This window comes from Myotis nattereri (genome assembly GCF_964212035.1).
Source record: "Myotis nattereri genome assembly, chromosome: 9".
NCBI classification, from domain to species: domain Eukaryota; kingdom Metazoa; phylum Chordata; class Mammalia; order Chiroptera; family Vespertilionidae; genus Myotis; species Myotis nattereri.
Genome location: NC_138084.1, coordinates 44,889,608 through 45,014,956, shown reverse-complemented (window position 1 = coordinate 45,014,956; position 125,349 = coordinate 44,889,608). Strand labels below are relative to the sequence as shown.

Below are 125,349 nucleotides of genomic sequence, written 5' to 3'. Positions count from 1 at the left end.
CCTGGGCCTTGATGGATGGAGGAAACGCCCGTGGCTGAATGGGGCACACGCAGGCAGGAAGCTGGAGAAGGATTCCAGGCTGTCGGAGGCAGACCGGTAGGAAAGCAGGCTGCCCCGCGAGGGCCCAGAGTTCAGTTATCTACAGACCCTACCAGACAGCGAGCTGCGGGCGGGCAGGGCCAGCTCTGCCCCACGCTCCATGGTGCCCCCTGCCAGCACCGAGCGCAGCGCCTGCACATAGTGGGTGCACAGAAGGATTTGTTGGAAGCAGGCCTCACGGGGCATAACGTTTTATACAGTGTGGTGCCCCTGCTTAAGAGAGTGCTAAATTCCTAATATACATGTCGGCACAAAGTGGGTGTTTATTTGCCACAAAAATAGGAAGCTGTGCAGCAGAGCTGAGGCGCCCGCAGTAGCGACACTGTTAACTCCCCTCTGGCCAGAATATAAGGAGGGGGAGGTTCTCGGAGAGGAGGGGCACCGCCCACAAGGGCAGCCTTTTCTGTCAGCCCCAGAGGCCCAGGTTCAGAGCCACCTCGTCACCCTCCCAGGCAACCCACCACAACCAGGCCTCGGTCACGCTTCTCGCTTCTCGAGCCTCTCTGGCTGCATAAAGGCCTGATTCTCCCAGGTCAGGAGACTTCCTCCCCCTGGAGGGTAGCCAGAGGGTGAATGTGGGCGTTGAGAACTGTTTGCTGGTCACCCCCTGGCGACCTTGGGCACTCCTCCCTGGGGCCTCGGGGGTCATGGAGGGTCTGTTCTGAAAGCCTTCTTTTATTCTGGCCTCTGTTCCTCTGGCCTGCTCAGGGGTCTCTCGCAGAGGATCTCTCTGAGAGCCTCATTCATCTCCCCATGCCCAGGTCCCCCGGGGCCAGCCAGCACTCAGCTGGGTGGGGGTGGGTGGGAATGCTCTGCCACAGAGGTGTGAGGCCAACTAGACCTGAAAGGCATAATTACAGAGCCTTTGAGCTGAGAGATTCTATGCCAAAGGCAGACTTCCTGGAGGAGTCCAGGCAGTCTTCTTAGAGGAGGAGACACGTGATCAGAGAGATGGAGCATTCGTTCGATAAGTACTTGCTGAGTCCTTCCTATGTGCCAGGCTCCGAGGATACAGCAATGAAAAGGCAGATGGGCGTTTGCCCCAAAGTTTCTTCCCTTCAGTCCAGCAGGGAAGTAGGAATTGACTCAGGAGAGAAGGGGAACACAGTCCCCCAGACAAGGGGTCAGCAGGAGCAACCACATTCGGGGGAGAGATGGTACCCTGCTTGTGGATGGAGCTGACTTTGGTATGAGGGGAAAAGGAAATTATCAGAAGATGAGGCTGCCTGGCAGAGAGCAATAATGGAGAGCCTGGGACACCAGGCGAGGGACTTATAACTTAATCATGCTGACAACTGGGAGCCACAGAATGTTCTAAACAGAGGGAGAAGTTACAAGGTTTCTTTTATAAAAAATATTTTTTAGTTGATTTCAGAGAGGAAGGGAGAGGGAGAGAGAGATAGAAACATCAATGATGAGAGAGAATCATTGATCGGTGCCTCCTACACACCCCACACTGGGGATCAAGCCCGCACCCTGGGCATGTGTCCTTGATCAGAATTGAACCCAGGACCCTTCATTCTGCAAGCTGACGCTCTATCCACCGAGCCAAACCAGCTAGGGCACAAGGTTTCTTCTTTTAAAATATATTTTTATTGATTTCAGAGAGAAAGATGGAAACATCAATGATGAGATAGAATCATTGATTGGCTGCCCCCTGCACACCCCCTACTGGAGATGGATTCTGCAACCCTGGCATGTGCCCTGACGGGGCATTGAACCATGACCTCCTGGTTCATAGGTCGACGTTCAACACTGAGCCATTTTGGCCGGGCAGGTTTTTTAGCACCATGACCAAGCTCAACACATAAGACAAGCGCAAGTTTCCTGGGGCCAACCTGCCCACCGCCGACCCTGGTTTGGCTAGGAGAGGGCACCCCCCAGCCTGGACTTCAGCCTCCAGCTCCAGCTCTTCCTCGTGCTTCCAATCACACTCAGAGGCTGGTGTACTCTATAGGGAGGAAGGGACAGAGTGTCTGGGTCCAGGACTCACTAGGACTTAACCCTTAGCCATACAGGTCCCACACCATTTGCCTTTTGTGGGCTTTGGGTGTGTTCATGCTACCTGGTTTCCCTACAAATTTCTGTCTTTCCCATATCAATACCTGGCATAAAACTTCCCAGGATACCCTTCTGACAACCAGTGAGTCCAGACTCAGGGTCTTCAGGACTGGGGCCTCAGCATGACCTTGCTGAGTTCAGGGTCAAGAGCAAGACCCCAGCAGAGTCCTTGGCTCCTGGAATGAAATCCGAAGTCCTTTCTGTCTGGCCCCGTCTGCCTCTTCACACTGCCCCGAGAGCTCCAGTCTCGCCAAACTTGTCTGGTTCTCCAACAAAGCAACGCGCTCCCTCACTTCCAGAGTTTTGCCTAGACTGGCCTCTCTGCCCAGAGCACTGCCCATTCCCTGAGGTTCCCTCCTAACCTGGCTAACCCCCACTTCTGAACTGCCTATCGCTCCCTCAGGGAAACCTCTCCGAATCCCCCAGAATAGGCCAGGGGTCCCCAGAGGTGTGCTGTCAGATCCCATGCCTTTGCACAAGCCGTTTCCTCCATCAGGAATAGACTCCCTCCATCCTCTGGGGCCTGGCGCCTGCCCAGTAACGGCATCTTCATTGCCGTTTTACAGGTGAGGCACGGGAGCCTCAGAGAGGCCCAGTGACCTGCTCAAAGCCACACAGCTGTGTCTAGAGTGCTACAGTGAGAAGTGGGAACTATCCTGGGCCAGCTTTATGGTCTTGAGAACATCATTTGGCCTCTCGGTGCTTCAGTGTCCTCACCGGTGAAATGCTGCGCCTCTGCCTAAGGTTGTACTGTGTGAGCCTCCATTCCTCTGCTCCCCAGGCCATTCCTTCAACTTTCACTGCCGCTCTGTGCCCCGCCCTGAGCAGGGTCCTGGGAACTCGGTAGGTACGAAACAGATACAGCTCCTGCCCCAAAGCGCTTGAGGGGGGACGGAAGCAAAGGGCGGAAAGGTCACTCACAATCCGCTGCTGATAATGACGTTCCTCCCCGCGTATGGGGCCGAGAAGGGGGAAATGCTTAGTAACAAAGATCCTCTCTGTATTTTTCAAAAACTTAGTTTTCACCGCTTCCTGAAATCTGGATATTGCACAGCATCCAAGGCTCACTCGCTTCCCCACGCTGAGCCCTAGAAGCTGGGAGGGTGAGGGGTATCGTGAGGGCCGTCTCACAATTCGGAGGGCTCCACTCATCCTGGGGATTCCACTACCTGGGGTAACGCACCTCCATCCCGTTTCTTTCCCTACCTCGACCCCTGTCCCATCGCATGACTCCTTCTCCCCGCTACAAGGCGGTCTCCACGCCCCGGTCCCAGACAAGTCAGTCCTTTTCACTTCTCCCTCCGCTTCACCTCGCCCTCCATTCAGGTCCCCAGGTCACCTTCCCTCCCGCTCCGCTCTTTAAACTGCCCCAGCCTCCCATTGTCCTCCCTCCGGCCTCACTGCTCCCTGTGGGCCCCGCCCCCTCCAAGGTAGAGTCCGCGTCCCGCAGAGCCCCGCCCTCCTCCCACTCTTCCATTGGCTCCTGCCCCCTGACGGCGCGGGCGGAGGGAGGGCACCTGGAGAGCGCCCCGCCCCCTGCCCTGGTCCGGACGGTGGGTGGGGCCTCGGGTGACTCCGCCCCCTTCGGGCGGGGCCGCGCCTGCTGGCTCTGGGGCGCTGGGCGGCGCTGCCCCGGCTCCGCGCTGCTCGGCCCGCAGCTCCGTGTTGGTGGGCGACCGGTATGACAGCGGCGGGGGCGGCGGCGGCGCGGGGCTGAGCGCGCGGCGTGGAGCCAGGGAAAGAGGAGGAAGTGGAGCGCGGCCCGCAGCTGCGAGTCAGCCGCCGCGCCGAGGTCCGCCCCATTTTGCCGAGCGAGCCGAGTCCGGAACCGGGAAGACTTCCCCGCCGGGCTCCGGCCCCCGCGGCTCCTTGCCGGCGTCCCGACCAGCCCCGCCGGCCCTGGCCCCGGCATCCGCCACGGGACGCTTCCAGCCCCACGGTCCGGGGCGTCGTGGCCGGGACTCCCGAGCGCACGACCCTGATTGAGTGCACCTGGGCGGGACGCTCCTGGCCCACCATACGGGTCCACGGTTGCGGGCTCGTTCCCAGCCTTTTGCAGCGGGTGTCTGAGCCCTCCGCCCGGGGATAACGCACGCTGTCCCCAGGACCCCGACCGAGTGCACGGGAGCCCGGACACCCTCAGCCTCTTTCCCCGAGACCTGGACCTTCAGCTGCTCCGACCCGGTGCTTCGGACTTCCCGGCGGCGAGCGCCCAGGAAGCCCCTGCCAGGGTCCAGCGCCCCCTGAAGGGTCCCAGGCGGGTTGGACAGTCGGACTGAACCGGACCCGGGTGGTCCTGCGAGCCGAAGCTGCCACGTTCCTGCCGTCCCAGGCGAGGGGCTTGGTGTTTCCCCCGAGAAGAACACAGGGTCCCCCCCTCCCCCGCCCCGGCGGCCGGCGGGAGCCAAGAGCTGCAGGTGAGAGCCTCCGGGATGCCGGGCTAAGCGGCTTCCCAACCCATCGGGGCAGCGACCGGCCAGCGGCGGGCGTGTGCCCGGCACTACCTGAGGCTGGAGGGGCGCGGGAAGGGAGGAGGGAGGGAGAAAACGGGCACATATTGAGCGCCCATTGTGTGCGTGTCCGCGCTCCACCCTTGCGCAAGTGGTCCCTCATTAAGCCTCACTGATACTCGATGAGATAAAAGGTGTCGTGTAGTGTTACAGGGGCTTACAGATCGGGAAACTGAGGCTCAATGGGGTCGCGTGACCCTGCTGTTTTCACTCTGGGGGTGAGGCTGGGAGGAGGGTTAGGTCGAGGTGGAAAGAAGCAGAAAGTGAGGAGGAAAAGACAGGAAGTGGATAGCCGCGGGCAGGATGGTGGAAGCGGTCAAGGTGGGGCCGTTTGAGACACCCTAGAGCTGATCCTGAGGCCCAGGAGGTAGGTCTGCTGGTTTCCTTCCCTCCCATCTATGGCCGGGCCACCTCCCAGGTCCAGGACAAGGAGTTAAGGGCAGAGGTGGGAAACTTCCCACCCTCACAGCTTCCCCTCTGTGGGCCCCTCTCCCCTGCCCCAGCCTCCAGGGTCTCAAAGGCACCCTGCAGGTCCTGAGGCTGAGCTTATGTGTTGGGGAGACTCACTGTGGGGGTGCCCCCATCAGAGCCCATCAGAGCCGGAGAAGGTGAGGCCCCTCAGCTCTCACCCTTCACATGACTGACACGGTGTGTGGGGGAGGCTGTGGGGTGAAGGTAGGGTGGAGTGTGTGTGCCAGCTGCCCCAGGTCCTAGAGCAGTGAGTGAGTGAGTGACCCGCAAGTACGCTTGAGGAAACCATACCAAATACCCTGCAAGGTACCCCCTCCCTCTCCCCAGTGAGTGGCTGGGGTTTTTCCTACCCTGATGTGAGGTCAGAGTGACCACATATGACGCTGTGGGAGAGCCTGTGTGGTTGGTGCAGGGGCCCCAGGCATGCCAGCAGCTTCCTAGCCTTTGGCCCAGACTAAAGATCTGACCTTAGCCTCTCCTGGCAGGGGGCCCTGCGAGACACCTCTGACCCTGGCGGGGAGGGCTTGTTCAAGGGCTCAAGGCTGGGGCTGCCGGCGCTGAGGGCAGTGTCCCAGGTGTCTGGATTTCCAGGCAGGGGTTCCTTCTGCTCCCCACCCTCCCCACCCCCAGGGCAGTGCAGGGAGAGGGGTGTTGTGAAAGAGGGCTTGGCGTGGATTCTGTGGGCTCTTGTTCTGGGTGGGGTGGGGGAGGGGACATAGCCTTGGTCTGAGCCCTGTGGCCTGGGCTGGGACTGTTTAACCCCTGCTGTGCCCAGCTTCCTGGGGTGTAGAGGAAGCCACCTGGGAACGCCCCTGGGAGGTGGAGGAGGGTGGAGAGGTCAGCGAAAGGCTGGAAGCTCAGTCCCTGGGGGTCTGCAGGAGGAGGTGACGGAGGGGCTTGGGATTCCCCCCCAATCTTTGGAGATTCAAATTCTCCTAATAATCCTGCCTCTAAACAAAGCTCCTTGTTAATGACTTCATTTCACACCCGTGATCTCATTTCACGGTGTGATGGAAAGAACCTGGAATGAGGTGAACAGGGTTGGGGAGCCACGTGGGACCTCTCAGATGCATCCATGGCTTCCCAGCCTCACCTGTAAAATAGGGTCAAGGCAGGCTGGCCTTATCTGTTCAGATAATGAGGCCGTGATATCTGGCAGACTGTCAAGTGCTAAAGAGGTTGTGCGTGTGTGTGCGCGTGTGTGTGTGTGTATGTGTGTGTGTGTGTGCCATGGCTAGGATTGTTATTAATGGCTACACTGAGTGGGGAACTGAGGCTCAGAGAGGCGAAACCACTTGCCCAGGGCCTTTGGGTTTGCTTCAGCGACTGAGTGCCAACTGCATACCAGGTGCCCTGGAAGTTACCCAGATGGAAAAGGCAGTGTGATGACTAGCTCACAACCGGGTGGGTGGAGTGGCACAGACAGATAGTGAGACAGACCAGGTGGGCGCGAGTGCGCTCTGCCTCCCACTGGCCATGTGGCATTGGGCAAATCCACTCCTCGGAGCCCCAGCTTCTGCTCTGTAAATTAGAATTCCTCCTCCATGAAGTTGTGTGAGGATTAAGTGAGATATAAATATATAGCGCTTGGCAAAATGTCTGTTTCCTTCCCTGTAAGGAAGGAAGCTTGAATTTTGACCAGGAAATCTGGGAACATTCTCAGGCTTGCTCTCCGGTGCCACCTTCCTGGTCTCAGAGTCCTCTGGAACCTGCTTGGGGACCCTGGATTCTGACCCCCACCCCCACCCCAGGGCCAGGGTTGTGGGAGCTGGGACTCATTCCCTCTGGCTCTTTGTCTGGCCCCCCTTAGGCACAAAGGTGCAGTGAATAATTTATGGGTCCCCTCACACCGAGAGGCAGGCTCAGAGAAATTGCTCTGTGCCCAGATGAGCTTCTGAGCTCACCCCAGAGGAGAGGGTCATTCCCATTAGTGCTATATGAAGTCTTGGATGTGGGGGGAGGGAGGCAGGACAGGAAGAAAGTGACCTGTTATCAACCCGGGCCCTCTCCAGTGGAAACCAGGCTAGCTGGGCTAGGGTCAAGCTGTGGGCCTCTGATTCCAATGGGTGATGTGAAATGGCAGGGAGAGTCCCATGACAATGAGTAACCCGGGAAGGCTTCATCAAGGAGGAGGGTGTCTGGGTTGGGGCTAGAGGCAAATTGCTGTAGAGAGCAGGGGTCCTGACATCAGCTGAAGGTTGAATCCTGGCTGTGCTCCTTACTCACTGTGAGACCAAGCAAGACACCTGGCCCTGCCAGGCCTCCATCTGCTCCTCTGTAGAATTAGGGTTAGTTATGGGTGTCTGTGAGGCCACACAAATAAAGCACATGGCACCATAGGTACTTAGTGAAAGGGTGCTTCATTGTGAACGTGAACCTTGGGGTGGGCTAATGGCAGGGGAGGTGGGATAGCGAGGTGGGATAGGGTAGTAAGCAGAGAAGTGGGTTGAACTCTGAGGTCGTGATACTGGGGTTTATGGGGTCAGTGAAGGGTGTGGAGAAGAGGGAGGGTAACCAGATGCCAGAGGGCCTTGAATGTCAGACAGAATTCACATTTCCGAAAGCAGTATGGAGCCATAGCCAGCTTGGCTCAGTGGATAAAGTGACAGCCTGTAGACTGAAGCGTCCCGGGTTCAATTCTGGTGACGGGCATGTACCTCGGGTGTAGGCTCGATCCCCGGCTGGTCCCGGCTCGTGTGGGAGGCAACCAATTGATGTGTCTCTCACCTTGATGATTCTCTCTCTGTGTCTCTCCCCGTCCCTTCCACTCTTATCTAAAAAAATCAATGGAAAAACATTCTCGGTTGAGGATTACAAAAGAAAAGAAAGAAAAACAGGCATCATGGAGTGCCCACTCAGAACCCTCTGTGGCTCCTTTCGGTCTGTAAATTGGAGACCAGTCTCCTTTGTTGCGTCTTCAAGGCCTTGCCCACTGCAGCCACTGCATGGACCCTGGCTCACTGCTCATTACTGTCTCCCAAACACACCAGACGTAGCCTCATCACTGTGTCTATGCTTGTGGGGATCCTCCTGTCGGAGCTGCCATCCCTGCCTCTTATCTGCTCATCTCCCCATCTGTTGAGGCCCGACTCCAGTCATAAACATCCCTGGATTATCCAACCCACTGCTCACAGCCCTCTGAATCTTTACCACTTCATAGTAATAGTAATAAACAGTACCTACCATTGCCCCACATTTTACAGTTTGTAGAATGCATTCACATACTCATTAGTAACACTGTGATGGTAATATTAACAGTAGCTACAGCTCTGAGTACTTATTAGGAGCCAGACACTGCTAAGCCCTTTCTGGACACACTCATCTGCAACTCGGGGAGGTGACTGCTGTGGTCTCCAGAAACGGGGGCTCAGAGTGTTGCAGTATCTTGCTCAAGGTCACACAGGTCAGACTGAGGGGCGTGAGGAGTCAAACCTGTGCTCCTATCTGGGACTAAACAGACAGCTTGACAGCTTTTAGAACAGGGGTCCTCAAACTACGGCCCGCGGGCCACATGCAAATACACATATTGTATTTGTTCCCATTTTGGTTTTTTACTTCAAAATAAGATATGTGCACTGTGCATAGGAATTTGTTCGTAGTCTTTTTTTAAACTATAGTCCGGCCCTCCAACGGTCTGAGGGACAGTGAACTGGCCCCCTGTTTAAAAAGTTTGAGGACCCCTGTTTTAGAAGATATCCTGTCTCCTCAACTGGGGCCAAGTACCTTAAGAGCATACCTCGCATGTAAAAAGCTTGGAAATGAGCCTTCTTTCCAAAGCTAAGGAAGGAACCCTGAGCTGGGCATCCAGGGCCCCGGGCCCCGGACTGGCTGGCTGTGTGACCTGGCGCGTCAGCCCTGCTCTGTGATCCTGTTTTCCCACAGGTGAGTGGGGTGGTGTCCAAGCTCCCAGCGCTCCAGCTTCTGCAGTGTCCTCCGTGACCCTGGCAGAGGAGACCACAGCGTCAGGGCCAGAGGATGTGGTGTGCAGGGCGGCTGTGATTCTTGGCCTGGCTGCTCTCAGGACAGCAGGCTCTGTAGTTAGCTGCTGCCTTTCCCGAAGAAGGGTGGTGCCTTGTGCTGCTGGCGGCACGGTCATTAGCAGGGCAGAGAAGACCCTGTGAATTGGGAGCAGCTGGGCCAGGCCAGGTTGGCAGTGCCGGGGGAAGGCTGGCCCGGCCACAGTGGGGTCATTGGCGGGGCAGCTGGCAGGGCAGCCGCTGCTCCTCCCTTTGCAGCCTCCAGGGCGGTGGCAAGTACCCACTGGGCACCAGAGCTCTGTAGGCTGAGGCCTGCCCTTGCTCCTGTTTCGGTGGTCCTGGGAGTGGAGCAGAGGAATCTAGCCAGGCCCCAAGGTGCCTCCTCCTAGAAGCTTGCAGGACTCCTCCCTCGCAAGTGGAATCCCACCCTCCTCCCCTGCAGATCCATAGCCCTCACTCACACACTGTGGTCTGTGGGTTGGGGCTGTGTAGGTCTGCTTTTCTTGCCAGCCAGTCAGAACTAGATTCTATGCCACCCCAACCCTCCCCTCCCCCCAGAGTGCCCAGCAGCATGCCTGGCATAAAGTGGCAACCCCCTGGGCAGGGGAGACCATGCGAGTTGCCCCTTGAGCAAGTGGCTCCGCCTTTCCACTTGTAAATGGGCCTGGTAATGGTAATAGCAGTGTTGCAGGAGTGAAGTGGGGTGATGGGAGGAAGAGGCTGCATCAGCCTGAGTCCACTTGCCTGTCTTCTTGGTAGCCTTGTGAACAAGTGACTCAGTAGGAAGTTGATTGAAGTCTGGCTGGTGATGCCAGGAGAAAGGGTGTGCCAGGTGGCAGGGAGGACTTCCCAGAGGAGGCACTTCGCTGTCCGGGGAGGACTCTGTGTCAGGTGGGATTTATAGAGCTGCAATTCCCATCACCTTCCCGGTGAGCAGGTAGTTGAGAGAGATGAGGAAGGCTCTGAGCTGAGTTCGGGGCAGGGAGCAGGATGGCCAGGGACCTGGTTATTCTCAGGCCTCAGCGGCAGAATGACCCAGTTGGGAGGAGCCATCTGGGCCCAGCAGGCAGATGCTGGCAGAGCGAGTCCTTCCTTAAGCAGCATCCATTTTCGAGTGCGCTCTCTCTCTCTCTCTCTCTCTCTCTCTCTCTCTCTCATCGAAAATGTAACATGATTGGAGATTTTAGTCTGCTGGGGAAACAGACATTAAACAAGTAAACACAGATACAAAACTTCCAAACTATAAAGAGTAAGCTCCTGAGGTGGGGCCAGTCCCATCGTTGTCTGTGGATGGTTGGTAGTCAAGGGTAATGCTCAAATCACAGCCCGAATGCACATACTAGCAAATGATTTAACCTCTCGGGCCCTCAGTTTCCCCATCTGTAAAATGGGACGATTAGAGCACCTATTTCATAAGGTTATGGTGAGCATTAAATGAATTATACATGTAAAGCGCTCAGAAAAATATGCAGCACTTATTAAGTACTCAGTGCATGTTAGCTGTTATTGGCTGTACCTCTGGCACCTAGCAGAGCGCCTGAAAGAGGACAGGTGCTTGGGAATGGGTATGGAATGAATCCCAGGCAAAGGGCCGCCGCTCTGTGCAGGGAAAGAAAGGATGGTAAGCAGAGAAGGACACAGGAACAAAGACAACACAGAATGTGGCAGGGACGGCCCTGGGCTGGGGTTGTGTCTAGAGCTGGATGGAGGACGTCGGGACAGGCTTTTGGGTGGCGGTGCTCCCAGTGCTGAGTTTGAAAGTGTCGTTGAACACACGCGTGTGCACACAAGCACAAGCACGCGCCCTGGCACTGCTGTGAGCCAGCGCTAGGAATGAGCTCAGAAGTGAACGGTTTCAGTCTCAGGGTAGCCAGCTAGAGCAGAGCTTGGGAAGTCCCAGGTCTGCTGGTCTCCACAGGCCTCCGTCTCCCACCGCCTCACTCACGCTGTCTCACCATCTGTGACATTCTGTTTGAGGGCATAAGGAAGGCAAGAAAGCAATTTGGGAGGAAGTGTGGGCCGAGATCTGAGACCAGATCTACAGAACAGAATAAACAGGCCTTGCTCCCTGGGCACACCCGCCAGCAGAGGTGGTCTCCCAGCCTTAATCCTGCAGCTGGTTAGCTTTGAATGAGAGGACTCTATTTTTTTTAAATGTCATGAAGAATCCCTCTCACGCTCCCACCCAGGAGGCTCAAAGGAAAGTTTTCTTCTACTGACCAGGGAGCCAGGCCCCCTCAAGTATCTTAAAGGAGGTCACCCCAGAGGCACCCCGAAGTCAGGGTCCCCTGGTACTGCTTGCACTCGGGGTTGGCTGTGGGCCTTGAGGACATGACCTCAGTCCTTCTATTGTGCCTGTTTTTTGCCCGTCCTGTAACATGGGGTCAGCGTAGGAAAGTCCTTCTCTCCTTCAAGAGTGTGGGGTGGGGTGAGAGAGGCTTCAGTGGGCACCCGTGCCCATGGCTCTGGGAGTTTGCCACACACATTAGAATCATTTAGGAAACTTTAAAAGTCCTTCCTGGGCCCCTCCCCCACAGTCCAGGGCAAGACCCGGGCAGCAGTCAGTTTGTAAAGTGCCCCAGGCGAGGTCCGTTGGCCTCCGCAGCTGCCCCCATGGGACCTGCCCATCCCGTGACAAGGAGCTCATTGCTTTCAGCTGCTCCCTCCTCCGTGGCAGTGCGTTCCCTGGGACCCCCCTGCCTGGGGAAACGGGGCAGCGGGAAGACTTTACAATCCTATACACTTGGGTTCCAACACCCCTCTGCTCTTTGCTTGGGTGTCTTCTTGGAGCCTCGATGTCTTCATCTGGAAATAGGAGTAACAATAATCCCTTCCTGAGAGGGCCGCAGTGACCGCACAAGGCCACACACAGAAGCACTAGCGGGGTGCCTGAGGGTCCGCACTACACTGGAAGGCCGCGCTTAGACCCTGGACGCCCCCTGCGGGGCTCTTCTTCCTGCCCTAGCCGCCTGAGCCTGGAGTCTCAGAGATGCTGCTGGTGGTGGTGGGGGGGGGGGGGGGGCGGAGGGAGCAACACCCAGTCTCGAGGCCCTTTCCTCCTGTCCCCCTTCTCTCTAAGAGATAAGACAAGACAGCAAGCATTTTGTTTTGCTTGGTTTTGTTTTAATGGCCAAAGGGTCAGGCTCTCCTTAACAATGAAGCCTTGTCTGAATCTGCTTGTTTTTCCAATTGGACACCCAACTGCACCGCCAGCTTGGGGCCCCCCAACCCCCCTATCCCCACCTGGAAGAATGACAGAGGGTTTCTTTTTCATCGAGGGGAGGGGGCTGGGAGACACTGGAGGCCTCTGTCTGGCCCTCACCAATAATTGACCCCAATTAAATGAGCTACCTGTGTTGGAAGCTAGTTCGCAAAAACTAATTCAAGGTGGTTACCGGGATGGGCTTTGGAGGCAGAAACACTCGTGTTTGAGTCTGGACTTTGTCTCTTTCTGGCAACCTGACCCTGGGCGAGTCATTTCAGCTTTTTTAGCACCAGTGTTTTCGCCTGTAAAATGCATACGTGGGATGCACGTCCCTGGGCTGTCCTGAGAAGCAGATGCAGAGCTCGGGGTGTAAAGCTCAGTGCCTGCGCACAGTGAGCCCTCAGACACTGTCCACGACCTTCCTCCTTAGGAACTGCACTCTGCCCTGCCCCTCCCGTCACTGGCAAAGATCCTACTCCGCGCACCCGGCCTGCTCCACGTGTGGGGTCAGGCCCAAGCTCGGGCTCAGACAGTGGCGGCCTGCATCCCTGCGAGCTGCCCTGTAATCGCCTGCTCCAAGCATCCTGTGATTAGAGCCGGCCCAAGGGCTGGTCTCCTCCCTCTGGCCCAGACCAGGGTGCACTGTCAGGCCGTAGGGGGTAGCAGACGCACAGAGGAGAGTACAGTGCCGGGCCTAGCAGCCCCTGGGAGCAGTTATGGCCCAGGCCGAAGTGCACAGGGAGGAAGTGGTCAGCTCTATGGACAGGGGCTGTGGTCGGCAGTCAGGGAATCAGTCAGCCCAGGAGAACTATCGGGAGCATAAGACCTCAACTATTTTTCTTCCTTACTCCAGTCTCCCACTGGGCCTTCCCATTGGGTGAACCTACTTAGAAGCCAGAGGCATGGAGCCCAAATCATTCCACTGAGAGGTGCCTCCAGGTCCCCAAGCCGGACGGAGAGTGGATCTGGGAAGGCAGACAGGAGACATTTCTCACTCTGATGGTCAAAAGCCCTGGTCTCACCCTCCATAGGATGCAGTTTAAGGATCTGTTGTTACCTGGGTGTTCCTCTTATGCCCCCACCCCAAAGACAAGCCAAAGCGTTCCAACTGCCACAGCCCTCTCAGGGAGAGGAGTTCTGGGGTAGCCAGCCTTCCATCTCTGTCTCTCCAGAGGTGCCTTAGCACCCCTTCGAGATTGATACCCAGGTCCCCGCCCACTGTGCCCATCACTTCATCCGGCTCTGCCACCTCTGGTCCTCAGAGGCCGTGGCTGTCAGTTTTCTCCAGCCTGATCACCTGAACAACTGTGTCTCTGTCTCTCTTAGTCAGGCCGTGTGCAGCAGTGGTTCTGAAAATAGACTTTCTCCTGAAATCCTGGCTCTGCCATAATATGGCTGGAGAACTACAAGTGTGCCCCTTAAACTGTGCCTTGGTTTCCTCATCTTTGAAGTAGAGATAACATAGAGCAGGGGTGTTGTAAAGATTAAATGAATGTGCCCTAGCCAGTTTGGCTCAGTGGATAGGCCTGGGGACTGAAGGGTCCCGGGTTTGTTTCCGGTCAAGAGCACATGCCTGGGTTGCAGGCTTGATCCGCAGTGGGGGGCGCAGGAGGCAGCCGATCAATGATTCTCTCTTATCATTGATGTTTCTGTCTCTCTCTCCCTTTCCCTTCCTCTCTGAAATCAATAAAAATATATTTTAAAAAAAGATTAAATGAATGCATTAGCATAAAGTGCTTAGGATGGTGCCTGGTGAGCAGGAAGTGCCCCGTAAGTGACAGCCTTCAATCATCACAAATGATACAGGCAGAACCCAGAACACAGTGTGGCTGGACCCTTAGTCAGAGGATGGGGACTGTCACCACCCTTAGTCTAGGACTAGGTTCTGCTCCAGTGACGAGGCTGTGACCGTTTCTCACAGCCTTGCCACGTGTGGACACTCACCTAGCAGTTCTCCACCCCGCCCTGCAGTCCTCCTGCAAACCACGTCCTGTGAGGAGTGGGTCTCGTCCTCCCGAGCTGCAGTTGGACTAGATGTCCCCAAGTTCTGCCCCTGAGTCTGCACCAGGAGCTGGGAGGAAGAGGACTCAGGTTGTCCCTGCCCTGGAGGCTGGGGGTGGAGGGGAGTGGTTGGGGCACAGTCCAATTCTCTTCCTCATGGGGCAGCTGGGCAGCCACGAGGAGGAGACAAGCAAAAACCGAGGAGCTCAGAGGAGAACGAGAGCAATCAGGGAGCTTCATGGAGAAGGGGCATTTGAAATGAGCCTTGAAGGTGGGCTGGGACCTCCGTTGGTCCACATTGGATGGGAAAGGCCTTGTCAGAAGGGGGACGAGTAAGGATGACGCCAGGAGGCATGGCCGTAGGGCTGTAGCAGGAAGTGGGGTGAGCAGCACGTAGGCTCTGCAGCAGGCCCTCAGAGGTAGAGTGGGTCTGGAAAACATTCGGCTTTCTGGAATCAGGCAGGCCTGGGCTTGAATCCTGGCTCAGTTCCTGGTTGTTGTGTTTTTGTTTGTTTTTTACTGTGGGCCAGTGGCTTGGCTTCTCTGACCCTCCATTTCCCCACTTGTAGAATGGGGCGGCCCTCACAGGCTGGGCAGTGACACCCAGTGAGCTGAGTGAGGCTGAAGGCAGGCTGCTTCTCCACCTGGGGTTGCAGAGAAGTAGGGACCCACGGCGCCTGCCTTGGCCCATGCTTCCTCCCCCAGGAACAGCCTTATCTCCAGAGTGGGGCAAAGGTCACGGGGAGGCTGGTGTCAGGTGAGCTCAGGTGCCCCAGCTCAGAGCCGGCGCTGGTGTAGCCAGCTTGCATGTCCTCCTGAGATCTGGGTGGCTATCAGACGCAGCTCGGGGGATCAGCCCTGGGCCCACATCAGCCTCTGACCCCCAGAATGAGCCATGCTGCCCTGAGCTCAGATGGCCCGCAGGAGCCCATGCAGTCCAGGTAAAGGGAGTTGGGGGGCCCGGCAGGCCATGATCGTGTTGCTGGGATGTTGGGGAGAAGATGTGTTGGGGGCACATTGCATGTAAAGCCCCCGTGAGGCCCCAGGGCATAGTGTTTTGGGAGCAGCTGGGCAGGCCTAGAACTCAGAACCCTCTCTCTCTAGCTCTAGCTGGCCATACTGCGCACTCCCTCTCCTGCCTGATGGGAGTGCCCTGGCATCTCCAGCTGCGCATGCCGGGGGGGCGGGGGGAGGGGGGTGTCTGGGCAGAAGCTGTGAGATGCCCTGGTGGTGGTGGTAGTGCCTTGAGCTTCAGAGGCCTTCCTGAGAAGCAGGTGTGCGGGCTTCCGGTCCGTCCTGGCTTTGAAGACATTGGGCAAGTCACAGCCTCTGAGCCTCAGTAGCTCACCTATAAAGTGAAGGCAACAACACTTACCTTCGAGGTCTGTTTTGAAGCTACGATGACATCCTGGACGAGGCAGCATCTTGTATTTATTATTAAATCTTTATTGTTCAGATTATTACAGTTGTTTCTCTCTTTTCCCCCCATAGCTCCCCTCCACCCGGTTCCCACCCCACCCTCTGCCCTTACCCCCCTCTCCCCACTGTCCTCATCCATAGGTGTACGATTTTTGTCCAGTCTCTTCCTGCACCCCTCACACCCCTTTCCCCCCTAGAATTGTCAGTCCACTCCCTTTCTATGCCCCTGATTCTGTTATATCCACAGGTTTATTCTGTTCATCAGATAATTTATTCACTTGATTTTTAGATTCACTTGTTGATAGATATGTACTTGTTGTTCATAATTTTTTTTTTATATTTTATTGAGTTTTTACAGAGAGGAAAGGAGAGAGATAGAGAGTTAGAAACATCGATGAGAGAGAAACATCGATCAGCTGCCTCCTGCACACTCCTTACTGGATATGTGCCCGCAACCAAGGTACATGCCCTTGACCGGAATCGAACCTGGGACCTTTCAGTCCGCAGGCCGACGCTCTATCCACTGAGCCAAACCGGTTTCGGCTGTTGTTCATAATTTTTATCTTTACCTTTTTCTTCTTCCTCCTCTTCTTAAAGAATACCTTTCAGCATTTCATATAATACTGGTTTGGTGGTGATGAACTCCTTTAGCTTTTCCTTATCTGTGAAGCTCTTTATCTGACCTTCAATTCTGAATGATAGCTTTGCTGGGTAATCTTGGTTGTAGGTTCTTGCTGTTCGTTGCGCTGTCCATTCTTAATGCTGCCTCAGGAAGTTCTTCTTTTTGTCTAACTTAAATCTGTTATAATGCAACTGGAACCCCCTTCCTCTTGTTGAGAGCTCTGCAGCGATAGACCGAGCCCTCTGTATAAATGTGCCCCATCAGTACCTGGGAGTGAGGCAGGGAATGGAGAAACGGGGAGTTGGTTTTCACCTTGGAGCCTGGGTGCCCAGCCGTCAACGGTCAGTACCTTCTGACCAGCGTGTAGAGGGGGTGGGTGCATCATCTTGGCTGCTCACACTGCTTTTCCTCTCTGTGTTTGATCCATGCTTCAGAGGGATGACTCTGAGGCAGTGGAGAGAGCCCTGGGCTGGGCCTAAAAGGCCTGGATCCCAACATACACTTGACCCCTTCATGCTGTGTGGCCTGAAGCCAGTTAGCAACCTCTCTGGGCCACTATAGGCCTGTGAGGATTCCTGTGCCCCAGTCTCTCCAGTGAAGATGTTTGCACTTCAGCTGGAAGACCCTTTTTCTATCTCTCCCCCACCTGGGCCCAGCCAGCCTGGGAAGCTGGAAGGTTAGCATCCTGATGGCTGGTGGGGGTAGGAGCTGGGTCCACCTCTCACACCAGGGCTCCCATGGGCAGGCAGTGAGTTGGGATTCCTGGTGGGATGGGTAGCGCCTTCCTCAGACCATGGATTTTGAGAGCCTGGATCTCTTCCTCCTCACCTAGTTAAACTCATCTAGCTCAAGGGTGGGAAACGGCGAGTGGGGCCGGTCAGAGAGGTGAGAGAAGTCTAGCCTGAGGTCCCCCAGCCGTCAGTAGGGAGTGGTGAGGGAGTCCCCATGGCACCTGGGGTAGGTTGTGCGTCTGAATCCTCAGCAGGTGTCAAGTATGCGAGCCAAGTGGTTACCAGTGAGCCGTGTCTGGTCTGGGAGGGGCTCTGTGTGCTGTGAGGGGCTTGGCTGGGGCTCCCAGACAGCCGGTCCCTCTCCCTAGGAAGAAGTTGGCCAAGGAATGCAGGAGGTGGAGGGATCAGGAGCCCCAGAGCCCTGGGCTGCAGCCAGTTCTGAATGCCCCTGTGAACTTCAGTGTTTGGTTTCATGGAGGAATTAAGACTTCTTTCTTGTTGGCTTTGGACACATAATAGTTTGCCTTTTATAAAGTGCTTTGATATTCACGATGTCACCGAATCCTCACGGCAGTCGGTGAGAGGCAGCATGGGACGTGTTTGGGAGGGCAAGGAGAGAGTGAGCTCTAGAATCGGACACACCTGGGATTCAATTCTGGCTCCCACCGACTCCCCCCGGCACGTGAGTAACCAGCGGAGCCTCAGTCTGCTCCTCGGTGAAGGGGACAATCATCCCCCATAACAAATAGTAGCAACAGTTGTCCAGCTGGCTGTGCACATGAGGGGAGATAAGGTCTATAACCATAGATTCAGTGCCTGATGCCATGTAGTAGTTTTCACGATTTTTATTATCAGCCCATTTTACAGATGGGAAGGTGGAGGCTCGGAGAAGGAAGGTGACTTTCCCGAGGTCATGTAGTGATTTAGCTTGGTCCTCCGGACTTCCTATCTGTGTCTTTTTTCTCCAGCACCACCTTCTCTGTCCTCAAGTGACCAGGTGATCTGACCCCTCATCTCTCCAGTCTTCAACACATGATGCTGTCTGTGGAGGCCTTGTGCCCAGCTCCCCACCTAACAGTGCTTGCCGGGCACACAGTAGGCACTTAAAATATGTTTTTCCTGTGCACGACTATGTTGCTAAGTTGATGTAAAAACGTAAGAAGTATTTTTCCAGGCAGCTAAGGCGTGTGCCCCCAAGCCCTCCTTCTGCTCCCTTATCCCCTTTAAAACGAGCCCTTGGATCGCTTTAGTTGGAAGCCTTGTGGACAGGATTGACACTTCCCTCCTCCACACCATGCTGATGTGGTAACCGCTCAGGGATGGGCTCTGGGAACACGGACTGCTTTGCTGGGAGTGCCGACACTCTGCACCGAGTGCCCTGGACGGCGGCACCTGTTCAGCAATAGTTCCTGCCTTTCAGGTTTCTGGCTCTTCTCGCCCTGACCCTTCCGTCTGCTGTCCACAGGCTTGCCTCCAGCAGCCCAGCACCTCCTTCTTCTCCCTTCTTACATGGGTGTGTGTGTCCCCTTCCTAATTTGATGCTTCTATCAGTTGAGGACTGAGAAATGGGACAATTTTTACTAGAGTTGTTCATCCATTCATTAATACCTATTCAGCCAGCCATTATTGATCCTGGGTCTTGCTAGGGATTCATCCACCCTTCCATCCATCCACCCACTCACCCATCCATCCTCCCACTCACCCATCCACCACTCACCCATCCATCCACCCACTCACCCATCCACCCACACACCCATCCATCTACCCACCTGTCCATCCACCCACCCATTCTGATTGGGACCCTCTGCAGTAGCTTGTGATTAATCAAGACATGCCCACGCACCAGCCTGGCTGTGAGGCAGGGAAATAGGATGTACACGGCACATCCCAGGTCAGGACTTTATAGTCTGTAATCTGCCCCTGCTTCCATCACCACACTGAACCTTTCAGCCCTGAAAATAGCATTATCCCCATTTTGTAGCCGATGAAAGCAGAGCTCAGCAGGATGAGGTCCCCTGCGCCGTGGCCAGCAGCGAGCGCAGTACTGCAGTTGGAACTCGGGTCTCCAGCCTGGCCCGTTACCTGTTCCCTCTTCTGTGCGCCATCTGGGACCTGTATGATGCCCCATCCATTTTCTGCTTCTGTCACAAAGGATTGTTGTGGCTTCGGTCAGACCTCTGCCTCCATTAAATGGTTAGTGCAAGGAAGTGTGGCCTTGGCTGTATGCCAGCGCAAGCCTCCTTGGTGTCCATACCTTGTCCGCGGTGGACCAGGCCACACCATCTAATACGCACTTCCCAAACGCTCTGAGCAGGCCTGGCTCCCTGGGATGGTAGCAGGTCCCAGGACAAGTGGCCATACAGGGTCTGGAAGTGCTCGGTCACGTAAGTCACCGCGGGACTTCTCAGGGCCTTTGTTGTGTTGACGTGAAGTAAGGGTCCCCAACAGGCGGTGCAGAGTGCAGCCTGCCTTGCCCACGCTTGCTTGGAACATGCAGCTCCGTTGTCCCAGTGCCCGTGCCCGTGGTAATGTCTAGAGAGGACGCTTGGGGAAGATAGCACACCCTCACGTTCCCAGCTCGTGCACAGGAGCCTCCAGCTGCCGCGTGGTCCTCCCGGGACTGTGTGATTTTGAGAGGACCACGGGAGCAGAGTTGAGCCCCAGGATGGAGTTGATGATGATGGTGGCTGCAGGGGAACGTGGAAGGTGGGGATATTTTTGTTCTTCCATCCACCAAACGAACGAATCTCAGACATCGACTGTGTGCCAGGCACAAAGCCAGCATTTGGAAATGCCAAGATGAGTCTGACTAAGAACCTTCCGTCGCATTTCCCCGTGCCCACTAAGGGTTTTTAAAGAATGACAAAGACAGACCTTAAATGGAAGCAGTGATTGTTTAAATCGTTCTGGGTCTTCGTGGTGGGTGAGGATGGGACACATTGACTCATTTCAGTGAAGCGTTAGTGCCAGGTCCTGAGGGGTGTGAGCGAGAGGGTTCCAGGAACACTCGGCCTGGGCAGAGGGCGCGGGTGTTGTAAGGGAGGTCAGTAGCGTGGGGAGGCTCAGGAGAGGGTGGTAGGGAGGGAGACTTCCCCTGGGATTAGCCTGAGCTGGGGGGCGTGGAGGGGAGGGGAGGGGGGAACTTGAGTGAGGCTTGAAAAGAGGGCAAAGGTTACTTGTAGGGGGGGTTGGGTGTGTGTGTGTGTGGGGGGGGGAGGGTAGGTAGGCTCTGACCAGTGGGAAGAGCAACAGCAGAGCAAAGGTATAGAGGTGACAACAGGTGGGTTACATCTTCAAGACGCTGTAAGGAGCCTAGGTGATGGGGGCAGAGGGAGGAAAAGTGGGTATCTTTGAAGTTGGGCTGGGGGAGCTGGCTGGGGCAGATCCTGAGGTCCGAACACTGGAACACTGGCCCAGTGGGTGCCTACCTGCCTGGGAGTGCCTTGTAGGCCAGACCATGTCACACTCATCCGCAGCACCTGGCTGGCCCCTGGTAGGTTTGAGGACTGACTGGACTCTTCCACTGTGGGACCTGGGACAAGTCCTTCCCCTCTCCGGACCCTGAGTTCCTCATGCTTGGGTCTGGTCACCCAGTCCACGCCGTCAGCTCTGAAGGGCTCTCAGGGATTCTTGCATGTGTGCAGGGAAGGCCAGACTGTCTCCCCCCACCCCCTCCACCTCCGGATCCGCTGGGCGGCCCTAGTGCACCCTGGGTGGGGGCAGCCTGTTTGCTGGGTGGGGGTCAGGCTGGCTCTACGTTCTCTCTTCCTTCCGCAGTTGGCCCTCTGAGCTCAGGGTGAAATGCCCTGGTGTCCTTGCTGGTGGCTCAGATGTGATTTGGGGGACAGGGCCGTGGAGCCAGGCTGGGGTTCAGGGTTGTGCACATGCCCCAGCTTGGTGCGGGGTAGGAAGTTCTGCTTCTTCTTGGTGAAAATGGGCCACTTGCTTCACCTCCGAGCCTCGGTTTCCTATCTGTAAAGTGGGAACAACAGCTAACTCCCACACTGGGCTTTCGTAAGATATGAGATAAAATTGGTGAAAGCCCATAGTAAACTGACTTACCCCACGTGCATGGAAACAGTTCTTGTTGGTAATTATATTTATTGGTCCACTTTTCATAATCCCTCAGGCCTCTGGCCTACTCACCCCTTTCCCAGAAGTGCTCCCTGGTGACGACTCACTGTTCTCCCTGTGACTTCTGCTGGGTTCATTTTATCCAGGCCAAAGCGATAGGAGGGCCATGAATTATGTACGAGTTGCACATGCAGATCAGGGTGTATTTTGCATTCCTGTGTCTGTGAGCATTTAAATAGCAAGAGAATCAGCCTGCTGGGTCCTGGGACCAGAGACCACCCGCCTCCCCAACCGCATCCCAAAGGCCTGCAGGGTATTAGGTTTGGCCTCTGGGGAAGTGTGGGGAGCACATGTCAGGAATTCCCCCTCCCCAGCTTATCTGTACTGCTGGGGTCCAACAGGGTTTGCCCACATGCAGGGGACTCTGGCCTATGTCCCTCATAACTGGGAATTGGGGGAGGGGGACACTGGGCCTGAGGGGGCAGAACAAGGCTGTCACCTCTCCATCCCCTCTACCTCCCAGTTGGTGCCAGGAAATGTCAGTCAGGGCAACTCCGATTTCTGTCATGAATGTGACTTTATCTCAACAGGGCCTGGGGCTCCTGCTCTGGGGGGCCTGGAAACTCTCAAACACACTGCTTGGTCAAAGCTGCCCTGCCCAGGATGGGGTGAAAGGGTGCAGGGCTGGGCTATGCCCAGCATCCTTTCCCCCAGAGATCCGTGGGTCCCTCTCAATGCCATTGTTCCAGAGTGGCTCCCAGATGGTGTCCTAGAACCACCAGGATCAGGATTGAGGGCAGACAGCTGGGCTCAGCTGGTACCTGGAGGCATCATAGACGTTTCCTCTGTGTGGGTTAGTATGGGGGCAGAGGAGTAGGGGCAGGGAGCAAGCAGAGAGAGGGTATAATGGAGGATCGGTGTAAACTTCAGCAGTTTATTGAGAAAAGTGTCCAGTGAGCATCAATTCTTCACCATCTTTAAAAGGCCCGACACCTGGGTTCCTGTCCCAGATCCAGGCGGTTTCTGACATGGCCACCCTAAGGCTCAGCCTAGGCCCGTGATCGGCAAACTGCGGCTCACGAGCCACATGCAGCTCTTTGGTCCCTTGAGTGCAGCTCTTCCACAAAATACCACGTGCGGGCACGCACATACAGTGCGATTGAAACTTCGTGGCCCATGCACAGAAGTCGGTATTTTGTGGAAGAGCCACACTCAAGGGGCCAAAGAGCCACATGCGGCTCGCGAGCTGTGGTTTGCTGACCACTGGCCTAGGCCAACCTTGCAAGGTTGGTGTGAGGTCAAATCAAACTGCCCAGCGGGTGGGACACCCAGTAGGGTGCCTGACACATAGTAGGCCACTGATTGGCAGAGAGGATCTCATTCCAGCCCAGAGCAAAGAAATTGGTTTTTTAGATACTTCACCTGTGGTCTCTCTAAGCAGGAAGGAGGGCATTTCTGTTGAGCTCCTTGAATGGTCAGAACAGCTTGGATATGTTCTAAAGCTATGACTCCAGCAGAGGACCCTCCACATCACTGGGGCGTGGGGGAACCTCCCTGGGGGCCAGGCAGCCCTGGGTGCGAGTCCTGACTCTACATAGTGGCCTATGTCCTAGGGCAGTGATGGCGAACCTATGACACGCGAACTCATTTTTTTGGTTGATTTTTCTTTGTTCAATGACATTTAAATAAAATAAATATCAAAAATATAAGTCTTTGTTTTACTATGGTTGCAAATATCAAAAAATTTCTATATATGACACAGCACCAGAGTTAAGTTAGGGTTTTTCAAAATGCTGACACGCGGAGCTCAAAAGGTTCGCCATCACTGGTCTAGGGTAAGTCCCTAATCTCCCTGTACCTGAAAAGGGAGGTAAGGGATACCTAACTCTCAGCTCCGTGAGACTCAGATGAGAAATTATCTATAAACCTCTACTGGGGAGCCCAGCTGGCATGGCTCGGTGGTTGAGCATCGACCTATAAACCAGGAGGTTGTGGTTCAGTTCCCAGTCAGGGCACATGCTGGGTTGAGGGCTCGAGGAGGGCATACAGGAGATAGCTGATCAACGGTTCTCTCTCAACATTGATGTTTCTATCTCTCCCTCCCTCTCCCTTACTCTCTGAAATCAATAACAATATATTTAAGAAAAGAAAAAAACTCCTGGGGAAAAAGAAGCAACTGATACACAGTAGGTTCTTGATGGAGTCTGGGGTGGGAGACCTGGGGTGCAGGCCGGTGGCTCAGGAAAGCCAGGCCTGGGTTCCCCATGCGGGTGACAGGCAGGCTCCGTGAGGACAGTCAAGTGGCACCTCGTTTGCTTTCCTTCTTGGGACAGCTGGCTAATTAGCCTCTGAGTATTCCTGACAAGTGCCCATGCGCACGTTCCTGACATGTCAGAGTCAGCCCTTGCTAGACCATGTGGTGCTCAGCTGACCAGCCCTGGGCACGAGGGAATCCAGAGAAGGATTCCTGGTGTCAGGGGCTCAGGCTGCTGCGGGCCTCAGGCTTCAGTCCGGTCACAGGATGCTTACCATCTTCTTGCCGGTTGTGATCACCCGCCAGGCCCACCCTGCTGGGGCTGCTAGCACTGAGGGCTGCAGGGAAGGAACTAGCCCCTGCTCAGTTAAGAATAGAAGACTTTGTGTGGCTTACGTAGCAGCCTGATCATATCAGGCCTCCCAGCCAGGCCCCAGCTAGCTTATCGAGAAGGATCTGGTGCCATCATGGGTCCTCCTGGGTGGAGGAGGAGAAGGGGGGTTGAGGTGCTGCGGGGCTTTCCCTGGACTTCTCTCTCATTTCCACGTGATGATGATTTTTTCCATCAAGTAAGGCTCATTGCTCCTCCCTTCTTCTCCCTGGGGCTGGCTGGGGATCATCACCAGCGTTCCTGGGGGAAAATCTCTTCTGGGAAGAGTTCAAACAAACAAACAAACTGGCTTCTGAGAGGAACAGATTGGTGAAAATGGCTTTGTCTTCAAGGAGAAAGCCGATGGTGGCAGCCATTTATTAAGCGCCGCCGGTATGCTAGACCCTGAGCACAGCGTTTTGTGTCCTTGACTCATCTAACACTCACTAGGGCGCTGTGGGCGTGTCCTAGTCCCACTGCGCAGTTGAGGACCCTGAGATCCAGCTAGCACATGGCAGACCTGGTGCTGGAACCAAGGACTGTCCCGCCTCATTACTTTTGGGGGCAAAGATTCCTGAGTCGGGAAGAGGTGCGAGTCAGAATCCTTAGAGCAGTGATGGCGAACCTTTTGAGCTCCGCGTGTCAGCATTTTGAAAAACCCTAACTTAACTCTGGTGCCGTGTCATATATAGAAATTTTTTGATATTTGCAACCATAGTAAAACAAAGACTTATATTTTTGATATTTATTTTATGTATTTAAATGCCATTTAACGAAGAAAAATCAACCAAAAAAATGAGTTCGCATGTCACCTCTGACACGCGTGTCATAGGTTCGCCATCACTGCCTTAGAGAGAGCCCTGGGCATGGAGGACGCAGTCGCTCAGCGCAATAAATCGTGCTTTGCCTTATGCTGGAGTCCGTTCCACTAGTAAGAGGAACATCACAGGGTTGGGAAGAGGAATTATGATCCTATCACAAACAGAGCAGGTACAGATGCCTGTCTGTTGAGTTGGAATGGAGCCAAACTTCCTCTGTGATGTAGGAAGAAACTGCTCTGGGCAGGATCATGGGGCGGCAGCTCCTGATTCCTGGTCCTCCTCTGGTGCCGCCCTCTCGCCCTCCCCTCAGAGATTGTTCCCAGTGTGAGAATGGAAAGGAATTCTGAGTCACCCTCTGTTAGTCTAGATGGGAGGACTGAGGCCCCAGAAGGACAGGGACTGGCCCAAAGTCACACAGTAAATGGGCCTGGGAGCACATAGTAGGTATTCAAGAAGTCCCTTGCTCCAGGCCAATGCCGGCTCCCCTGTGGGGCACTGCTTTTGTGAAGGGCCTGTGATGGGCTGGGAGATGGAGTCAGCTGGGTCCTGCGAGGGAGGCAGGGCCCAAAGTCTGGCACCTCTGTCTACAGTGCCCCAGACTCATCTATGCTCACCCAAATCCTGCTCAACTCAGTGCCCCTTTTCTGTAAAGCCTGCTTGGACTCCTCTCCCTAATACCCCTCCTAATCTCTTTCTACCCCAAGAATGGGAAATTTTTTTAAACTGTGGTAAAAAGCACATAACACAAAATTCACCATCTTAATCGTTTTTTTGTGTGCAGTTCAGTCGTGTTAACTGTGCTCACATTGTTTCACAGAAGTTCACAGAATTTTTTCATCTTGCAAAACTGAAACTCTATACTCATTAAACAACAATCCCTTCCTCCACCCCCACCATCCCTTGGCAACCACCATTCTACTTTCTGTTTCTATGACTTTGACTGCTTTGGATACCTCATATACATAGAAGCATGCAGTATTTGTCCTTTTGTGCCTGGCTCATTTCACTTAGCACAATGTCCTCCAGGTTCATCCATGTTTGCTACTTGGTTATAGCATGTGAAAAGATGTCCTTCTTTTGTTGTGGTTGAATAATATTCCATTGCGTGCATATACCAGATTTTGTTTATTCATTTGCTTGTTGTTGGACACTTGTGTGGCTTCTACCTCTTGCTATTGTGAAAGGGGTGGGAGTTTGGCAGTTGAATGGGCCTGGGTTGGACCCTGGCTTCCAGCATCACTTGAGTTTCGAGTTTGAGTCCTTCATCATTTGCTAATGTGTCTAATGGGGTTGCTGGCAAGGATTGATATTGTGCGTACAAAAACGCCTGGCACGTAGCAAGCTCCCAGGGAATGGTAGGTAGGATTTGTTTTCATTATCTGCTTTCCTTCTAGGGACAGATCCCTTTGGGGGTTTATAGGACTGTGGGTCATTGGACCCACATACCCAAGCTCACCTCGACCCCCATCCATGAGGCCAGCTCAGCATCCGGTGAATCTTAGAACAATGCAGCGGAAGAGCACCTAGGCCTAAAGAGGGGCAGGGACTAGCCCAAATTCACAGTCAATGGCCATGCCAGGATTAAACCCAGATCTCCAGCCTCGCAGCCTGGGGACCTTCCTGGTGCCGTTCCCAGGATCCACAGGGCTCAAGCTGAGAAGGGACTGGCTCTCCAGGGGCCTGTGTCTAATTCTGCAGCATGTAGAGTTGTGGGTAGCGGGCATCTCGGGCTCATCTCTGATGGGCACAGGCAGGTGGCATCCACCAGGCACCTCTGATCATCACCTTAGCCCATGGCTATGGACAGTGGAGCTGCCCCAGTACGAGGAGCTCGAGTCAAACTCATTTGCATTATGCAGGCTTGTCTCAGTTCCCTGTATTGCACCTGGGAGGTCATTCTCGGCTTTTGTTCATTAAGTTTTCCTTTGCTTATTCCTTCCCTCGGTCATTTATTCTGCACCACTCCCTGGGGCTTGCTGTGGGCCTGGAGACAATCCGTGGAGGCGGTTAGTAAGGCATGATAGCGAATAGTGTGGATTCTGGCACTAAATTGCCTGGGTTCAAATCCTGGCTCTGCCAGTTACTAACTCTGTGACCTTGGGCAAGTTGCTTAACCTCTCTATGCGTCTGATTCTTCTCTAAAGGGGGGATAATGATGTTCTAGTTACTATGGTTACATAACACATCACCCTGAAACTCACTGTCCTGTAGTCTTGGGGCTTTGCTCCTCCATGGCTTCCTCACAGCCTGGCAGCCTCTGAGCAGTCAGATGGTGTACCTAGTGGCTCAGGGCTCCAGTGGGAATGCTCCAGTGAAGGAGGCAGAAGCAGCATCACCTTTCATGACCTGGCCTTGGAAGTCTTGTAGTGTTGCTCCAGCCATTACTCCCCAACCCCAGATTCAAGTGGGGGTGACATAGACCTTGGCTCTCCATGAGAAGAGTGTCAAAGCTATTGTAAAAAGAGCAAGTGGGAAGGGAAGTGTTACTGCAGAAGTGTTTGGGAATACAATCTGCCACAGTCATGAGAATTAGATGAGTCAAAACACGGGAACTGTCTAGAACAGCGCCTAGGCATTGCATATAAGAGGTAGTTGTCTATATAGTCAAAGATAAGGGTGATTTTGAGCATATGTAATTTACTGTCATGTGCTGACTTTAGGACCTGCCTCCTACTACAGAAGCCTATTCACTGAGCTGCAGCATTTCCCTTTCGGGTATTGAGGGATCTATAGGAGTTCACCAAGCAGAGACAAGTGAGGAGGCATTCCTTGCAGAGCAAACTTGAACTCGCCGTGTAAGGGTGTGGAGTCGTTGAGTTGAGTTCCTGGGGGCAGGGACTTAGCTCCGGGTGGCTGGAGCTCCCCTGAGGGGAGCTGGGGGAGGCCAGGAAGGTGAGGCAGGAGAAGAAAAGCTTTTTGCAAACAGGGTTTGATCCTACAGGTCGCAGGGAGTCCTTAGCTTTTCCTCAGGCAGCCATGTGAAGGGCTGGAGCGCTCTAACGAGGAGCCACTTCTGAAGCGGCATCAGCAGGACGGGGAGGTATTGGACCACTTTAGGGGGGAATGGGGAGAGGTCAGGCATGATGGGGCTCAAACCCAGGTGTTTGCCTGGGCATTTGTGCCAGCTTTGCATGTGATACGCATACCCACCCCGGCTTGCTCTCCCTCGTTTCTGGTATGATGCTCTGCGATTTTTCTCTGCTCAGAGCAGCTCTCCTGCAGGGGAAGGCAGGGGCTGGAGGGTGACTGTCCTGGAAGACTGGTGTGGAGGAGCCTGGCAGCCAGCCCTGGCTTAGCAGGCAGGGCCTTCTCTGCTCCCTGCCCTGTCTGTGGAGAATAGCTCTTGCACCCTAATGGTCTCCCCTTCCAACACCCTCCTCACCCTGCAGTCCTGCAGGGTCCAAACGGGACAGACCCTGGGGGCTGTGATACCCAGCTCCCCTCACCTCACAGATGGGGAAACTGAGGCTCAGTGACTTGCTCCAAATCCCGTAGTGAAGGAGCCAGTCTCAGGCCCGTCATGCGGCTGCAGCCAGGTGCCGTGGCACTGAGGGCTGCGCCCAGTTCAGGTGGGAGCAGGTGCTCTTAAGGGGCAGGATGCCTCCCTGTTAGACCCTCCCCATCCCGATCTTTCCGTTGGGCCCCTTCCCATATGCAAGAGGAGGGCTGTGCCTGTCCAGCCACAGCGCAGAGCTTTTAGGATCAAGAGCCCTCCGTCTTCCCGGCCCTCGTCCTGCCTTGCCTCCCAGTCACAGCTCCAGTGTCCCTCCTGAGTGACCTCGGCAGTTCCCCCTCCCAGGCACCAGGGAGAGAGAACTCAGCACTGGTGAGTTCACCGAATCCTCGGCCAGCCCCGCTGGGTCTGTGTTCTCCTCCGTTTACAGAGGAGAAAACCATGGCTCAGAGAGACAGGTGACGTCCCCAGGGCCACACAGTGGCTAGCCCTTCTTTTCTTCCCTTGCAATCATGTTCCCAGCCACGACCTCCCTCTGGGGGGAGCACTGGCTGCTGAGGGTAGCTGGGAGGGGGCTTCAGGTGGAGTGGTGGGCATCTCCAGGTGGCTTGAGATGGGAAAGGGAGGAGCAGGTTTAGGGGGTTGGGATGGGTTCCCATTTGGCCACTGTGGGTGTGTGATTCCTCTGGGATGTCCAGGGTGGGACGACCTGAGGTTCATTGGGTATACTGGCCTTGAGCTTGGTCCAGGCAGAGACGAGTGGTGGATGATATCGCCCAAGGAGAGTGTGAGGGACAAGGGAGGGGACAGGGCTCACAGAATAAAGAGCAGCAGCATGGGTTCTGGACAGAGAGAGAGGCCAGCTTGGGGCGGGGGGGGGGCTGACGAAGAGGGAATAGGGGAACCGGAGCAACTGGTGTCCTGGAAGCCATGGAAGGAAGGTGAGGCCCACAGTGTCAGGGAGGATTGGAAGCTGTCCGATGAGATTACTCACATGGAGCTCATGACTGAACTTGGGAACAGAGAGTAGTTGGTTTTGCAGCAACTGGGAGGGAGGAAGTGGAAACATGAGTGTAGACAACTCTTTGAGAAGTTGGGATGAAAAGGAAGGAAGGAAAGGGAGTGCTGGGAAGGGTGGAGGGGGACAAACCGGGTGAGACTCGGACCTGTTTTGTGCTGCCTGGAGAGGGGAGAGGAGATGCAGGAGGCAGGGGTGCAGGGAGAGGCCTCATCTGTGAGCATCCGCCATGGGCCTCTGCATCAAGGAGGCTCCCAGGGGAGGTAGCTCATGCTGGAGGGATGGTTGTGGAAAAGTAGGGTCACAGGCGGTGGCACGGTGGCTCTCAGTCCTGCCCTGAGCTCCCACAGGCTCCAGGGCCTCTGTCTACTCGGTGTGGGGAGGATGCAGGGCCCTCACCTGGACCTCCTAGGAGGCAGGAGCTGCCCAAAGTCAGAGCATCCCCATAAACTAGGTCCCAGGTCAGTGGTAGCAGCTCAGGGCTGGGCGGGCTGGGCCTGCGGTGGTTTTATGTCTCCAGTGCTCACCAAAGTGGCTTCGTAAATGCTTCAAACAAGAAAGGCCTGGGGAGGTGAGGACATGGATTGGTCTGCTTCCAAAGAGGCCATGCCTTATCCCATCCCTGGCTCCGCTCCCAGGGACAGGGAAGTTCTTCCTCTGGATCTAGCCTAAATCTTCCCTGCTATGTGTTCCCTCCTGGTGAACTTGTTCAACCCAGCTCTGTGGAGCCAAACCCATCAGCCGGCCACTTTGAGTGGCGGCCAGTGTTTTTACAACTTGTTTTCATGAAGCCGGTTTGAAGTCTCCCTGCATTCCCAGAATGTCAGACCCGCCCTGATTCACAAGGGTTGACCAAAACAGTCTCCGAGCCAACAGAGGAATCTGAGGACTTAGTCATCCCCCTTGGACCATCCACTGGTTCTCCTGCTTTCCTTCCAATAAAAAAAGAAAGAAAGTTAGGTCAGATGGCCAAGATGGAAGGCACTCGAGGATGTAAACAGGCTCAGATGATGCTGGTGGGCAGGGCTCAGGCCTCAGGCTTTGCGACTGGGCTGACCCCAGTTCAAGTCTTGCCACAGGGGGTCCTTGACAACTCTGTCTCTGAGCCTCACTTTTCTCGTCTCTGAAATGGGAAAATTAATGGCACTTACCTCATCGGTTGGGTGATATAGAAATAGACCCTGAGACCAGGATTTATGTCAGAATGACTCATATCAGAAGTTTTCCAGGAAAGAAAAAAAAAAAAAACCTGCTATGGGAATAGGAAAAAGAACGAGAAAGAGGAGAAGCAAGAATGTGATTTCAGGACAAACCCCTTGAGGGGAACTTAGCTTAGTTCCCAGCGCTCTCCGGACAGGCAGCCAGGGCTGTGCCAGGGACAAGGGCAAGGGCAAGGGCGCGGGACTTAGACCTCCACCCACCAGGTACTGGTAAAGGGGCCCCTGGGGGACCGCTGGGCTGCAGGCAAGGGCATTCCAAGAGCCTGAGGGCAGTCGCTCACGCACCTGTGCAGGTGTTGGCTGCTGGACAGGACCACACAGCCAGTGTGCCCCAGACTGGTAAGAGGTCCCAAGAGACAGGGCGCAGCACGGCAGAGCTTCTCCTGAGGCTCAGTGTGCGGATTATGTGTGATAAAGTGTACAGGGCGCTGATGATGCAGAACCCGGCACGGAGGAAGCATCCGTCAGCCGCAGCGCGTCTCACCTGTTAGAAAGAGGGCTGCCCAGCGTGTCCTGGGGTTGTGTGGTCAGCGAGAGGCAGGGCCTCTGAGAGCTGCCCCGTGTCCCCTTTGCTCCCCGAGCCCCAGCTACTCACTGTTTCTCAGCTTCTAGAGGCAGATCCCCACCGAACTCCCCAGCCCGGCAGACTGGGCCCCGGCCCCCAGGTTCTTCCCACAACTTGGTTGAGGGCAGTCTCCCCAACCCTGCCAGGCTGCGCCGGTGCCCTGCCATAGCCCCTCCAGAGAAGTCTGTACCACCCTCACCTCTGCACCACCCTCACCTCTGCGTGCACAGAGCCCAGTGTGGGTTGGTGAAGAGCAGGGGATGGCACAGGGCCCAAAGGCAGAGGTTAGGTCAGGGCCATGGAGGCACGGAGCCCTGTGGAGGAAATGGAGGCCATGGAGGCCCCTGGGCCCATCCCCACTTCAACTGAGTGTGGCTTTTCTGCCCAGCCCAGCCCAGCCCAGCCCGTGTGTCTCCTATGCTTTTTCCAATAGAAAGTGCTGAGGGATCCCCGAGAAGTTGTGTCTCGGGGATGAACAAATGGAAGTTGTGCTTCCAGGACTCTGATGACTTTAACTGGTGATGTCAGCCTGGGTTGGCCCTGAAGGAGTCTGACCCACCCCCTCTCTGGCCTCCCCCCCACCCCAAGATATCACAAGGAAGGTCACCCATGATCTGGTCTCCCCACTCAGGCCTCTGGGGTTTAGCTCTGCAGAGCATGACAGGCCTGGGTTCTGGTCGAGACTCCATCACCTGCTGTTTGACTTTGGCCAAGTCACCTTCGCTCTTTGAGTCTCAGTGCGCCATGTTCCTAACCAGAGTTTTGTATGCGCTCACCTAAATCGGATGATATCAGCGCAGCGTTAATCCCCGTGTGACTGATACCCAGAGAGGTGAAGTGATTTGCCCGTGATCACACAGCAAAAGTGTGGAGGTGAAAGGGCCAGGATCTGCTCATGGGTTACATGAGCACCTTACCCTTCATGTGCCCTGGCCCCCTGCCCACATCTGATCCAGAACCTGAACTAAGCTCCCAGTGGCCAGGATGAACAGAACCAGGCAGCTAAGGGGTCAGTCACTGCTATTTAGTCATTAGTTCATCTGACAACCGTTTATTAAGCACCTACTATGGAAGAGGTTCTGCGCTCAGATGGGTAGGGTCCTGCTTTCTCTAGGCTTACTGTAAGGCTGTGCCCTATTCTGAAGCCTAGGGAACTGCAGACCCCAGGGATGAGGGGAGATAGACGGAGGTGGCCCCAGAGCAGGCTGGGAGTGGCTGGCCAGGGTGGTGGGTACAGGGGAAGCAAGTTTGCTCACTACCAGGTATTTGTTGCTGCCCATGGGGTGTCCCCCCACTGGGTTAGGCTGGAAGATGGCTTTGATCCATCAGCAAGTCCCTCTGGTGCCCCTCCCCTGGCTCCCACCTCCCTCCTCCTTTGGTCATGCCCTAGCTAGCATCTGTGCACCATTAGACCCCAGTCCCCTTCAGCAAAAGCTCTGTCTGTCCATGGGACCTCACGGCCTCCCCTGGCACACGAGACAGCTTAGGAAACGTGTATTGGTGACTGGTTTATGTTGTCTAGGCTCGTTTGGGAGTCAGAGTATGAATCCTGGCTCTGCCACTTGCTTAGCTGTGCCCTTGAGCAAGGGACCCAGACCCCCTTGAGCCTCCGTTTTGTCATCTGTAGAATGTGTTGCAATGGAGGCCGGCAGGAGTAAGTGAGAGGGCAGACAGAGAATCTCCGCCTTGTTCGAGGCTATGGCCAGCCCTCCGTAAGTGGTGCACCGTGGCATAGTAGATGGGCTCTGCATGTGCCAGGCCGAGTAGGAAACACCAGAGAGATGGAGCTAGGCCCTGGTCACATGGCTCAGCGCTTACAGTTTACAAAGCCCTGCCATGTCCCCATCGCTGGGCTCCTCAGTCATCCCACGAGGCGCTCCGGGCTGGTTGCAGAATCCCCATCTGCCAAATGAGGACTGTAAGCCTAGAGAGGAGGCTGACCTGCCTTCCAGTGGCCACGGCAGGCTGAGAACCCAGATCTCCCGGCTCTCAGCCTCTGCTCTCTCCTCAGCACCCCTGCCGCCCCCGGGATCCAGCTCCTGGCCTCTGGAAGCTCTTTGCGAAAGATGCTAGGAAAGAAGGTAATGTGGAGATTTGTCATCCCAGATGGCAGGGGGCCGAGGGTGCATTCTGGGCTTTAGCACGGATCGCTGTGACCAGTAGGCTCAGAGTAAGGGGGCAGGAGGAGGGCTGTGTAGAGGTGGACTGTGTAGGGTGCAGAGGGGGAGAAAACAGCTGTGGGAGCCTATAGGTCATTCACTTAGCCTGGTGGCTGGGTACAGAATTTGAATTTCCCCCCAATATTTATAAAATCTTTAAAAATTTGAATACTTAATCTCTATTTAAATAATTTTATTTTAAAACTGTTATTCATTATGATGGGTATAGTTTTAATTGCCATAATATTTCCAAGAAAAACAAATTTTAAAAATATAAATTTTCCTTTCTTTACATTTACTTTAATTTACATTTTTTGATGGGGAAAAAAAAATAAAATAAAATTCTGTACTCTTTAAATAGTTGCATTTTAGTTTTGACCCTTTAGATTACTACCATCAATACAGCATTTTCAAATGATGTGCAGATCATCATTATAACAATATAGAGTGATCTTGCTAAAATGAAGACAGTAATGTATATTTTATGAAATAATGTATGAACTCTGTCTCATTACTCATCCGAACATCACCAGCCCACCATCAAAACACCCAGCTGTGTAATAATAATTAAATGCAGTCTTCCTTGATATTTTGTCACTTTCAGTCATATAAAACCATCACTTTACATGCATATTTCAACTTACCTTATGCAGACATATTTGTCAAGGTGGGGAAATCAAACTATTTTATTTAACATTTTCAAATATCTGACAAAGATATGGAGACCTCTATTTATATTTTTGTTCTGGGCTCTGCAGTGTTGGGCCAGGCCTGCCTGTGCACTCCCTGCCCACCGGCTCTCCCTTCTGTGAGGCTCAGGCCACCCGTGCTGGTCATTTCAGCTGAGCATCATCAGCTCAGTTGCCAGTCCGCCCTGCCTTCCCCGGAGTCTGCCTTTTAGAAAGTGCTCTAGACGTGCAGCGTCCGGAGCAACTCAAATGCCCTCGAGGGCAGTGACCATGACTTGCCCGGCATCTCCCACAGACCTGGTGCCCCTGAAAGTCCCTTACATTCCAGCCGTATCTGTGAGGGGACCCGGTGGGAGGGCCCAGCAGCCTCTGGCTCCCAGGCTGGCAGCCCCGGCCACCAGGTTGTTCTGGTGTTTAACGTTCAGCTAGTTGCCACCATAAAGAATTAGCATCATACTTCATGTCACATTGATTTGAGTAATAGGCGTTGTTAAGTATAATAGTCCCCCTTAGTCACAGGGGATACATTCCAAGACCCCCAGCGGATGCCTGGCACCACGGATAGCACCAGGCCCTGTACAACTGACCCTGATTAACGAGGGTTCCGGGCACTGGCCCCTGCGCAATCAAAAACCCGCCTATAACTTAAGTCGGCCTCCGCGTACGCAGATTCCCAGCTGCAGACTGAAAATACAGTTGACTCTTGAACAACACAGATTTGAACTGTGTGGGTCCATGTATACCTATGGGATTTTTTCCAAACCTGTGTTGATCAAGTATATATGCTATACTTTTTCTTATGCATATGTACCCATGGTAAAGTTTAATTTATAAATTAGGCACAGTAAGAGATTAATAACAATAACCAATAATAAAATAGAACAATTATAACACTACTAGAGGCCCAGCGCACAAATTGTGCACGGGTAGGGTCCCTAGGCCTAGCCTGTGATCAGGGTCCTCTCCCGCCCACTCACCAGTCCTCAGTCCCGCCCCGTCACCACCCACCCCGATTCCCCGTGGTTCCCCGTTCTCGCCATCCTGCAATCGGAGGCTGTGGGCCGGGGGAAGGGACCAAGAGGTGGTCAGTGCACCTCATAGCGATTGGTCAAGCAGTCGTTATGCTTTTATTATATAGGATGTTGCAATAAAAGTTATGTGAATGTGATCTCTCAGCAAACTAGCACAAAGCAGCATAATTTTTTTTTCTTATTGAGAACTTTCACCTTTTTCACTTAAAAGAAGCGTTTTATGGCGTCCGTTGGGCACATCTGAATTTCCAGCATCACTGCTCTTGCACTTTTTTAAGTGAATGTGGTTACTTGGACACAAGCACTGCGATACTGTGATAGCCAAGGGCTAGAGGGCTGCTCAGTGACTAAGGGTAGGGAGCATCGACAGTGCGCACCAAGCATGGACAAAGGGACGATGGATGTCCAGGGCCAGATGGAGTGGGACCATGTGGCATTTCATCACGCTACCCAGAATGGAGAACAATTTAAAACTCATGAATTGTTGATTTCAGGGATTTTCTATTTAATAATTTTGGGCCATGGTTGACCATAGATAACTGAAACTGTGGAAAGTGAAACCGCAGGTAAGGGGGGACTCCTGGACCGTAAGATGTTCCTCAGCCACTGTGCGCATTAACGGTGAATAACAACACTAATTCACAAGTACTTTTAGGACCACAAATTGGAAGAGGGAGAAAAAGCCCCCCTCCCCCCGCCCAGTAAAAGGATGCCCAGCATTACTGGGAAACAGATGAGGTCAGGTCTTCACTTAATGCTGTTTATAGGCTCTTGGGAACTACCACTTTAAGTGAAACGACATATATCCAAGCCAACTTCGGCAGAGGCTAGTTGATATAAAAAAGAATAAGTTCCTACAGCATATTTCTGGTCACAAAACCTTCACCAAACTTATAAATAGGGACCCCAATTACTTCTAATATTTAACATTGGAATAAATGTGAGCTGTACATACATTTAAGAAAGACGAATAAAAAGTAAAATAGTGAATTTCCAACCCACTTATTCCAATTTAGGGTCAAGGATGGGCCAGAGCTGGAGTTTAAATCTAGGTATCGGCATTCACTCATATCATTCGTTCACTTATTTAAAGCCCATATTCACTTCTTCCAATTCTTCATTTCATTGTAGAATGCCAGGCCATAATAGTCTTGTAGCACAGCCCCATGATCCTACAGGTGAGGGGATCGAGGCTCAGAGAAGGCTGCTGATGTACCTAAGATCGTACAGCAGAGAAGTCCCCACAGGGGTTTCACAGCGGGAGGATGGGTGCCGTGTTTGAGTTCTAGGTAACATCTGACTGTCCCAACCAACTTCCCTTCATCAGACTCTGCTACCCAGGCCCCCCACCACAGGGCCCTGGGGAGATCCTACAGGGGGTTTCTGTTTGAAGAGCCACTTCCTGTTTGGGGCTGAGCACTTCCTTCAGGTGACTCACAGGCTCCCGCTGGCCTCGTGCTGGGAAGCCAAGGAGGGGGTGGAGGCAGCCCTGGCAGTGCCACCCTCCTCTGCCTGCAACCCCAGCTGGGTGACCCTGAGACTGAGCAGTGCCACAGACTGGAGGTAGGAGATGGAGGTGGAAAGAGGATGCTAAACTGTGCTCCTCACCCAGCTTGGTGGGCAGGGCTCTGAGAGAGCAGGGAACTCAGCCTGCCGTGGGCAGAGGGGCAGCCTCCACACCCAGCTATTCATTCCCACATCTGGTTTCCAGGGTAGCTGCTGCCAGGTGGGGGCTGACAGCAGAGCTGGGACCCCTTAGGATGAATTTGTGATACTTTCTCTTCCTTGCAAGACAGTGAAGTGTGATAGAAAGTGCACTAGGCCAGGAGTGATGGACTTGGATTTCTGATGCCAACTTTTGGTGACCTTGTCATTCTCTGCCCTTCTCTGGGCCTCAATAGCCATGCCTGTCTAATTGGGAGGGGGGGGGGGATGCTGGCTGTGACATTTTGTGGCACTTGGTGTTGTAGGATTTACATGAAGAGAACTGGGTTTGGCTGGCTGGTGTGGGTCAGTGGTTGAACATCAACCCATGAACCAAGAGGTTGCAGGTTCAATTCCTGGTCAGGGCACATGCCTGGGTTGCGGACCAGATCCTCAGTGGAAGGTGTGCAGGAGGCAGCTGATCGATGTTCCTCTCTCATCGATGTTTCTATCCCTACATCCCTCTCCCTTCCTCTCTCAAAATCAATAAAAACTTTTTTTTTTTTTACAAGAAAGAGGGAGAGAAAATTGGGTTTGAATTCTGGCTCTGCTCCCTTGTTGGATGTGCCCACCTCTCAGAGGTGCCATTTGAAAATCTGAAATAATAATCCCTTTAGTCATTTTACATAACGTAAGCCTCAAGCCTCAACCCTGTGGGTAGGTATTATTGCTGTTTTATGCATAAGGAGATTGAAGCCCTTACTAAGTCCACATAGTAAGAGCCAAGATTCTAACTTGTTCAGTGTGAACCCAGCACCCATGCTGTGGTCTTGCTACTCAAACTGTGGTCCCTGCACCTGTCGCCTCAGCATCACCCAGGAGCTTGTCAGAAGCGTAGACTCGCAAACCCCAGCCTAGACCTCATCAGTCTGCATTTGAACAAGAGTTCCAGGTGACTTCTTTGCACATTAAAGTTTGAGAAGTCCTGCTCTACTGATATTCCCTCTGTCACTGAGGTCTTAGGATCACTGTGGCAGATGAAGGAAATGCGTGTGTTTTGTAAACTGTAAAGTGTGGCCCCCTCAGGGCACTGTGGAGGTGGAGGGAGGCAGGGCTGCGGGTGCCCCTCAGTAGCAGGATATCATTTCCAAACTGTCTCTGAACCCGGCTCTGCCCCCTTCCCATCCAGGGCTGAGTCTTGGCTGTGTGTGTATTGCTGGTGTGTGGCTCCAGGGCCCAACTGGGTCAGAGAGAGTTTTCATGTTGGCATGAGCTTGTGCTGGGCACCCGGTCTGAGCTATCACTGCGCTGGGTCTGCAGGGCACCAGGAAACCTGGGTTCCAGCCCTGGCTCTGCCTCTGACACTCTGGGTGGCCTACGCAGGCCCCCGGCCCTGCCAGCCTGTGTCCCTAAAGGGCAATGTGGCAGCATCCTCTGAAGCCTGCAGTCTGACCTGGACCCCTTCCCTTTCCTCCTCTCTCCCCGTGGCCTGTTGGCACCATCTTTCCTCCCTGGTGCTGGGCAGGAGGGCTGCCCACTGGGCCGTAAGAGCTGGTGTTGGGGAGGTGGTGCATGAGTCAGAAGTAAGCCACATAATTTCGGTGCCGCAGATCCCGCCTCCAGCCCTTCCTCTGCGGCTGCTTTAGAACAGCTGGTGTGGCGGCTGCCTCTGGAGAAGCAGGTCCCCGGGCAGCACGCAGGGGCCTCTGCCTGCCAGGAGCTGGGCACAGCCCCGGGTTTCGTCCCCTGGCGACCGGACCTGGGATCATGCTTCCGCAGTTCCTGGGGAAGGGGAGGGAGAATGGTTCAGGGAGCAGGTTATACTGGGTTTGGGGTCGGGCTGGTTTGTGGACAGCATGTGTAGAGGGGGACTGCGTGTGAGGGGTCTCATGGCCCGCAACGGGGTCATGTGTGTCTCCTCGGCTCACCTACCAGCTTGGTGACTTCTCCAGGCAGAGACGAGGTATGACCCATCCCTGGACCCCACACCCAACCCAAGGTGGGCACAGTGTGGGGCCACTAAGGGTCAGGTGGGAGGGTGACCTGATGCGTGATCTGACCGGGTTTGTCCCCTTGTCCCCACAGCTCTCCCAGTGAAGTGACATCACCGCCTTCCTGACAGGACACCCCTGGGAGCCCAGCTCACAGCCACTGGTACCTTCTTCCAGGTAAAGAAAAAAGAAAGGCCCTAGCCAGTTTGGCTCAGTGGATAGAGCGTTGGCCTGCAGACTAAAGGGTCCCAGGTTCAACTCCGGTCAAGGGCACATGCTCAGGTTGTGAGTTCGATCTCCAGTGGGGGGCGTGCAGGAGGCAGCCAATCAGTGATTCTCTCCCATCGTTGATGTTTCTATCAATCTCTCTCTCTCTCTCTCTCTCTCTCTCCCTCTCTCCCTCTCTCCCTCTCTCCCTCTCTCCCTCTCTCCCTCCCTCCCTCCATCCCCCTTCCTCTCTGAAATCAATAAAAAAAAATTATTTTTTTTTAATGAAGGAAGGAGGTGGGGAGAAAGGAGTTAGAGACAAGCTACATGGAGCAGCCCACTGGGCTCTAAAGCAGTGGTTCTCAACCTTCCTAATGCCGCGACCCTTTAATACAGTTCCTCATGTTGTGGTGACTCCCAATTTCATTGTTACAAATTGAACATAATCAAAGCATAGTGATTAGTCACAAAAACTATGCAATTATATATGTGTTTTCCGATGGTCTTAGGCGACCCCTGTGAAAGGGTCGTTCGACCCCCAAAGGGGTCACGACCCACAGGTTGAGAACCGCTGTTCTAAAACAATGTCTGGCTCTCACATGGGGGCATCACTTTACAGTTTACAAAAACAGGCAGGGCGAGTGGGGATTGTTGTCCCATTTTACAAGCAAGAAAAGGAAGAACAGATGCCCCTGCTTACTCAGGCGTCCCTGTACTTACCTAAGCACCTTACGTGTATAAGCTCATGTAATCCTCACAGCAGCCTAGGAGGCTGGCACTGTTATTATAACTAAGGAGACGGAGGTGTGGAGGCATTAAGGAATTTGCTCCGTTAGTAAGTGGTAGAGCTGGGTTTCAAACCCACTGGCTCTCGGCGCACATTCCCAACCCCGCGATTTCCTGCTTCTCCAGGGCCAAGTCCTAAACTCATTTACCTTGCCCTCCCATTTCCAGGGGAGATGTGTGTTTTAAGAGAGAATCCTAGAGAATGATGCTTCAGCCAAAGGAATGAATAGCATATAATGGAACTGGAGGCCTTGAGCCATGGAATTGGCAGGAACCTCGAAGGTGAGCTGGCCACCGACTCCTGGCACTGTCCTCCTCAGCAGTGGAGCAAGGCTGGGGTTCTTTGGTTACTGAAGGGAAACCCGGACATCTGAACGAGAGGTAGAAGCGTTGAGGCCCTAGGTCCTCAGACTTGCCTGGAAGTAGAGGGGCTGCTGCTCTTCACAGACACCGTGACGAAGAGAGATGTGAATGACCGCCAGGAGTCCGGATTCTGTGCTAAATCTGAGGCCCCCTTATCCTAGATCAGGAACAGAAGTGTGCAAGCAGATAGATACCAGAGGCTTAAGGAAAAATTGTGTGTATGTGTGTGTGGGGGGGTGAGGGTGGGGTATACTTCATTGAGACCTTTTTTTAAGTAACTTGACTTTTCTGTAAATGAGGAAAGGCAGAGGCAGATTTGGGATCAGGCTCGGAGGGCTCTGCAAGTGTGCAGTGGGCGAGGCTCTGGTTCCTTCTTTCCTTCCTTTGCACATTTAACCAGCTTTTCTGGCCAATAGACAACAGGCACCTCTTGGTGCCAGCATAGTCAGGGACCCGGGTGGCCTGCACAGTGGTTCCTCTAGCAGGGACGGGCCTGGTATGCTCGCGGCGTGGATCAGAAGTCTGCCTCTGGGGAAGCTTTTGGCCTGGTGGGCATGGCAGCCACGGAAGCAGATAATTGCTGAGCACACAGGCCTGTGATCCTGTCTCAGGAGCTCTGCCAGACGGCAGCACAAAGGGAGGAGGCAATGGGCTGGGGAGGGGAGAGGGTGTCAGACTGAGCTTTGCACGGGATCCATTTGTTAAGATGGATGGGATGTGTTTCGGGGTGGTGGTGAGGGTGGGGAGGGTTTTCCAGCAAAGGCAGGGCTGTGGGAAGGTGGGCAGTGCGGTGTGCTGGGAACACTGCAGTGTGAAAGGGGGTGGGGAGGGGAGGCGAGACAGGTAGGTGTGAGTGGAAGGAAGCAAGGGAAAGACTCCTTAAATGGCAGGGCTTGTTTTTCTCTTCCCACCCCAGGGCTTGATGAGGAAGCCTGTTTGTGTCATAACCCCACTATTTTACATAAATAAAGAAAATAAATCATTGCTCTCCATCCCCTCAGGGGGCAAAAACTAGTCCGAGACAAGTTTGCTCAGTGCAAGTTTCTGCCAGACTCAGCTTCCTCCTCCTCCTCCCCTCATTTGGGTGCCTCCCTTCCCTGGGCTCCTGGGAGGGGCTGAGAGTGAAAGGCGTCCCCTTCGCCAGGCCCCTGGTCTGGCCCTTGAGGCCCAGCCTGAAGCGCTGGAGACATTTGCTCACACTGCCTGCTCCAGGAAGAGCCTGTCAGTGCCAGGTTGTTGTTTTTTTGTGGGTTTTTATTTTTTTGGGGGGTGGGGTGGGGTACAGGGGCAGGCCACTCCTCTCAGGAGGACTCTCTACAGGCCTGACTTAAGGAGTGAACCACTCAGCCCTCCAGGGAGGGCGGCCTTCACCGAGAGCATGCAAGCCTACGCAGGCCAGGCCACTCTGCTGGGAACCGTCACTAGGACCCATGCTGGGGATTTCTGCGTGCAGAGCGAGGCTGGATGCGAAGGCTGCAGGTCTTTCCTGGCACTGACTTTTGATGATTTTTAATAATCTGAGATCCAGGGATAGTTCTGTTGGATCGCACCAGGATTGCATGATTGCGTGAGTCTTGGGTGAGGTGATTCTAAGACTCTGTTTGCAGCTAGAGCTTTTGAGTCTGAGATGCTAAGCTCCGCTCTCTGCCCAAGTCCATATTCCCTGACTTGGGAAAGAGAGGTCCTTTCTGTGCCAGGAGAACCCAAGGCCCCTGGGCAGGGTCCTGAGCCTGGCTCCTGTTCAGCCAGTAGCCCCAAACTGTCCCAAACATGCGGTTCTGTCCCCCGAGGGCCTCAACTGCGGGTGCGTCTCAGACCTGTCCTGACCTGCTCCAGCCTTGCGTCCTCGTCTGTAACGCAGGGATCTGGTACTTACCGGCAGAGGAGGTGAGATGCTTCATTGAAACGATGTGAGGGAGTCCCTTTGTTAACAGCAGAACACTGGCCATGTGGTTAGAATGGTGCTGTGGCTGCAAAGAGGTGTCCCCCTAAAAGGAGGGTCCATGTCCCATTCTCTGTAAAGCTTTCTTGGCTCCCAGTAGTGCCTGGCACACTGTGGAGACTTCTCAAACATTTACTGAGTGATCTACAGAGCCTTAGATACGGGGCAGGTGGTACCAGAGGCCACGGTTCCCAGGGACAAGCAGGGAGCACTTCGTACAAGAGGACGCAGGCCTGGGATGCAGTGAGCCTGGCCTGCCCCCCAGGAAGAGCGGTCAGAGGTCTCTTGGGACAGAAGTGTTGTGTAAACAGGAGGCTCAGACACCCCCTCCGTGGCCAGAGGTTAATAATGGCCCTAATTGTGGCGTGATTGATCTCTGAGGGCTCCTGCTGAGCTCCAGCCTCAGCCGGTGAGTAACTTTTCCCCAAAGAATGTTGCGGGTGACACCGGAGGCCTCCCTCCTAGCACCTCCTCTCCTGGGCTCTCCCGGCTGGCAGCTGCCTCAGTGACAGATTTCCTTCCTGTCTCGCCTCTGCTTACCTTCTCTGTTGATTGCATTAAAATGTAGGGCTTTCTCTGAGGCTCAGAGGAGTGGAGTGACTTGCCCCAGTCCATAGTGTAATGGGGAGCAGCCCAGATCTCTCCATGCAGGCCATCCGATGGACAGGGCCATGACCAGGCCCTAACCTGGTCACAGGCCTCATTTTGATGCCTCCAGTCAGTGGCAGGCTCAGGACTCCCAGCTGTCAGCCCTGGGAGCGGAGGGGGTCTGCGCCTCAGACCAGACAAGGACTGAGGGATTGCCCCTCCCTCTTCCCTGAGCTGTCCCATCTCTGCTTCTCTCCCGGGGATGAAGAGAGAGCAGGTGGTTAGAGGGTTTTAGAAGTTGAGTGCCCAAAGGGATTTTGGAGACCATCTGGTGGTGTTCAAACCCCTCAGGATACAGACAGGAAAGCCAAGGCCAGAGGCTTCTGGAGGTCACCCAGCCTGCTTGTGGCTGTGCTCAGCCACAGCCTGCAGCCCTGGGGTGGGACTGGGGTTGAGGCCCCAGGGAGGGCAGCCATGGCCAAGGAGAAGCGGAGCGATTCCTTCTCTGCATTTGTGCTTTGCCTCCTCCCGCAGGGCCCTGGCAGGCTGCTGGAGAAGATCGGGTCTCTGCCAGCCCCAGCCCTGTGCCGGTCATGGTGTGTGGGGGTTCCCCTTCTCTCCCCTGGGTCCTTGGCCCTACTCTGTGCCCTTGCTCCCTTGGAGCCAACCAAAATATTGAGCTTGGCCCTTGAGGTGCAATTTGCAGTGACACAGATGCTGTGGCTGGCATAGACATGGAGGATGGCAGAAGCATGGGCAGACGCTTCCTCTGGGCGGTAGAGCCAGCCGCCCTGGATTCAAATCCCTCTTCTGTGCCCATTGGCTGTTTGGCCTTGGGGGAATCACTTAATGTCTTGGGTGTGGCCATCTACCTGTCAATCGATATAGATATCTAAATTAAATGCATATATATTCAGTGAATAGATTTTTTTTTAAAGAACAGTTTTTGGTTTATAGGAAAATTGATCAGAAAGTACAGAGGGTTGCTACATGCTCTCCCTCTCCGACCCCACAGTTTCCCCTGTTAACATCTTCCATTAGGGTGGTGCTTTTGTTACAACTGATGCGCCAGCGTTGATACGGTTTTATTAACTAAAGTCCATGGTTTGCATCAGGGTCCATATTCTATGGGGTTTGATAAATGTATAAGGACATATGTGTTCACCAATTCAGTATCACGGAGAATGGTTTCCGTCCTTAAAATCCCCTGTGCCTCCATCCCCAACCCCTGGCAACCACGGATCTTTTGTTGCTTCTATCGTTTTGCCGTTTCCAGAATGTCCTGTAGTTGAATCAGACAGTATGCAGCCTTTTCAGATGGGCTTCTGTCAATAGCAATATGCTTTTAAGGTCCCTTCGTGTCTGTTCGTGGCTTGGGAGTATATTTCATTTTATCGTTGAGTCATATTTCATTTTCTGGATGGACCAGTTTGTTCATCCATTCTCCCGGGGCCCATGTTTCTAATCTGTGACAGAAGCCTGTCGAGCTCTACCTGGCAGGTTGTCGCCAGGGGATGACACAGGTCCGATGCTCAGCATGGGCCCGGCGAGCCCCACGCCACCTTCTGCCACTAGCTTCTTTCGCTTAGCATGCTGTTTTCAGGATTCTTCCATGGTGTAGCATGGCTCAGTGTTTTGTTCCTTTTTATTGCAGCTTGGGTCCTTTTATTTGTTTTTCCATCTAGTTCCCATTTCCCAGACACATAAAATAAGGCTCAGAGAGCTAGCGACCTGTCTAAGCCAAGTGACAAGTCAGTTGCAAGAGACTAGGCTGGAACCTGGGCTCTGACACCCGCCCCAGGAGAGAGAGTGGGCTCGGGCCACAGGCAGCAGGACATGGGGGCGATGAGGGCCTGGCCGCCTGGGGGTCATGGGAGGGGAGAGGAACAGGGAAGTGGGTTGGGTGCCTTCCCAGGACATCAGGAGCTTTGTAGCAGGCGCTCCGTGCTTCTCAGGCCTGGACTCCTGGAAGGCCCTTCCCTGTGCAAACAGGAGTTCAGGGCAGGGACCAAGAATTCAGACAAATCAGGACTTGGTGCTGAGGGGTGGGGCTCAGAGGTGGGGGCTACCTCTTGTCCCAGAGTCAGCAGGGGCTCCGGGTAGGGGATTTCTTGCCAACTTGGCTGATGCCCTGGGAGGTGGCTTGGAGAAATCAATTGATCCTAAGTCATGCCGTTGCCCTGGCGGGAAGAGAGGGGGGAGGGGGCAGGGTCCGGTCTCCGGGAGCTTGTCTGAATGCCCAGCGTCTGAGCGGCACTTTCTGTTAGTAGAACTTCCAGGCCTCCTCGGCTGTACAGTCCAGGAGCCCTGTGCCTCCTCCTCTTGCTGCCCGGTGCTGGCCATTGGGGATGTAGGAATAACTCAGGCCATCCGATGGGGGAGAAGGACGTGTCCACGGAGCTCACACAGGGTCCCCGGAAGCATTAGGGATGCTCAGGGCTATGGGAGGCTGGGGAGGGCTCTAACCAAACCTGGGCTCCCAGGAGGCTCCCTGGAGGAGGTGACATCTGAGCTGAGATTGGAAGGGTCAGGAGGTGTCATCTGAGCTGAGATTGGAAGGGACAGCAGGCTCTGGAGTGGTGAGGCTGGAGGAACTGGAGGGCCCTGATCATGTGCCTTTAAAAATCTTTCTCTAGCTCGAGCCGGTTTGGCTCAGCAGATAGAGTGTCGGCCTGCAGACTGAAGGGTTCTGGGTTCAAGTCTGGTCAAGGGCATGTACCTGGGTTATAGGCTCGAACCCCGGCCCCAGCCAGGGCCACGCGTGGGAGGCAACCAGTCGATGTGTCTCTCACATAGATGTTTCTCTCTGTCTCTCCCCCTCCCTTCCACTCTCTCTAAAAATCAATGGGAAATACTCTGGTTTATCTTCAGATCGCATAAATCTTTCACCTTTTAAAAATCAATGGGAAAATATCCTCAGGTAAGGATTAACCGAAAAAACAAACAAACAAAAAAATCTTTAGCTGGCTCAGTTGGGAGCTTGGATTGATGGCCAGTGCCTTCCTTTCCCAGGGCAGTGGCCAATGGGATGGTGAGAAAAGGGCTTTGAGGGATATGAGAAGCAGATTGGGGGTGGTGAGGAGGTCAATGTCTGTGCAGGGCCTGAGTGCACCCCCGGAGACAGCCAGGAGCCTCTATCTTGATGGAGAAGCAAAGACTGGGTGGCCTTGGCTGCACCTGGTAACCGAAGCCGTGGGAGTGGACGAGATGACCCCAGCAGAGCGTGGAAAGAAAAGAGAAGAGGTTTGCCTCCCAAAGAGTGCCTGACGTTATGAACAGTGTGAACGCTTTCCTGGGGAGAGGCGGTTCCAAGAGCCACAGTCAGCCGAGTCCGGGGCTGAGGCCCAGTGCAGACAGTTCTGCTTCCCTCTTTTTCAGACCTGAATGGAATTTCCATGCCTAGGGATTGTATTGCTCAGCTGCGGGGGTGGGCGAGCAGGGAAGGGCGGAGGACACATGGGAGCCAGTCCCAGGGTAAGGGGTCCTGGGAAAGGAGTGGGAGGGCAGGGGCACCTGGGCGTGGGCTTCTGCTTGCGGAGCACCCACCTGCGGTGCTCAGTCACTGCAGCCATGGTCCCTCCTGGCACCCTCCCCGCAAAATCTGGCCCCTATTGAAGTCAAGGCGAAGGCTGTTACCCCATTTTACAGATTCAGAAAGCAAGGCTCAGGGAAGAGCCCTGAGAGGCCTCAGCCACTATGCAAGTCAGCGGCTGACACAGGATGAATCCAGGCTTCTTCCTAAATATTAGCTGCCCCCGCCCTTCGTGAGGGCAAATGTGGTGGTCGACCTAATCTGAGGGCGCGCTGGATGAGATCTGGCTGCGTAAAGCCGAGAGCATCCCCCATTTGCGCCCCAGGCCTCCCCAACCCCACGGGAGCTAATGCTAAGCCAACTGCAATAGCATCCCCATCCCTTATGTCCCCCAAGCCCACGGCTCGGCTCGACTCAGAGAATTCCCAGCAGCTGCACCATGTTCTCATGGCTCCCCAGGGAACCATGGGCCCAGAGACTGCACCGCACAATTCCAGCAACTAGGAGGCCCTGGGTCAGTCGATATTCCCAGCAAGCCCCTAATGCATCGCTCTCCTCAGACTGGAGGCTGGACGCCCTGTGCTGAGGCTAGCATTTGGTGGGGGCTGGGGATGAGGGTGGGGGTGGGAGGCAGAGGTTCCGAATGAGGCCCAGAGGTGGACGTAGGGGCTGGGCCTGAAACCCTGGGTGCCCCTGTGGTGCAGCCCCTGGGCATTTAGAAAGAGGCATCTTGGTGTGGGTGGGGGCGGAAAAAAAAAGAGAAGAGGCATCTAAGGAGCTCATGTTATAGGCCTCAGCTCAGCGCTGCCTCCAGGAAGCGTGGCCTGACCCTCTCTGCCCTGTGTTAAGAGCCCACAGCCTCCTTTTACTCTCTCCACCATACGCTGCACTTATGAGCCATTATGGCCCGGTGGTTGCAGGGGTCAGCGAACTTTCCCTGTGAAGGAGCCAGGCAGCGTTTTAGGCTTTGTGGGCCATATGGATGTGGTCGTAACTCCTCGGCTCTGCAGTTACAGTTAAAGCTGCCATAACAATACATAAACGGACGAGCCTGGCTGCCTCCCATGACACGTTATTTATGGATCCCCTGAAATGTGGCTCTCCTATAATTTTCATGTGCCACAAATGTGTTCTTGTTTGATTTTTTTTTCTCTTCTCAATCCTTTAAAAATGTAAAAATCATTCTTAGCTCGTGGGCTATACAGAAATAGTTGGCTATCTATGGCCATACCACTTTGAACGCACCCGATCTCGCCTGACCTTGGAAGCTAAGCAGGGACGGGCCTGGTTAGTGCTTGGATGGGAGACAAAAATAGGTGGCTGGCCAGATATGGCCCCTGAGTTACCTTTTGCCAACCCCTGGGTGAGAGCAACGCCCCTCCTGGAGCCAGACTGCCTGGCTCTGCCGTGTCACCTACGGCAAATAGCTAAACCCTTCTGTACTCCATATTCCTCATCTGTGCAAGGGAGATGGTAATGATAGTACTTTGAGATATGAAATGGTGCCGCCGCTTGCAGAAGCAGCTTTTGGCGGTTCTTCAAAAGGTTAAACCATATGACCCAGCAATTCCATCCCAAAGTATTGACTCAAGAGAAATGAAAACACATGTTCACACAGAAACCTGCTCACAGCGGTGTTGTTCGTAACAACCACAAAGCAGTAACAACCCAAATGTCCATCAGCTGGCGAGTGGGTAAGATGGTCTGATTGAGTATTCTTCAGCTGCAAAAAGGAATGCACTGATTGATGCTACAGCATGGATGACCCTTAAAAACATGGTGCTAAGCGAAAGAAACCAGTCACCAATGGCCACATATTGTGTGATTACATTTATATGAAATGCCCAGACTAGGCACATAGAGACAGAAGGTAGATTAGTGATTGTCAGGGCTTGAGGGGTGGGAATGGGGTCGATGCGGGGTGGACAGGTGAGTATGGAGTTGTTGCTGAAATGATGGAAATGCGTTGGAATTAGTCACAACTCTGTGACTATCCTAAAAGCCGAAAATGCTCAATACGGAATTGTACACTTTCAAGGGGCGAATTTTATGGCATGTGAATTATAACTCAATAAAAAAATAATGATAACACTTACGCCATAGGTTGCTGTTAGAGTTAGGATATGGACAGCACTTGGACTGGTGCCTGGAGCCTAGTGTGGGCCTGCTCGTGCCCCTCGCCGGTCCTGTGAGGGCCCTGAGGGGTCACTGCGTCTGTCCTGTCCACATGGTCTCCAGAGCCTTGGACAGGGTCTGGTGCAAAGCAAATGGCTCCAGTGTCTGGAATCCACAGACCAGGAGCTGAATCCTGGCTCCTTGGGTAAAACGTTTGCTGCTCTGAGCCCCACGCTCCTCATATCTAAAATGGGACAATGATAACAGGGGTGTTGAGGGTCGGATGATGCCTGACATCAGGGTGTGTGAGGTGCCCCAGCCAATGGCCACTGGCTACACTGAGCCCCAGCTGGTAGGTCCAGGGCACCAAGCAGGGCCGGGGCAGTTGCTCCTGGTGGCAGCAACGCAACCCACTAGACACATCCCATAGTTCTACCCACGAGCCCTGCTGGGCTGGGTCTCCCTGAGCCTGAAGGATTGAACTCATCAGGGCTCCAGATTCCCAGATTGACCACACCCAGCTGTGTGACCGCAGGCCAGGCGCTGCCCCCTTCTCTTCTGAGCCTCAGTTTGTTCAATTGTCAAATGGGTTTGGGACACACAGTACCTTCCACTTGAGACAGGGATATGGTTATAAAGTGTTCGCACAGGGCCTGGAATATTTTAAATGCTCAGTACATGTCAGCTTTTATGATAATTTATTTATTTTTTTATGATAATTTATTTTAAAATATTTATTTGGAAAGTTCTGTATGCTAGGCTCTGTTCCAGTTACTGGGCATATAGCAGAGACTAAAGCAGACAAAATCCTTGCCTTTATGAAACATACATCATAGTGGGATAGGCAGATGAGAAACAAAAAAAGTAAATTATGATTGAGAAAATAAAGCTAAAAATGGCTGAGCGGTAGGGGAAGGGGTTGCAGTTTTACAGAAGATGACCTGGGGACATCTGGTTGAGACAGACATTTGAGCAAAGACCTGAGGGGAGGAGGGGGAGGAGGGGGAGGAGGGAACCATGCGGGTTCTTAAGGGAAGAGCCTTCCAGGCAGAGGAGGCAGCAGCAGTGTGCTGGCCGGCGTGGCTGAGCGGGGGGATTAGATCAGGGGAGGGTGGCAGGGACCGTCCTGGGAGACCTTCAGGGTGGGCCTCGGACTCCAGGTGGGCCTGGGACCCACTGCAGGGATTTGTGCGGAGCTGACCTCGGCTACCGTGACCTTTGCGGTGTCCAGGGCTGACTCCTCGCCCCTCCCCTGCCTCACAGCCTTGCGCTTTCTCCCACAGAACCAGCCTGGGGCCCCCATGGGCTCCTGAGGGCCGGGCACCAGGGCCTCGGGCACGAGCATGGTAAGACACCAGCCCCTGCAGTACTACGAGCCCCAGCTGTGCCTCTCCTGCCTCACGGGCATCTACGGCTGCCGCTGGAAACGCTACCAGCGCTCCCATGATGACACCACACCGGTGAGCCACACTGGGACCTGGGCCAAAGGACCCAGGGAGCCCCCGAGTCGGGGGGGGGGGGGGGCGGGGGAGAGGGATGTCAGCTCTGTCAGGGCCCCTTCTGGGTTTCACTTCTCCTTCTGTAAAATGGGCCCATGGCAATTCTTGAATCTCTCTGACCCGGTGGGGAAGGCCGTTCTGTTGTGGAAATACCCAGCTGTTAACTCTCTTCTGACAGCAGGGGGGCTGGTCTGCTCCTGAGGGCAGGGCGGGGGGGGGGGGGGGTGCTCCAGGAGGGGTGCTGTAGGAGGAAGGGGTCACCCCAAGGTGAACAGAAGTTCTCAGCTTCTGGCAGATCCAGCCTGGCCGGCATGCAGTGGGGGTGGCTGGAGGGGAGGGTGAGGGGGTGGGCCAGGCCATCGGGAGCCCGGGAGCTGGCAAGGCTGTGGCCTGGCACCAGGGCCCCGTCACCTGAGCCACGGGCCTGCCAGAGCTGGCAGCAGGTGCTAGGCCGGATAAGAAAGCCTCCTTCAGTGTCCGCTCCCCAGCCAGGCTCCGGGTCCACTCCATCCCTGGGCGCTATCAGCCGGTGAATCTAGTTTCTTTTCTGAAGGAACCCAATTCCTTTAAGAAGGAATAGAGAGAGAGATAACTCGTGTTTATCTAAGAGCTTTGCTGCCTGAAAAACAACTTTCTTCTTCCTTCCTTGTCTGAACAAAGAAGCCAGCTTCCAAAGTCAGATAGTCCGTAAACAGGCGGGAGTGGCCAAGGGTCGGGGTGGCAGCTAAGGGCAGGGCAGGCCTCTCAGGGCTACCTGGATGGGGGGAGGGGGGAAGTTGCCCCCTGTCTCTCCTGCTTCTCTGCTTGTGACAGTGAGGGACGAAGTGCTGGATGAGTCAGGATCCTGTGCTCATGGCTCCCACATGGTGAGAAGCAGGTACCTGGTGGGTACCTGGCCTGATTCATGGTCATGTCCCCACTCCCAGCAGAGAGGCAACATGGCAGACTGAGGCAAAGGAGCGGAAGGGGCCTGCCCAAGTCACAGAGCAGGTCCTGCCCTGCTGGGACCGCGGCCCTGCCTGGGACAGCCTTTTCGTCTTGTGTGGGCATAGGGTCTCCCCGACAGTGGTGCAGACTGTGAGGTCAGGAGTCAGGCAGACCTCAAGTTCAAGTTGTGCCTCTTCTGCTTGGACTGTCGATGTAAGAAACGTCCAAACCTGTAGAGAATTTTAATAGACTTTATTTGAGCCAAACTGATGGCAGTGCTGGGGAGCACAGTCTCAGATTGCTCCGGAGAATGACAGTTCTGCGGTTTCTCTTATGCGTTTAGAATTAAGGAGGGAAGATCACATGAGGGTGGGAGAAGGCAGGGCCGGCATTGGACTCCAGGACCGTTAACAAGATCATGGGCTCCCTTCAGGTTAGTTCCACTTCCCAGGGGTCTGCAAAAGGCATCGCAAATAGTGTGTTAACCTAGATGCACGGAAAGAATGGACAGGGCTTGCCGGAGGCAGAGATAAACCTTGTGCTAAGGCAGTTATGAGCCTGGGGTGTGACTGTTCACCATGTCCCGCCCAGTTAGGAATGTGTGATGAGATCACCCTGAGGTTACTGTCGGTTAGGTTTACGACAGGGCCCCTCTGTTGTCCACAGTATGCGCTTGACTTTGAGCTTTCTCACCCATGAAATAGCACTCACACCTCTCAAGGACCTGCTGGGCGGACGGCATGCGATAGCGACATGAAGTGGCCAGCACGGTGCTAGCTGTGACTAGTCATGAAGACCCGAGATTCCCGAGGCCCACGCCCCGGCCTCTCCACTCTGACTGGAGGAGGGGTAGGGTTAAGACTTTAGAATTCCTCGGCCACTCCGCTGTGCTCTGAACTCCGTTCTCCCCTCAGACTGGGGCCCTGGCAGCCGGGCCTCCCCGTGTCGTGTCATGTCGTGTCGTGTTGGAAAAGGCAGACGGGAGGGCAGCAGTGAGCGTCACCTGTGTGTCTTGTGCCAGGCGCTGTGCTGAGCACTCCCCCGCCCGGGATCTGGGTGTCACCGCCACCATTTCACTAGGGGAAACAGAAGCCAGGTTGTCAGTGACTTGGCCCAGGTCATACCAGCGGGTAAGGGGCAGAGCTCAGGTGTGACCCCAGGCAGTGTAGGTGGAAAGCTCTTGGTGGGGGTGGGGAGACAGCTGAGGCGAAGGAAGGGAGCGAATGTCTGAGCTTCCACGCAGACAGTCCCTTGGCTGTGGCAGTAGGCCCTGGAGGAAGGTGTGTCTCCCAGAACACACCGCTTGGTGTGCACGGGCCAGCCAGTCCTAGGCTGTGGGGTCAGGAAGTGATGCGTCCTGGCTGTGGCCAGCACAGGGCCCAGAGTGGAGGAAGTGGGGCTGGGGCTGGTTTTGAGCTGACTGGGAGCCTATCTGGTGCAGGCTCTGCAAATACCAAGGTCTGGGGCCAGGTGTGGGGCAGAAGCAGGAAGGGTTGCAGGAGGTCACGAGCCAGCCAGTGGCTGGGAGAGGGGAGCGGGCTCTGCAGCAGCTCGGGGTGGCAGGGCTCTGCAGAAGGGGCTGAGCTCACCTCAGGTGACCCTGAGACTCCGAGCCAAGGATGAGCATCCACCGCCTTCCCTGTCACTCACGCCGCTCCTGCTTCCCCGCCCACTCCCCGGGCTCAGCCTCAGCCTCAGCCTCAGCCTCAGCCTCAGCCTGCTCACCCTTTTCTCTTTTCTCTCCCAGTCCCTCGGAGACAGCTGGGTGAGGACTGTGATGGGGTGCTGGCTCCCTGGCCTGACACAGTGAAGGGAACAGCCATCTGGTGTCTCAGAGTCAGGGCTGGTGCCGAGAAGGTGCTCCGTAATTTTACTGAACAAGTGGAGGCCCTGGAGTGAGCTTCGGGAGCACAGGCTGGGGCGGGAGGGGAGAGCCGCTGGGGCTGGGGGTGGAGGAGAGGCCTCAGCAAAGGGGTGGCGTCCAGCTTCGGGCCTCTGCCTCACCGCGCCCTCTCCTTTGGGCACTGGCCCAGGCACTCCCGCCCCTCAGGTCCTCTCCCGCCACTATGAATCTCCCAACTCAGAAGCCTGGGGTCAAGTTCTTCTGTGAAGCCCACTTCTCTGGGCCTCATCTGTGAAATGGGGTGACAGGCAGGTGGTGAGTCAGAGGCAGGAGGCTGGGGAGTGAAGTGGGAGGCTAGCAGTGAGCGTGTATTGAGCACCCGTTGTATTGGGGGAGCATATGGCTTACATGCCTTGCCCTGTTCGCTGTGTAGCACCCCTGTGGGGCGTGTTTAGTTTCTAGGCCCCCACTTGTAGGTCAGACACCGAGGCCATGTCACACCTGCAGTCTGGGACAGGTTTGCAGCAAGAGCCTCAGGAAGATGGGGGCTGTAGGGAGGAGTCCTGTGTTTTGAGGCCGGTGGTTTTTTCGTGAGAGCTTGCCAGAGGGAAAAGAACAGAAGGGCGGAGAGGACATGGGAAGTCGCCTGATGCAGGAGAAAGAGCACTGGACCAGGAGCGTTTTGGACAAGGTGGGGAGTGTCTTCCCTGCCGCACGACGGACCCTCTGTGTTGCCCTGGCTGGGCCTGGCCCTGCAGGACCGGAGTGGAGCCCAGAGCCCGGGGAGGGTGCGGGGGCGGGGCAGCTTGGGTAGGAGCCCCCTCCTCGCTGACCACGCTGGCCGCCTTCCTTCCTGCCCTGAGCCTTGGCTCCCACGGCCCCCTCCCCCCAGGACACACACTTGACAAATAAGGAAACAGGAAACTGAGGACCAGAGAGGTGAAGTGAGCCCTTCTGCTGCCCCAGCTCAGTGGGTGGAGGAGCCTGGCAACAGAAGGCGGCTCGCTCACTCTGGGAAGGGGAAGCAAAGCTTTTTATAACCGGGGCTAATGAATTTAGTTGTTGTCCGTGACTCATTACTCTAATGCTGCCAGTGAGGGCTTTGGTGGACAGAAGACAGTTCTCAGGCCGTGCCCACGGCGACCCCTGGAGACTGGGTGGCGATGGGAGGCAGCCCAATGTCAGAACCACCTTCTCTGTAGCAAGAGGGATACAGGTCCGATGCCTGGAGGAACTTCCCAGCCCCGGACCCCAAAGGAGACAGTCACCGTCGACTCTTGCCTTTCGAAGGCTGTTGTGAGGCCGTTTGACCCCATCCATCTTAAGGATGGGGCTCCAGGGAGAGTAAGTGATTAATTCAAGCTGAGGAGTTACAGGCACAGCCTGTGCAGCCCCTGCTTGCACCCCCAGTCCTGCGCCCGCTCCCCTGTTCCACACCAGTCTTGTCTGGGAGGCACTGGTTACTTATTCAATCAACAAACCATCATGATACCTGCTCTGGGCCTGGAGGCCACAGGTGTATCAGAGCTGGCCCCCCTTCCCTGAAGGGCTCCTAGGCCGGCAGGGGAGCAGACAGACACCCACTGACACACCCAGACCACCCAGGGGATCGCTGCTGAGGCCAGGAAACCCCAGGCAGGAACGTTTGCCTGAGCCGGTGCCTGAGAGAATTACACCGTCATGCCAGACTGGGGAAGTGATCCTGCAGGGAGCTGGGTGTACAGTGTCTTGCACTTGGGAACTGAAAGCATTTGGCTCCAGTGTGAGGAGGGGAGGGCGTTGACTGAGGCTGGGCTGGAGAGCCTGCACTCATCCTGGGCAGTGGGAGCCCAGGCAGACTCGGGCTGTGCAAGGGCCACTGTGGTTAAATCTCGGAGAAAGAGTGCTGGTGGGGACTGAGTGGAGGTGGGGAGGGCAGGGAGCCAGCTGAGAACAGCTGAGGTCTCAACTGGGGGCAGGAGGATGCAGGGAGGTAGTGAAGGGAGGGATTGTAGAGACACCTAGAAGGTGCAGTCAGCAGGCTGTGGAAGAGGTTGGGAGTCTGATGATGCCTCTGTCAGCCCATGATTTCCAGCCTAGCTGGATGAGGCCACTGAGGCCACCATGCTGTGCCCAGGAGTACGGGAGAGGGGAGAGTGGCCTCGGTGGAGTCCAGGAATGGTGCAGCAGGATGGGTGGGACACAGAAATAGAAAACTCCCCACCCCCAATTGCCTACCTCCTAGGACGGGAGCAGTAGACATCTGCCATGGGGGTTTCATCAGCACCCCTCCCCACACACAGCCCCTGCAGCCACCCCAAGACCACTGTCCCCTTTCACAGCTCTGCCTTTGCTCAGGCAGCCTCTCTGCCTGAACTCTCGTTGTCTCTGCCTTTCAAGGCTTATTGCAAACAAGAGGTCCAGTGCATGAAATTCGTGCATGGGTAGGGTAGGGTAGGGTCCCTAGTGTCTGCCAGTTGCCATCTGGGGCCTCCCTTCCTCTGGCTGCCTGCTGCTGCCACCAGCAGGGGACTCCCTCTGCACCCACCTTGGCCTGACGCAGCCCGCTTACCTGCTCCACCATCCCACCGCGGTCCTGCTCTCAGGCCCATTGGGGCCAGCAGCACCTCCACTACCACCCGCTGCCGATGGGCACCATGTTCTGCACTGCCCCCTGGTGGTCAGGGCATGTCTAACTCCCTGTTGGTCAAACTCCCACCCATGGAGACAGTTTGCATATTAGCCTTTTATTATATAGGATGTCTATTCCTCTACGTCCCCCCCTCGCCCAACCAAAAATGAGTTAGGTCTCTCTCCCATCTTCCCTCCCTCCCTGGGCTCTTGCAGTACCTGCCACGTGGAGTGTGACTTTCTGTGTCTCCCGCTAGACTCTGAGTGTTCTGAGGAAAGGGCTTGGCTCAGGAGGGGCTGGGCAAGGACTGGAGGGATGACTGAGCCCCGAGTTGGAGAACGAGTGAGGAAGCCTGTTAGGGAAATGTGCTGCCACCCCATGACTGTGTGGAGAGGCAGGACCCCGGTGAGCTCACGGGAGTGGGGTGGTGGGGAGAGTGCAGCTGTGTGCTGCCTTGCCCTGCCCCTGGCTGAGGCTGGCAGGGAAGGGTGTGGACTCAGCTGTGGGATCTCTCAGGCTACCCTTGGGGTTGGGGTTGGGCTCTGCTAGTGTACAGGAGGATTCCAAGCTGGCACCCCACCTCCCTGTTCTATTACCGCCATGTGGGCCTATGACAGGGATGGGTGTGTGGCAGGGAAGAGTGGATTCCACTTGGGAATCAAGGTGGGCTCCCTGGATGAAGCAGCCGTTGGGACAGGATGCGATTGGCGTCGGCCAGAAGCACCTGGGTGGGCATTCCTGGCCAAGGGAGCTGCATGCAGTCTGCACTCCTCCCTGCCTCCTCCAGTGACTTAGTGTGTGACCTTGGGCAAAGCCAGACCCTCTCTGATCTCCACTTGCTTGTGGGTTGGATGGAGCTACATATTCATGCCCCCAAAGGTCCGGGGAGATAAGGGATACCCATGTGCCTCACCTCCTTTACCAAAGACACCACCGCTCCCACCCTGGAGAAACGTGTCCTACCCACAGACTTGCAAAGGCTGGCTGCTCCCTTCTTCGGTGCTTTGGGGGAAAGGGGCCCAGCAGGTGAGAGAGGCACCCTCTGAGCTTCAGTTTTACCACTTCTAAAATTGGGAAGATAAGCCCCCATTCCAGGGGGTGGTCGGGTGGTCGGGGAATGTCTGGCCCGCGGGCTGTACAAGGCCCTCAAAATCATTTGGTCTGGCCCTGCCAAGGCATTCGGGTTGAGTTAATGAAAAGTTTGACTAAATATAGCAGGCTAATTTTTCAGTTGATAATTTTGTATGGCCCATGAATGGCGTTATAAATATCCAAATGGCCCTCTGCAGAGAAAAGGCTCCCCACCCCTGCTGAACCTTACAGGGCTGCTAGGAGGATAAGAAAATGGGAGATGGTATCATTGCATCGTGGGAGAGAGGAGAGGCTGAGAGCGCCCGGGGTTGTGGCAGCACTGGGAGCTGAGGATTTAACTCTGCAAGAAAGCCATGTCGTCTCTGGCCTTTGGGGAACCCCACACACACACCTAGCTCTTCTCTGAATGATGTGAGGGGGGCATGGCCGTGCCGTGCTCCTGGGGACGTGGTCACGCCTTGTTCACGACACTCCTGACAGCCTTGAGTGGCTGCTTAGGGAGTGTGGAGGGGACAGCATGGTGATGGGGAACAGCAGGGCGTGCGACCACCCACCACCTGCGGCAGGGCCCTTGAAGGGGCTCTGGGATAATCCCTCCTAAGACTCTCAGCTCTTCCGCTCGGGTCTGCTCTTGGACGGATGCAGCCCACAGGATGGGCGGGAGAAACTGGGCGCTCCAGGCTGGGCCTGGTTCCATTCTCCTGCCTAATGAGCAGCTCTGAGTACCTCCTCTGCTCACCCTCCCCCCTCCCCCCCCCCTCCAGCAGAAGAAGGGCAGACAGAGGCCTAATTGCCCTGCTCTCTGGAGCCCAGAATAATAAATCCAGCCTCTTAGGCTGTCAGGATCTGGCTGGGGTGGGAATTCTCATCCCTTTGCCTGCGAGGCCCTCATGCTGTCATACATCTCAAATCTCCCCAGGCCGCCCCTCCCCCAAATCTCCTGTGTCAGGGCCAGAATAATCCTGCCAGGGCCTGCCCACCTCTCCCTTCCAGGAGCTCCCCGCACCCTTCCCAGCTGACATTTCCTGGGCTTTTTTTGTGCAGTCAGTCCCCCCAATTTGGAAGTTGGTGAGGGTGAATGAAACAGGCTGGTGATTGAAGGAACTGGGTGCCCAAGATCTGGCCTGCTGGCGGGCAGACTGGATAGGTAGCACCCCTCCGTCTCTCTCTCCAATGTGGTTCTCTGTGGTCCTGAGGGCATAGCTGGGCTCTGGGATTTCAAAGCAGAGCCAGGACCACAGGGGTGGCCCTGGGGCCAGAGCCCAGCCATGCGGAAGAAGCCGTACCAGGCAGGACCAGCGCATGGGGTGAGGGCTGCCTCAGGACAGACTAGACAACCCAGAAACAGACCACACACATCCGAGCTCGTGCCTCTGTGCTAACGGAATGTGGGAGTTGTTGCACGTATCACGTATGGCACCGGGACAGCCAAAGCATCCGTTTGGTGGAAGTAAAATGAGATCCCTGCCTCTTACCTCAAACCAGAATAAGTCCCAGATGGATTAAAATGTATTTTTGTTCTCTTGGGGGAAGCACACATTTGTTGAGAAGACTCAAACAACTTGGGAAGATGTAAAGTAAAAGAAATTCCATCTTTAGCAATAAGGCTTTCCAACCTCTCTCCATACACGTAGACATCCGTATGGAGCTATAGATAGATGGCTATAGACAGATGGGTTACATACAGATTTAAATGCAAACAATGAGGCCAGGAAATTGCCACTGTAAAATGGGAATTAGATATATAATCTTGGGCCACCTTCCTTAACCATGAGACCAAAGGCAAAACCTATAAAAGGAAAGAGATAAATTTGAGTGACTAAAAACTTAAAATTTATCCAAAAAAAAAATTTGAAAACAAAATTAAAGTCAAATGACAGAATTAAAAAAAATACACCATATATGAAGGTTAATACTCTTACCTAGAGAAAGCTTTTATAAGCCCATAAGAAAAGAAGCCATTTCCCCAAACAAAACCTGCCTGGTTCTGTGCCTTTGCACCTTCACTCCCTCCCTCTGCGTGAACTGAGGCTCCCTGGCTTTGTCCTCCTAGCAAGCCCCTTCCCTCCAGCTTTGCTGTGGGTTCTGAAGCCTCTTGGAGGCCCTCCATACCTGGCAGTGTGCTCCTAAGCAGCCCATGTTACCCTATTCGCACACTCACTCCTAGGACTGGAGTTGCCTGCCGGTCGGTCAGTCATCTGGGTGGGTTGCTCAGAGTGGAATCCAGGCCTGTTTTATATTCCAGTGCCAGCACCAATGTGTAGAACTCCTGCAAGAGAGTGGTGGCGAGGACCTGGAGGGAGATGCTGGGATTTAGTTTAGTATAGGGCGTGAGGTAGGGGTCTAGTTGTATTTTTAACCAAATAGATGTCCAGATGTTCCAACACCTCCTGTTGGATGCTCTAGCATTTCCCTACCAATTTACCCTGTACATGTCCTGTGTCCATGCTCCCAGGCCATTTCCCCTGTTTGGGGTCTCAGATTTTCCATTTCCAAATAGGACCTTGAGAGGACAAGGCGAGATGATCTCTGAAATCTTTTCTAACGCTGGCATTCCAGAGGTCCTGACCTGGCATTGCCTGTGACTCGCTGTGTGACCTGGGGTAAGGCCCTGCCTCCTGAGTCTGTCTCCTCAGTCAGACAAGGATAATTATATGTCCTGTTCCATGTTGCTTTGAGACAGTTGGGACTGGGGGCAACCAGGCCTGGGTGTGAATTCTGTTCCACCATTATGTTTGCCCTTTGTGATTTGGGACAAATCACTTCCCCTCTCTGAGCCCTGGTTTCCTCCAACTCTCCCGCCTGCTTTGCAGAGCTTGGAGAGGATGAGATGAGATGGGGGCAAGTAGAGAGCTCTTAGGAGTCGCCCCTGATTGACCTCCAGCTCTGAAGAGCTCACACAGGGCTCTGTCCTCCGTAGCCAGTGATGGGCTATGAGATGAGATGGGGCAGCTGCCTGGCCGGGGTCTTCTTCCTCCATCCCTGCTGCTCCTAGGGCTGCAGCCTTCAGGGCCAGACCCAACCTCTGTGTCCGCTGATCCAGGCACCCACGTGGGCTGGGGTTGGGCCATCTGTTGGCTCTCCTCAGCAGCTGGAAAAATTTGGTGCAGTGCAGGGGGCAGGGGGAGACTTGATCACTGTCTTCACGTAATTAAAGGGCTGTCAGATGCGAAATGATAATTACAGGAACGATCCTGGATTTGGCGATTTACAGCTTACATCTGTAATCTTGTTCAGGCTGGCAGCCCTCCCATGACATAGAGGTGATGTCATCCCCATGGACAGGGGAAGCGGAAGCTTGATGTCTTGATGGTTGGCCCACAGGCACCTGGCTAGTGAATGAGAAGGGCTGGCTCTTGATTATATTCCCCTTGGTCATTTGACCCCAATATTTCTTGCCCTTTTGGGGGGCTTGTTCTGTGTGGTATCAGAGAGCCAGCTGCAGGGGACAGTCAAGGAGACAGATTCAGCTGCGTCTCAAGGAGAGATGGACAGAAGAGAAATAACTCCTACGGCCCTCCCCTCACCGGGCACCTTGCAGGTTCTCCTGGTCTGTGCCACCTGCCAGCCCTGCTGTCCCATTTACAGAGCAGGACCCGGGCACTTGGAGATGATGAATAAATGTCTTCTCCGAGGTCACACATTCAGTAGGTGGCCAGTCTGGGATTCAAACCCAGTGTTGCTGGACCCCCAAACGCAGCCTGTCCCTATCTGGCTTCTCTGAGAAGGAAGAACTTTCGGGCCAGAGGACGACCAGGCAGCATCCAGAGGGAGCCCGCCCATCCCTGGAGCTGCGGGAGCAGAAGCAGGCCGAGCGCCTGTCCTGGAGGCTATAGAGGCCGTCTGTGCCCCAGGTGCAGGCCGGGAGCAGGAGTCCACTATGGATCCAAAGTCGATGATGGTGTCAAGGTCAGGGAGGTGGCTCCTGCTCAGGTGCTATCCTAACTCATAGTTCAGGCTCCAGGTTCTATTTGGGGACCGAGGGGAGGTGCTCCAAACCCACAGGATCCCCAGCAGTGGGCGCAGTGTCTGTGCACATCCTGGCCTGAGGTCGCGGTCCAGGGCACAGGTAGCAGCAGCACTTCCTGTGTGGGGCGGGGGTTTGGGGCTGCTAATAAGCTCTTGCCACCGTCTGTCTCTGAATGCAGAAGGCTCTGGGGTGGGCGGGACAGATGAAGAGGGAGAGGAGGAGACGTGACAATCGGCATGAGGCAGTGAGAGAGAAGGAGCCGGGTGTTTGGGGAAATGGGCACGCTGGTGCTCGGCAAGGATGGAGGGTCTCATCTCCGGGGGGTGGGGGTGGGGGGTGGGGAGGACAAGAGTGGGAGGAGACGAGGCTGGGGGTGTGGGCTGAATGCCTGTGGCCACTGGGATTCTGTCACAGCCACGGCTGGGAGAGTGAGCAGTGCACAGCCAGGGCCCATCCCTTCCCGGGCTGCTCTCAGCCTCCTCCTCCTCCTGCCGGCTACACCTGTCAGCGCAGGAACTGCTTGACCTTTGTCCTGCAGAGGAAGGAGGCTGGAGCGCCTTCCCTTGGTTGCGTGGGGCTGCCTGGGCTCAGCCTGAGATGATGTCTGGTCTTGTCCACTGGCGCCCTGAAGCCTTCCTGCGTGACAGCTACCATCACACATCCTCTGTTCCTCATACCGATCTGAGCACTACCTGTGCCCCACAGGATGTGGGCCCGGGCACGCCTCGATATCTTCATCACCCCGGCCCCAGGGAGCCCACAGCCTGCAAACTGACCCACATGAGGCTCCGTGTTCCCCTTGACGTTCGTCACCTCATTGAACATCAACCCTCTGAGGCAGGGCTTATCACTGCCATCTTATGGGTGAGAAAACCCAGACTCAGAGGAGCTGAGTACGTTGCCCAAGTGGCAGGGCCAGGTCTGTCTTCTGCCTCTCAAGCCTGGCCTCTTCCATCGCCGTCATTCATGTGGTGGACGGTCACGTCGGCGGGTCCATCCCAGGAATCTCTGCAGAAGGGGTCGGGAAGGGAGGTCTTCAGAGGCTGGGCAATGGGAGGGCTTCCCCTGCGAGAAAGAGGTTGGGTGGGAGGTGAGGGGCGCAGAGAGAGAGAAGAGAGGAATCCCAGTGAGCTGAGCTGGGCCTGGGGTGGCCATGCAGGGCATGGGAGGAGCCTGTGGGGACTGCCTCCTGTCAGGACACCTGGGTTCAGTCCCAGGTCCCCTCCTCCCCACTGGGTACATCGCTCCTCCTCTGAGCCACCTCCACTCATCCATATGCATGCAAATTAGCAAAGGGCGCCCCTTCCCCAGGACTCCTGACCGGCATCCGCTGGAAAGTTGTCATGACAGATATGCCTGTTGCGGGAACCACGATGGAAGTGGCACTTTTCAGTGCTGGGGTCCACAGCTGGCTCAGCCATACATGGGGCCCTTCTCTGAGGTGCAGGGTCTTCATTTGCTCTCCGCTGGGATAACTGTCCATAAATAAGTACCCCGGCGTCGTACCGACTGTGAGAGGTGACGGGGGCCCGTGGATCCGCTGCCGCTCCTCTGGCCGTTCAGCCCGGAGCAGGGCCCGGCTGGCTCGCTAATGTGAGCAGCGTCCCCGGCCGCCCTGCGCCACCCTGACAGGGACCATTAGTGCCCTTAGAGCCTCTGTCAGGGAGCTGCTCCCCGCCCCCCACTTCCTCCTGCCAGTTCCTTGCCTTCTTCTCCCCCTTCCTCCAGCCCCTGCCATCAGTTTTTTCCTCTGATTGTTCTTAGAATGACCCTTCTGTGCCCCTCCCCCACCTGCCCCCTGCATTGGTGCCTCTCTATCCCCATCTGCAGGCTCCCTGTGGCCATGGGGCCTCTGGCTTCCAGTTCCTAGGACGGGTTTCCCTAGGTGCCCCCAACCCTAGCTCATGCCTGATAATGGGGTTCCTGGATCCCCGTTGCGTAGGCCCTGCTTCCTTCCGTGTCATGCCCTGGGTGCCTCACACATCTGCCAGCTCTAACCTTGCCACTCTGGCTGGTTCCCAGGGGCAGGGCAGGGCAGCCCCTCATTCGTGCCCTGTCCTCCCTGCCCCACTCTCAGGATCTAGCCAAGTGAGGACAGTGGCCCTTAGTGGACAAGACGCCTGCCTGCCTGCTGTGGCCCCTCCCGACACCTGTGGTCTCCCTGGCCACCTGTCAGCATCGCCCCGGATCCTACATTACAGCTCGTCCCAGGCCACCTCCCAACACCTGTGACACTCCCTGTCCCTGCAGCCAGCCCCCTGGTCCCACCAGCTGTGGTCCCCTGGCCTGCTTGCCTGGGACAGGACCCATCACAGGCCGAGGCTCAGCTCTCCCCGGGGCCCCTCCGAGAACCTCATCACCTGCTCAGAGGCGCGGCGGCCTTGTCCCACTGAGGTAGAGCAATCTCTGGACAGGTGGCCACTCGCCACTGCCGGCTCAGGGTCCACAGAAGTCTAAGGCTCCTCTGTCGGGAGCCCCAGTGAGATCTCTCCTGGGAGGGCGTACTCATTGGGGAGAGGAGAAAGGTTGTTTTCTCGCCTTCTGTTTCATTATCACCTCTTCCTTAAGTTCCCACTCACCCTGGGAATATGAAGACCATCCAGATTTTCAAGGCTCTCACAGTACAGCAGGGAGACCCACACACAGAGAGACAGTTCTAGACCTGCAGGGCGTGTGTCGGAACGGACATGGGTAATGGGAACGCTGAGGAGCGGAGTCTCCCTGTGAGGAACGGTGGGTGATTTGGGGCGTGGCGTGTAGAGTGCACATGTGGGGCAGAGGTGGGGCTGGGATGCAGGGGGGGCAGGGGGGCGGGGGGGCTCAGGCCCATGGGACTCTCAAGCTGGAGCAGGACATCACCAAGGTGGACCAGCCTTAGGAGACCCAGATGTTGAAGTTGGCCTGGGACCTGCCGCTGCACTCTGCAGGAAATGGGTGCAAATGAGTTTCTATCTGTGAGCAAATAAGAAATGGAGGTAGCAAGAGGGATTCCTAGAAGGATGTGGAGGGGAAGGATGCTGGACCCGCCGGGTGGGGGTGCTGGCTCCGTTGTGCCAGTGTGGGCCAGCCCCTCTGAGCCAGGGCCCAGATGCAGAAAGCAGGGCTGAAATTGGGCCCTTCTCTGCTCCCCTAGACAGTCTCATCCAGTCTCTGGCGGTGGCTGCTGGGGTTCCATCGCTCCAGAAAGGCACATGGCTTGCCTGCCCGCGCCAGGTTCCTCCATTCCTGAGCAAGGCTGGGCCTGGAACTGGGGCTCATGCCATTCTGTGTCTGGGAGGGGCAGACACCAGTGGCCTACTCTCTGAGAAGCCACCCCCCTCCACCTCCTTCAGCGTGGTGTCATCATCACATCTCCATTTATGTTCCAAGTGGAGGAGGCTGCTTTGTCACCCACCTCCTGCCCAGGAAGTGTTCATAGTCACGACGCGCCAGGGTTTGAGGGCCTTTCCCCGCGTGCTGGGGAGAGGCAGCACGGACTTACAGATGCGCCGAGAACATTGACTGCTTGCCGGCGCCGAGCACCTGAGTTGTATTATCTCATTTAATTCTCACATCGACCCCCCGGATAAGTACTGTGGTCCTCTTGCCACAGGGGGGGGACTGAGGCACAGGCTGCATCGGCGTGCACTGCCCAGGTTATACAGCTAGTAAGTGGTGGGCAGGGAATCTGGCTCCGCTGTGCTGTGTGTTGACAGGGTAGGAGGGCGGTGTCCTGGGCAGCGAGTGAACTCTTCTCCCCATCACCAATACTGGGGGAGTGGAGGCAGGCTCAGGCCCTGTCCTCGCAGAACCCGAGGCGACACAGGGTTGTCACGGGGGAGACAGTCACATGGACAGAGCACAGAGCACAGAAGGCGAGTTTAAAGAGGCTCCCCGAGGCTGTGGGAGCCCCGAGGAGGGAGCATGGCGGCAGGGCAAAGGCCAGGAAGGCTTCCCAGAGGAGGTGACATTTGAGCCGACTTGAAAGGTAAAAGGGAACGTGAGGTGGCCATCCCCAGAGCGAGGGAACTGGTAGGGGATATGAAGCAGGAGAGGTGAGGGTGGGGAGCACCCCCAGAGGGAACCCCTGCTTGGCTAAGCAGTCAGGAGCCATGAAGAAAGTCAGTTGGGATTAGAACTGTAGCCAGGGCTGGCTGAGGTGAGGTGAGCTGCACGGAGCCTGGCAAAGGCCTCCTGACAATGCCCGCGCGAGAGATTGCCCAGCGGCTGCAAACCCGCCGGCCCATCGAGGGGTGGTCTTGGTTCTCTCCTGCACTGACTCCCCCTCCAGGGCCGTGGGTGGGTTCTGATGGCCTCAGCAGTTTCCCAGACAGCAGGATGTCCAAGCTCGCTGTGCTGCTGAGATAAGGGGACGGATGCAAGCAAGGATTAAACCCGGGGCCCAGCGGAAGCAGCTGCAGACTGAGCAGCAGCCGTGTGGGTCAGCAGCCCCCACCCGCCGCATCCCCACTCCTGCAGGAGACAGCGGGGTGGCCTGGCCCAGCCTGAGGGGCCAGTGCCTGGTGGGGGCCGCAGAACCCTGCATTTCCTCAAGTCCAGAGTGTGTGTGTGGGGGCGGGGGGAGGGGGCTTTAATCCTCTGATAACTGGCTGTGGGACTTAGGCAATCGCATTGCCTCTCTGGGCTTCAGCGTTTAATCAGTAGTTCAGAGCGGAGGTGGAGAAGAATAATGCCTGCTTTGTAGGCCTGTGTGAGGAGGGAAGGAGATGAAGGCTGTGACCGATCACAGACTGCAGGTCACCATGCCAGTGGGAAGGCTCCGGGCAGATGTGGCCTTTGCTCCTGGGGCCACTGCCAGAGCCGAGAGACTGGTGCACTGGCAAGGCCTCAGGCTGCGGCCATAGGGCCCCCCTCGGGGGTGGAGCCCCACCCTGCTCGCAGCTCCCCCCCAGTTTGTGCCTCAGGCTCTGCGATGGTGCACAGGATACTTCCCCCCTCTGAGCCTCAGGTCCCTACCACTGTGAAGAGGGCACCAATCCCTGCCTGGCAGGTTTGGCTGCAGAGGGGGAGAAGGAGGGCACATTCAGGCAGGCAGCCTGCTAGGCCAACCCGTGACCCCGCTTGACCCCTCTCCTGCTCTGCTCCCCCAGTGGGAACGCCTCTGGTTCCTGCTCCTCACCGTCACCTTCGGCCTCACACTCACCTGGCTCTACTTCTGGTGGGAAGTCCACAATGACTACAATGAATTCAACTGGTGAGTGGGGACAGGGGGTGGGGACGAGGCTGGGTCTCAGGCATCCAATGGCTGAGACTGGGGGGTGATGGAGTTTGAGCCTTTCTCTCAGGCTGGTGCTCAGAGCTCTGCCACCAACTCTGTGGCTTTGGGGCAGGGGTCTCTGGAAAGACAAAGCCCAGGGGGAACTGAGACCAGCTGGGGGCGGGGGGGGGGGGGCAGGAAGGGAACTCCTTCCTGGTGCTATTTTGGAAAATAAGAATGGCCTCATGCAGGCCTCAGCAGGGGGCTGGGGCTTCTGGCTGTGTTTGTAGATGAGGACTCCAAGGCCAGAGATACAATGGCCTCAGCAGAGGTGGCCCTGATACCACCTCCTCACCCCTCACCACCCACTCTTAACTCCTTTATTAGGGCCTTGGGCAGGGCTGGCAGATGCTATGGTTCTGGGATGGCTCAGCTCAGGCACCTGCTTTCCCCCCCACACCCTACCCCCGCCTCCATTGCCTGTCTTTGTCAAACAGTGAAGGGAGGAGGGCAGGGACCCTGAGTTCTAGTGGGAATTCCTTCAGGCCCAAGTTCACACAATCAGTTGGGGGCAGAGTTGAGGCTGGAAAGCCAGGCCCCTCCTGGCCCCTCACCACCTCCCCCCCCCCCCCCGCCTCCTTTCAGTGCTGTCTCTTCCTTTTGGTCAGAAGTTCAGCTCAGTGCAACTGTGAGCAAGTCTCTGGTCCACTCTGAGCCTCAGTGTCCTCATCTGTAAAATGGGGTAGCTCTGACCTCATCAGGTCTTTCTGAGAGTGAAATGAGATGACTTGAGAGGGCTCAAAGCTCTACTTCACCCGAGGGTCCTTTCCTGGGAGGCCCATTCTCTAGCTGGAAGGGGCCATGATGTTAGAATTGGGGTCCTCTGGGGCCATGGTTCTGGGATTCCATGATGATCCTAAGGTTCTGTTCATGGAGTTGGGCATCCCCTCCCCGCTGTGTGGCCCTAGGTTGCGCCTCCATTATTAACGAGCACAATAAAGGGTGTGCTGCTGTCCCGCCCCAGCCTGGCAAGATGAGCCCAGCCCCAGCCGAGTCCCCAAGGTGGCTCTGGCCTTTATTAAATACCATAAATCAGTTACTCATCCGTGTAGGCATCACAGCGCCGGCACTGTGCTGGGCATATAGGAACGTTCCCTGCTGGCCCTCGCTGCAGACCGTGGGCAGTTCTGCTAAACCGGAGGCTGGCTACCTGGAAAACCACCAGGTCCATCCCCGTCATGTTCTGGTGGGGAACCTAAGTCCCAGAAAGGGGCAGGACTCACCCGTGGCCACCCAACCACTTCGTACCAAAAAGTCATCCCGAGGACAGTCTGAGGAGACTGGGGCTCAGAGAGGTTAAGCAGCCTTCCCGGAGTCACACAGTGAAATGCAGGCAGCTCTAGGACAGCTCGAACTTCTGGCTTTGGTTCGAGCCTGGCTGACTGTCTCATGCCGTCTACAGAGCCACCACCTCTTCCCAGAGAGTGAGCTCCCTGTCACTGGGTGGCTCAAGCAGAAGATGGGTGCCTGTCCGTCAGGAGGCTGCCTGGGACTCAGGGGTGGCCTGAACATCTGCCTGTCACCTCTGTTTCTTGAAGTCGGGGCTGGTATTCGGGGGAGCCTGGCCCGGGCCTTGTGGTCTCTGGAGAGGGTGTGAGTGAGACCCAGGCAGCCAGGGCTGGATGACAAGAGCCAGGGAGGGGGTTCGGGGTTGTTGCTGCCCAGGAGGGCTCCCTGGTGAGTGAGAGACATGTGGAGCCAGGGCATTTGGCAGAAGTCGTTACCAGGAGCGGGTCCCACCTTCTCTGGGCCTCAGGTTCCCCATCTATACGGAAGAAGAGTGCACTCCGTGATCTTCCAGGTGGTAGATTTTCCTCTGGAATCAGAGAGCGAGGGCCAGGGAAGAGCCGGAAACCGGTGCCTTAACAGGTTTATAGCCTTTAGCCCTGTAGCTCTCTTTGTAGGAGTCTATCCTAAGTAAATAGTTACCAGTACAGAAAGGTACGTGCAAAATTTTCTTTTTTGTGTTAATTTATAATAGCGAATAATTGGAAATGATTAATTGCCATTAGTGGGAGGTTGGCTACATATGGTGCATTAATTCAACAGAAGAATACGGGGCTGTTGAAAATCACATTTCCTCGGATTTGTACTGACCTCAGTAAATGCCTGTGCTAATTAGAAGAGAATTGATTACTTATCACATGCCCCCCGCCCCCAAACCCCAAATTCATCCTCAGGAAATCCTTTGAAGGGCATTTGATCAATTCTAAGGCCCCTTATTTTCACATTCTAGCACTGAAATAGAAATGAGTGTCACAATTGATGGCATTTTAGGATCAGTGGAGCCTGTCACCTCCACAGGGACCTAGAAGCCAGTAAGAGGCACAGTGGGCGTTTGAATCCGAGTGTACTTACCTCCAAAGCCAAACTCTGACCACTATGCTATACCAGCTTTGCTGTTTATACAAATCTATAAGCATAGGCGGGAACCCACTGGAAGAAAAGTCAGCCCAGTCTGGGAAATGTTTATGTCTCGTCTGTAGAACTATGGAGATTGTTGTTCTCTCCTTTATGCTCTTGGCATGCATGCCCAGGCTCCACCACGAGCCCTCGCCCTCGACAGGCCTGGCTGATGATGGAGAGGCAATAGCATCATTGCGGAGTGGCAGGGCCTGCCCCTGAGCCTGGCCAGCCTGAGGCAAGGCCCTGGCTCCTGGTGGAGGTCTGACCCCGGCCCCCTCTCCTCCTGCAGGTACCTCTACAACCGCATGGGCTACTGGAGTGACTGGTCCGTTCCCATCCTCATGACCGCAGCCACCGCCTTCACCTACATCGCGGGCCTCCTGGTAGGCGGCGTGGCCTGTGCAGGGCTGATGCAGGGGCCTGCCCGGGGCTGATGGAGGGAAGCTGGCTTTCCCCTTCTCTTGGCTGCTGCACCCTCAGGGGCTTGGCTCCTTCAAGGTGGGAGGTCGCCTTGCTTCTACCCCATCCTGCAGTGTCCCCACAGACCCCCCCACCCCCCCTCACACACACACCTAGAGGGAGGCCTCTGCTCTTAGGAGCCGCTGCAGACTTCCTCTTCCTGGAACTTCTGCTTTTGTTCCTGCGACCAGAGCCCTATTCCCCCAGACTCCGGTCAGTCCCTTTGTTGGATGGGGGGCTCCTTGGGGCCTGGAACTCCTACAACATGACTTGAGCAGTCCCAGGGCAGCGGGGCCGAGGGAGAAATCCTAGAGGAGGAGGAGGAGCGGGAGGCCTGGAAGAATTTGGGAGGAGGCCAGGCGTGGCCCGGCTGGGCTTTCCCATCGCCTGTGGGGAGGGTTTGTTGACTTTTCTGAGCCAGACCCAGAGCCAAGTGGGGAGAAGCATGTCTGGGAATTGGCGGAAACCTTTGAGCCACACGTGGAGGCTGACGGCTGCCCTGTGGCCCCTCCTCAGGTCCTGGCGCTGTGTCACATCGCCGTGGGGCAGCAGATGAACCTGCACTGGCTGCACAAGGTAGGGGCTCCTCCACGAGGTCCGAGGGGGGAGGAGGCTGGCTCATCGCCCCTCCTCGGGGGCCCAGTTACGATTGTTCTGGTAGCTCACACTCCGTACTCTCTCTGTGCCCAGCACTGTCCTCCCGGCCTGGCCTGTATGAACTCATTTAACTCTCACAGTAGCCCTATGTTGTAGGTACTGTTATCCTATTTTGCAGCTGGAAACACTGAGGTACAAAGCGGTTAAGTAAGTTGCCCAAGGTCTCCCACTTCTCCAGTGGAGGATCCAGGGTCCTCACCCCGTAGCCACGCAGGGAGCCAGCACGGGGTCCCACAGGTGGGGCTCCGCCTCGGGTCACACCCTCTCCTCATTCCGCAGTGAGCTCATCCTGAAACCGACCCAGCTTAGCGTCCTTTCCACCACTCCCATTGCTCCCAGGCGGACCCCTCCCCACCCCCCGCCCAGCATGACGGCCCCCATGACTTGGCCCTGCTGAGGTCTCCCAGCTGCCATCATGGGTCGCTCACCCCCAGCTCTGGATGAGACATCGCAGGCCCTGCCAGCATGGCTGCCTCTCCTCTACTTTACCTCCTCACTCTTGCCTCCCTCTGTCTCCCTCCGGCCCTTCCTTGGTTCTCCACCCCCTGCCCAGGATGCTTGGACTCCCCAGCCCCTGCAGGGCCCGCCCGCCACCACAGCCTGCAGGTCCACGTTGTCCGTTGCCGGTCCCTCTGGCGCCCTGACCCCGGCCCTCCCCAGTCTGGGAGCTTCTTGCAGACCAGGACTGGCTTTGCCCATTTCTGTCCCTGGCGCCTCACTGGGTGCTGGGCCCAGCACAGGGAGGCTTCGGAGAATCAGGGTCTCGGCCCTCTTGGCCCTCTTGCTGCTTGTCGCCTGCACGATGCTGAGTGCACCAGCCTGATGCCTGCTCTTCTTGAGGCCCCAGGGGCCGCAGGGGTGGCACAAAACTGACCGAGAGAGAGCCCTTTCCTCACAGGAGCACCTGGGCCGTGGAGGGAGGGCTCGGCCGTCTCTCTTTTCCCAGAGCCTGGCTCAGAGTGGCCATGCCGTTTAGGACGGGGCAGACATGTCTGGAAATAACCATGAGCCCATGGGTGGGTCCAGAGTGACTCTGAGGAGAAGAGGGATGTGGAGCAGGAGCTGGAAGGAAGACATAGTGAGTCCGAATTGGGCTGCGTAGGGGGAGGTGCCTGAGGGCATCTGAGGGGCCTTGGAGATCAGGAGCTGGGGAGCCAGACAGGGGACTGGGGTCTTGGAGGGTGAAGAGCAGCCAGCAGCCCCTGGGTCCCACCTCCGCCTGCTTGTCACTCTACCCGGAGGCCTCCTCTGGGCTTGGGAAGTCCTCTCTGTGCGGCATTTTATCTCCCGGCTGCAAAGCTGACACTTGAAAGAACCGCACCAGATGGCACCTGGGTGGGGCTGGCTCACACCGCGGTCACCTCCTCTAGTCACGCCTGGTCCTCAGCAGGTCACACCTGCTCGGTCCTGGTGGAGAGGCCTCCGGAGGCACGGAGCCGGCAGGGGCGCAGCTCACTGCCCGGATTCTTCTCCTGGGCGGGGGGTCACATCCCTTCATCTGCACGGAGCCAGCTCCGGTGCCAGCCCTGACTTCCTGCCCCTCTGCCCCTGCGCATGAGATCTCAGCGTGAGGAAGGTCCAGCCGGAGCTGATGCACAGCTGGACCCGTTGCACCAGGAGGGAGGCAGCTCCCTGGGGCTGAGTTTTCAAGTAGGTGCTGGACACCCTCCTGTTCTGTTTCCAATATTCTGCCATTTCAGTAGGAGATGCTAAGGAATCCTTGTCCTTTTTTTGTTTTAACCAATTTTTGACCGTCTGATACATTGACATGGTTCGAAATTAGGTACAAAAAAGTACACAATGTAAGTCTCCCTACTATCTCTCCAAAGTATTGTAAGCATATACACATACTCATATACTAGTACACTTCCTTTTTCCTTTTCCTTACACACAAGCCTACTATACCCTCCATTTCTTACGTTAACAAAACTCTCGGAGCGCCTTCCTCTCAGGCCATTGAGAGCTTCCATTGTGGTCCAGCCCCTGCTCCTGTCCCCGTGTTTAACCCTGAGTCCCAAGGTATCTAGTCGGCCCCCTGATGACATCCCAGTTGCTTTTTAAATATGTGTTTATAATATATATATTTTTTATAATATATATTTTTTATTTCAGAGAGGAAGGGAAAGGGAGAGAGATATAGAAACATCAATGATGAGAGAGGACCATCGATCGGCTGCCTCCTGCACGCCCCCTATTGGGGATCGAGCCCACAACCGGGGCATGTGCCCTGACCTTGAATGGAACCGTGACCTCCTGGTTCATAGGTCAATGCTCAACCACTGAACCACACTGGCCGGGCCCCAGTTGCTCTTAATTCATTGCCAGGACCATGTGATCTGTGTGGGGAATTCTAGAGTATGTTTTTGTGACTGTGATAGTTCTTGTCAAATCGCCTCCTTGCCAAGGGCCACCAGTCCATGCTCCCTCGGCAAGCTATGGTTTGCTTATCAAATCGCCCTTGCCCATGAAGTGTTCGAAGATGTCTGGGCTTGAGCCCACTAATGGGTGAGCCTAGCCCCTCGGTGTCATTTTGATTTGCATTTCCCAGATGATGCGTTAGATTCAGCATCTCTCATGTGCTTGAGTCACTTGCATGCTCTTTCCGTAAGCTGTCTCTTCATAGCCTTTGCCTTTTTGCTACAGGATTTGCTTTTTGCTTATTAATTTGCAGGAGTGCTTTACAGATTCCGAAAGCCCGCCCTTTGGCTGATGAGCTGCAATAACTCTTCCCCGTGTGTCACTCGCCTCTGACTTTGCTTGCTGTGGTTTTGCCGGGGGAATTTTTTATTCTTAAGGATGTGACTCTGTCTTCTCTTTTTATGGCTCCTGGCTTTTGTGTCAGAGTCCTTCCCACTCTGATTATAACTATGGTCGCCGTGGCATTATTTGATAATTACATGTTTCTACTTTTAATAACATTTAAAATTTTAACATTTTGGAAGTTACTTTCAGGTATAGGATGGTCTTTCTTTCTTCTTCTTAGATGGTTTCCCCGTTCCTGTCTATTGAGAAATCTACCCTTTCCCTTCTAATTGGAGATGCCACTTTTATATATGCTGATTTTTTTTTTTTTTAATCCTCACCCGAGGATATTGCTCCATTGATTTTTAGAGAGAGTGGAAGGGAGGGAGAGAGACAGAGAGAGAGGAGCATCGATGTGAGAGAGACACATCAACTGGTTGCCTCCTGCACACAGCCCCAGGGCTGGGGATAGAGCCTACAACGGAGGTACATGCCCTTGACCGGAATTGAACCCAGGACCCTTCAGTCTGCAGGCCGACGCTCTATCCACTGAGCCAAACCAGCTAGGCAGTGGTCGGCAAACTGCGGCTCACAAGCCACATGCAGCTCTTTGGCCCCTTGAGTGTGGCTCTTCTGCAAAATACCGACTTCTGCGCATGGGCCACGAAGTTTCAATCGCACTGTATGTGTGCGCCCGCACGTGGTATTTTGCGGAAGAGCCACACTCAAGGGGCGAAAGAGCCGCATGTGGCTCGCGAGCCGCAGTTTGCCAACCACTGAGCTAGGGCTGATTTTTAAAATCTGTTTAGATCTGTTTTTGAGCTTTTTATTTACTTCCGTTTATCTCTCTGCTCTTATATCAGCATCTAACTGCTTTACATACTACAGCTTTACACTGTGTTTTACTCAAGGTCTTTATTTTGAGAGTCCCTGGTTCCCCCGAGTCCTGAGCGGGGGAGGGCTGGGGAGTAGGTGCCAGGACGTGCCAGGCACTGTGCTCATCGTGACAGCCATGCCCGTCGCTGAGTGGGCACTCACTCTGTGTGTCGGGCGCGTGCCACACAGTATCACATGTTCTCCTTGTAATCATCCTGTTCGCCTGTTGCTCTGCCCCCTTTTAGAAATGACACCACTCGCAGGTAGTGAGCATTTACTACTTTAGCGCCAACCACTGCGCTAAGCACCTCCCTTGTACTTACTCGTTTCTCTTCCCCAGGACCCGTGGGGTCCGCACTCGCTCTCCCCGTTTCACAGCCCAGGAGCCCTGCTCCGAGAGGCCCACCTCCCCCTTAGGCAGCAGAGCTGGGATGTGCTGGTGGGTTTATCCAGTGTGTCCCTGAGCCGCGGCCAGCCAGCTGCTACCGAACCCAGATTCTAGCCACCACCACCCCCTCCCCCCACCCGCCTGCCTGCTCCCAGGAGGCCAACCTGTGGCACCTTTGCGAGGCGGGGCTCCCACTCCTCTTGGGTGCCAGCACCCAGCAACGCTCACTGAACAAGTGGATGCAGCCCCCGTGTCCCTGTCCTTCCCACTGTCCTCACACACCACAGTCTCACCAGCACGGAGACCAAAGGCCGGTTCTCAGGACAGCGGCTGCCTCTGGGCTTCTGGGGGGCTCTCCCTCCCAGTCAGGTGGGAGGAATGGCAGTCCCGCTGCTGGGATTCAGTGCTGTTCTTGTGGCTTAAGGACACGCGTGGGGAGTCCCTCAGACAGCGGGCATTGCAGCCATGCTGCTGCACACAATGGTGCCACCACAGCAACGGCAGAACTCATCATCAAAGTTTTAATTGCCTGAGGGTTGTGGGGAATTTGTTTAATTTCCACTAGCAATTACACGTTGCCATAAGGTGCTCTCAGCAACGACCCTTCAGAGACGCTGGCTGTGCCCAGGGCCTGCCTGGCAGGGCAGCGGGGGGCAGGCGCCTGCGCAGTGAGGGCGCTCTCAGGGGTGGCTAGGACACTGGGCTTCCCACAGTGCAGCATGACCTCTGACCCAGGCAGAATGGGCTTTGGGTCCAGATCCACCCCCTCGACGCTTCCCGACCAAGCAAACCCTATGGTCTCTGAGCCCAGTTTCTCTGTATAAAATGAAGATAGGGCCTCACCTGGGACGTTAGGAGAATAAACACGAGGAAAACCATGGGCCTGCTTCCCCTTCCCATCTCCCCAGGCAGGCGGGCCAGTGGCTGAAGGCCCCGCCTGGCTCAGCCTTATTGCTCTGCTTATTGGAACATTTGTGTCCAGCCTGATGGGCTGGCATGACAACCCCGCAGAGGAAAACTTCATCCCAGGCCGGAACGAGATGGATCTGCCCGCCTCTGCCCTCACCACCTAGAAGCCCATTCAGAGCTTGTCCCGGCTGGAGGGTGGTCAGAGCACTGCTGAGAGGGGCTAGACTGGCCCTGCAGGAAGAGAGAAGGGGGAGGGCCGCTGGCCGGCAGCGAGGACAGTGGGGGCAGGGGGTGGTGGCCTGGCTGCCCAGCCCCTTAGGGAGAGCAGGGTAGGGCTGTGGGTAGAGGTGTCACCTGGGCACTGCCTGGCCTGCCTGGCGTGCAGGGAGGTGTGCACAGTGAGTGCCACGGGTCGGGGGGTGGGGGGGGGGGTCTCTGGATACTAAGTAGCCAGACACCAGACTTCGCTTAGTTTCGGGGAGCATCTGATGTGTATGAGATGGCCCAGATCCCCTCTGTCCCCAGAGACCTCTGTCCTGTGAACTTCCCTCTAGTCTTCCATCAGGACTGGGCTTGCTTTCTCCAGGAGCAGCTGGGAGGGCAGCCCCGGTGACACCTAGAGGCTGGGGGCTCGGAGGCTGGGGCTGAGGGCAGGCCTCTGCCATGGGCTGGGGCTGAACGCTCTCTCACCTCTGCCTGCTCAGCCTGAAGGGCCATGTGGGCCTGGCCGGCAGGGGACACGCTGGCCTGGGCATCAGGCTCCCACAGGGACCTGGCTCCTCAGCCTCCTGCCCCTGTGGTCCAGACAGCTCACCCTTCACTCCAAAGGTTGCTGGCAGGGCTGGGGAGGGCCTTGGCTGGGCCCTGCTGGGCCCAGGAGAGCCCGGATGCCTCAGTTAGGAGGGGTGTCTTCCCTCCTCACACCCTCCGTGGGGCTGAGCCAGGGCTTCACCTCCACCTTGCTCCAGCTCCTCCCACCTCTCCACCCCCTCCTGTGTCTCTAGGTCCTTGTCTCTTCTTCCCTGGCTCTGTGTCCTCCTCCTGCCTCTGTCTCTCGCTGTCATCTGTGTCTCTTGCTGTCCTCTCTGTCTCTCGCTGTCCTCCCTGTCTCTCGCTGTCCTCTCTGTCTCTCGCTGTCCTCCCTGTCTCTCGCTGTCATCTCTGTCTCTCGCTGTCATCCCTGTCTCTCGCTGTCCTCCCTGTCTCTCGCTGTCCTCCCTGTCTCTCGCTGTCCTCCCTGTCTCTCGCTGTCATCTCTGTCTCTCGCTGTCATCCCTGTCTCTCGCTGTCCTCCCTGTCTCTCGCTGTCCTCCCTGTCTCTCGCTGTCCTCCCTGTCTCTCGCTGTCCTCCCTGTCTCTCGCTGTCCTGTCTCTCGCTGTCCTCCCTGTCTCTCGCTGTCATCTCTGTCTCTCGCTGTCTCAGCTTCTTCAGTCTGTGCTGTCTCTCTCCTGCTCCCCTTCCCTGCTGTGTCTGCCTCTCCTGCGCTCTCATCTCCTCCCATGGTCCCGGCCTCTCCCCCTGCTCTCCCTCTCAGACACACTGGGGCCCTTGGCCTGCCCAGCCACACCTGCTCTCCCCCTTCCAGATGGGGCTGGTGGTCATCCTGGTGTCCACGGTGGTGGCCATGTCGGCCATGGCCCAGCTGTGGGAGGACGAATGGGAGGTGCTGCTCATCTCCCTGCAGGTGAGTGAGGTTGGGGTGGGGCTCCCCTCAAACACTCAGAGGAAGGCAGCGTCTGTCTCTTTATCACATGATTTCCTCAGACCAAGACCCCGCGGGGGCAGGAGGGGCCCAGGTCTCAGCAGGTCAGGGGAGGGAGGATGACAGCCCAGGGTCCCAACACCCAGTGTCTCCGGGGTGCCCTGCCCCGTGGACAGAGACGGGCCACCAGGGTGTTGGTGGCCAGAGGGTCTGGCATGGCTGGGAGTCAGCGGTGCCTCTTGCCCCTCACACACAAGGGCACAGCTCCGTTCCTGCACATGGGGGCCCTGGCCGCCATCACCGCGCTCTCCTGGATCGTGGCAGGACAGTTCGCCCGGGCAGAGCGGTCCTGTAAGTACGACTGGGCAGGACCTGCCCCCCAGCCCCGCCCTCCCCTAGATATTCCCCGGGTGCCCTGGGAGGAGTGGGGGGCCTTGCTCTCGGCGTGGCCGTGCGGTCCATGGAGGGCTGCAGCTCCAGTCAGCAGTGTCCACTTCCTCGTCTGTGTCTGTGTGTGAGTCAGAGGCCAGGGTCCCCTCTCTCTGGTCACGGTGGGGGCTGCCCTTAGTGCAGGGTCTCTTCAGAGCATGTGTGTCCTGACACTGGAGGGGATGGGGGTCTCCCACAACCTGCCCAGGGCTCATGGTCGGGCCTGTTGGGAGCTGAGCGCTCACGGGCGGTGCTCGCCTGTGCCCACAGCCTCCCAGATGGCCATCCTCTGCACCTTCTCCGCCGTGGTGTTTGCCCTCTACCTGGCCCCTCTCACCATCTCCTCTCCCTGCATCATGGAGAAAAAGGACCTGGGCCCCAAGCCCGCCCTCATTGGCCACCGCGGGGTCCCCATGGTGAGTGCCCCTGAAGGCCCTGACGGGGGCGGGGCGGGAGCAGAGCTGCTGTTCTAGAGGAGATGAGCAAAGACCTGTCTCCTTGTAGGGAGGGACTTGCAGGGAAATGAGGAGGATGCATGGGGTGAAATACTACAATCTTCAGCCTTCGGAGGGAATGTGGGAAGGGCTGATGAGAGGCTGAGAGCGGGTGGGTTAGGAAGACCCGGGAGAGGGCTGCCGGGTGGGGTGGAAGCAGGGCTGCCTGCAGGCTGTGACCGGGCTGTGGGGCAGGAGAGGCGGGCGCAGCCCAGAGCCCACTGCCAAAGGGAAGACTGTTCCAGCTGAACTGGGCAGAAATGGGAGAGGAAGGAGTCCGAGTCAGTGGCAGCCCCTCTGCTAACGCCCTGTGACCCTGCAGGGCCTCCCCTCGAGTGGGCGTCCTCCAGAGCCGGCTTCCTCCACCCCATGGCGGCTCTGGGAGCCTGACTGACTCCATCTTCTCTGGGCCAGTTTCCTCATCTTGTGCCCTGAGATTCCGAGAGCCTAGGCCAGGGGTGGGCAAACTTTTTGACTCGAGGGCCACAATGGGTTCTTAAACTGGCCCGGAGGGCCGGAACAAAAGCATGGGTGGAGTGTTTGTGTGAACTAATATAAATTCAAAGTAAACATCCTTCCTATCTAATAAAAGAGAAACATGGTAATTAGCGTACGACCGCTACCCTTCCCATTGGCTAATCAGGGCAATATGCAAATTTACTGCCAGCCAAGATGGCGGCCAGCAGCCAGGCAGCTTGAAACTAATATGAGGCTTGCTTGCTTCAGTGACGGAGGACTCCAACGTTCCCCGCAGGCCGCTGCAGGCCTCTGAGCTGCAACTCTAAGCAACTATGTTACAAATATAGAAGCTAAACAAAACCCCAGAAACCTGCTTTAGTCTGCCGGGCTTCAGCCAGCAGGATCGCAACATTGTAAGCAAAGGCCAGAAACCTACTTTCAGCAGTGGAGGCCTAAGAGCTGGAGCCAAGCCTCAAAGCTAAAGCTGGCCCAGAATAGAAAAAAAGAAAAGAAAAAAAGGAGCAGTTGGGAGCCTTAGTCACCCCCAGCCTGAAAACAGCCCTCAGCCCCTCACCCAGGCTGGCCAGGCACCCCAGTGGGGACCCCCACCCTGAAGGATGTGTGACCAGCTGCAAACAGCCATCATCCCCTCACCCAGGCTGGCCAGGCACCCCAGTGGGGACCCCCACCCTGATCCAGGACACCCTTCAGGGCAAACCAGCCGGCACCCACACATGCACCAGGCCTCTACCCTATATAGTAAAAGGGTAATATGCCTCCCAGCACCAGGATCAGTGGAGCTGCAAGGCCTCCCAGCACCGGGATCAGCGTGACAGGGGGCAGCGCCCAAACCCCCTGATCGCCCTGAGGCTCTGTGTGTGACAGGGGGCGGGGCCACAACCTCCCTATCCACCCTGCTCTGTTCATGACAGGGGAAGGCGCCCCCCCCCTGTCACGGGCCCTGCTCTGTATGTGACGGGGTAGAGCCATAACCTCCCCATCGGCCCTGCCCTGAGTGTGAGAGTGGTGGCGCCCCAACCCCCTGATCGGCCCTGCTCTGTGGGTGATAGAGGGCGGCGCCCCAACCCCCTGATCGGCCCTGCTCTGTGGGTGATAGAGGGCGGCGCCCCAACCCCCTGATTGGCCCTGCTCTGTGCGTGACAGGGGGCGGCGCCGCTACCTCCCCATCGACCCTGCTCTGAGCCCGACCAGGGGCTGCACCTAGGGATTGGGCCTGCCTTCTGCCACCCGGGAGCAGGCCTAAGCCAGCAGGTCGTTATCTCCCAAGGGGTCCCAGACTGCGAGAGGGCACAGGCCGGGCTGAGGGACCCCCCTCCCCGCCGAGTGCACAAATTTTTGTGCACCGGGCCTGTAGTCATTACATAAAAGGGTACGGTCTTTTCTTTTTTTAGTTTTATTCATTTCAAACGGGCCGGATCCGGCCCGCGGGCCGTAGTTTGCCCACGGCTGACCTAGGGCGAGGGCCTGCGAGGCAGGACACACAGCACGTGGGAGGTGCCCAGCTGTGAGCCTGGGAGATGCCCCTGTTACCTTGGGCAGCCCTCCCCCTTCTCTGGGCCAGGGTTTCCTCTCCTTGAACCTGGGTTCTCTGCAGAGGGAGTACCGCTCCCCCCCTCAGCGGGGACTTCGCGAGAGCTTTTTCTTGGCTGTCACAGTGACTGGGAGGCCCGTGGTGTTGAATTTCAGGGGAGCCCAGGGGCCCTCCCACCAAACCCCGCTCTGGTCATAGTACCTCCTGGAGGCAACGAGCTGGACAGGCCATGGCTTTGGAGTCAGAGGGACTGGTTTGGGGTCCGGTTTTGCCATGTGCTCCTGTGTGTGTCAAGGGTCACCTGTCCCCTCTGAGCCTCATGCCCTGTCTATGGAGAGAGGGAGACGCACAGCCTTCCCAGACCGAGGGTGCTGAGGGAGGGGAGCGGCCAGGGAAGGAGCAAGGTGGCCCAGCCTGGATTATTATTTCCGTAGAAAATGTTCAAACAATCACAGGCATGGAAAGAGTGACGTAATGAAGAAGAGACAGAGTAATGAATCCAGTACCACCTTCAACATCCATCCGTGCTTTGTTATTCTTATTTCATCTTTCCCTACTTTTCTTTTTTCTACTGTAACATTTTATTTTATTTTTAATCTTTTAAAATTTTTATTGTTGAAAACTAGAGGCCCAGGGCATGAAATTCGTGCATGGAACAGGGGTCCCTCAGCCCGTCCCGCACCCTCTCACAATCCTGCCTGCCTGATCACCCCTAACTATTCGCCTGCCTGCCTGATTGCCTCTAACCGCCTCTGCCTTGGCCCCCGCCGCTGTGGCTTCATCCAGAAGGTTGTTTGGCTGTCCAGTCTAATTAGCATATTATGCTTTTATTATTATAGATACTACATATGTCCCTTTTTTCCCCTATCGACCCAATCCAGCCCACTCCCACCCCCGCCCCCACCCCAGGCCTTCACCACCCCACTGCCTGTGTCCATGGGTTATGCACATATGCATGCAAGGTCTTTGGTTGATTACCTCTCACCCAGCCCTTCTCCCCTGCCTTCCGAGATCCCACACTCTGTCTGCTGTAATATTTTAAACCAGATCTCAGACATGGTATAATTTAGCCACACTTCAGGGTGTATCTCTAACCGTAACACATAAGGACTTGTTTCTTTTTTTAACATGACCACAACCACAATGCTGTCATAACACCTAACCAATTAATAATGTTGAACCCGTGCTCGGTTTTCCTTTATCTCAGAAAGATCTGTTTACAGTTCAATTGTTAAAAATCAGAAGCCACTAGGGTCCAGCCAGCGCATCTGGCTGACCTCTCTTCTGAGTACATTTAGTTGTTTAGTTGCTGTTTAGTTGTTGAAGAAACAGTCATTTGTCCCGTGGAATTTCACACATTGTGCCTGTTCTTGGGGTGTTTTCTGAGGGGCTGGCAAAGGCATCGGCACAACTCGGTGTGTTGCTACGATCCCGTGCACATCCCCCTGTGGTGGGCTTTGACTCGGTACATACATGTGGGTGTACTAAGCCCAAGTGCACATCCCTGTATTGGATGGTGCCCATGTGCCCTTCCTATGCAAGTACCCGAGTGTGTGCACACATGCACACTTTAATATTTGGTTAGACTAACTCCAAAGCTTGGACTTTTAGCCACAGAGGCCTGCCCACTTGAGTTTGTGACACGCCTCCCCCCGCAAACTCCCCCCCCCACACACACACACACACACTCCTGACAGCAGAACCACACGTGGGCTTAGGCCAGAGGCATTGGGGGCCCCAAGATGGGGATTAACAAGTCACCTGAGTGCACACATACTTCTCGGGGTCCTCCTGGAGTCCCAGGACTGGCCAGGGCGGGCCAGCTTTCCATGCCTTTTCTCTAGGAGGCCAGCACTTAGCACAGGGAGAGCCGAGTTGAACAAAGCCTCGAGAAAGAGACTTTGCCCCTTCCAAACACTTCCTCGGGCCACCCACAGCCTCCCTCTGCAGCCCAGCCCGAGCAGGAGAGAGCAGTGGCCCATCCTGGGTGGTCACTCATGGAGACCTGGCCACAGGACCCTCATGCTCTCTCCATACGCCTCTGTGGCCCTGCCCCACCTCTGGGCGCGGCCTCACACAGCCCATTTTCCTGGGAGACAGGGCTGCTCTGCACCAGGGAAGGGGAGAGAAAGAAACTCAAATGATAGAGCCCACTGATGTCTATTATACCACCCATGAGCTTGATAATATTAGCCCATTTTACAGCTAAAGAAACTGAGGTTCCAAAGGGCAAGTGATGGCCCAGGACTGGGAAATGGTATTGCGCCTTCTCAGCTCCCAAGCCCTTTCCGCCCCAGGCTACCTCCACCTGAGGCGTGGTGTGCTACATGTTGGGGAACTGCACGGCCAGAGGGAGAGAGAATGGGAATGACCTTGTCTTGGTGGGAATGAGATCAGCCATGGGGACCCTTTCCACCTCATCCCTTTGTACCCAGGAGTCCTCCCTTGCCGTCTTCCTTGTGCTGCTCTTGCTCCTAGCCCAACCCTTGGTGTGGTGCTGACCCCCAGTGGCAGCAAAGGGTATGACAGAGTCCTCAAACCAGCTAGAACCAGGGAAACCTAAAACCTCCACTCTCCCAAGTAGAAGGAGCCTTAACACAGAGTGAATATGCTCTCTCAAGGGGCATGTGGGGAACCTGGGGTCTATGAGAGAAATGGATGCACCACCCAAGGCCAAAGTTGACGGTAGAGTCAGAGCTAGAACCAGGCTTTTCGGATGTGGATGCTGTAAGGTTAGCAGTTGTCACTCCTTATTGTGTATCAGCCAACATGCTGGGACTTTCAACCCAGGTAACAGTCAGGGGATGGTCTTGTCACCTTCTGCACAGAGGGGAAGACCAGCCGCCCCCTGAAACTGCTGCCGATCGACCCTCTCCTCTCGCTCTGGGACCTCTACCTGGACTCGGGGGATAACAGGGGAAACTTGGCATTCACCCCCCCCCCCGGCCCAAGACTGCCATAGGCAGAGGACTGTACCCCCACATTTATATACACCAACCCTAACCACCCCTGCTTCCCACTCCCACCCAGAAAGCCTGAGGGGCAGGCGCGATTTAACAGAGGCGGCGGCTGAGCCCCGTCACACGGTATTGCCTGGAGGAGTTGGAGCGAGAACCAGGCCCAGCATGGAAGATCTGCCCTTGGCTGGGGAGATGCACGTGAGCTGAATCTCAGCTCTCCCTCTACCCCCTTTCCCGGCAGCTGGCCCCAGAGCACACGCTGATGTCCTTCCGGAAGGCCCTAGAGCATAAGCTGTACGGATTGCAAGCCGACGTCACCATCAGGTAGGCGCTGGGTTGTGAGGATGGTACCGCCCCCCACATCGGGGTCCCCACTGCGGAAACCACGGGTCCCAGAGCCTCGGAGATGGGAGGGCAGAGGCTCGGATTATCCACTGCAGGGCAGGCACTGTGTTCGTGACATTAAATCTTGTGCCAGATTCCAGAACAGAGGCTCTTGGTTGAAGCCGGGCTGGGGGTTGGGAGCTGGAGTCCTGCCACAGAGCCGCCTGAAGGACAGACTAAGGACTAGGGCTCAGACAGATGGAGCCAAACACTCTGATAAGGGAAATGCGCACATTGCAGACTATACGCTCACTGTGGTGTCAATTATATTTTAAAAGACCACATTAGAATGACTCACACAGCCCTGGCCAGTGTTGCTCGTTGGTTAGAGCCGTGGCCTGCGCACTGAAGGGTCTCAGGTTCGATTCCCAGTCAAGGACATGGACCTGGGTTGCAGGTTCGATCCCAGACCCTGGTGAGGGAGTGTGTGGGAAGCAACCAATTGATGTGTCTCTCTCACATCAATGTTCCTCTCTCCTCCCTTCCACTACCTCTGAAAAGTAATGGGAAAAATACCCTTGTGTAAGCATTAATAGCAACAAAAACCAAAAAACCCTAAAATGACTTACACATTTTCTACACGTAGATACATGTGCGTATTAGTAACCACACCTGTCTCATGAGAGACCTCTGAGAAGGAGGAGGGGCAGGGCTGCCACGTACGCTGCACAGGGAGTGTACTGAGGGCACCACTTACCTCCCCAGTGTAGACATCCTGGCATTATATATGGATCCAGACTTTCTAGTAGGTGGTGGTACAATACCTGAGGAAGGGGCAATGGGTGCCTTTTACTGTTTCCCACTAAGGGACCATATGGGTTCAGGCCGCGGCAGTGGGGCGGGCCCGGTTGGTGGTGGGGGGGGGGGGGTAAAGCTTGCCGAAAGGGTCTGCATTTGCACTGTTCTCATTATGGCATCGCACGGACTGGGTTCTGAGCCAGATTCTACTGCTTACTGGCTGTGGATCTGGAGCTAGGTACTTCCCTCTCCCGGCCTCAGTTCCCCCTTTATCAAATGAGGTAGCACCTACCGCCCAAAGCTGTAGGCCCAGCCTTCCCTCCTCAGCAGTCCCCACCCCCCAGCCTACTGCCTTCCCTGTGCAAACGGGGAACCTGAGGCCCAGAGAGGGGCAGAGCCTGCAGGGTCCCCTGGCGGGCTGGTGTACGTGGGTGGGGGGCAGGGGTGATTCCTGGGGGCAGGTGAGGGGCCGGGTGGACAGTGACTCCGTGGCCCGCCCCCCTGCAGCCTGGACGGCGTGCCCTTCCTCATGCACGACACCACGCTGCGGCGCACCACCAACGTGGAGGAGGCGTTCCCGGAGCTGGCCCGCAGGCCCGCCTCCATGCTCAACTGGACTGTCCTGCAGAGGCTCAACGCCGGCCAGTGGTTCCTGAAGGTCTGGTGGCACCTGCCCCGGTCCGAGTGTGGAGAGCGTGGGTGGGGACCCCGTGCAGTGAGAGCGGGGTGGCCATCAGCTCAGGGGACCCCACTCCCCAGCGTCCCTCACAGCGGCTTGCTAGCGGCCCCCCTGGGCTCTTGCCTCTGCAGCCCTGAGACCGTGGTTGTCACTGCGTGTGCTGGTCTGTCCCCCTCACCAGGAAACTGATGGTGACAACAGTTAAAATGGTCAACTTGGTAGCACTCCATAGAGGGAAGTGGTTTCTCTGGTCTGGAATGTTACTCAAGGAGAAATGTGCTGGGGTCTGGGAGATGTTCCAAGCAAATAGTTCTTTTGGTAAGCAGGGTGTGGGGGAGAGGTGAGGGTGGGGTCTCCTAGAGCCCCGCCCAGGGTCACAGCCATCAACCCACCTGACACGCACGCTGGCAGCTCAGGGGTCTCCGTGCTCGGGAGCCAGGAAGGCACGTGGGGGCCCCTCAGGTGCTGGTGAGGCAGCCATGTGTGTCCTTGTCTCTGCAGACGGATCCCTTCTGGACGGCCAGCTCCCTGTCCCCCTCCGACCACAGGGAGGCCCAGAACCAGTCCATCTGCAGCCTCGCTGAGCTCCTGGCGTTGGCCAAGGGCAATGCCACGCTGCTGCTCAACCTGCGCGACCCTCCCCGGGACCATCCCTACCGAGCCAGCTTCCTCAACATCACCCTGGAGGCCTTGCTGCGCTCCGGCTTCCCCCAGCACCAGGTGAGGCCGGCGCCCGGCCAGCCTCCGGGACTCCGCATTAACTCACCGGCCCCCTCCGCAGACCTCAGCTCCCACATTGTAAGATGGGGTGCCATGCCCTCGCCTCCCTGACAGGGTCATTGTGGGGACCAGAGGGTAACAAGGAAGTCCCTTTTACTGCCAGGAAGCAGTGCCCACATTCTCGTGGGGTAATATCTGGAGATCTGAGGACTCTCACACCGATGTGTGACGCACACTAGATGCTGGTGGCCGCGTGCAGAGTAACTGGCATTTCATTATCAGTCATTGTGACCAGGGGCTAGGCCAGTGATGGCGAACCTATGACACGCGTGTCAGAGGTGACACGCGAACTTTTTTTGGTTGATTTTTCTTTGTTAAATGGCATTTAAATATATAAAATAAATATCAAAAACATAAGTCTTTGTTTTACTATGGTTGCAAATATCAAAAAATGTCTATATGTGACACGGCACCAGAGTTAAGTTAGGGTTTTTCAAAATGCTGACACGCCGAGCTCAAAAGGTTCACCATCACTGGGCTAGAGGGCAAGCTCCCTGGGTTATTGCCAAAGCAATTCCCAGCCTTGGCTGGGACCAAGTCATCCCCTGATCATGGTAATTACATGTAAGCTTTTCCACGTGTCAGGCCTGCCTGTCCTGTCTCTTTTCACCCTTCTAGGTGCTTTCGGAGGGGTAGGCTCAACCCAGTTACAGATGAGAGATCTGAGGCCGCCCCCTCTCTGCCTGCAGGTCATGTGGCTGCCTAACAGGCAGAGGCCCTTTGTACGGAAGGTGGCTCCTGGCTTCCAGCAGACGTCAGGCTCCAAGGAGGAAGCTACCAGCCTCCATAGAGGCCACATCCAGTGGCTGAACCTGCGCTACACTCAGGTGTCCCGCCAGGAGCTCAGGTGCCCACCCCACCGCCCCAGCTCAGCCAGAGGAGGGCAAGACTGAGTTCCTCCATACTGTCTGTCTGTCTCTTCCTCTCCCTCTCAAATGCATGCACACACACACACACATACACACACATCTGGGCAGATGGTTAAGCACAGGGACTTCTGGCTCAAGGAGGAGACGTCAAGAGCATCAGGCAGACATGGGTTTGGCTCTGAGTTGGGCCCTCTGCGAGGAAGAGCCCTCTCTCGGGACAGGTGAGGATGGCAGCACGCCTCACAGGCACCCAGACCCACAGGCGGACCAGTCTGTGCCTTACCCACAGGGACTATGCATCCTGGAACCTGAGTGTGAACCTCTACACGGTCAACACGCCGTGGCTCTTCTCCCTGCTGTGGTGCATGGGGGTCCCCTCCGTCACCTCCGACAACTCCCACACTCTGTCCCAGGTGCCTTCCCCGCTCTGGATCATGGTGAGTTGGGGGGCTGCTGGGGGCAGAGGGCACCTGGGGGGAGTTGAGAGCTTCCAGTGACACCCAGGAGGGTGCAGACTCCACTTGGGGTCTCTGGTGCTCAGGTTGGGGGGAGCCCCTGGGGGTACAGGCTTGAGGCACGAGGAGGATGTTCGCGGCCGCGCCGTGGGCACTAAGGTGCTGAGAGAGGGGAGGGACCGGGCCGGACCCACGGGCGAAGCCTCACTGACGGGCCCTAGAGAACTGGTGAACAACTACTTGGGTTTTTTGTTTTGGGGTGCTGTTATGTTTTATTTTAAAGGAAGGGAAGGCATTGTGAAAAGAGGGTAACAGGATAAGAATAGGGAACAGTAAAATCTGCTGAGATCACAGTGGACCAAACCAGTTTTCAGTTGGTTGACCGAGCACCTGTAGACAGGCCTGAATTCCAGGCCCAGCTCTGCCACTAGGGGTGGGAGCCCCAGACTCCCCTCCCCCGCCCCGCCCCTCCCCTGTGCTCTGCTACCTCTCTGAGGAGGTGAACGGCAGGTGGAGGGTCTTGTCACAGCTGAGACCGAGCCAAGGTCAGGGATCAGATCTAGGTCACCGACAGTTAAGTCCATCCACCTGCCCTCTGTCCTTCAAGATCTCCGAGGCTCAGCCCAGATGAGATGAAATAACACTGTGGCAGCAGTGGGGGTGAGCACACTCGCATTTTGGGGTCACAGGAGTGGACCAACGCCCCTCCTCAGTCCACTGAGGTCAAGAGCTTTGCCCTCCTGGCCCCTCCCCCCTGTCCCTGGGGGAAGCCCCGCAGTCCACACCCTACAGTGACACGTGCACTTACACCCACACGATGCCACACCTGCAGGTCATGTCGAACCCTCACACTTATCTGTCTGCCTTCGTTATTGGCCTCTTGCTTTGAGCCTCCTTAAGCACCCAAACCCTCCAGGCTTAACACTAACCATCTTTACTCCGAACACCACACGGGCATTTTATCCTGAGCACACACACACACCCTCCCCGCCCCGACCCATAATGCCCAGAGTCAGGCCTCCAGGTCCGCCCCTGCCCGTGGACCCTCCGTCTGGAGCCTGATGTGGACCGGCTGTGACTGGAGGCTGGCCACGGGCCGTCTGTCCACAGCCCCCGGACGAGTACTGCCTCATGTGGGTCACCGCGGACCTGATCTCCTTCACCCTCATCGTGGGCATCTTCGTGCTCCAGAAGTGAGTAGGCTCTGACCTCCTCCCCGGCGTCCCTGCCCCAAGGCAGACCCGGCTCCACCCAGCCAGCTGCCCCTCCTCCTGAGCTCTGGGCCGGGAGAAGGCCTGACCACGTCGCCCACGCGGGGAGAAAGCTCCCAGTGGCCCCCAGCCCACCCCCTCCGCCAGAGCTGGTAGCTTCTGGAATGAGCACCCAGCTGGGAGCCCAGAGCCAACCTCTGCCCGGATTTGCTGCGTGGACTCGCGTTTCCACTCCTCTCCGGTCTGTCTCCTCACCTGTTGAACGCGGCCGTGGTTCCCACCAGCACTCGGCACCCCTCTGTGCCATGCTGGAACCTCCCACCCTCAGACAACAGCTGGGCAGTGGGTGCAGTGGGGAGGTGGGGGTGGCCCCGGGGAGGGTGGAGGGCCCGGCTGGGGTCCCAGCCCAGCCACGAACCAACGGGAAGGGTTTTATTCCTGACTGACGTTCTCTCTCTGTCCCATTCTGCTCTGACCCGGCGCATGTCCCCCCTCTCTCCCCTCCCTCCCCTCCCTGCTGCACTCTGGCATCTCACAGCTATCACTTGATCAGGTAATTCTGGTGTGGTCTTCCTCCTCCTCGCCGCCCCTCCCTCCAGTTCCTTTGGAACCTGCCCAGCCCTGTGCCTGGGTCGGCCCCCTCCCCCGAAGCCTCCTTCCCTCCTCTCCCTGCCCTCCTCCCTGCTCTTCCCACCTGGCCGTGTGTGCCCCTCTGCTCTCTCCCTCCTGCTGCTCTGCACACGGGGAGCCAGTGTTTCCTTGCGGTTGCTGACCTGGCCTCTGAGCACCAGCGCTTCCTCCGCAGAGAGGGCTCTGCCTGCTCCCGCTCAGTGTCCCTGCAGGGCCTGCCCGCTGCCCAGCGCACGCCCCACCAAGTTCTGTCTCTCCCTTCCCAGCTGTCGCCTTTCCGCTCCCTGGGTTTGCCTCTCCCATCACTCATTGACTCTTTACCTTTCTGTGTCTCTCATCTCTTTTTCACTTTCTGTCTGACCCTCCTCCCCCATACACATGCTCCCACTTTCCCCTGGAGAGGCCCACAGTGGGCGAGCCTCCTGTCTCAGATGTGCATGGCTGCAGAAACTCTGGCCGGACGCTCTCCTTCGGGGTTAATGTTAATTTCCAATGAGACTTCGGTCTCAGAGACCCAAGTCCTTGGTCAAGCACCTTGAGCCCTCCTGGGTCGGAAGGCTTCACCGAGCAGCTTCTAGGCCAGTGATGGCGAACCTATGACACGCGTGTCAGAAGTGACACGCGAACTCATTATTTTTTTTTGGTTGATTTTTCTTTGTTAAATGGCATTTAAATATATAAAATAAATATCAAAAATATAAATCTTTGTTTTACTATGGTTGCAAAGATCAAAAAATTTCTATATGTGACACGGCACCAGAGTTAAGTTAGGGTTTTTCAAAATGCTGACACGCCGAGCTTAAAAGGTTCGCCATCACTGCTCTAGGAGAAGCTGCTCCCTGGCTGGGGGGCTGAGCCAGCCCACGTACATCACCCAGGCCTTCCTCCACCCTCGCCTCAGCAGACATACGGAGGTGCTGGCTGGCGCTCCTGGGCCTGCAGGGGGGTCGGCGTTGCCTGGGAGGCTGGCCCTGCGCAACATACAGCCAGGGTGGTGTCACTCTCTTCCTGGGGGTCAAGAGAGGCCTGACGGAGAAGGGGCCCTGGTGCAGATCGTTTCCTCGTTCTTCCATTCACTCAAGTACTTAGGGCCCCCGCCACACACACACACACACACACACACACACACACACACACACACACACACACAGCAGGCATTGAGGTTGGTGCCAGGGACACAGCATAAATGAGACCCACTTGCTGTCCTCAGGACACAAAGGACACGAAGGGTGCTCGCCCAGCCAGAGCGCAGGCTGCCTTCCCCTCTGCTTTGCCCTCGCCTGTCTGCTCTGTTCACCCACCCATCTGCCTGTCCATCTGTCTGTCCATTTCAGCTGTGCTGACCCCATCTGGAAACAACCGATTTCTTGTGGCGTCTGGGCTCCCTTCATCCACCCCAGCAGGGCTCCGTGCCCCGGGGGTTGGGTTGTTTCCAAGCTGACCCCGCTTCTCTTGGTGGGAGTGGAAGTGGGGGCCCAGTGAATCCTCTGTCCAGGTTGCAAAGTCTCAAGGTCAGAGGCCAGGGGTTTGGGGCTAGTTGAGGATGACAACAAGAAAAGCAGTGCCTGGCTGCGCGTGGCCCCTCATGCAGCCGGCCGCGGCCATCAGAGGGACTGGCACTCCAGCGGGGGCTGCCCATTGGGGAGTATATGCCCCCCTCTTGCAGGGCTGTTGGAAGAGAGCAGCACAGACCCAACCCAAGCCACTCTAAGTCCTTGGCTACGAGCCTGTGAAGACCAGTTCTGAGCAAAGCCCCTTGCATCTCCCCTCCTCTCTGCTTTCCTCCCTGGGGGTTCCCTCTGGCTTCCCTCAGCTGAGTCATAACAGTGGAGCTGTAGGAGGCATCAGCTGGGACTCCCCAAGATTAGTGTGGACCCCAGGGTAGGCCATCAGAGTCATGTCTAGTAAGCCCTCCCCACCCCACATGTATCACGTCCAAAGAAACCAGGTGAATAATTGGAGGCACCTGAGACAGAACCAACCAACTAACCCACCCAAAACATCCTGGGCCCAGGGAGCTGAGCTGGGTCTGGAGTGAGAGGAAGGCGGGAGAGGTCTGGCTGAGAGTCAGGAGTCCTGCTGGTCTCTCAGGCCCGATCCAGAGAGGCTCTGGGAGAGGGCAGGACCCTGCGCCAGGGATGGGTAGGGAAGGCTGATCTGCGGGGTCGTCTCCGCAGGTGGCGCCTGGGTGGCATCCGGAGCTACAACCCCGAGCAGATCATGCTGAATGCGGCCGTGCACCGGACCAGCCGGGACGTCAGCATCATGAAGGAGAAGCTCATCTTCTCAGGTGGCAGCCCCGAGACAGGCCCTGGGTCCAGTTGTCTACCCTACACATGCACACAGCACATACAGACAGGCACACGGCATGGACATATAGATGCCCACACACGTACAGAGGCACACACATATACACATGCTCTCCACATACAGCCATGTCAGCATCATGGGTGGTGGGCAAGGGTGACGTGCAGGAGTGGGGTGGAGGGCAAGAGTCTGCTTTGAAGGCCTATCCCCCTTTGCCTGGTTCACACAGGGACCCCAAATATTGACTTCATCCCTGCTGCTGCCGGCCGGCACTCCCAGTCTGATGGAGGAGGAGGCAGCTATATAAGAACATGGGAAACTGGGTGCCACTAGAGCACTAACAGATGAGGGCGCTGACCCCAAGTGGGGTACAGAGCAGAGTGGTCAGAGCTCCCTGGGGCAGTAGGGACGGTTTTGGAACTCACTTTGCAAGGAAGTGACCTCGCTGCAGCGGAAGGATGGCTAGGAGGGGCCTGGGAGAGGGGTCTGCGCTGAGGGCGGAGCGAGCAGGGGCAGGAAGGCCAGTCCAGGCAGGAGCAGCGTTCAGAGGAAGTGAGGGAGCACTGCCTCAGGGCACCGGCAACCAAACACCGTTCCATACGGCGGGCGTGGCGGGGCCGCGGCTGGCCCACTCCACGGTGGTGCCTGTGGCCTGGCCAGGAGCTTGGGCCTCATTCTGGAAGCAGAGGAGGGTGTGGGAAGGTTTGTATTTGGCCGTTGTTGCAGTTGAGCTGTAACAAAGTACCATGAAGTGGGAGGCTCAGACAACAGAAATTTATTGTCTCACAATTCTGGAGTCTAGGAGTCTAAAATCCAGGTGTCGGAAGGGCTGCGAGGGAAGGATCTGGTCCAGCTCTCTCCCCTCGGCCTGTAGACGGTCATCTTCCTGTCCGCATGGCGTCCTCCCAGCATGCATCTTGGTAATTCAGGAGAGAGACGTGAATATGGGAACAGAGAGAAAAGCAGAGATTTATAGAGCACTTAGGAGCCAGGTGGATCTGGAGCCAAATCCCAGCTCTATCCCCAGCTAGCAGTGTGGACTGGAGCACATTGTCTAACCTCCCTCAGCATCAGACTCCTTGTCTGTAAAGTGGGCTAGTAACCCCCAAAGGATACGTGTGAGGGTCGCGGCCACGCCGGTCCAGAGGGTCCCTGGTAAACAGGCATGGACGAGCGAGAGCCCAGTGGGGGTGACTGTGGTTTTGGTGGAGCTGGCTCCAAGGATCAAGGATCGTGTGACCATCTCACCATCCACTCCTTTACGATTCATTTCTCGAACAGATGAATGTCAGACACTTTCAGGTGCTTAGGAGGCACACATTCTTGCTTACCTTTGCTCAAAAAAAAATCCTCCTGGGAGCCTTCCCTGAGCACCGAGACGGGTTGGAGTGCCCGCCCCCCCCCCCCACTCCCTCCCCCACCCCCCGGCGTCCCACAGCCCTCTGGCCACACTGGAGAGCCCCCTCCTGGAGGAAGGGGCCAGTCCAGGGCACCTGGGATCCCCAGGCCCTGCACTGTGCCCGGCCTCAAGTCAGAGGGCTGAGGAGCAGGAGGCCAGCCCCTACCGGGAGGCCTGGCAGGTTCTGCCCAAACCCTTCCCCCTCCCCTCCTATAGTGCCAAAGACCATTCACTGAGCACCTCTGAGGCAGGCTCTGAGGGGAGTCCACCACAGTCCTCACTCCAGGCTGAGGGGTCGTCTCCAGAGACCCACAACTCCACCAAGGAACCCTGAGTCCCCTCAGGGAGGTCTCGGCTCCGCTCAGCAGACCTTCCCCTGGGCCTCTGCTGTGTCCAGCTCTGTGCCAGGCACTGGGGACACAGGGGCCCAGCCATCACCCCTATCCTCGCAGTGCTCCCACTGGTGGGGCCACAGGCAGGGGCAGTACAGGATGTGAGGGGTGGGAGGGAGCGGGGGATGGGGGATGGGGGATGAGAAGGTCCCGTCCCTGCCAGAAGAGTGGGGCCAGGGAGGCTGCGAGGAGGCTGCAGTAACACAGATGAGAGGAACGAGCCAGATTTGTAAAGAAGGTGTTGATGGGCAGTCACTCCCAGGAGAGGGGCCAGTTTGTGCAAAGGCCCTGGGGAGAGTAAACACATGGGTGTCGAGCGGATGGTTTGGATGCAGGTGGTTTTCTGTAGAAGGAAGAGTTCCGGGGGAGAGGAGACACCCAGGGGGCCTTGAATACCAATCTCAACACCCAACCTGAACCCAGTGGTCTCATCAGCATCCACGAGCCTGAGCAGGGGTCGCTGCAGGCCACCCTTCCACAACATCCTCCCGCCATCCTCACCGACCTCTCTTGCCCCCACTCATTCTGCCTCCTCTGGCCCAACAGAGATCAGCGATGGCATGGAGGTCTCCGATGAGCTCTCTGTATGTTCAGACAACAGCTACGACACATATGCCAACAGCGCCAGCACCCCAGTGGACCCCCGAGGGACTGGCAGCCACACCAAGACCCTCGCAGACCGGAGTGGGCGTTAGCTGAAGCCCCGTCTTCCCAGGCTGAGCCTAATGGAGAGACCCGGGAACCCAGAAGAGCAGGCAGAAGCTTGTCTGGCCTGGGAGTGCTCTGGGAGCTGGGGCCATGGCTCCTCGTTGGCTCCAGCCCCTGTCCGCCATGACCTCTCTTAGGGGGTAGGGGCTCCTCTCCCCGCTCAGGCCCAGCCGGGCCAGCACTCCAGCCTCCCAGATGCCCCTGCAGGCCTGGGGATCCTTCCTCTGGGAAGTGTGGGGCCTGGTCCTCCCCTGAAACCCTCCCTGGAATCCTGGACACTTTGATGGGCCACTGGGCCGTGCCCTTTCCCCTGTGGCAATGGAGGATGTGGATGCTCACGGGGGACCACCCTCCTGTCTGGGCTGTGAAGCAGCCGACTTCTCTGTTTCTCCTGCTCAAGGACCTGGGGCTGGGCCTCTGCCCCCAGCAGCTCTGCTCTTCACCTCAGTCTCACAGCACAAGGAGGCTCGCCACAGGAGGAAAGCCCGCCCGGGGATTCTCCTCCGACCAGCCCGCCGCCACCAGCCCTGCCCCAGGAGGGGGCCCCAGCCACGTCCTTGGGAGCAGCTGGAAGTGGCCAGAAGAGCAGGCTCAGGGCTGCTCGGTCCCTGCCCAAGTGTCCAACAGCCTCCAGGGCAGAGTGACCTGCAGGCTCAGGGGAGCGAGGCTGGCACAGTGACCACAGGGCAGGGCCCCCTGGGAAGAGCGTTCTCTGGGCGTGGTCAGGGGGCGGGCGTGTGGCCAAGAAGGCCTATAGAGGAAGGAGCAGGAGGGACCTGGCCAAGTGGTTAAAGCTGCCATGTTGACACATCATTTCTGAACTGTCCCTGGAAGGATGGGGACGAGCTTGCCAAGTTTGGGATTCCGTCTTGGCCCCATGACATGAGGAGGAGCCGTTCTCAGAAACGAGCGGGAGAGTGGCAGGCTGGCAGGTTCCTGAACAGCCCAGGGCTGGGGCCAATCTTGGAGAGAGAAAGTGACCGTCCAAGGCCACACAGAACAAGTGGCACGAGAATCCCACCCATGCCTTCTGTAACCAGCCAGGAGCAGCACGGAAGATGGGGAGGGCTCCTGGGTCTGATGTCAGGGTGGGCAACGGGCCTAGGAGGTCCCCGCACGGCCCCATGGAGGTGTTCTGAGCTCCCTGACCTGTGGAGACAGACCTTCAGCCAGCAGATGCCTCTCCACCATGGCAGAAGGTTGGCTTGGACTTCTCAAGGATTTGGACCTGACCAAAGCCAGCCCACCCTACTCCTGGCACATTGGGGTGCCTGGGTTGAAAGCCCAGTATAGTCCACAGATGTCCCTTTCTGTCATTCAGTCCTTGGACCTCTGCCCTCCGTGAAAGAGTCAGCAGTGGCCTCGAGGCAGGTCTGTAACTCCCATCTTTGTCCTAAAAGTTTGTGTGATCTTGGGTGTGTCCTAAGGGGAAAAGGGAGAAGCTGAACTCTAGCACCAGCCTGCATTAAATAAACATGGTGCTTTCTGGAACCAAGGGATGTGTCTCTTCTCCAAACGGGTCTTCTGGGTAGAATTCTTGGGGTCGGAGTAATTCTGCCACCTTCCTGGAGGAAAGGAAGAGAAACCCCTCCCAAACGTTGGAACCCAGGCTGGGCCTCCCCGCCACACACACACACATTAACTTCTAAGACGGCCTCTCAGGACCTGTGAAGGGTTCACCCCTTCTTTCCCCCACTGAGCATCTGCCAAGTGCTCCCCTTCCTGGAGCAGAGGTCAGCTCCTGCCCCTCCTTGGGCACAAGGGAGTACGAGTGAAACCTGAAACAGCTGGGTCAGGAGTGGGGCTCACTGTCCTACCCAAAATGCCCCATAGCCTGCTCTCCAGCCTCTGGCAGGCCCAGCAGGAAAGTGGCTTTGACCTTTCATGCCTGCTCCTCCCTGTCCAGGCAGTGCCCCTGGCCAGGATGTCCCAGGCTCCTGGCCCGACTTGGGCAACTTGAGACATCCCGGAGTTCCCAGGAAGGGGTAGAGCAGGCTAGGAGTTCTCTGTGGAAGAGCCAGAGTCCCACTCTCACCAGAGCACCCCCTCCCAATGCAGACAGTCCGACTTCCTCCTCTCACCCCAAACAATGGAGGAAGGACGGAAGCCAGCCTCTACTTGGGCAGATGGCTGGCCTGCCTCCACCATCAGTTGAGCCCACAGCACGTGGTCAACCCTGGCTCCTATGCCTTGACCTGAGGAGTTACTGAGAACCCCAACTTCCTGATGTCCTCCCTTGTCTGCAGAAGACAACCTGACTGCCTGCCCTTCAAAGAGGCCTTCCCTGCCACCCCCTGTAGATCCACTCCATCCTGCCTCCCTTGGGCCTCAGTGGGTGACACCTCCTCAAGGTTGAGCCTTCTCTCTACTTCCTCCAGGGTCCTCCTTCCCAAGGATAGATATAAAGGTGCCTCAATCTAGAGGTCCAAGATGTCAGTGGCACAGGAAGACGCTGAACTCAACCAAGTATACACATGTATAGAGAGCAATCACTCCAAACAACTGAGGACTGAATGAACTAAATGTGAGAACGAGACCTAACAGAAGGCTGGGAAGCCACAGGAGTTCTCCAGGAACCTCGGGAATATCTGGGGCTAGAGGGCCAAGTGAGACGATCTACATCCCCCTGGACCCCCACAGCACGGGTGGGGCTCTAGTCAGGTAATCGGGCCTACCTGCAAGGCTGCTGCAGTGCGTTCCCAACACATCACCTGAGCCCATTGTGGTTCCAAACAAAGGCAGCAAGCACAACCCCCAGGACATTACGACACACACTTGCCTCCCTCTTGCAGCTGCTCAGGGCTGGTAGGCCAGTGCCCCATGTATCTCAGGCACTTGCTTGGCTCCTACCAGCCTGTCGACTTATGAACCAGGAGGTTCCAGTTCCATTCCCGGTCACACCACATGCCTGGGTTGCGGGCTCGATCCCCAGTGTGGGGCATGCAGGAGGCAGCCAGTCAATGATTCTCTCACCATTGATGTTTCTATTTCTCCCTCTCTCTCCTTCTAAACACACACACACACACACACACACCACCATAAACCATGGAGGGGATTGTAAAAAATGTAGTCCTTGAAAATATACTTAAATTTAAATGCCTTAAAATAGGTTGCTATTGATATAGAACAGTGATGGTGAACCTATGGACATGCGTGTCAGAGGTGACATGTGAACTCATTTTTTTGGTTGATTTTTCTTTGTTAAATGGCATTTAAATATATAAAATAAATATCAAAAATATAAGTCTTTGTTTTACTATGGTTGCAAATATCAAAAAATTTCTATATGTGACACGGCACCAGAGTTAAGTTAGGAGTTTTCAAAATGCTGACACGCCAAGCTCAAAAGGTTCGCCATCACTGATATAGAATGATATACATAAACCTCATGGTAGTAACAAACCAAAAACCTATATTAAAAAATAATAACAATAAGGAATCCAAACAAAATAGTAAAAAAAAATAAAAAGAAAAAAAACCCAGCAAACTACAGGAAGGCATCAAAAATAAAGAAAGAATAAAGGACTATAAAAACAACAAAAAATAAAACAACCATTAACAAAGTGGCAATAAGTACATACATATCAACTACTTTAGATGTAAATGAACTAAATGCTCCAATAAAAAGGCATAAGATGCTGAGCCGATTAAAAAACCATGCCCCATCTATATGTTGCTTACAAGAAACTCACTTCAAATCAAAAGACACATTCAGACTGAAAGTAAAATCACTAAGGAAACAATGGTCTTAAATGACAATTAGGCCAGATGGACTTAGTATTTTTTTTTAACATTTCATCCAGATGCAGCAGAGTACACATTTTTTTCAAGTGCACATAGAAAATGTGAAAACATTTTTCAGGATAGACCACATGTCAGGCCACAAAACAAGTCTCAATAAATTTAAGATTAAAATCATATAAAGTACCTTCTCTGACCCCAATGGTATGAAACTGAAAATCAATTACAAGAAGAAAATTGAAAAACACACAAATGTGTAGAGGCTAAATAACATATTAAACAATGAATGGGTTCACAATGAAATCAAGGGTTAAATCAAAAGATACTTTGAGCTAAAAGAATATGCAATGACCCAAAATATATGGGTCACAGCTAAAACAGTCATAAGAGGGACGTTCATAGCAATAAAGGCCTACTTCAGAATTAAGAAAAATCTCAAATACACAATATAACCTTACACCTAAAGGAATTGGGGGGGTGGGGGTGGGGGGGGGGGACAAGCAAAGCCCAGAGTAGAAGGAAGGAAATAATAAAGATCAGAATGGAGCCCTAGCCGGTTTGGCTGAGTGGACAGAGTGTCAGCCTGTGGACTGAAGGGTCCCAGGTTCGATTCTGGCCAAGGGCAAATGCCCAGGTTGCAGCAGGCTCGATCCCCAGTAGGGGGCATGCAAGAGCAGCTGATCAATGATTCTGTATCATCATTGGTGTTTCTACCTCTCCCTCTCCATTCCTCTCTGAAATAAATAAAAATATATTTTTAAAAAAGAGATCAGAAAAAAAAATGTAATCAGTTGGCATCAGCAAATAAAAGGATGCTTATTTATTTAAAAAAAAAGAGATCAGAATGGAAAAAACAAAATAGAAACTAAAATTACAATAAGAAAAGATCAATGAAACTAAGAGCTGGCTCTTTGAAAAGATAACCAAAATTGATAAACCTTTAGCCAGACCCATAAAGAAAAAAAGAGAGAGGGCCCAAAATAAATAAATTCAGAAATGAGAGAGAAGTGACAACTGAACCATAGAAATACTAAGAATTGAAAGAAAATACTACAATCATATGCCAACAAATTAGACAACCTAGAAGAAATGAATAAATTCCTAGGAACATACACTCTTCCAAAACAGAACGATGAAGAAACATAAAATCCAAACAGACCAACTTCTAATGAAATAGAATCTGTCATTTAAAAAAAAAAAAAAAACTCCCAACAAACAAAAGTCCTGGACCAGATGGTTTCACAGGTAAATTTTACCAAACATTCAAAGAAGAATTAATATCTATCCTTTTCAAATAACTCCAAAAAAACTGAAGAGGAGGAAAGGCTCCAAAATTCACTTTATGAGGCCAGCATTACTGATACCAGTACTAGAAAAAGACAATACAAAGAAAGAAAAATTTTGGCCAATATCCCTGATGAACATAGATGCAAAAATCCTCAACAAAATATTAGCAAACCAAATTCAGCAGTACATTAAAAAGATCATACATCCTGGTCAAGTGGAATTTATTCCCAGGATACAAGGCTGGTTCGTTATCTGCAAATCAATTAACGTAATACACCACATAAACAATCTGAAGGAGAAAAATCACATGATAATATCAATAGGTGCAAAAAAAAAAAGCACTTGACAAAGTCCAACATCCATTTTTAATATAAATTCCCAGCAAAGTAGAGACAGTGGGAACATACCTCAACATAATGAAGGTCATAAACGACAAACCCACAACTAACATCATACTCAATAGCATAAAACTGAAAGCTTTTTCTTTAAAATCAGGAACAAGACAAGGTTGTCCACTTCCACCAGTTTTATTCAACATAGTATAAAAAGTCCTAGCCCCAGTAATCAGACAAGAAAAAGAAATAAAAGGCATCCAAATTGAAAAGGAAGAAGTAAAACTCTCATTAGCTGCAAATGGCATAATACTATATAAAGAAAACTTTAAAGATTCTACCGAAAAAACTATTAGAATAAATGAATTCAGTAAAGTAACAGGATACAAAATTAACATTCAGAAATGGGTTGCATTTTTATACACCAATAATGAACTATTCAAAAGAAAAAAAAATGCCTTTTACAATTGAATAAAAAAATACCTAGGAATAAATTTAATAAAAAAGATAAAGGAATTATTTCTGAAAACTGTAAGACACTGAAGAAAGAAACTGAAGAATACACAAATAAATGAAAAGATACACCTTGCTCATAGATAGGAAGATCGGTATCATTAAAATGTCCATACTATGCAGAGCAATCTACAGATTCAATGCAACCCCTATCAAAATACTAAGGGCATTTTACACAGAACTAAACAAATAACCCTAAAATGTGTAAGGAACCACAAAAGACCCTGGAGAGCCAAATAAATCTTGAAAAAGAACAATGAAGTTGGAGGTATCATGCTACTTGGTATCAAATTATGTATATTACAAGGCTATCCTAATCAAAACAGCATGATACTGGAATATAAACAGACACAAAGGTCAATGAAACAGAATAGAGAGTTCAGAAATAAAAACACACCTACATGATCAGTAATCTATGACAAGGAGGCAAGAATATGCAATAGGATAAAAACAAATGGTGTTGGGAAAACTGGACAGATACATGCAAAAAGAGATTAGATCACTTTCTTAGACCATATACAAAAAATAACTCAAAATGGATTAAAGTCTAAATGTAAGACCTAAAACCATAAAAGTCCTAGAAGAAAACATAATAGGCAGTAAACTCTTTGACATTACTCTTAGCGATGTCTTTTTGGATATGTCTTCTTGGGTAAGGGCAACAACAGAAAAAAATAATGGGGCCACATCAAACTTAAAAGTTTTTGCACAACAAAGGAAACCATCAACAAAACAAAAAGAGAACCCACTTAGTGGTAGATCTTCCCAAATGACACTTTTGATAAGGAGTTAATATCCAAAATATATAAGAAACTCATACAACACAAAAAAACACACACACAAAAAAAATCAAACTGATTTAAAAATGGGCAGAGAACCTGAATAGATATTTCTTCAAAGAGGACATACAGATGGCCAATTGTCATGTGAAAAGATGCTCAAGGTCACAAATCATCAGGGAAATGCAAATTTAAAATGAGATATCACTTCACACCTGTCAGAATAGCTATCATCAATACATAACAAATAATAAGTGTTGGCAAGGACGTGGAGAAAAGGGAATCCTTATTCACTGCTGGTGGGATTTTAAATTAGTGCAGCCACTATGGAAAACAGTATGGAGGGTCCTCAAAAATTTTAAAAAAGAACTTCCATACAATCCAGCAAATCCATTTCTAGGTATTTATTGGAAGAAAACAAAAAGAATTCTAATTTGAAAAGATATATTCACCCCTATGTTCACTGCAGCATTAGTAGTAATAGCCAAGCTATGGAAGCTAACTAAGTGTCCATCAGTCGATGAATAAAGAAAATGCGGTACATATACACAATGGAATATTATTCAGCCATAAAAAAGAATAAAGTTTGCCATTTGCGACAACATGGATGGACTATGTTATGTGAAATAAGTCAGACAGAGAAATACAAAAACTGTATAATTTCCCTTATATGTGGAATCTTAAAAAAACAACCCACCAAAAACGAATAAAATAAACAAAACAAAAATAGACCCACAGATATAGAGAACAAGCTGATGGTTGCCAATGAGGAGGGGGTGGAGGATGGGAATAAAGAATAATGTTCTTAAAAAGTGCCTGGATCTCTCACATCCTTTAACAAAGAGTAACACACACCACCCTATTTTTAGGCGGGAGGGGGACACCTCATTCCCTGCAGCAGGGTCCTCCTCGGAACACTCTCTCCAAGGCCTCGGGACACATACCTGGCCACCGTCACAGTGACCCCTCCTATCAGACTGGGCCGCCTAAGCCTGGCCAGAGCAGGTTCCTGCAACACCCGGCCTCAGTGACTCCTCGTGGCATAAGGCTTTCTGTAAAAAAAGCTGGAATCTGGAGTATCCCTCCTGTCAAGATGAAAGACCAGCCAAAGGAGGGGCTGGTCTAGGGCTTTAGGACATATCATGGCAACACCAGGACAGACCACAGGTGCCCCAGGCCCATTGGTGCTCTAGTCAAGGCAACCTCCTTCCAAATTGCTGTCCTTTTCCGTGAAGCTAAATCTGTTGATCCACCCCACGGACACCAGGCCCTGGGGCCCTTTGTAGAGGCAGCAAATGATCTGGCATCCGTCTGTGGAGTCGCTTCCCTCTGGCTCCGGGAGGCCAGCCCAGCCCACAGCTGCCTCCTCCTCTCCACCCCAACCAGGTCTGTCCAAAACCACCATGCCAGTCCTACTGTACCCCTTCCAAGGTAGGTACATTCTTGAGTGAAAACCTCAACTCATACTGTATCACAGAGGACCACAGGATGTTCACACGCATGACACGGTCCACGGACAGAGACCCCTGTCATGCACACACTGTCCACAGAGATGCACCCTTCACACACAGAAATGAACAGTCGCACAGAGACACAGACGAAGAGAGAGGGAAACACGAGGCATATAGCCAGATGCATGGTCCCACAATGGCGTCTGCTATCAGCAGGAATGCAGGCACGGCACAGTCACACCTGCAGCTGCAAGGCTACACTCACCCCAATGCTACGCGGCTGCTGAGCCCCACACTCTCTCCCAGTCTCAAACAAGTACCCTGGAACCCCTGAAAGCTCCCCACCACAGGCTCTACACCATCACCCAGGAGAGGCACCCACCCTCACACCTGTGCAGCAGTCCGTGCCAAGCCACTCCAATCCAGGCACACGGATCCCGGAGTTGCACATAGTCAATCGCATGCTCATTCCTCCCTCCTCCCCCTTTGCCTCCCTTCCAGGGCTGTCCAAGAGTGAGTGGAACAAAAGCCCAGCGTCCCCTCTTTCCCTCCACCCTCTCCTCCCCTCCCCCTGGCGTCCAGCCCCTTTGTCCTTCTGCAGCTGAGCCTGAGTGGCAGTCTGGGCAGCGCAGCAGAGACACTGGAGCCCAGGCTGCCAGGGGCTCAGGCAGCAGGACAAACAGGAGTGGTCTGTGCAAGAACAGCAGCTTCAGGGCGCCTGGGAGAGGGCATGGCCAGGTAAGTGCTTAGGACACAGGGCTGCCCTAACGGTGTGGTGTCTACAAACCTAAGCATGTTTGTATGGGTGGGTGTGGGCATGAAAGAGGCAGGGTGGCATGTCAACTTTTAGGGGCTGGGTGCCTCAGTCTGCATCAGGACCTATAGCTTGAGATGCCTAGACTCTTAGCTGGATGGGAGGATGTTCCATCTGGGCGCCCTTCAGCTCCCAGAATGGGAATCCCCAGGTGGAAACTGTGTCTGAAGTCCCCGTGTGTCCACAGTGCCCAGAGCGGTAGATGAGCTGTAGATGAGCTGTAGAATGAGTAAGTACAGGTGCACTTCCCAAACAGCCCCATTGCCCCAGGACAGTGGTTCTCAACCTTGGCTGCACATTAGAATCATCTGGGAAACTTTTTAAAATCCTGATTTCTGGGCCTCATCCTTGGGAAATTCTGTTTCTTTGTTACTAATGCTGTGGCCCCACCCCATAACAAAGAAACAGAATTTCTGGAGGATGAGGCCCAGAAATCAGGATTTTTAAAAATATATATATATTTCTTTATTGATTTCAGAGAGGAAGGGAGAGGGAGAGAGAGATAGAAACATCAGCCATGAGAGAGAATCATTGATCAGCTGCCTCCTGCACGCCCCCTACTGGGGATGGAGCCCACAACCCAGGCATGTGCCCTTGGCCGGAATCGAACCTGGGACCCTTCAGTACGCAGGCTGACGCTCTATCCACTGAGCTAAACTGGCTAGAACAGAAATCAGGATTTTAAAAAGATGCCCAGGTGATTCTAATGTGCAGCCAAGGTTGAGAACCACTGTTCTAAGAGCTCCCCCTAATATTCTGTACTTCCCGTGGGAACGCCACCACACCACCACCAAGTTATAAGCTCCCGAGTGCAGGAGCCATGACTGCCTTGCTCACTGCCTGGCAGAGAAAAGGTTCTCCATACATACTTGTTTAATACTACACTTGACCTTGAACAGGTACTGAGCACCTGCTATGGGCCCAATCAGATGGTGTTGGGGAAGGGGCCCCTACAGGAGATGGGCAGGAGACAAGATGGGGTGAGGAGAGGGAGGTAGAGTTGTACCCCTCCGCATACACTGGGCCTGAATTCCTGGACCAAAGGCTACAGCTCCTGTAAGGGGCCCTTCCCTATCCTGATATTTTGTACAGGTTCCCAGCCCCTCAAACCGTGGGAGAGGTAAGCACTCTCTGGAGTTGGTAGCCACGTGGCACTGCTGCGTCCCTTGTGGGAGTCCCTAAATACTTTCTACTGTACTTTTGAAACCATTCCTTTATTAGACCCTTCGCAAATTACCCAAATGAAAGCGTGCCAGCTGTGTTCTATTGATACTAACAGAAAACAGCTTGGCGAATTTGAAGCGCAGGAAGGGCAATTTGGCTTAAATGAGTACGTGACGGAGAAGGTGCAACAACTAAGGCAGGAGCTAGCTAGCCCCTCAAGTAGGCAGAGACTGCTGGATCCTTGCAGCCAGCCATTAGGAATCCGGATGGGAGAGTGGAAGGAAGAGGAGTTGAATGAATGAAAGAAAGAAAGCACACTACTTACTTTCATGCCTACCTGTGACGAGGGGCTTCCTGCCCTCGATTTGGCCCCAGCCCGGTGGACTTTCCCACGCTATCTGTGTTGTTCTCTACCCAGCAGGATGCTAGAGGGCCCCTCGCTGGAGGAGTCAGAGCCAGGCGCTGAGGCGCCCTGCTCAGGGTCTTGCCACGCGCAGCGCGTCCTGCAGACCCTCAATGCCTACCCTGGGAGCGGCACCCTCACCGACGCGGTGCTGCGCGCTGGCGGCCACGACTTCCCGAGCCACCGAGCTGCGCTTGGCACGGGCAGCGCCCACTTCTGCAGCTTCTTCGCAGCCGGGCAGCCAGAGCTCGGTCAGGCCGTGGTGCCCGAGACGCCGGGCGCCGGGCGCACCAGGGAGGCAGCAGCGCTGGCCGTGGCGCTCGACTACGTGTTCCGTTCAGGCGGGCAGCTGCGCGCCGAGGACGAGGCGGCAGCCGGGCGGCTGGGCGTGGCGGGCCTGCGCGAGGCCTGCGCGCGCTTCCTCGAGGGCAGCCTCCGCGCCAACAGCCGGGCGCTGCGCCACGTGGCCGCCGCCTTCCCGCCCCCCTGCCCGGCGGGGCGCTGCGGCCGCGGGCGGCGCCAGGGCTTCACCGAAGCGGTGCGCCACGCCGACTTTCTGAAGCTGGCGCCCGAGGACGTGGCCGCGCTGCTGGCGGACCCGGCGCTGGGCGTGGCGCGCGAGGAGGCCGTGTTCGAGGCGGCCATGCGCTGGGTGCGTCACGACGCGCCGGCCCGACGCGGGCAACTGCGGCGCCTGCTGGAGCACGTGCGGCTGCCCCTGCTGGCGCCCGACTACTTCCTGGAGAAGGTGGAGGCGGACGAGCTGCTGCGGGCCTGCTGCGAGTGCCGCCCGCTGCTCCTCGAGGCCCGGGCCTGCTTCATCCTGGGCCGGGAGGCCGGTGGGCTGCGCACGCGGCCACGGAGGTACCACCCCCACTCCCCCAACATTCAACCACTCACTCATTCCTCCGTCATTCCTTAATTCATCCTTCAGTCATGCCTCTTGCATGAAATTCACTCATTCATTCAACAAACGTCCCATGGGCTTGGTGTGGGGCATTCTGCCCTTGTAGAGTTAACAGCCAATGGGGAGGTGCAGGGGTCTCACACCTAATGCACTTTTTCTCTTGCCCATCTGTCTATAATTCTGAGTGTTCCCTTTGTGCAAGTCTTGTGCTGGGTCCCTGGGACTCAAGAGTGATTTGAAAACACCCTAAAGGCTCTGGGAGCTCAGACTAGTAAGGGATATAGTAGGCAGAGCCTGGAACACCAGGCCAGGAGACGGGTGGAGTAGTCCAAAATGGAAGACAAGGAAGTCCACTCTCTTACCACTGTATTTCCAACGCTAAGCACAGGGCCTGGTACAAAGATGCTCCATATTTGTCATAGGAATTAGGCAGGAAACCAGTGGTTAAAGAGTTTGGGAATCCTGGTGGGGTCAGAAGTCTGAGGGGTCAGTGGGAGGGGAAAACGCTTTGCTGAAAGGGTATGTAGCCTGGTTCAGTGATTAAGGTATGGGTTTAGGAGATGTTATAGGAGGGAGGCAGCAGAATTAGGGAGTGGAGGCCAGAGAGGGTAAGGAGAATGGGTTAGCATCAGACAGACCTGGGCTTGAATTCCAGCTCTTTTGCTACTGGCTTGCATGACTTGGGGCAAGCCTACGTTAGCCTCAGTTTCCTCCTCTGTAAAAGGAGTAATAATCCCTGCCTACTAGAACTGTCATAAAGAATAAACTAGGTGATTTTTCTAAGTAAGGTTAAAGGCTTTGTAAGGATGATTTTTCTGTAACTTAGAGGTCAGTGGAATGGGATGAGGATTGGTGGTCCTTGTCCCATCAATAGCCAGAGGGAAGGTTGGAAGTGACAGAGTCTAGCTCAGGGATTAGGAGAGGGACAGAAGGACAAGGAAGGGCAGGAGGACTCTACAGTGTGGTCAGTGAGAGAGTGAGAGGCTGAAACTTGGGCGCGGATCAATGGATACTGAGCTTATCCCCACGCCAGATTCATGGACCTGGCTGAAGTGATTGTGGTCATTGGCGGTTGTGACCGCAAGGGACTTATGAGGTTGCCCTTCGCCGACGCCTACCACCCAGAAAGCCAGCGCTGGACCCCACTGCCCAGCCTGCCTGGCTACATGCGCTCCGAGTTCGCTGCCTGTACTCTCCGCAATGACATCTATGTCTCAGGTGAGAGCAGGGCCGCATCGGGAGCCCACAGGATTGGCTCGTGGCTCCTGAGCACTGCCCCCTTTTTCCCACCAACCTGGAGATTGGGGTGGGATATTTCCTGATAACCTAGTTTTGGCTGAAATGGTATGTAGTCCTGCACAGCCAATCACTGGTGTGACTCCACCCTTTATTCAGTAAAGTCAGCTTCAACTCATATTAATCACTTCTTCTTATTAGCTACTATGTGCCAGGCATTATGTTAAGAGGCTTACATTAATTAATTCTCTCTACAGTCCCATTTCACAGATGAGAAAACAGGCTCGGAGAGGTTAAGAATTTCCCTATTGTCACAAAATTGACAAAGTTGGAGCTTTGATACCAACAGACCGTGCCTTTCCTGAGATTCAGGCCCTAGAGACTCAGAGGATAAAACACAGTTCCTGCTACCCTGATGTACCCTGGAGAGGGGAAGATGGACTTCCCTTTATGACCAGGCTGAATTTGATGGGAACTCTCAGACCCCAAGTGAGCGGGAATCCTACTCAGGGAATCTGGCCCGACTTGAGGGACAGCACAGGCAACGGCATGAAGGCAGGAACGTGCAGAAAGGAGCCCCGGTACACAGGGCTCTGACGTGCAGGCCGAGGGGATCTGGGAGAGAAGGGAAGCCATTGCAGGTGAGGGAGGACTGGGAGTCTGGAGTCAGATCAGGGAGACTTTGACTCCAGGCCTCGGCAGACTGCACTTGATGTTGTAGGGGCTATGGGTGGCTGGGAAGGATAAGAAGCAGAAGAACGAGGTGGAAGCCTCAGACACCATCTAGGCCACACTTCATCACTGGACAGCTTATCCAAGGCCACTGGAAATACAGAGGCCAGGGCTACAAAACAGGTGTGGCTCAGGCTGAGGCGGGGCGGTCGGAACTGCCCCTGGGGAAGCTACTCCTAAGATGTGAGTCCCTGGTCAGGAACCCCATGCCAGCCAGGGAGAACGAGTCCACAGCCTGCACCCTCGGAGTGTGCTGTGTCCTTCACTAATACCAGTGTTGGGCTGGGGCTGGAAGCTCTGGTTTGGATCAGTGATTTTCAGCAAGTCATTCCTGGCCTCTTACGCGTCATCCGAGTTTCCTATCTGTAAACTAGGTAGTAATCCCAACACCTCATGGAGGGATGAGACAGATCTGAAGCCATGCAGGTGAAGGCAGGAGTGAGACAGAAGCCCGGGGTCACCCTCTACCCCTCCCCATCCTGTGTAGGTGGCTCTGCTTCCTCTGCCCCAGTGTACTCCTGATTCTTGCCCTGGGTACCTCCAGTAGACTTCTAAAGTGCCCCCCTTTGCTTCCCTGGCACACCACCACGATGTACCGAGCGAAGATTAGTTCCTTCTCCCTGTATCTCTCAGGCCTCTCCCCTCAAAAGTCTATGCCTGTTGTCCTAACTCAGACTTTGCCACCACTCATTCAAAGCACACGGTCTGGGTCACATCAGCTCAGGAGAAAGTCCTTCTTGACGTCTACCCTTAACTCTTCCTTTGGATCTGGGGGCAATAGTTGCTTCTCTGTCCCCAGGAGGCCACATCAACAGCCATGATGTGTGGAAGTTTAGCTCCCATCTGCACACCTGGATCAAGGTGGCCTCACTGCACAAGGGCAGGTGGAGGCACAAGATGGTGGTCTTGCACGGACAGGTAGGGACATGCAGCAGCTGCTGCCGCTGGGGCCCAGGGTATAGATCTATAGATGTCCTTAGAGAAGGCCCTCTCTAAGACCCTCTCTCTCCGTAAGGGCTCTGAAGTCTCAAAAAAGAAAGGGACTTGCTCAAAGTCACATCAAAATACTAATGCTAATAGTAATTACTGTAATAGTATAGCCTACGGCCTAGGGTGTGGGCTCTGGGGCCAAATAGCCTAGGTTTGAATCTTGACTCTGCCACTTAAGACCAAAACACACACACACACACACACACACACACACACTCTGCCAGTTATCTTTGTAAGCTACATCTCCAACTCAGAAATGCAAATAAAAGTGCTTCTTAGAATCATTTAAGGCAGTAAACCCTTAATTGCCAGCTATTATTTAAGCATTAGCTTGGTGTCGAGTATTTTACAGATCAATTCTACATGCAGGACCCATTCTAGAGATGGATCTCATTATCCCCAGCGAGTGAGAGGAAATCTGCTAAACGAGGTTGTCACTGGGTGGTGGTAGCATGGGGGTTCGCCCGGGCCCTTTTGCTGGGGTGAGATAGCTTCTGGCACACAGCCGGAGCCAGCCCTGACTCCAGTGGGGGGACCCCCTTTTCCTCACACATAGCTGTTCGTGGTGGGTGGCTTTGATGGACTACAGCGCCTGCACAGCGTGGAGCGCTACGACCCCTTCTCCAACACGTGGGCGTCTGTGGAGCCGCTCCTGGAGGCCGTGAGCTCGGCAGCGGTGGTGCCCTGTGCTGGCCGGCTCTACGTGATTGGGGGTGCCAGGCAGGACAACATCAGCACAGACAAGGTGGGCGTGGATAAGAGGCCTGCTATGTGTTGGCGTTGAGTTGGCACTTTCCGGTCCTCATCCATTTTCTTACTTAATCCCATCAACGGCCCTGAGGTAAGCTCTGAGGTCACACACTGGGTCAGCAGCACAGCTAGGCCTGAATGTTTGGGCTGCTTGGTGCCATATGGTTTTATAGATTAAAAAATTAAGTGAGGGTGCTCGGCCAGGTGTCTGTTAGTTGGAGGGTTCTCCCACACACACCCCAAAAAGGTAGCAGGTTCGATTCCCGGGCTAGGCACCTACAGAAGAAACAAGATCAAGGTTTCTCTCTATCTCCCTTCCTCTCTCTCTAAAATAAACAAACATATCCTTGGGTGAGGATTTTAAAAAATTAAGTGAGGGCAAGAGTGGGATTAATTAAAATGTTTTTCTGCCAGCGTGTCTGATGTGGCTCAGTGGTTGAGCATCGACCTATGAGCCAGGGGGTTGCACTTCGATTCCCAATCAGGGCACATGCCTGGATCATGGGCTCAATCCCTAGTGGGGAGCATGTAGGAGGCAGCAAATCGATGGTTTTCTCTCATCATTGATGTTTCTATCTCCCTCTCCCTGCCTCTCTCTCTGAAACCAATAAACACATATTTTTTAAAAAGAAGTTTTTGTGCCATTCAAAAATTTAATACTCATTATTGAAAATTTAGAAAACCGGAAACAGGAAAAATATCACCCATAATTCCCCCACCTAAGGATAGTAACTACTATTTAATATTATGGTGCATTGCCTCCCGGCTTCCTCTAAATTGACTTTTGATTTTCTGTTTTAGTTTTGCCTTCTTACTATTGGTGGTGTTGTTTTTTCGTTTGTTTTGTTTGCTTTTTAAGTACTGACTTTAGACAGGGAAGGAGAGGGATAGATAGAAACATTGATGAGAGAGAATCATCGATTGGCTGTCTCCTGCACGCACCCGACTGGGGATGGAGCCCACAACCCTGGCATGTACCCCGAGTAGGAATTGAACCAGTGACCTCTTGGTTTATGAATCAATGCTCAACCACTAAGCCACACTGGCTGGTGCATTCTTACTGTCAATAAAATTTCGCATTCTGCTTTTAATTCTTCATGTAAGAGTAAGAAGCAGAATGCACTTTCCACATGCTTAGCAACTCGTCTAAGCCATCACGTCAGGAACTGTGTAATAGGCCGCTGGGCGGGTGAGCTACAGTCTACTAAACTCATTCAGTTTTTATGAATAAAAATTAATCTTCATAATGACAGCTCTCTCCTTCCCCAGATGGCCTCACAGGCTGTGGCCTTGGATTTGAATCTTCCCCAGCTAGGATCACTCGTCTTTCCTTATCCCTTGACCCCATTTTCCCAGCACCTTCCTGGGGCTGGCTGAACTGCCCATTTAGTACCCAGTACCCTCTCATGCAGCACTGACTTGTTTTAGGCCATTCTGGGGGTCTCCAAAGAAACAATGAAACGGAGTAACGGTGAGCAGGCAGCTACAGTACAAGCCCTCAGAAATTGTGAAAGGTGTCTTAAACACCTGTAGGACTGGGAGGCATGTGGACAGCTGTAGTAATGAGCTGCAAGACACCCCAGCTGGAATCTTGTCATGACCTCATAGCACCAGGAAGAGGGATGAGGATTGACTGACAGTGCACACAGCCAGGAACACATCTCCATGGGGGACCTGCTCTGAGGACTTCTATAGCACTAATGCAGGCGGCATCTCCATGTCCTGGAATGGAGACCTCCCTTGGACCTTGAAAGATGAAGATGTTTTCAACACAGGGAGTCCAGGGGTAGGAGAAAGAGGTGGAACTAGACTTGAGGGCAGGGATAATGGGTTTTCTCTACCCTCCCAGACACTACCTGAGGCAAATACTGTGCTGAATGAGTCCCCCTGATGGAGAGAAGTGGGAGTGCATGGGCAGCAGGGCAGTTGGGGGGGGTGAAGCTTCACCACTGCCAAACCTCCTGCCTTTCAGGTGCAGTGCTTTGACCCCAAGGAGGACAGGTGGAGCCTGCAGTCACCAGCACCCTTCTCTCAGCGATGTCTTGAGGCTGTCTCCCTCGAGGACACCATCTATGTGGTGGGAGGCCTCATGAGCAAAATCTACACCTACCACCCTGTTACAGATGTCTGGGGGGAGGCAGCCATCCTCCCCAGCCCCGTGGTAAGTGGAGGGTCCTAGGCATGGCCCTGACACTGGTTCCACTGAGGAGAGGGAAGACCCATTTCTAAGGATCTGCATCTTAGAGATAGTGAGTCTTGTGTCTCATTCCATGCTAGGTGGTTCTACATGGTTCTCTAGCTTTGCCCTCACAATGAAAATCAGCTTTGCATTTCACAAATGAGCCTGGAACCCCAGTCCCAAATGCTGTAGCCTTGGGTGGGAAATTTGGTCTAAGTCACCTTGCACTCTCTCCTGTCCTGAAGGCCACTAGCTGGTAGCCTACTGAAGAGATGGGAGGGGGGAGCATGGAGAAGGACCTTGCTAAGTTCCCCTGCCCCAGTGGTATCAGAGAAGGGAAGCCCAGGCCCTGGATGGATGCTCTGGCGTCTGTATACCTTGCCTCTCCCACCTTTTGTCACCTCCTGAAACTCCAGAGACTGTATAGGGGTGTGGTTACACTGGTAGTCCCAGCCAGCTGTGACCTTTAGTGATCCTAAGAGCCTGAGACTTCTGGCTTCTCTAAGTTTGAGATCCTAAGGTGGTGATGGTGTTAATTATTATTATTGTTACTGGAGTGCTTACTGTGCTTCAGGCACTACGTAAAACACTTTACACGCTTAACCCCATTAACTGCTAAGGGAACCTAAGGAAGGTACGACTGTTCTTCTCGCTTTGCAGATAAGGAAACTGAGGCCCAGAGAGGTTAAGTGACCTGTCCAGGATTCATTTAGTAAGGGTCAAGCCAGAGCTTTCTGCCTTCCATCCAATTTCTGGTCTAACATTCACACTGCTTGCTCACATTCTGTGGGTCAAGATTTTGTTGTCTGGCCTGGCCAGCTAGGGACAAAGTGAGCCCCAGGCTGGACCCCATAGCTGACTGTCTTTCTATTTGTACACCCAGGAGAGCTGTGGCGTGACTGTGTGTGATGGGAAGGTCCACATCACTGGTGGGCGGGATGATCACGGGGAAAGCACCGACAGGGTCTTCACCTTTGACCCCAGCAGTGGGCAGGTGGAGGCCCAGCCGTCCCTGCAGCGCCGCACCAGCTCCCACGGCTGCGTCACCATTGTCCAGAGCTTCGGCAGGTGACTCAGATTTGGACAGCCTGAGCCAGGAGCAGAGAGAGAAGGGAGAACTCAGGCTCACCACTCTGCTTTCCTCATGGAACCGCCATGTAAATAGCCCCTTAACTTATTGCCCCCTTTCTTGTAGAAATAAAACGTCATTCAAAGGTTGGGTCTGTGTTCCAGCTCATGCCTGCTTTGCCTGGAGAAGTGTCTGCTCCTTGTTTTGACTCTTTACAAAGCACCTACATGTTACTTCATTTACTTTCATAATAGCAGTGTGGACATAATTTAAAATATTATGAAATATTCCATGCATAAAAGAATATATATTTTTGTGCAATTTAATAATAATAAAACATCTTCCTTCCTACCAGCTAGCTTAGGAAATAATCTGTCACAGCCCTGGGTCCTGTGGCTCAGTTGGTTAGAATGTCGTCCCATACACCAAAAGGTGGCAGGTTCAATTAAAAAATTTTTTTTAGTCTACATAAAAACAAAAAAAGTAGAATGTTAGAAATGCCGTTGTAGGCTCTGGTGTCTATTCCCAAACCCATTCCTTTCCCATAGTCCTCTGAGGTAATCACTGTCCTTCAACTTGAGATTATCAACACGTTTAACTTTTAGTGAGCTAATTATTAATATCTGTATTTCATGAAGCTGCAGAATCAATGAGACATTTCTGGTCAGGAGAACAACCCTCTCAAATTCAAACACCTAGCAGAGATAGACAAAATTATAGCCCAGACAACGAAAAAGACAAAGACATAGGTGTAAAAGGAAGCAAACATGTCCAAGGATCAGAAACAACAGAATTGTAAAACCCCAAGGAAGGCAGAAGTTTGAGCTCTGGGGCTCAGGCTCTGAGGGATAAAGGCCTTAAAAACAGGATTCCGGTCCAGGCTCACTGCTAGAAGCCAGGGCCGAGGTGCTGAAACAGAAACCCAAATGGCCTTGGGGTCCGAAGCTTGCAGCTGGGTGATGGGTGCCAGAGCCACGGGCCTTTGAGAGCCCAGCGAGGCTGCATCGGGACCTCCAACACCCCCAGCATCAACAGGGGGCACAGACCCCTGATGTGACTAAGCACCTGGGTTAGCCTGGGCTCTAGAGAAAGCAGCACAGGACTGCTGGATAGGAAGGGGGGATGAGAGAGGGGATGAAAGATGCCACAAAGCGAATCTGTGAGGCAGAGGCCTACTGGTGCGGGTTCTGTGCCTGTTTCTACGGCCCAGAGGACGGAGGACCTAGCCAGACCCCACCTGGGGCTCCGCTCATTGCACCCAGACTGCCTTTTAAAAATCTATCATAGGCTCCTGCAACGCCTCCAGCACAGGGCCAGCCCCGCGCCCCTCCCCACTTCCAAAGCCCCAGGGCCCTGTCTGGGAGATCTTTCCAGCTGGGGCTGGCCCTTTACAGCCCAGCACAAAGGCCCAGGTCACAGCTGAGCTCCTACCTCCTGATTATCCCCGATTAGGGAGCCTGTGACCATCTGGACACGGCTGATAATGGCAGAGATGAAGGGGGTGTAGGGAGGGGCCCAGTTCCTCAGAGCCCGCCTGCCCCCACCCCAGGGAGAACATCCAGGACAAAGAAAGCACTGTATTATTTGCCTGTCGGATAGGCCCTATCCCGTCAGATGCCCAAGTGGAAATGAGAGGGGCAAATCCAGGGCAAGCTCTCCCTCACCTGGGCTGGGCACCTCCTGTGTGCCAAGCAGACTGCACCACTTCCCCCACGATGACCATTCGCGTGCCCTGTGCCCTTTCATGCAAGTGCTGATGCCCCTTCCTGCTGTCTGCTTGGGCAGACCTGATACCCTCCACCCCCGAGTTTATCACTCTCTCCTCGTGTTCCTTATCTGCCCTGGTTCTGTCACCTGACATATGGCCAGGCCTTTGTCTCCCGACACCCAAGGGATGCCCTTTGAGGCAGAAAAGGTGTCAGCTTCATCTGTGTCCCCCAGTGCCCAGAACAAGGCCTCCCATTGAATATATTAAATCAAAGTTTTTGCTGTTTTCTACCTCACAATGCCTATGAGTTGGTACTATTGCCTACCCCACATTTACAGACTCAGTTGTAAGTGACTTGCTTACTAAAGTCACTGAGCTGATAAGTGGTGGCAGAGCCAAGATTCCAACCTGCATCCAGCTGTCTCCAAAGCCTGCTCTCTCCATGCAGCCACATCCAGGCTCTGCTAATCTGAGAATGTGGGTGTTGCACACATGAATGAAGCACAGCTGTTTAGAAGTAGGAGATACATCATTTCCACCGAGGAAAATCCCATCCTGATAGAATTTTGTTCCTGTCCTTAGGGGCCTCCTTGAATGAAGGGAGGCATTATTCATGTCCCTAGTGAGTGAGGCTCACAGGAACACAAGCAAAAGTTGACACCCCATATGCCCTCATTTCCTAGGACTACTAGCTATACCTAATACTTTGGTCTCTCAGTCTAACTAGTCCTTTTGTGGAATGTCTCCCTGGCTCCTAACCCACTGCTTTCCCACTCCCACCACTCCCTGCAGCCAGACAAGATCAGAGCATGAACCCTGAGCATGGCCCCTTGGCCATGCAGTACGCCAGACAAAGACTTAACTCTGGTATACCATCAGAAGCCACTGGAGCCAAATTCAGTTTTTAGTTTTCTTCCCGAGCAGTTCTAAGTAAGGATTAGAATTTTATGACTGTTCTTTTTTAGTGGGCTCCCAAAGAACAATGGGGAAATTTATTTTAAAAAACTAGGATATGCATATAAGCATAACCAATGGACACAAGACACTGGGGAGTAAGGGAGGCCGGGGGAAGGTCAAGGGGGAAAATAAAAAGGAGACATATGTGCTACTCTTTGTAATATTTTAAGCAATAAAACAAAATTTAATAAAATAAAATAAAACACTAGGATAAAATTCATTCTCTTACAATCACCATATGGAATAGTTGGATTCTTGCATAAATCTAAAATACATTGAGATCTTGATGAACTTAATTTTTCTGTATCTTGAAAAACTTTATTTCATAATAGAAATGATCATATTACTCGTCAATTATTCCCAACTATGTCAAACAAGACTAAGATGGTAAAAAAATGGAAGAATGATGGTATTGCCTAAAAGATGCAATGAAATAAATTACTATTACATCATCTTTCAGTTTCCATATTACATTGCCCAAAGTATTGGTTGTCATCTTTTAAAAAGATATCAAAGAAGTCTAGAGACATCAATTAAGAATTCAGGCCCTAGCTGGTTTGGCTCAGTGGATAGAATGTTGGCCTGCAGACTGTAGGGTCCAGGTTCGATTCCAGTCAAGGAATACCGGGGTTGTGGGCTCCATCCCCAGTAGGGGGCATGTAGGAGGCAGACAATAATTCTCATCATTAATGTTCCTATCTCTCCTTTTCCCTTCCTCTCTGAAATAAAAAATATATTTAAAAAAATAATAAACTCAGGACTTTTCATTTCCCACCCATAATGACAAGAAAAGAAAGTTGACTGAGGACATTTCACACTTATTACACAAATTAGAAAAAGAATGCAGAGGCACATTGCTGGACTCTAGTCTCTAAAGATAGGAAATTGGTCACATAAGCAAAATCTTTCCCAGATGAATTTTCTCAAGAACTGTCGAACAATATATTTCTAAAAATAGAAAGGAACTATGGTATTTTAAGTCATAAGGCATTATTTAGTGAAGTTGTTCAACAGGATTTCATCATGCAGAATTTTTATGACAAAAAAACCTGGACCATCCTGTTTTGCTAAAGGGTGGTGTAGCAATATTCTTTCATCTTTTATGATGCTTATGCACCCAAATTTACTTCATACTGTTTGTTACAGTTCATAAGTGGGAATACACTGAAGACAGTTGTGTAGGTGAAGGGAAACAGATGCTATAAAAAATTTTAAAAAATAAAATTCATTGGTGCCCAGCTGGTGTGGCTCAGTGGTTGAGCATTGACCTATGAGCCAGCAGGTCAAGGTTCAATTCCTGGTTAGGGCACATACCTGGGTTATGGGTTCCATCCCTAGTGTGGGGCATGCTGGAGGCAGCCAATCAATGATTCTCTCATCATTGATGTATCTATCTCTCCCTCTCTCTCACCGTCTCTGATATCAATAAATAACATTAAAAAATAAAAATTCATTGACTTGGTTATTCTAATTGATCTTTATAAATCTAAAAATAAAAATGTTTTGCCCTGATTGGTTTGGCTCAGTGGATAGAATTGTCAGCCTGCACACTGAAAGGTCCTGGGTTCGATTCTAGTCAAGGGCACATGCCTGGGTTGCGGGCTTGATCCCCAGTGGGTGAGCGTGCAGGAGGCAGCTGATCAGTGATTCTCTCTCATCATTGATATTTCTCTCTCTCTCCCTTCTTCTCTGAAATCAATAAAAAATATATAAAGTGTTTTAAAAGCAAGGAACATGGCTGGCTGTCCTTAAATTATGAGCCATCAAAAATATTGCATGTTGACAAGGCAAGTGCAAAAAACCAGAAGAAAACAAAAGCAGTAAGCTAGAGCCCATTAGAGATGTACCTGGAATCTGGAAGCGTTATGAGTATGTTCTAGTCACACATGGGAGCTGATGAGCAGTTCATTGCATTCAAGGAATGTTGCTCATTTTGGGTGTATGTACCTTCAAAACAAGGAAAATTTGGAATTGTTTGCTGTTTTAATTCATATATATTTATGCATATACACATGACTTTATTGATATAATTCATCCATTTGAAAAGTATAATTCCATGGTTTTCAGTATGTTCAGAGTTGTACTAATACTTGTGACGGTTATGGGGCAGCTGATGGTCCACCAGTGAGGGCAGGATGAATAGGTCACAGCAGTCCTCCCCTCAGGGGAGAAAGGCCCAGCTGCACCCGGCTAGGTGAAATGGTACAATACAGGACTGAGCAGCAGAGGCTCAATGGTTTCCTTTCAACTTCAGAGCTCCTGGGGGGCTCCATCTTATTTATGAATGTGAGGGTATGGGATCAGATAAGTTCTTCTTCCCAACCTATGGTCTTATTATTCTCAAATCAGAAGTGGGGATCTTGAGATACCCTAAATATTTTTCCAAGCCTAAGAGAAATCACACATTCCCCTAAGATGTATTGCACAAATTAAAATCGCTGTAAAGTGAGGTAATGGAATCTGCCCATTACAGGGATGTTGGGAAGTTTAAATGACATATTCACAGCAGGCTCAGGGCACATAATTATCTTCTCACCATGGTCATGCTGCTTATCAAACTATAAATGTAACTTTAGCAACAAATACGGAAGTGGTTTGTTTTAGATTAAGTAACATCAAAAATCTGATGACCCTAAGGTAATAGTGAGAAAAACAATCTTTGAATCCAGACTCTGGCTTGAAGGCCTGGGCTCTTACCTGTTAATAATATCTGCAAACAAAATTATTAGATGATAAATACTAGAAGAGACATACTGGCATTTAGATCTCCTTTAACGGCCACAACAGCCCTGTGATAACAAAAACCAGAAAGGTCCAAAGTGTCAGTGAATCTGTTGGTGTCAGAATTTGAACCCAGATTTCTAATTGTAAAGCCCGGCCTCTCAAATGTACCTTGTAAAATGCTCTGCAGAGAAGGGCATCCTTCAATCTACTACATCCTGGCTGACTTCCGCATGCCTTTGCCTAACTTCCCAGCCAGAAGTTGAGGTGGTGAGCTGGGGACTGTGGCTGGTTTCTTGGACCCCTTTGGGAGTGAGATCATAGATGGGAGGAGCAAGAACCCCATATTATCACTCTGCTGTGGGTTCCAGCAGCCTTCACAAGTGTTTTGCAAGCCCAGATTCTGTCTGGAGGTAAAAACCCACCCCACCCCATCTCACGTCAAAAAATCCTTGTTTTCCTCTGGCCCCCCGTTTGTCCTTTTCCTGGCTCTCCAGAGTTGTCTGCTGGTTGTCTGCTCTCTGGACCTATTCCCAAGTCCTCAGACTTTAGTAGGTGTTCTTTCCTTGCCCAATTGGTCAATAGGCTTTCAGCTCTTGTCATCAGCTGCCACATATCCTAATGACCACAAGCTAACTCTTCAGAGCCTTTTGATAAAAAGCCCAGGAAAGGCTTTGGCACTTGCTTCCATTTGCCAGCAGCTGTATTTCCACCAGTGGGTCCCAAGGGCTATTTCACAAGTTTTGGCTGCCTAACACGAACACTTGGAGGGGACGGAGGCAATATTTGAGTTTGGGCCTCACTTCCACTATGAAAGCCAAAGGGGCTAGCTATCTTCTCACCTCTGGCAGCTGGGCCAGATACCAGACTTGGCCAGTCAGATGCTACCACCTGAGATGTAAAGAAAACGACAGCCCTAGCTTGTTTGGCTTAGTGGATAGTGTCACCTGTGGACTGAAGGATCCCAGGTTCAATTCTGATCAAGGGCACTGCCTGGGTTGTGGGCTCCATCCCCAGCAGGGAGCGTGCAGAAGGCAGCCAATCAATGATTCTCTCTCATCACTGATATTTCTATCTCTCCCTCTGAAATCAATAATATATTTTTTTAAAATATATTAGAAAAACCATTCACTGAGAAAAATTGGGGGAGGCTAGTGATGATCCTCTAGGAAGCCTGCATGTCTTGATGAGCTATGATTATTCAGTGTTCACCTAAGCTCTACATTTCTATGGTTTGCTGAAATGAAAGGTTTAAAAACTCCCTTTCTTGATCTCAACTAATGGCTATACAGGGGTGTTTATGTTAACAATTCAAGCTGCACACTTAAATACTAATAATTTACATACTTTTCTGCCTATCAGCACAGACACTCCCAACTGACAATGTTCAACTTATGACTTTTCAACTTAATAATGGTGCAGAGGTGATTCCCATTCAGTAGAAAGGCTAGCAAGATGTAGTACAATACTCTCTCATGATGCTGGGCAGTGTCAGTGGGCCACAGCTCCAAGTCAGTCCCAAACTCCCAAGGGTAAACAACTGATACTCTACAGTGTACTGTGTTGCCAGGGTGTTTGGGATAGTGTTTTTGCATTCCATCATGTCTACAAAATGCCCACCTGTATCTCCTGCTTTGGGTGAGAAGAGGAAGGTAAAAACTGATGGTAATTGCCCAACTGTAAAATATAGTGCTCTGAGCACATTTTAAAGTAAGCTAGGCTGATTTGGTAGCTAGGTTCACTGAAGGCATTTCTGACCTACGGTATTTTCAATTCATGAGTTAATCTGGATATAACACTAATCTTAAGTCAAGGAGCAGCTGTTCTTCAGTAAGTTTATTTTTCTCTTCCCAAGCTGCTACTTGGGTGCACATTTGTCATAACACCACCTGGTGGTAAGTGAACAGCACTACTCAACACTACAGACTAATTTCCAATTTTAGTAGACTGAGATTTGCAGAAAACTTTATATTTTTTACTATTGATTTTAGAGAAAGGGAGACATCAATATAAGGAAGAAACACTGATCAGTTGCCTCCCACACACACCCTTACCCTCTGGTGCATGGGACAACGCACCAACCGAGCCAAATCACCTAATCTAATATACAAAGACCTGTGACTGGCTGTGTCCATACTAGATGCTAAGATCCTAGGTGACCAGGATTGTCATAACCTGTTGCCAGCACCCAGACCTTTGGATGCTTACATTAGTTAACTAATTTCTCTTAAAAAAAAATCCCCTCACAACCGAATTACACAAATCCAGAAGTACAGAAATAAAGCATCTTAGCTCAATTCAAACAGTAACATTTCCAGTAAAACTGCAAAATGCCAATAACTTTACACACAAGAGATAAAGCCTTACAAAGGGGAATATCTCTATTAATGAGATGTGGTCTCAATTCCATCAATATTGACAAAACCAGTAAGGTATTAGTCTAGACCACTAGCGAACCTTTTGAGCTCAGCATGTCAGCATTTTGAAAAACCCTAACTCAACTCTGGTGCCGTGTAACATATAGAAATTTTTTAATATCTGCAACCATAGTAAAACAAAGATTTATATTTTTGATATTTATTTTATATATTTAAATGCCATTTAACAAAGAAAAATCAAACCAAAACAATGAGTTTGCGTGTCACCTCTGACACGCGTGTCATAGGTTCGCCATCACTGGTCTAGGCAGTCAATATAAACATCAAAGGTTCTTTTAAAAAGTGAGGGGAAGCCCAAAGATACATTTGTCAGCACTCCTAACGTAATTCACTCAAACAGTAGGCCCTTACCACGTGCCAAGCAGTATAACCACACTGTGCAGTTGTCTGTACATGTGCATCTTATAGTCCAGTCGGAAAGACAACCAAATAATCAGAGTGCCCACTAGGCGGCCTGTGGAGCCAGGTTATCTCACAGCCAGGCCTCACCACCAGGACGGTGTGGCTACCAGACTTGGCCTTCCAGGCCCATGACAGTTGTCATCAGGAAGGAAAGTCCCGCTCTGTGATAAATCTAGTTATGAGTCTTGTAGAATTATCAGGTCTGTCCCTCATTAGTTTCACCTAAGTATAACAAGAGCACCAGTTACTTATAAATAAATAGCAATAGAAAACACTTCCAAATATGATAAAACAGGAGACAATTTTAAATATTCTTTTTATCTGTGCTTCAAGCTCTTCATCACTGGCACAAATTCCACTTACACTTTAAAGATGTTGAGAATTAAATTAAAAAGTTATGTGAAGCACAACACCCAGAGCCTAGCATAACCCAAAATATAATGATCAATATATTTATTTTCTATGTGCAATGTAGATTTCCTTATACACTAGGAAAAAAATAGTCTTACCCTTTTCTAAACCTAACCCTAACAGATGAGTTAATCAAGGTGCTGTCAGACCTGTGTCACTACCCCCAACAGGTTCTCTCTCTGGTTAGCTCTGCTTGGGTCCTCCTGGCCCTTGTCTCACAAGTACAGTCAAAACGAAGAGCATTTCAGTGAAAGCATAAGCATCATGAGCCAGGCAGCCCTAAAAACCAACCAAGTAATGCTCTGATGAGGTGACATGACCCTCAGTCTGAATACTGGATATACAGTCTAAGTCAGGCCATGCATCTTTTAAAAAGATTTTATTAAAGGTCTTTATAGAGCAACATCCAGACTCCAGATCCAGCTGCCAAGGAGACCCTAAAACCAAACAAAGCACAACAGTAAGAACAGAAATTTCATCTGAGTATCGGGTTCTTTCATTTACCAAATGGGTATATACTCCCACTGAGGGTTTGCATAAAGACTAATAAACATAAAGAACTTTTAGGGGGGAAAAAAAACCATAGGTGTTCTTTGTAAGGGGGTTGCTGAAGGATAATAGCTTATTACTAGCAAGAGTGCCTTGAAATTTTTGAGTAAAAAAGGACAATAAATAGAGGGAAATTCCTATTTCAAACATTGTAGCAGCAATCAGGAATTTAAGAATCCTGGGTTGAAATTAAAAGGGCCCCTGGCTTTAACCAGCATTCTTCCGTGTAAATTAAGTGCACTCCAATTATTATTCACCAAATGCTTACCACAGTGTGCAGAACAAGCAGTCCTAGGGAGACAAAGGAACAGGGTCCCGTTCCGCCCAAGGGGCTGCTAGAGACATACCTGTTATGCTGTGGGGACCGGCTGGGGCATGGCAGGCGGCTCTGGCTTTCCACCCTTCTGTTCCGAGATGGGGGTGGTGGGCAGTATCTCATCTTTGGGTTCCACAATGCTCACATGGTCAGGCAGGGGCTTCTTAGGGCCTATCTTACCACTTGGGTCCCAAGGAAGCATGATCTTCACTTTGATGCCCAGCACACCTAAAGGACAGTTAGGACCAGGGTTAGGACCTACCTGTGGTATCACCGGCCCCCACAACACAATAGGACAGGGCAGAGGAAGAGAACAGTAAGTTCCTCAAGTATCCCTGGTTCTGGACCCTTCTCAGACAAATGCCTCTAATCAACCAATGAATAGGACACGTTTGCAAAAGGAACCTATGCAGTGCCACAGAACATGGCACTGACAAGGACCAAGAGCAGGATGTGACCTTTCTGACTCGTCATCGTGTCATCACTGAAGGGTACACAGGTGGCTGAGACAAGGACAAACCAACCCTTGGATCTGACTGATCTCAACAATTCACTTCTTCCAATTCAGTGCAGCGAATCAGTAAGCCCAAGGAGTACTAACACGCTCTGCTACTCTGAAAATGAATTCCCTAAACACCGAGGTGTGCATAGAAAACCACATCTATTCACTAAGACCCTTTGCCCTAAGAGCTACCAACTGCTCACCTTGCCTGAGCAGCACATGGCGCACGGCAGTGTCAACATAGTAGTTAACAGGGTCCCCGCTGTGGATCATCAGACCATCAACAAACTTCATGGACTTAGCCCTCTGTCCTCGGAGTTTCCCAGACACCACAACCTCACAGCCTTTGGCCCCACTCTCCATGATGAACCGAAGCACACCATAGCAGGCCCTTTGGGAAAACAAGAGATAGATATCCATTTGTGTTATCACCAAAGATAGAATCACCCAATCCCACCCCATGTTTAAAAAACATATGACTTAGTAGTCTTCCCTGTTGTCAATGTCCCTTTAAAGAAACAACCCCCCCCCCCCAATGCCAGGTGAATTAAGTTGGCAATCTGGGGACCTGGGAGTGGTAAAGCTCAGTAACAAGTATTTAAAATAAATAAAAGAAACCCCAAGTGATTCTAATGTGCAACCAAAGTTGAGACCCACAAATAAGATTAAAAAAAAAAGGTTGAGGCCCACACTCAATCTCATGATCATCAAGTTGACACCCCGCCCCGTCACTCTGAAGCAAACCTTTCCAGTCCAGTCCATCTCTGCCAACTCAGGCAAGCCATCAGTAAGAACCCAGAAGTACCCAATCACTAAGTAACCCCCCTTATGGTTTACTGAAGCATTCCTCAACCTCCAGAATTCATGTTCATTAGGCACCCTATCGGTTTAGGATCCTAGCTGCCTTGACTGTTAGCACACTGGAAAAGCGTATCTAGGTATATATAATTGATAATAAGCCTTAAAAAATATCATGCGCCCCCCCCCCCCCCCGCACTTTATTCATTAGTTTACATCCTGGTAGAAAAATATCATGCCCTCCCCCACCTTATTCATTAGTTTACATTCTGGGAGATAATTGGAGCTAGCTGCCACTTTCAACAGGAAAGTAAAGAGCAAGACCCACCACCATGCCCCAGACCCTTTCATATGATCTCACTGAATCCTCACAATAAAAGGTGGTAGGGAAAAAAATGAAGTAAAAAGGTGGTGGTACAATGATTCCCATTTAGAGACAGGAGGCCCAAGGGTCTGAGAAGTTCAGTAAGCTGCTCTGGTCTCAGAACTTCCAAGTCAAACTTCAATGCAAAAGTCACCTGGAAGGCTTGTTCAGACAGCCTAGCTGGGCTACACTCCCACTTGCCAAGTCAGTGGGTCTAGGTGGAGACTGAGAATTTTTTCTAACAAGTCCTCAGATGATGGCAGTGATGCTGGCCCAGGGACCAACTTTGGAGAATCACTTTTTATTGCCTGAGCAGCAATATAGATCCAGCATTCAAACCAGGTGGGCAGTCTTCTACACGTCCTTGCCTATAGCCTTTCCTACCCATGCCAACATCAACCTGCAGGCAGCGCAGCCCTTGTGTCCTTCCTCTGCTGGAAAACCTCCTGGGGCTCTGCTGCAGCCCATCACTGCTCACATTACTATCTCTGTACAGAGCTCGCTTCCATCTGCACTGTCTTATCTTCTAGTCCCCAGAAGAATTAACACATGATGGAACTGAGTGACTTCAACAGGAAGCCTAACCTTCCCTCTCTGAGTTCTATTTTTGTTTTACTCCCCAGGCATTGAGAACATTTCTCCATTATAACACTGATCACTCCTTCAAAATTTTGCTTCTTGCCCAGCCAGCATGGCTCAGTAGTTGAACATCAACTTATGAACCAGAGGTCACGATTTGATTCCTGGTCAGGGCATATGCCTAGATTTTGGACTGATCCCCGGTGAGTGGTGTGAAGGCCAATCAATGATTCTCTCTCATCACTGATGTTTCTATCTCTCTCTCCCTCTCTGAAATCAATTAAAAAAAAATATATATATAAAAACCGACTTGCTTCTTTATTTTTCCTGCTACACTGCCAGTTCAACAAGGACATGGAGTCCTAGCCGGTTTGGCTCAGTGGATAGAGCGACGGCCTACAGACTGAAAGGTCCTAGGTTCAATCCTGGTCAAGGGTACATGCCTGGGTTGCGGGCTCGATCCCCGGAGGGGGAGGCATGCAGGAGGCAGCTGATCAATGAGTCTCTCATCATTGGTGTTTCTCTCTCCCTCTCCCTTCCTCTCTGAAATCAATAGAAATATATTTAAAAAAATACAAGGACATGGATTGGAAATATCCTGCCATGTAGAGTTCATTTGCTGAATGAACAAAAATGGCAAACACACCATATTCTGATCCACAAAAAGGGGATACGTACTCACCTCCGCACGGCAAGGCCCCCTAGGAGTTTGTAACGCAGAGACTCTGCCTGGGCAATGGCACACAGACCTCTTGTGGCCACCTTTTCAGCATAAAGCTTGAAGAAACAAACAACATACATCACTATAGCACCCCTTGGTACTCCCCACACCTAGCACACACTCAGTGACATGAACTGAACCATTCCTCATTGCCCTCGCATCCCTAGCTCTTCCTACAGCCACACCAAGGAGACCCATGGGCACCCGATCCATCATGTGTATCATCACCACTCAAGGTGGATGTAAAATTCCCTAACCACCAGAACTGAGCAGAACAGGCCTGTAAAATTAAGCTTACTACTTATGAGATCTTCAACAAAATACCAACCCATTTTTAACATTCAATGATCAGGAATAAACAGTCTTCAGTGAGAAGGGGTTTTAGAAGTGCCATCCCAAAGAGCCATTTCCAGGCCCACAGTCACCCCGGCGCTAGGCCAGATCACTCACCTCCACACTGCCCTCAGGGAAGCCGAACCTCTTCTGAACCACGGCAGTCAGTTCCCGGATGCGTCGGCCCTTCTCACCAAGAACATTCTGCGTCCTGGGAAAGCAAAAAGCGGCAATTCACAGCTCTCACCAGGGTCCACCTGTGGCCTCCAATCTTGCATCTGCGTAGCAGTGAAACCTCATTCATCAGACACAAGCAAGTAGAAAGTGTGGGTGACGGGAACTACTGGTTAGATTTAAAAGACGCAGTTCACAGAAACCAACTACTGCCCTCCCCAAGGCCAAATGCACTGGCTGTCCCCTTAAGCTTCCAGACCAAACCATCTCCGTCTAGGCAACATCAACGACGTTTTACCTGGTGGCCAGAATGATAATCTCTGTCCTGTTTGGCGTCACGCGGACCTCAACTCCTGAGTAGCCATCTTCGGCCAGCTCCCGGGTGAGAAACTCGTTCAGCTCGGCTTTGAAGATGCCATCAGCCACAAACTAACCAAAAAAAAAGCGCCAGAATTCAAAGTTAGGGTGCAGGTTCACTTTTCCCCGCCTGGTCTTTCGGCCAATGCAACCCTCGTCCCAACTCAAACGGCCCATCGTCCTGCTCTGGTTCCGAACGGGACGGAGCAAGCCCTTCTCAGACAAATGCCTCTCGGTCATCGTCTGGCGGCGACTCTGACCCGGGGCCCCGACCCCGGCGCCGCAGGACGCAGCCCGGAGCAGGGGCCCCGGACAGCAACACCCCCGTCAGACTCGTCATCGCCTCCTCATCGAAGGGCTCTCAGGACCGCCGTTCGCACGCACACACGCCCGGCAACAGCGGCGCTCACAGGGCCCGTTTAGGACTCATCATTCCGCCCAGCAGGACGCAGCAGGCGAGGGACCAGCCGCCCCGCTGCAGGGACGGCGCGGGCCGCAGAGGCGGGACCCGGCCCCGCGCTCCCGCCTGGCCGGGGTGGCCGTCTCCCAGGGGGTGCAATTCACAAGAGCGTGTGGATGTCGTTCGAACGTGGACGTGGTGTCTACGAAAAACGACCAACTTCTACAACAAACGGGCTTGAGCCCTTCCCGTGGGAAAGCGGAAAGGGACACGAAGGCGCGCTCTCCCGCGGCGCCCTCCCTCCGCTGGCCACGGCTTTCCCCGGAGCAATCAGCCGCCAGCAGCCCGTGCAGCTCAAGCATTCAGGGCCCGAAGGCGGCACCCAGACGCGACTAGGAAGAAGGCCAGACGCCCACCCCTTCCCAAAGCCACGCTGTTAAGATCTGAAGCGACCGGCTCGGCTCACACTCTCCAAACACCACGCGTTCACTCATCGTTATTTGTTGACCAAGAGATGCTCGCACGCGCCTTCTCCGGGGCAGGAGAGGAGCCCGGTGCTCATCTCTACTCTCCGCCCCGAACCGGCGGAAATCGGCTCCCTTTCCCCGCCACACCGCGCTCGCCTGGCTCGGGCCCCCGCACTCAATCCACCGCCATCCGCAGCCCGCGGGGATGCCTCGCGGCCCAAGCCACTTCCCCGAGCAGGGCACGGAGCTGCGGGTCCCGACACGGCACCCCGAGAAGGCCCTGACCCGCACGGCGCCGCAATCCCCAGGGCCCCGGGCCCAGGAGCTCACCTTCCTCTTCTTGGAAATCTGCACCGCCATCTTGCCGCCGTGCGTCGCCGAAAAGAAAGGAAGTAGCTCACGGGCGGAAGTGGGTATAAAGGGCGCGTAGTGACGACGAAGAACTGCGCGACGTTGACGCCTGTGGGCGCTCCTGGGAAATGTAGTTTTTCTGTTAAGGAAGGCGTTCGGAAAAAGAGGCTAATAATAGAGACAGCTACAGAAGGAAACAGGAAGGGAAGCAGATGAATCAGAACCTGGGAATTGCAGGGGAGCTTACTGTAGTGTAAAAAGAACAACGTGAGGCGCAGAGATGAAAATGACAAGTGTAAACTCACAGAGCAACAGAGTTCAACAAGCGCAAAATCCTGGCCCCTACACTCCACACTGGAATGAAAATAGACTGAAAGTCTTTGGTGAAATTCATTTAGGACCCCAGCTCTTTCAGACTGTTTTTCTTTCCTCCGTTCCAACTGATATCTAACATTTATTAAGTATTCTAAAGGCTGTTGTATGTCCTGTATATTATTAACTAATTTACCCCTAGGCCTCACTTTCTTAAAGTCTGTTACAACTTGTAACAAGAAGTACTAAAGTAGTGGCTCATGGGTTCACAATTATTTTTCAATAAAAAATATTTCCCTCTGTATTTTACTATGAAAATTTGCAAGTGCACAGAAAAGTTGAATTTTGCAGTGCACACCCATATACGAATTACTTAAGTGCTGCCATGAACATTTTTGCTATATTTGATTTATCACATATCTATCCACCCCTCTATTC

General features: G+C 53.8%; 3 protein-coding genes across 5 annotated transcripts; 2 read left to right on the top strand and 1 right to left on the bottom strand.

Annotated features, from left to right (window-relative positions):
- Positions 1–3,846: 3,846 nt before the first annotated feature.
- On the top strand, positions 3,847–93,197 carry GDPD5 (glycerophosphodiester phosphodiesterase domain containing 5). Of its 2 annotated transcripts, XM_081098651.1 has the most exons (18): positions 3,847–4,577; positions 38,481–38,563; positions 49,203–49,379; positions 64,952–65,055; positions 67,814–67,907; positions 68,500–68,559; positions 75,142–75,240; positions 75,516–75,609; positions 75,958–76,103; positions 81,394–81,476; positions 82,782–82,932; positions 83,455–83,673; positions 84,423–84,580; positions 84,892–85,039; positions 86,168–86,250; positions 86,807–86,821; positions 89,076–89,188; positions 91,543–93,193. In XM_081098651.1, the coding sequence occupies exons 3-18, from the start codon at positions 49,263–49,265 to the stop codon at positions 91,689–91,691; spliced, it is 1,833 nt and encodes a 610-aa protein (XP_080954777.1). In that variant the 5' UTR covers positions 3,847–4,577; positions 38,481–38,563; positions 49,203–49,262; the 3' UTR covers positions 91,692–93,193. The 2 variants fall into 2 exon arrangements, with proteins under 2 accessions (XP_080954777.1, XP_080954778.1); XM_081098652.1 differs by lacking the exon at positions 86,807–86,821 and having other exon boundaries at positions 91,543–93,197.
- An 8,998-nt stretch (positions 93,198–102,195) lies between these two features.
- On the top strand, positions 102,196–110,235 carry KLHL35 (kelch like family member 35). 2 transcript variants are annotated; one of them, XM_081098107.1, is made up of 6 exons: positions 102,196–103,052; positions 104,129–104,313; positions 105,863–105,981; positions 106,610–106,798; positions 108,776–108,964; positions 109,967–110,235. In XM_081098107.1, exons 1-6 carry the CDS (start codon positions 102,208–102,210, stop codon positions 110,072–110,074), a joined length of 1,635 nt encoding a protein of 544 aa, XP_080954233.1. In that variant the 5' UTR covers positions 102,196–102,207; the 3' UTR covers positions 110,075–110,235. The 2 variants fall into 2 exon arrangements, with proteins under 2 accessions (XP_080954233.1, XP_080954234.1); XM_081098108.1 differs by having other exon boundaries at positions 109,866–110,131.
- Positions 110,236–119,050: 8,815 nt separating this feature from the next.
- RPS3 (ribosomal protein S3) lies at positions 119,051–124,658 on the bottom strand. Its single transcript, XM_081100218.1, has 7 exons — positions 124,579–124,658; positions 123,323–123,453; positions 122,968–123,061; positions 122,479–122,573; positions 120,259–120,446; positions 119,585–119,781; positions 119,051–119,125 (listed from the first exon to the last, which is right to left on the bottom strand). The coding sequence occupies exons 1-6, from the start codon at positions 124,606–124,608 to the stop codon at positions 119,588–119,590; spliced, it is 732 nt and encodes a 243-aa protein (XP_080956344.1). The 5' UTR covers positions 124,609–124,658; the 3' UTR covers positions 119,051–119,125; positions 119,585–119,587.
- Between the last annotated feature and the right edge of the window lie 691 nt (positions 124,659–125,349).

Coding starts and splice junctions, on each gene's coding strand:
- GDPD5 (XM_081098651.1), top strand. CDS start 49,263: ATGGTAAGACACCAGCCCCTGCAGTACTACGAGCCCCAGCTGTGCCTC. Junction 65,056..67,813: donor GACTACAATGAATTCAACTG/GTGAGTGGGGAC, acceptor CTCCTCCTGCAG/GTACCTCTACAACCGCATGG. Junction 81,477..82,781: donor CAAGCCGACGTCACCATCAG/GTAGGCGCTGGG, acceptor GCCCCCCTGCAG/CCTGGACGGCGTGCCCTTCC.
- KLHL35 (XM_081098108.1), top strand. CDS start 102,208: ATGCTAGAGGGCCCCTCGCTGGAGGAGTCAGAGCCAGGCGCTGAGGCG. Junction 103,053..104,128: donor CTGCGCACGCGGCCACGGAG/GTACCACCCCCA, acceptor TCCCCACGCCAG/ATTCATGGACCTGGCTGAAG. Junction 104,314..105,862: donor CAATGACATCTATGTCTCAG/GTGAGAGCAGGG, acceptor CTCTGTCCCCAG/GAGGCCACATCAACAGCCAT.
- RPS3 (XM_081100218.1), bottom strand. CDS start 124,608: ATGGCGGTGCAGATTTCCAAGAAGAGGAAG. Junction 123,062..123,322: donor ATTATCATTCTGGCCACCAG/GTAAAACGTCGT, acceptor TTGCTTTCCCAG/GACGCAGAATGTTCTTGGTG. Junction 120,447..122,478: donor GGGGGCCTTGCCGTGCGGAG/GTGAGTACGTAT, acceptor GTTTTCCCAAAG/GGCCTGCTATGGTGTGCTTC.